Here is a 144,179-nt window from a genome sequence, read left to right on the forward strand (position 1 = left end):
TGTTCAGTGGACAGTGCAATAGGTGTCTAATTTGGCATTAAAATTAGAAAGATCATATCATAGTGTAATGTATTCGCAAGTCAGTGAGAACCTTTTTAACTAACTAAACCAACCATTAGACCAGACAATCTCCAACAACAAACCAAAAGAATTTAACAGGAAATGTGAAAGCTACTTACTGCATATCACACAAATATAGTTTCTAGGTCGGCAAAGTCTCCTTTTTATGTGTGTGTAAGATGGATTGTATTTTCATATGTAATGCAAGTATCACATTAGTGACTAGAATTTACGTTGATGTTCTAAATGTAAACACAAAATCCCTTCAAGTCACTTAGTGTATAACAAGTTTTATTCACCAGACATAATATTAATAACAACTGAAACACGAATTAATAGATCTTATTCTCTTAAAGTAGCATTCAACAATGAACAATGAATAGATTAGAAGAACAGATAATACTTTAAAACATGTACACCAAAAATCAACATTCAAGGAGCACAAATTCTATCAGCAACTCTCCATATAAAAACATGTAAAATATTTCACAAATAAATAAGTCACAATTTTTGAAACCCTCTTGCTATATTGTTAAAATATATTAACAGCAACCCACTATTTGAAACAAACAGACACGTTTGCCGACTACACACCTCTCTCCTGTTCAAAATTAATATTCATTATTAAACTTTATTCTCAAAACTTATATGAAAGAAAACTATGCAAATTTCTGCCTCCGTTCAACACTGGAAACTGAAACAATAAGACGAACTGCATAAATATTTATATTGCATATATATACTGCAATACTCACGAACTTAAACTGCTGCTTAAGAAAAACTGTACCATGAAATTATGAGACACGTAAATTAAGCTGCTAGCCGGAGGTAGGGACAAGCTGGAACTGACGTAAAATACTATAAATCTTGCGCTAGTGTTGTCATTTTGAGATTCCAAATCCTAGCACCATTTCAGCCATAATTATGGAATAATGTTTAACAAAGTAAAGTCATATTGCACATATATTAATAACTTCTTCCTGCTTGGTGAAACCATCACCAAAGCCTACAGTTTCAACAAGTTCTGGTTCATTGTCACACATAGGACATAGTTTGTTTCTTATTTTTGAGGACCTCATCCAAATAATCAGATTATAGCGTTCTCCAGATTGAATTGATTTAGCCCCATGCATATGTTGTCCTCTGTGTAATAAGCCTGTGTATCTGATATGTTGATAGCCTTTGTATTGTGTTCCGGCATTGTGTTTTGTTCTCATGTCACCAAAATATAGGTCACCTCCAGTAAAATCCTTGCCTAAGGCTACATTAATTGTCACTTCAGCATTGTCATAGTGAAAGTTGAGGTCAAGGTCTTCTCCCATCTTGTACTTGACAACGAATGCTTTATGTGAGTCAAGGTCATCACCACCACAATCAGGATACAGATAAGCTGTTATCGGTTGAAGATACTTTTCTCGTAATGGTATCAAAAACTCTTCATCAAATCCAATTTCATTTAGTAATAGCTGTTAAAAAAATTATTCTAACATTACTATATTTAATCAAATTAAGATGATATTAAGGTACAAGTTGAATAGACCACTTTCGAGTTCATCCGTCACCGGGAAAAACTTGTTAATTATACGCGCCTTTATCACCATCATTTGTGCGTTTAGGGGCGTTGTCTCTTCCCTTCCAATGTGGAGCGAGTGGTTGGAAAACTCTAATTCTATATTGTACGAATTATTGGGCAAATTGAATTCTCAAAATTGACAATCAACACTGCTTTCATTAGGGAATTGTCAGAAAGTACCTACAAAGAAACTATTATTTCTAGTTTATCCTGCACAAAGACGATCACTAAGACGCTCGATGAACGTAAATAGTACAGGGATACAGGCAACCCCCTCTATCTGGTAAATGACGTCATAAAGGCGTGCATAATTGACGAGTTTTTGCCGGTGACGGATGAACTCGAAAGTGGTCTATTAACAAACAATGGGCAAATGAAGAATACATGAAAGCTATTGACTCATTTGACCAACAAAGACAGTTTATGGTATGTCTATTATGAAGCAAGTCTTGAGAGTACCTGAGTATCTAATAGATTTTCTTTTTATAATTTACCAGCTAATTGCTTAAAATGCTTCAAAAAATCTCCTGACACTATTGTTAAGCTGTAAACATATCATCTATGGGTAGTTAAATACTAATTTGGATTGCAGTATGTAGAAAGCTGAAGGCCAGTCTTGGTTCTCATTACCTGGGTCAATTTTGTCTTTGATAACATTGATGTACTCTTCAGCAATAAGGTTTATCAACATGTTTTAGGCATTCCTTTAAGCCAATTGTGCCCCTTTAAAAGCTGACTAGTTCTAGTACTGTTATAAATCACAGTTTAAAATTAAACTCATCACAGACCAGAAAAATAAAATACCATTCGGGAAAGTTATTGATCTTTTAAAATAAAATCACATGAAACACAATTTTTATATACATATGCACATTCATTGATCTACAATCTGTCAATTACTGTATCTTGGCATTGCAAAAGTCCTGTTTTTTTTAATATTTAGCCAATGATTCAAACAAATAAATACACATTTTAACTTTTGAAATTTTGAATTAAGGAAAATTTTATTAAAATGTGTTTAAATAAAAACAAATGTGCAATTCCAGTATTTTAACTGGAAATATTAGTTCAGATAAATTTATTGTGATAAATTTGTAAGATCAATTATCTCCCTTACCAGATGTTGGTAATTTAGTTTGATTATCTCCCCTTAAATTTTTTCATACAAATAATTTTCAAAATAAGAATTTGTGCTCACAAGATAGACATATTGAAAAACAAATTATTCCCTTTATAGAAATATATATATTTTTTTTTTATAAAATTTACATTTAAAGTAAGTTACCCCATAGTTATTCATGGTATTTGGTCTGGCTTTTGGACAATCACTGGCTTCAAAATTTTCAAGTTCTTCCATCATAAGTTTACAGTATTCTTCAGTAAAGACAGGTAATGTATAGCATTTCGCAGCTGAAATTATACACTTTAACATCTAAATACTTGTGACAAATACAAATACTTGGTCTGAGTAAATATTTTAATTTTAATTAATTTTGAGAAAAGGTGAAAGAGAGCCCTGCTTTCAGCCTAAGGAATTAAGTGATGATGAAATCATTTTTTTAAAATAATAAATTAAGTCTGTAAGGATGTGGTTTGAGTGCAAATGAGACAACTCTCCATCCAAGTGGTAATTAAATGTAAAAGTAAACCATTAAAAGTCAAAGTACAGCCTTCAATTTACCCAGAGCCTTGGATGACACCAAAAAAGCAACCTATAAAGGGCCCCAAAAATGATGTGTGTAAAACCATTCAAACAGGAAGACCATCTGTATAATCTATGAAAATGGAGAAATGAGAAACACTTATAAAACACATCTACCACTGAACAAAAGGTTCCTGACTGCATGGTCTTCCTAAATATGCATAAAAAAATTGCCACTTGACTTAAAATTATAATTGATCAATAAAATTGATAAAAATACCTAATCATCTCATTCAGTATATATATATATCCTCCAAGTAAAAATTAGTGATTAAATATTTAAGTAATTAATTCTTTGGTTACATCTTCTAACATCAGACTCAGACTTCTCTTGAACTGAATTTTAATGTGCGTATTGTTATGCGTTTACTTTTCTACATTGGCTAGAGGTATATAGGTAGAGGGTTGAGATCTCACAAACATGTTTAACCACGCCGCATTTTTGCGCCTGTCCCAAGTCAGGAGCCTCTGGCCTTTGTTAGTCTTGTATTATTTTAAGTTTGGTTTCTTGTGTACAATTTTGAAATTAGTATGGCGTTCATCACTGAACTAGTATATATTTGTGTAGGGGCCAGGTGAAGGACGCCTCGGGGTGCGAGAATTTCTCGCTACATTGAAGACCTGTTGGTGACCTTCTGCTGTTGTTTTTTTCTTTGGACAGGTTGTTGTCTCTTTGACACATTCCCCATTTCCATTCTCAATTTTACAAGTTCTAAATTAAGTATTTTTGTTCACACCTGGTCCATTCTGGATCTTATTAATGACATCAGAACAGGTAGTTTTGGAATCCTGACAAAACTTCACTAAGCTGATAAAATCTGGAGATAAAAATTCTTCCTAGAAAATAAAAATATTTATAATTAATAGTTTGGAACAAATGTAACAGTGATTTTTTTCCACATTCCAATGGAATAAACAAATTAGTGAGAAGAAGGATTACACTTAAAAAAACAAGCAAAATTACTTCTTTATGAACACATCTTACAAAAGAAAACATATTTTAACAATCAGAAAATAGTTAACGTAGAACTCACTGAAGCAGGAATTTTGACAATTTTAAATAGCAATTCCAAATATATACCATACCTTTAACTTAAAAATCTGAGGATGCTTGGGAATATATTTGTCTTGTATAAGTTTCCTTCTTTCCAAGTACGCTTGACCAAGAGTTTCCCTTCTATGCAATTCTTTCTTAACCTACAAAAAAAACACCAATAAAATAATTCCCAACAGCTTGCAATTATGGAATTAATATTGAGAGATCAAGTATAAATGCATTTAAATCAGCAAAAGTAGCTATATATTTCTTTTATAAACCAAGATTGACAGCAAGCAATTAAAATACTGGTTCTAACTGATTTAGATAAATATTAACGGGCGCATTTCATTTGCGCCAATTTTTAAAAAATCAAACCTTTCATTTGCGCCACAAGGTTATATATCATTTGCGCCAAAAAAAAAACACCTGCATTTGCGCCATTTTACAGGTATGACAGGTAATATAACAGAAAAGTTAAATATTATTGACGATTTATTTTGTTTTTTGTTTGTACATAACTCTCCCTGGATATATGTGTGAGTTCATACTCATTTCTAATACAAAACTTTTGGTAAATGGTTATCATCATTTTTTGGGTTACCATAACCGCCTGATCAAATTGAAGACTGCTTCGTAGAAGACATTATGACTGAATCTCCAACTGATAGCAGATGCATAAAATTTGCTGACTATTCAAAAGAACCAACAATGCACATTTTAATGAACAATTTTGTTCAAAACATCCAAACATGTTTTTTTATGTTGACGTAAAGAAGATTCAGGCTACAACGTACATCAAAATGAGATCTATGGACACACCGGCTGCAGTACGACGATGGGAGAAAGAGAAAATTAACTGACTATCTTATGGAGAAATATGGCATGCACCTAAGAGGGGAAATTTCAAGACATGACTACATCAAGACCGTTGCTTATGAATTTTGTGCCAGAACAGACTTGTAACTTTACTATAGTGCTAACAAATGTCTCAATAATGTACTCCAGTGTATAGTGCTTTCTTTTCTGTTTGTAACAAGGTTTTAACATTACTTGTATGATTTTACCAAGGTTTTATTCAGGTTTTAACATTACTTGTATGATTTTAGCATTACTTGTATGATTTTATCTAGGTTTTAGAATAACTTGTATGATTTTATCGAGGTTTTAGCATAACTTGTATGATTTTATGATAACTGATTTCTGAGGAATATGTTTAAAACTTTCTTTATTATTAAAAGATTTTTTTTTTTAAATTATGTTTTATATTATTATTACCTGTATCTACATCTATTTACCTGTACTTACCTGTAATATTGGCGCAAATGAAAGATTTAGTTTTTGGCGCAAATGAAATATGGTTTGTGGCGCAAATGAAATGCCAATTGGCGCAAAAGCAAAGCACCGATATTAACAGTATCATGATTAAATGTACTTATCATTGGGGGATTAAAATTCTTTACCTATATATGGTGTTCCAATAGAAATGCAACCCTTACATTTAACTAAGATATATAAGATTTTAACAAAATAAAATTCCAAAATTTTTAACCAAATTTTTTTTAATTTACACATCCAATTGCAAATTCCCATCATAATGAACCCCTATAAATATTATATAGATACATGTTTAAACTATTAAAGTAAAAAAAAAAATGCTTTGAATCAAACAATCATTTAAATCATTCAAACAATGATGTCAGATGATCAGGCTGATAGCAGATGTTTTTTTTATGTTAATTGTTACATTTCTAAGCTCCCATCTGGTGTTACAAAATTAAAATGCTAATTATAAGATACTGATAATGATACCTCATTCAAAACTTCCTTGATCTGATCTTCTGTTGCACATCCTTTATTTCTTAATGTCTAAAAAATCAAAAAAAATCAGTTACAACATTCAAAATTGCATAAAAAATGTCAAATTAATACACCAAAACATGCCTTTACCAGCTATTTCATGCAAAGTTAAACACTTGGTAAATGATGTATATAGCCAAATTGAGGTTGAGCTAGAGACAATCACACAAATGTACAGGAAAATGCAAAAATATGATATTAAATTATATATATGAAAGTGACAATAGGACCCAACATATTACTAATCCTCTTTGGAATGGGGTTATAACAAAGAGAAAAAAATGGTTTCATAAAAAGTAAAAGAATCCTCGTATTATGGGTTTTAAAGCTATTAGGAATACATTGTGACATCAAAATGTCAACATACATGTATAATGTGAACTGCCTAACCAGAAGTTCCTCTACAAACTTCGCTTTAAACAATGCCATAATATCTGCTCAAATATTCCATACATTTTATTATATTAGGAACATTTACTGTAATATTTATTCCAGTAAAAATAATATTCCAGAATACTTTTTTCCATTTGGAACTTATATTTCGTGACAATAATTTTCATTGAAAAGCATGCATCAGCAAGAATTTACATGACGTATGAACTCATATAATCTGACATCTATGATCTGACAAAGCCATCTTTCCATATACTCATAGAAACCTGAAGGTCAATATATTAGGTAGTATAATGCCCTTTACCGTCCGGTGTGAACACAGGCACTTGTCTCAAAAAAAAAATTCCTGTATACCTTAATATAACACAAGATACTTAACTTAATTTTTGAATAATGACACCCAGTCCCAAATTCCCGTTATTTTTCTCATTTCTCGGTTGTCAAACCTACTTAAACTTAATATGCCGTAAATCTAAATTGATTTATCTACACAATGGTATATGACACGACTATCATTGTTGTTGGGATCATTAGTAGCAGGCCTCAGAAGTCGGTCAACAGAATATTTTTTTGCATTCGTCTCAATTTTTGGCAACACACAGCCCGCAGTGATTGAATTATTATAAAAAATTGTTAAAATAAAAACTGTTAGCTTCCCTCTGACTATGAATTATTACCTTTATTGTAAATTCTTTACAGATTATGTGAAACAAACCCAAATAAGTTTGTTATGAAACACACGTGTACACAACAACACTAATGTAGAGTTATAAATTGACCAAAGTTTCCCACATTTATTTTTAGCCAGAGGATTGACCAATGAGAATTCCAGTATAAAATTACATGCGGACTGGGTGTTGCCAAAAAATTAGACGAATGTAAAAAAAAACATCCTGTTGACCGATTTCTGAGGCCTGCTTCTAATGATCCCAACAACAATGATAGTCGTGTCATATACCATTGTGTAGATAAATCAATTTAGATTTACGGCATATTAAGTTTCAGTAGGTTTGACAACCGAGAAATAAAAAAAATAACGGGAATTTGGGACTGGGTGTCATTATTCAAAAATTAAGTTAAGTATCTTGTGTTATATTAAGGTATACAGGAATATTTTTTTTGAGACAAGTGCCTGTGGGTGTGAAACAGCCATTTATGTCTAATGTTAGCGTCAAATTTATTAAAATTTTATGGTTATACTTCAAAATATCCTTTTGCATGATTTGCAGAGGTCTCTAATAATATGGGGACGAAGTCCCCAATAACAGTAGAAAATTCAATAAAAAAAAAAGATTTGGGAAAATTTCCCGAATTTTTCATTGACTAATGAACTCAAAATCATTCAATTTTTTTTATGTCATGTTTTGAAATCCCGGACCTGCGCAGAAATCTACAAGTTACTTCCTTTTTCCGGTTTTGTTTGTATGAATCTTTTTAAAGTAAAATATATATTTACCAGTCTATTAAGAGGGGGGGGCAAGGGGGGCCCCATAACAGCAAAACAGTGAATTGATTTGGTGAAAAACAGATAACAATGAATTGAAAAGGGATAATAACAGATAACAGTGAATGAAATAGGAAAATAAATCTGTCCAGGACCAATCCAGTAGATGACTCGTAGATCTTAGTTTATAACTTGTGGTATGGACCTAGAAAATTGTTATTTGTGTAAACAAGACGTTTTGGCTGTTGAGGCAGTTCTGCCTTCAATGGTTGATTGTTTTCCATAACTGCAATAAGTTATAGTATGGATGTTGAATTTTTATAAACGAAATTTCTATTTTATTTTTTTGCTATAGGGATATTTTTTATCTAAGGCATTTGAGGGATCAATTTTTAATGATTTAGTGACACTTTATTATCAATTTGACTTTTAGATAAAAAAAAATCTGAAAAGCAATATATATACTTTACAAGCAATAAAAAAATAATTCATGCACAATATATTTTTTTTATCTGATGACCTCATGATAAAACTTACTTATAAAATACAAAAATACCCAGATCAGTGGAGACAGGACATGTAACTGAAACACGCAAGCCATTTATGGTTATTCTGATAATAGAAATTGACTCAAGTGACAATTCTGATAGTATAATATCAATTGGACCTAGTGAAAATTTGGATGACACCAAGAGAAACACCAATCATGTATCTTATGTGAAATTATAGAATATGGAAAATTTGGGTACAGCATTGGAGAAGCTGTAGGATTTTAAAAAGGGTATTTGTCGAAAAATTAATCTGAAGACACATCTTTATTTGCATCAATGGTTCCTGAGCTTCAATTCGCCATGTGAAGCAGTTAAAAAGCTTTTAAAAATATGGTGGTCAGGGTTCTCTTTCGTGTAAATGAAAAGAGAGGGAGTACAAATGTAGCACTTAAAATAAAAATGCTAAAAGAAAAAAATGTTGTATAATTCCCAAAGCCATAATTCAAACCCACACCACTTAGTAATGTAAAACAATTCAAAGGAGAAAACTAACTGCCTTATTTATCCACAAAATAGTGAACGAGAAACTTAGTGGCACAGTAACAAACTACAACCACTGAATCCAGGCTCCCGGCTGACATGAAAATAGGCACATACAAAATGAAACTGCGTCAACTTAGCATGCTAGTAGTTGTGTAATGCTCCCCTAATCAGGGACAGTGGTGTAATAGTACAACATAAAGATTATTATGTGGTCATTGAATATGTTAATATATATAATATATATATATACATCGTAAGAAGATGTGGTCAGAGTGCCAATGAGACTATTATCCATTCAAATCACAATTTTCAATTATCTTCAATTTCTACAGAAGATTGGCTGTCAAAATGCTAACATTCCAATTTTCAATAACAGTTAACAGCAAATAGATTCTCACAATAACAGATAACAAAATAGAAAAAAAGTCCTATAACAGCTAACAAAGAATAAGACAATAACAGCTAACAGTAAATATATTTTCAAAATAACAGATAACAAAGAATTAATCAAAGTACTGAAGTACTGAACATCGGATGACCGCAGCTTCTTGTGGATGGTCAAAAGCGCATGTCACAGAAACAGATCACATCTCTATACCTGAAACTTGGGTTAATTTACAGAGATATTTTTTTCTGATAGAAGTTCATGCTTGGATGATGAATAAATGACAGGAAATTCAACTTCACTGAAGTTGAATTTCAATCACCGTAATAACTATTATATTGTAGTGCAAGAAATCAGTATACCTTGGACTATTATACTTATATAATAATAGTCGTAGAGAATACACTGGTTTGTTGTTATATATATTATTAATATTACGATTGCATGTATATATAATTTTCATCTATTTGTATATGATAATTCTATTCTACTATTATTATAGTGCAGTGCAAGTGCATGGTGGACACTCTTCTGTAAAAAAATCAAAGCCTTAAAGGCTGTAAAAGCAATTGCTGCCATGTTAATGTTTTGGGGACTTTTTTTTTCATCTACATGTATAAGAATTAAACCTGACAGGACATGGTTGTCTAGTGAAAAGCAAGAAGGTTTTGACTTTATATCAATAAAAGACTTAAGCAGGAAATCATTTTTAATATGTTTTATATTTCACAAGGAGACAACAAGTTTACCAGGCTTAAGTTGGGGGTAATTATGGATTATCCCCTGGTAGTGTTTGTAACTGGGCAATAATTACTTTTATTTATTTAATTTTAACAATTTTCATAATTAATTTAAATTAACCATTCAGTTAAAACATTTCACCTTTCGAGACGCTAATGTTGAAAAATGGGACAGAAATAAAATAACTTACAAGACATAAACATGTAAAAAATAAATATATATTTCAGCTTACTAAAAATATTTTCATAGTGTTACTTTGACATCATTTCTTAAAACTATGTCCCACACATAATTGTTCATTTGATATGTGTCATCCTCATGCGATACGAGAAGTTTTCATGTCGCTAAATAGTCTTCTTGTCGCTTAATTTATTCTTCTTGTCTGTTCTTGACGCTTCTTGTCGCTAAAATTCTTCTTGTCGTTATTAGTGAGACCGCTATTTTTAGATTACAGGTGGTCATTTTACACTACACGTATAACCTGTGTAGTGATTTTTATTTTACGATAAATTTATGAATGAACGATAATTTTATGAATGAACAAGAGCACCTGACCTCTTTCTGAAACACCAATTAAAAATGTAAAATCGTATTTATTAAGATATAATTCAGTCAAATTTTCACCACTAAATCAACAACTGAAATGATTCCATATTTTGTTGAAACATCGTACAACCGGAGAACAGAAATCGCAGGTATGAAAATGCACTTTTTTCACTGGTGTTGAAAACCCAAAACTAATTTGACTATAATGTATGAATGACGGAAATTTAAGCGATAACAATACATCGGAGTGACCTCAAGGTCATCCTCTGTAAAAAGCCCCATAACAGCATAACAGTTAAACCCCTTGCCCCCCCTTATTAAAGATAGGAAGAAACGCAATACCAATTTCATTTTTAATAATTCCTTGATATGAATAAACGTCACCTGATGATAGCGTTTCTTTGGTTACATTGCATATGACGTCATAACTTAAATAACGTTACAACTAAAATCCTCAACAACAGAACCAAAATCGGAAACGTTACTGTATTTCCGTTTCTTTTTTATAACAAATATTTAAGTTACAAAAAAATAATTCATCCAGACTTCGTCCCCATTTACAGGTAATGCCTGCCTCATATTAATCATCACCATTATTTTTGGAAAAAAATTTACAGAATAAGGTGACTATCAAAATTTTACATATTTTATCGTCATGCACCAAAATAACCTTTAAGTTCGTCATTTGGAAAGAATTTTTACAGTTCTTCGTCATGAAAGAACTCCCATTACCACCCTCTTATAAGTTATAATTTTATTAAATATTTCATTACTCCAATGATAATTCGTATACAAATCCTTTTATCTGTTAAATTTTGATACAATAAAAATAAGTGTGTAAACGATTAAGGTGTGAATCTTTACTTTTAAATATTGGTCCAAAAGCTGTTGTTCTGATGTAAACACTACGTGGGTGTTGTATTTCTTTAAGAAAAAGTTGTGTGAGTAAAAGCAACTGCAGACGAAAAATCTCTTCATTGCAGAAGATGCTTTTTCATTCAATACAGTGTTTGGCCTTGTAATGAAAATATCCTATTTGACAAAACGTTTAAAAGATTTTATAATTCATCCTTCTCTAGACTTTTCATTACTTATACCGACGAGTGCCGGTATCACGAATGGAAATAAATGTCTGCGCCCATGTAAAAATGCAAAAATGACACAAAACTCTGAAAATCTACCTGATGATGTTTGGCTGGTAAAAAATTACAATTAAGCAATAAGATTAAAGTAAAGCATCTGAAACATAAAGTTCTTAATGACATGTTTTTGTTGTCATTCTTTTTATTTCATTCAAAAGGATCCTATTTTTTTTTTTTTATCTTCATGACATTGAAAGATTTTACTCTTTTAAACAAACCAAATAATCTGTCTTGTCCAATGGATGGGAGCATGTCGCAGTTGCTATCGACTCCAGTCTCAATTCACTAAGATTGTCGGTTTTCCTACTGAATAATGGTGGTTTTCTCAAAGCGCTGCAGCTTCCTCCACCATAGCTGCGGTATCGTAGCTCTTTAGGTCCTTTTGTTATTTTTTGAATATATGCGGACTTAGGTCCTTTTGTTATTTTTTGACTATTTGCGGTCCGCAAAATATTCCAAATTACAATTTTAACAGTTTAGTATATAAATCAAGCTATATGATAATCATGGTATGTCTGTTTTACAGATAAGGGAATGTGACATCTATAAAGAAGAATTTGACACTTGTAAAAGTAAGTAAATTTGAACCTAACAACTTGAACTAAACGGAGGTAAATGGATACTCAATTCATTTAGTTTTAGTGTTCTAAAACCTTTCCAAAATTGTCATGTATGCTGTCTCAAATGGGAGGAAGAACAGGTATAGTTTAGTCAACAGTAAACATAACTACATAATTAACAAACAAGTTAAGTAAACACACCATGAAATTATGCATTTATTCATAATTCCGGTACATTACGTTTGCGCACATTACCATTACATTTGCGCACAGCTTATGGTTAAATTTGCACGCATTTTTTGACAGGTAAAATCAGGTAAACTCAGGTAAAATGCAGATTCTAGTACTCATTTATTTATTAATTTGTTTAATTATTTACAAGTATCAGCACCCCTTCCGTGAGTATAAGTCTCATAAGGCAGGGGAAAAAAAAGAGAAAACCGCATATTTTTTTCGATTTTCAGTTATAATTCAACAAGTCAAAGGTGTTTGCAAAATTTTAAGAAAATCTGTGACATAGCCCATTTATTTTAACTTGATCTTAAGCTATAACGGAGTTTATACTTGGTTTTAGAATTCAATATGAACAATATATAATTTGGATTAACAAACTTTTTTTTTAATTTAATTTTAATTTTTATTTTTACCTGAGATTACTTGTAAAATGAATGCGCGCAAATGTAATCAAAAGCTGCGTGCAAACGTAAAACATTTTAATCCCCAAATGCGCGCAAACGTAGTGCACCCCATAATTCAGTCTGACGAAAAAGTATGAACAGAAGTTTGGTATGGTTTCTTAAAATTCATGGTATTTAAAAAGATATATTCAATTAACTTCTTCTTGTACTATAGCTATACTGAGATCATCAGAATGGATAGCAATTCATACTTAGAATTGGAGATGAGGAAAAGGACACTCTAAATATAAAAAAAGAAGATGTGGTATGATTGCCAATATAAAGACAACTCACAAGAGACCAAATGACACAGTAATCAACAACTACAGGTCAACCTTCAACAATGAGCAAAGCCCATATTGTATATTCAGCTATAAAAGGCCAAGAAATGATAAGTGATAAATGTAAAACAATTAAAGCAATAGATATAATGGCCTAATTATTTATATGTACAAAAAATGATTGAAAAACTAATATGCAACCCATCAAAATACATGAACAAGAACCACTGAATTACAGGCTCTTGCCTTGGGACAGGCACATTCAGAATGTGGCTGGGTTAAAGTCTAATGTCAACCCTGGTACTCTTATGTGTTTACATGGTATGAAAGGACTCTTGAATAGAAGATCATATATCTAACTTTGAACTTAAACGTTCCATTATTTTTCTTATAAGTAACCCTGTCATTGGTGGATCCAAAGGGGCTGAACAATGCATTTGAATGGAAATATAGTTGGAACCCCCCTTTGTCCTGGGTTAGGACCCCCACCTTTTCAAATGGCTAGATCCGCCCCTGCCTGTGTTATTAGAATTTTTTGTTTTATTACAGGTCGTAAAGGTAGGAGACACCAGTGGTATACATTAGGATGTAAATTAGATTGTTCTAAATGGGAAGATGACTACAAGAACTGTTTACTGTATACAAATTCCAATGATGCAGAAGCTGCTGTAAGTCTATTATTCTGGTTTGATTGACTGGTTGATTCACATTATGAGCTACCGGCTAATAGTTCAAAGGCATAAGAAGATGTGGTATAAGTGCCGATGAGACAACTCTACATCAAAGTTACAATTTGTAAAAGTGGTCTAATATAGGTCAAAGTACGGTCTTCTAGTTGGAGCCTTGGCTCACACCAATCAGCAAGCTATAAGAACAGTAGGTTATTTAGACTGTCACTAGAAAATAAGGATATGTTAGATAGGGACCAAAATTTTGCTTAGTGACATGTCACCTATGGACCCCTCAGATGGATGTTGCAAGAGTTTTTCAACATGCAAGCGAGAATTGCACTCTCTCTTCACAAAGGCATAGGATTTATTTCGTCATCCTGAATGGATGTGACTGCTATTTATACATCCCACACTGCCAAACAGATGTGCCACTTAAGGAAAGGTTGAACTTCAGAAGCATGAGAAGACCACGTAATAACTTAATTCTATACCCTTGTCTGCCCTTGGTGTCTATTCTAGTTAGGGACTTAATTGAAGTAATATATTTTCCATAAGATAAGTCATATCCATAGAAGGACAGAACATTCTTTAGCAAGAAAGAAACAACAAATCAAAGTCAAACTTTATATGAGGGTAGTAATGACCTTTAGCGTCAGGCGTCAAACAATCATTTTCCGCTTCCGTTAGCGTCAAATTGGTTAACATTTTACTGTAATTCTTCAAAATATCCTTTTCGTGATTCGTCAGAGGTCGCAAATAATTATAGACCGTCATTATTGGAAAAAAAATAATGTGATTCGTTAAAATGAGTTAATGTTTATATCGTCTAAAAGAAAGTGTACATTTTATCGTCATACACCAATATATTCTGTTAACGTCATTTATGATTTAGCAAGAATTTTTACGGTTACTTATCATGAAGGTACACTCATTATGTCCTTCTTGTCCCTCTTTTTATATGATCTGTATCTGTAGATATAATACTTCTTTTAAAAAATAAAAATATTCTATTTTTTTCATTTCAGAATAAGATAATTGAAAATGAAAAAGAAAGGTATTTTGCAAGAAGAAAAGCATCATTAGCAAACAATATGTGGGAATATAGAGACAGTCCTCCGGAAGATTGGAACAAACCAGTACCAGGCTGGGAAAACAAAGTTTCATTGTTTAAAGCCTATAATATGGGCAAAACACCTATACCTCAAGAGGAAGAGAGGTCATGTACAATATTATGATGATGAATGTAATTAGGATTTTAAAATTGTATAGCAGTTGTTTTGTGGATTTGTTAAGCAAAAGTGAGACCTGATAGTTGTGTGTGTTTTTAAACTGTGAAATTCATGAAGTCTAAAGGAAGACTGTTAATTTTTAAAATGGTTGTCACATACCAGTACATGTACCTGGCTCGTCAACTCATTATAACAACTTTGACATCCATGTAATGTAGAACAAATATTATGCAAATTACAGGAGAGATCAATTTATTGTTTTATCTTTATTTACATATTCATTGAATTGCCATCCAGGCTTTGCGGACAGATGAAATGCATTTCCACCTATATAAAAAAGAAGATGTGGTATGATTGCCAATGAGACAACTATCCACAAAAGACCAAAATGACACATACATTAAAAACTATAGGTCACCGTATGGTCTTCAACAATGAGCAAAGCCCATACCGCATAGTCAGCTATAAAAGGTCCCGATTAGACAATGTAAAACAATTTAAACGAGAAAAATGGCCTTATTTCAGTAAAAAAAAAATGAACGAAAAACAAATATGTAACACATAAACAAACGATAACCACTGAATTACAGGCTCCTGACTTGAAACAGGCACATACATAAATAATGTGGCAGGGTTAAACATGTTAGCGGGATTCCAACCCTCCCCCTAACCTGGGACAGTGGTATAACCGTACAACATAAGAGCGAACTATAAAAATCTGTTGATTAGGCTTAACTCATCAGATAGACAAACTAGAGGCTCACCTTGGTCTGTGAATATTAAACAAACAACACAGATGGATTCATGACAAAATTGTGTTTTGGTGATAGTGATGTGTTTGTAGATCTTACTTTACTAAACATTCTTGCTGCTTACAATTATCTGTATCTATAATGAACTTGGTCCAGTTAGTTTCAGTGGAAAATGATGGTGAAAATTTACAAATTTTATGAAAATTGTTAAAATTTGACTATTAATTATATAAGGGCAATAACTCCTTAGGAGGTCAATTAACCATTTTGGTCATTTGACTTTTTTGTCAATCTTACTCAGCCTAACAATATTGCTGTTTACAGTTTATCTCTATCTATAATAATATTCAAGATATTAACCAAAACAGCAAAATTTCCTTAAAATTACCAATTCAAGGGCAGCAACCTAACAACGGGTTGTTTGATTCATCTGAAAAATTTAGAGCAAATACATCTTGACCTTATTAACAATTTTACCCCTTGTCAGATTTGCTCTAAATGCTTTGGTTTTTGAGTTATAAGCCAAAACTGCACTTCATCCCTATGTTCTATTTTTCGCCATGACGGCCATCTTGGATGGTTGGCCGGGTCATCGGACACATTTTTAAAACTAGATACCCCAATGATAATTGTGGCCAAGTTTGGTTAAATTTGGCCCAGTAGTTTCAGAGGAGAAGATTTTTCTAAAAAATTACTAAGATCTACGAAAAATGGTTAAAAATTGACTATAAAGGGCAATGACTCCTAAAGGGGTCAACTGACCTTTTTGGTCCTGTTGGCTTATTTGTAAATCTTACTTTGCTGAACATTTTTGCTGTTTACAGTTTATCTCTATCCATGCAAAGTGATGGGAAAAGCTCACTTGGCTCAGACAAACAATAAAACACAGAAACACAACATAAAGAACCAAAGACTGAGCAACATAAATGCCATCAAAAACCTGGGAGTAATCTTGAAAGTTCAGACCTATAATAACATGTCGTACCATGATAACCTCTAGCATCTATCTTATCTTCAAAATAGCCCAATCAGATATTGTGAAAGATATACACAAACTGAAATGTTCTTGGGCCAATTCCAGAATCAAGCTGGTATCCATTGTTCTGCATCAAGACAATTATGGCTTTCTATGAGACAAATTCAAGTTTCAATCATCATTTATGGTTGATAATATCTTTCAATAAATAAGCCATGTGTTTATACAAATTGCCATTTTAAAATGTGAAAATATCAAAAACTTTTAAATAGATATAAATAAAGTAAAATTTCAATACAGTTAATGGTTCGGCTGTGTCTTTAGACCATTATAATTTAACCTATAAAACATGTTTATGTTTCAAATTTTGTTGATCATATACGCTCTGTGCATTTTTTGTGGGTGTGAATTGCCTAAAAAAGCTCTAAGAAATTATCTTTCCACAAGGAAAAACTTAGTAATTCAAAATATGTAAATTGGATAAAGGGAGAATGTGTTTTATTTTGTTTTAAACAATACTGTATTATGATTAATACAAAGGAAAGTAAAGAATTAATGTTATTTTGTGAGATTCTTTTAAATCTAATTAAAGGTAGGTGTATTACGCAGATATTTTTTTATATTTTCATTCATATTAAAACAATGTAAAAGGGACTTAAAAATCTTAACATCTATAATAAAAATATACATTTTGTAAAAATATATTTATATATATATATATATACAGAGCATATGCATTAAAAACTATCACAAAAATGTAACAAGTAATCTTGCATACCTATAACAAGTGCAATGAACACAATACCAGACTAGAAAACAACATACAATGGCCCTATGGACAAGCATCAATCACTCAATGAATTTACATCTATAAATATATTAAGATAAAAACTGTCATGAATAATTAATAGTGATAATTTTATATTCAACAAGAAAACAAACCATAAGAAAGCTGGAATGTGCCTTAAACAACTTAACTGTACTGCTTATGAGTGATTGTTAATGAAATATGTATGGTTATTGCTTCCCTCTCTTTATGAGCCAAGCTGTGACTGAAAACAGTAGAGTCATTAATACATTTTACTGAGAGAAAAGTAGACAAGAAAGAAGAAGTTTTTGAGACAGAATGTGTCATCTGCTGTAGTCATTTATTCAAAAGTATTACATATATTCAGCAGAAGATATCGCATACAGGAATTTTTAAGGGGCATAATTATAGAAACTGGAACATTATATTTTACCAAGCTAGCAAGTTGATGGGAGCCTGTTATGCTAAGGAAATAAATAACTAAAATTCATGAGGAAAAAACACTATAGATTTTTGCTAATCGTCTCAATGGGATTGATTTTCTTGCTTGAGATGACCAATGATAATCTGTTTATAAATATTTTACCTATGAGGACGTTGTAAATTTCAGCGACAACAGAACATACACCCTTATTTTTCATAGCACTCTACTGTGCTGATAAAGAAAATTATTAGTCAGTAAGATCAAGGAAATTTTTGATAAATAGCGATAAATATGATTAACAATTTCAATGCATTGGAGATATGAGATCTTTTATATTTTATCACATGATACAACAATAAATGTACAACTTTGAAAATAATGTTCAACCAAACTTCCTGCACCTATGATTGATTATAGCACTATTATTACTCATCCCTAATTCTAATATAGCCTTGTAAACAATGAGTATTGTTATAAAATTAATGTTCAAACCTTCACCTTTTTTTTATGGCAAACTTACAATTGAATATAGCACTATCATTTCTCTTTTCTTAATTTCATACTTATGAGTATCATTCATCTAAAAATACCAATTAGAACAAAAGCAATGGTGAAAAGAACAGACTGCACCAATATCGAAATACAACTGTAAATTCTCTTCATATAAAAATTTGAACTAATTACATCCTCGAGTAATAAAAATCTTTTTACATAATAGCAGTAACTAAATGTACAAGAATATACATGAATCTCACAGCCTTATTTTGTGAACACAACTATCATACATAACACTTCTTAATGTTATATATTCTATGGCACTAGAATATCTAAGAAAAATTCCTCAATATAACATTTAAAATTAAAAAATAATCTCTAACTAATGATTCAATATTTGCAATGTTTTTTTGAGATTCAGGAAGTTCTAATAAAATTAAATTGATCTTTTCACTTTTTTTGTGACATAGCTAATGGATTTCAAATAAAGTTTATAATTGAGATTCCTTGGTTACATTATGCTGATTACAACCATTTGTCCTCTCTTATTTCATCATGATGTACTGTGTTTAGATGTCTCAAATATTCCCCTTTTAAAGAAGGGATCAAAATCACATAATATCTGTTTACTGAGATACAAGTTCCTGGATGGATGTAATGGACAATCTGGAGTTCTCATTAAAATAGTCACAGCATTCTTTAAATAGACCTGTAAATAAAATATAATCTCTAATTAAATTGTCACCAAGTACTGGTAATCTGAATTGCAATTAACCATTATGAAGGTGATCTGAAGTCTCTTGAGGACTAAAACTTAATGGGTGTTTTTTAGTGTTGTCAAATCGTACACTTTTGCCTAACCGGTTACTCGGATAAACGTTCGACCGATTAACCGGTTAACCGGTAATATATGTTGGTGTTTGAAAGCCTTATCAATAGAACCCTACACATAGATATACATTTAAATGTAGGTTTACACAATATTAGATCGAAAACGAAATAATGAAGTAATTAGTAAATTTAAATCTCATTACTGATTAAAAGTTACTGTTAAAAAAAAATGTTTACTAATTATGTTTCTTAAAGATCCTGCCCCGAACTCTAATTAATTTTATGTTTTTAGGATTAACAATAGCAATCAATATACTGGACAATTGATCTGTCAAACTAATTACCACGACGACAATTTTTAAATAAAACATAACTATTTAATGATTTGATTTTCCACACAAAATTTTATCAAATCTATCGAAATTGAAAAAAAGTCCGGTTAAACGGTTAGCGTTTTTGATATTCGGTATTCAGTCGTTCGACCGAAACCCCGGTTAACCGTTAACCGTTGACAACACTAGTGTTTTTGTGAGATTAGATAACAAACATCCAGCTTTCATAATAGCAGGACCATGACAATAGATTGTATGCTATTTGAGATCTTTCAGGCAATGTTAAATTAAACTAGACAAAGTGATGCCTCCCCCACTCCACTCTGAAGTAACTATAATATTACAAAGACAATGTAGGACTTAATTTGAGATATTATAATTATGTCTTGAAGACAAAATTAATGCCCCTGAAGATGTAACATGTTATTTTAAAATAACAATAACATTGAAGTGCTTATACCCTAAAAATGACAAAGTTCAACTATCTACCAAAAGAACAAATGTTAATAAAATTCAAATCCCTGGCCACATGCACACCTTTAATATATGGACAAACAGATAGCAAATTGAAAACTTCCTTGGATTCAAACTATGTGAGGAGTTTCAGGTTGAAAGTTTACTGTAACATATAAAATCAGTTGAACTTGACTGAAGTTTAACTGATGGTAATTCTATCAGATATTTAACTGATCAGATAGTTTAAATTGTATAGATAATTATCTAGTAACAGTTAACTTTCAAACGCTACATAACTAGTCTACTACTATCATACATCATTCTGCCTCAGAAGAAGGTCAATGCAGAACTGTGTTATAATTATCTGTTTTGGTACTATTACTCATTTTTTGTTAGGGGTTGTTGGTGTGATGTAAAGTTCCTGTTATCCTATTAGGTTATTTTAACCACAAAGCAATGCTTGTAATAAACAAAAATCATTAAATCTTGAATGATGGATATATTTGATTTTAGCAGTTTCATTTAAAATACCTCTAATTGGAGTTGTCTATCCATAGCTATTTTCTCTTGTTTTCTGAGCAGTTTTCTTGGTGGAAACACAAGACCTCCAATCTAAAAGAAAGGTCAACAATTAAACTAAATGTTAAAAACATTTTAGGTTCACCAATTTGAACTTTGACACAGAAAAATCTTACAATTTTGGTTAGAAAAAAATGTATTTCTTTCATTTAAACACTTGGAAGGTATAGGGTTATTTTTGTAAGAATCAGGCTATTATTTGATGGGTATTTTCATTTAGCTTGTGTTATATGATTGATACCTTTCATTCGTTTCTTACTCTTTTCAGTCATTTAAATATTCATTAAATTCTTGAAATTCTAAGAGTTCAACTTTGGCCATGTTAATCTAGTAACAAGGTCATCAGACTCAATATGTTATACAAAAGGGCCTTTGAAAATATTTAACAAGAAAATAATGGCAAGAATCTGTATTTATTTGCACAACCCTTACTAGATGAGCTAAAATAGAAAAAGGAGTTACCTGTAGGTAATGTTTTTTCCATTCCTGATGTAGATCTCTAAATCGACTGTATCTTCTGTATATCGTCCACCTTTCATCTCCTACTGCTATCTGTAGAAATTAATATCATTATCCTAAATGTATGACAATTTTAATCAACAGAATTATGGATGTTGGGTATAGGTACGATCATGCTTGCAATTGACATTTTTAACATGTGTTTTGTTGATGTATTTCATTTGTTTTGCTGTAATGAATTACTCCATTTCCAATTATTAAAAAAGAATGTGTCCATAGCACACAGATGCACCACTGACACTATATTTTTTTATGTTCAGTGGACCTAAATTGGGGTCAAAACTCCAGTTTGGCATCAAATTAGATTGATCATACCATAGAATGATAGGAAACATATGAACTAAATTTCAGTTTGTTTGGATTTCAACTTCATCAAAATTTCCTTGATCAAAAACTCAAACCTGAAGTGAAATCAACAAAAGGAAGGAAGATTGAATATGAACAAAGAGACTGAAAAACTTAATGACTCTAAGTTGGGCATACATTTTCCACCTTCAATTATTGCTTACACACAACTAAAACTGATTAATATAGTTTTACCTTCAATTGATTCTGATTATTTTCCTTCATCTTTAATCATAAATTGATTAATTTCTTTCATCTTCAATTATGAATTGATTTAATTTCTTTCTTTTTTAGTTATGAATTGATTAATTTCTTTCATTTTCAATTATTACTTAATTGATTTCTTTCATCTTCAATTATTACTTAATTGATTTCTTTCATCTTTTTTCATGAATTGATTAATCCCTTTTATATATACTAATTAAGAAAATGTTTGGTTTTACAATCTTTTAATCTTACAAAAAGGAAGTGAGTAGAATTTGGAACAAACACAAGCCCAACCAAAGCTTACCTAAATTTTGAGTAAATTGTAACGATATATAAACAGGACCATATTTTGGGGAAAGGTATTCAAATCACTGATCTAGTCCTCTAACCAAACAACATACTACAAGTAAACAATCTGTTACAATAATGGAATACTCTACTGTCCTATACTATGCTCAGCAGCTCAAGACCTTACTCACAGCACATGACCAAGCAGTTACTCAACTCAATCTATTAGATGGTAAAATCCAACAACTAGATCACTACTTGTTTACAGCAGACATTAATGGTAGTCATGGATACAGTAAACATCTCCTGACTCAGAAATCAACTACACTTGGTATCCGTAAAATGTACAACCACTATAGAGAGAAGAAATGGAACCAAGTTCAAGAGTTATCTTCCCTGATCATGAAGTCAGACATCACCACTCCTTCATCTACTGATAGTTCACCAGAGGGTTCACCAAGAAGATCACAACAAGATAATGACATTACTGTACAGTCATTGACAGATGATTTCTGTGTATTCTCCAGAGACTGTTAAATTTATTGTCAATTGTTACCAATGTATTGTTTATATCTAGTGCTTTATATTGTGATTTGGTAATTATCTTACCTTGTTGTTATATTATATGAATAAAAATAATGAAAATATTGTTGTTTTAAGTTGAAATTCTATAAGTCTGCAAGATGTGAGAGGTACAACAGCTTCTCATCAAATAATGTGTCCATAGTACATGGATGCCTTACTCCCACTCCCACTCTTATTTTATAGGTTCAGTGGACAGAAACCCTAAGTAGGGCATAAACAAAAACCTGGTATACATTCTATATAGAACCATTCACTTAAATTTTGATTGCTTAAAAGTCAACTGAAACACCCAAATGAATGTATAAATATGTTAAACCTTACTCAAAATAAGAAAATATTTGCCCAGAGTTATCATAGATATAGGAAGATGTGGTGTGAGTGCCAATGAGACAACTCTCCATCTAAATAACAATTTTTAAAAAAAGTAAACCATTATAGGTTAAAGTACGGCCTTCAACACATGTCAATTTACCTGTACTTCATATGCATAATGTTCATCCGATCCGTAACCCTGTAACCTGTATGCTGGTATGGTTATACTCAGTGCTGGAATGTCACCCATCTGGGAACCAGATAATGATATGTTTGATCCACTCTGTAAGAAAATAAAGAAAAACATTTAAATTTTATTGATGGCATCATAAGTTACACAGTTACATGTAAATTGAATTATTTCATTCTTTTGTTCAAACATGATCAGATGTGGAGCTGACATGTCTTTGCTTTTACCCATAAATGCAATGTGAATGAAATGCAGAAACAACAAGGATTTTTGTTTGACCTGGCAGAATATTGATCCAGCTGCATGTTACCTGAGACCACTTTGGAAGTTTTTATAACATACATAATATTGATGAAGAAAATATATTTTACAAGATGTCAACCTATAGTAAATGTTATGATAATGTTTATGTTAAATGTGCAGATAATTATAATATGAGCTATAAAACTGATTCCCAAAAAATCTTAAAACAACACTTACAAATCTGCTTCTTAGACTAAGTTGTGACTGCTTCCCAGTATCAGGAGACTGAAATAAACAGAAACATTAATTTGCAAGGGACATATTACTGATACTTTTGAACTATGAAGACACGTATATGCAATTTTAAATAAAAATTATCCAATGCTGGTAATGTATTTTCATCCCTAGGATTTTATTTTTGCATAAATTTGAATTTATCAATAAATAAATGTTTTTTTATAACAGAAATTTAAAGTTTTCATTCAATGAACTTAACAGAGAACTTTGGCTTTTGCATTTATTCAATGAGGCAGTTCACTTTGCCATAAATAAATAGCCCAGTAAAGGTGTCACACCACCAATTGCTCCCTCCAATTTAGAACGTATGTGTAAGTAGGCCTACTCGGACAAAAAAAAGTGCATTTGATGTCATTGTTTACTTAAACTAACCAACAAATTGGCAGAAATGGAACTTTTGGTGAAAGGAAATTATATTAAGACCATTTTTAGCTAAAATTTACTTGTGTACAAGTTTGCATTCAAAATTGAGGATTAATGCACTCCATAGTATACTAATTTAAGATTTCCAGAAAACCAAGGGTTATTTTTAGTGGTACATTTTGTAACTCTTTTCGGAAAACTTTTTCTTTTTTATATGATTTTAAATATCTGTTGAAAATTGGCATGAAGAATGCTGATACATGTAGGATTCAGGATATACCTAGTTTCTATGAAGTTAAACTTATTTTAAAATATTGAGAAAGCTGTGAAAATTGCAAAATTTGGTTTGAACAGATGGGGACTTTTAATTGGTGGTATGACACCTAAAGACCAACTGATTCAGTGAAAACAAAAATATTTCCTTCGCAATAACATATTTATTAATACTATTTAAGGTAAACTACTTACTGTGACATAAGGGTTGGACTTCGATGGCAACAAACTTTTGGAAGAAGTGCTACAGAGGAAAGCAATAAAATAATAAATTGGTGAATTTCTATAAATATTTTATGTATAAGAAAATAACCATATATTACAGTCTTACAATGTGTTTTCCATAAATAACCTAAGCGGTTAAAACATAACATTGGCTTGCACACACTAGCAAATCATCTATTTTACTTATAAATTAGAAATTTTTGCCTTCCCTTCCATTTGAAAGTTTATTAAAGAAGAGGGACGAAAGATACCAGAGAGACAGTCAAACTCATAAAGCTTAAACAAACTGACAACGCCATGGCTAAAAATGAAAAAGACAAACAGACAAAAAATATGACACAACATAGAAAACTAAAGAAAAAACAACACAAACCCCATTAAACTGACAGATAGATCTTTTACACATCTTCATAACTATTCAACAATCCAGTACCACTTCTGCACATGTTAGATATTAGATTACATTGAATAAGTGATTTAATGTAAACTTTTCATCAGTCTTCTACATGGGAATAATTAACAATCATACAAAAAAAATAATTAAAATAAGTAACAGATTTAACATAACCCTGGGTTTTTTTTACTATCATTTCTTGTCTAAAACAATAAAAAAAAGAATGTGTCCTAAGTACATGGATGTCCCATCCACATTATCATTTTCTATGTTCAATGGACCGTGAAAATGGGATAAAATCTCTAATTTGGCATTAAAATTAGAAAGATCATATCATAAGGAACATGTTTACTAAGTTCCAAGTTGAGTGCACTTCAACTTCATCAAAAACAAAAACTTTAACCTGAAGCGGGACAGATGAATGAACGGATGGACGAAAGGACACACAGAGCAGAAAGCATAATGCCCATAATTGGGGCATAATAATGCTCTGTACCTTTTACTTTCTCAAATATTAAACAATTTGTTTTGATGATTTTCAGACATTATTTTTTACTTCATGCATGTATTATTGGAAGTAAATGCTGTCATTACCAATGTTAATGACAGGTTTTTGAAGGATCAGGAGTTTTGGGGTATCAAAACCTACATGTATATCAAACTTCACATTTAATCATCAGTATTCTCTAAAAATATTTTGAGGTCATGAGGTCACATGCCAGTTAAAAAACTACGAGAAAAAGGCAATAGGTTTACCTGGGGTTTTCATATTTGTCTTTAAGTTGTTTTATTTCTCTATTATGCATGTCTTTAATTTTTTGAATTTCAGCTGCTCTGTCAATTCTTTCTTTCTCCTTTTCTTTTTTCCGAAAGTTTTCTCTCAAAATTTTTTCTTCAAACATTCTTCTTTTTACTTCTTGTTCTACCAAAGTATTTATTCTGAAAGAAAAAATTAGAAATATATATTGGCAATCATTTTGAAACTCTTTGAGAATTGGAATGTTAGTGTACTTATGAATAATTTGGTATGTCATTTTCATTTAAAAAAAGAAGACTTACTTGAAATCAATCTCAGAGATCGAAATGTTTGTAAACTAAAGTAATACATTGTTTTCTGTTTACTTCTCACTATTTTATACACTAGCACAAGCAAGGTTTTTAAATCAGTCTCAATACCAGTATCCTTATCAATACAGGATATAATCTGTATTCAATTATAATTTTTAAATCAGCTTTTTAAGTTTTGTTGGTGAGATTTAAGAGAGTCTTATAAATTTGAAGCCAATGGCATTTACAGATTAGCATCCCTATATCAGGCAATCTGTTGGTTTCTTTACAGGTGAGACAAAACAAATGTCCTAATAACATCTTAATTACCTTGCCAATATACATTTATATACCTTTGTTGATGTTCTAATTCTTTCAGTTTTAATCTTTCAAATTCTATTTTATCAAGTTCACTGTTTCTTTGTTCATCATATTTTTTCTGTATTTCATCCAATTCTTGCTTTGTAATCTCATACGACCTTCTCATTTCTTCAAATTCCTAAATAAATAATCATAATGCAAGACAAATACACTCTAGTTAACTTGAGAATTTATTCATAACTATTTCAGCTACAGGTTGATGTAGAGTTTGAAATATTGTACAGATTATTGTCTTTTAGGTTGGATCTCTCTTTTTGACATGTACCCCACAATTCTTTTTACTCTTATTTAGAATTATCTTTTTTTATGATACACATGTGCAGAAATCTAATTCTAGGATAATTGTTTGTCTCCCTTTTAGACTATTTCAACTTGCAGGGTTTCCCCTGGGTCAATTATTTTTTTCGCCACCTCTTTCGTCAAAACAATATATTTTTCGCCACTTTATTATTTTTTTCGCCAAGTAACACAAATATATATTTCTTATAAAATTTTCCTTTTTTTCCAGCACCCCCCTTCCCTCACCGCCCAAATAAGAATTGTTTTTTACAACAAAACGAAGCATCTTATCACTTGGAATTGATCCCTCGTGTAAGGTGTAGTCATTACATTGAAGGGTTACTCTCATGCCAACCTTTTGGATAGATTTCATAACGACAGTTTTCTTTTCTAGACCATCGTTAATATTAAGTAAAACTTTATGCTTGAAACATGTGTGTAACTGAAACGACTTTAAAGTACCCACTCAAATCAATGATCTATATGAAAGTTAAATGATAAAGTTTTAAATCAGAGACCTTTCTTGCTTTGAATATTTTTCGTCATAACAACAATTTTCTTTTCTGGACTATAATTAAAAGAAGGAGAAGAAGCGTAAAAATTTTGCTTCAAACACGTGCGTTGCAAAGTTGTTAATAAATCCCTTTTGTGACATGTGACAGAAGCCATTTAACCATAATTTCATTTTGTAATATCATACAATCAACACCTTTATTAATTAGTCCTTTGATGTCATTAGCTTTGAATGCAATCAGCTGATTATTGATTTTCTGTCAAAATCTTAACGAGTTCAAGGTGAATTCCGAGTCTGATCGGTAAAGTCAGAGAAACCCGTAAAAAGTAAATAAACAAGTCGTTTTATATATTTCTTTCGCCAAATTCTTTCGCCAATGACGAATTTTAATCGCCACAATTATTATTTTTTCGCAAATTGTGAAAATGGCGACCGCCAGTGTAAACCCTGTTAACTTGCCTGTCCTAGAAGAATTTAGCTTGATAATCCCTGCTTTCAAATTGTGAAGTGGCTTATATTGTCACAGCTATTAGAGATTTATTCATTACTTCAATAAAATTGAGAAAGGAAATGGGGAATGTGTCAAAGCGACAACAACCCGACCATACAGTCAATCAATTTCTTGACCATCAATGTTTGATCAGGTTTTTGAAGGAGCACGGAAATATAATAAAATTTGATTTGACACACAGCAATGGTATTGTACCTCATTCTATTTTTTATGTTTCATTAATTTTACCTGAATTTTCTTATCATTATCTGATACTCCTACTTCATCCAGCTGACAAAGTTCTTGGTGTTTCTTATTCATCCTGTAAAGACAAAGCAAATTTTTCAACAATAGAAAACATTTATGTAATTGCATTCTAAAGATGACAATTTAGAATTTTAATTGTTTTGTTTAAAAAAAACTGAGGATACATCAATTTAGTCATAATTCTTATCACAGCATGTTCTGAGTATTGACAGAAGCAGTAACCTCAGACAGATAAGTGACTGCTTAGAACTTATTGCTCTATAAAATGAACTTACATGTCTTTGTCTTTCTGAATGCCCATTATCTCTGTATTACAATAGTCTTCTATCTGCTGTAACATGGATTTCATATCACTCACTTCAACATCTTCCTCCTCATCCAAACACAGAAGAGTTTTACTAAGGGTAGATAACTCATCTTTTATTTCTTTTCCAGCGACCTCAAACTGAGCCTTCGTTTCTTCTTCCTCACTATCAGCTTCATCTAATATTTTTCTGACGCTTTTTAAGGTGTTTTCATAACTATGTAATTCATCTGACTTTTCAGACATTTCTTGAAGTAAATTTGTCAATTCTACATCCCCATTTTCAATTATGTGTTGTCTCTTTTTCAGTAAATTAGACATTTCTGTATTTTTTGTCTCTTCCCATTTTTCCATCTCTCTTTCTACTTGTTCTAAAACATTTTTCTCTTTTTCAGAAAGTCTTTTTTCTTCATCTTTCAATAACGTTTTTGCTTCCAGAATGCTTGCTTGCTTTATTTCAAGACTTTTTCTCTCTTTTTCACTAAGTTTATCTACTCTACTGAGTAAATGTGAAATAACTTGTTCATTTTCTTCAATATCTTTCCACGCCTCTTCCACTTTTAAATTTTCTTGTGTGACATTTTCCAATTCTTGATTCCATTTTGTTTTATGAGTCAGTTCTATTTCCTCTTGTATTGATTTCAGTTCCTTTTCTGCATTATCGAACTCTTCAAGTTGTTGGGAAAGTTGAGGATTATCACGGACAAGAGTGTCCCTCCTTTCCTGAACCTTATTCTGAAGTTCATCAAGTTCTTCTTCGTTTGTTTCAATTTGATAATATAGCTAAAGATGACAAAAATGCATATCATCAGTAAGATTTTTTGTTAGCATTTTTAATAAAGATATAAAATACAATGGTTTTTAATTTCTGTCAATTTTCATTTATGACATGATTATTTTAGTAAAATAATTTGCCGATGTTGGCTCACTCTTCCTCGTTTATTTGATTTAGAGTATATAAAAAATATAAAAATACAAAAATTATAAAAGCTCCCATTTTCAAGCTGTACATCAAATCAACAAGGAAAAAATTAAAACCTTAAATTAATTAACCTGACACTAATATAAATTTGTAAATCAAATTACAGTTTCACCAATGTAGATTTTTATTCTAAATGTATAATGGTTTATAATGTGTAAAACATTCTGGGTAATATTTCCAAACGTGCATGTCAAAACCTTGGGATTGCCTAACATCATCCTAAACAATGTAAATTCAATTAAATGTGTGATGTTATTTTCATTTAGAGACTCTTTTAATAGACTATTTTCATATTACAAACTTTTGACTAACAAGTTGATATTTTTTTAAAAGAGTTCCCTTTTTCTGTGGTACAGGGGGACCAAAAACATCCTGGTACATCGTCATGGAAGAACTACTTAAGGAGGTAAAATCAAGCTTACAATCGGTAGAAATTGGGGGAGAAATTTCATAAACTGTTTTATGTTTTTTATACACAACAAATGAAGGGAAAACAGTAAACTGTCCTCCTTAATTGCACCATTTAATCGTTTGATTTTACTTCTTTTGGTTGCCTTTTATTCTATTAAGTACCAAGGAGAAGGTAGCCTACCAAAAAATCTTATTTTCAGAAGTAAAAAAACAATATTAGAAAAAAGTCTATTACCCATAACACTTTAGATATTGAAACAGCAACACAAACTTTATAAACAATACTGTAAACCAACTTATTTTTGAGGATTCACTATTTTGCGTTAGGCCATTAAGTGTTCACCTCGCTGCTTTTTAATTTCGTGATTTTTTAGTTTAAATTGTGTAGTTTAACAATGAAAGATCCAAGTTGTACATATTCACGATGATTTATCTTCGCATAATTTATGTTCTAACAAAAATAAGTTGGTTTACAGTACTCATTTATTACACATACCTGCTGCTGTTCTGTTTTAACACTGTCTCTTTTATCCTTTATTTGTTTCAGTTTATCTGAGTATGTTTTTTCTAAAGTCTGTAGATTTTCCGTCAATTCTTTCACCTCATCCTTTACTATTGACTTCTTTTCTTCAAAATCATGCTGCAAATCTTCTATTTCCTGATAAAAACAAAACTTGATATGAGAACAAAATATAAATACTTGTGTCCAGCTTTATGGGCAAACAATTGAATGGGTAGTTGGTAAAAGGAATTTCAGCAGTAAATAACCAAAAATTATAAACATATTGCTTAACATGAGTTAGGGAAGGTAAGATGGTTTGTTTGATTTTCTACACATAAAAAGACAAGAGTGCACACACTGAAATGTCTCGCCTTCTTTACTAATCATTGATATTATGTTGATAGTCCTAAGTATAAAGCTTTATTACAACGGTCACATAAACTTAACATTAACCAAGATAGCTAAACACAGACCAATGAACCATGAAAATGAGGTCAAGGTCAGATAAACCATGCCAGACAGACATGTACAGCTAAAAATGCTTCCATACAACATATATAGTTGACTTATTACTTATAGTTTATGAAAAATAAACCAAAACACAAAAACTTAAACACTGTGCAATGAACCGTGAAATTGAGGTCATGGTAAAATAATACCTACGGGACTGACATATAGATCATAAAATATTTCAATACATCAAATATAGTTGACCTTTGGCATATAATATTGGATAAAAAGACCAAAACTCAAAAACTTAACTTTGACCACTGAACCATGAAAATGAGGTCAAGGTCAGATGACATCTGCCTGCTAGACATGAACACCTTACAATCATTCCATACAGCAAATATAGTAGACCTATTGCATAAAGTATGAGAAAACCAGACCAAAACACAAAAACTAAACTATAACCACTGAACCATGAAAATGAGGTCAAGGTCAGATGACACCTGTCAGTTGGACATGTACACCTTACAGTCCTTCCATACATCCAATATACTAGCCCTATTGCTTATAGTATCTGAGATATGGACTTGACCATCAAAACTTAACCTTGTTCACTGATCCATGAAATGAGGTTGAGGTCAAGTGAAAACTGTCTGACGGGTATGAGGACCATGCAAGGTACGCACATACCAAATAAAGTTATCCTATTGCTTATAATAAGAGAGAACTCAACATTACAAAAAATCTGAACTTTTTTTTCAAGTGATCACTAAACCATGAAAATGAGGTCAAGTATATTGGACATGTGACTGACAGAAACTTCATAACATGAGGCATCTATATACAAAGTATGAAGCATCCAGGTCTTCCACCTTCTAAATTATAAAGCTTTTAAGAAGTTAGCTAACGCCTCCGCTGGATCAATATTCCTATGTCAAGCTTTCTGCAACAAAAGTTTCAGGCTCGACAAAAATTGTGTTATTTATTCTGGAGATTTAGAGCACCAACTTTTTTAAAATCTAAAAATTCTTACCATTTGTAGTTGTTCTTTTGCCAATCTTGTTTCCTCGTCTATATCTCTTTCTCTTGTCTCAAGATCTCTTAGTTCTTCATCAACGTGGAACATCTTTAATATAAAGTACAAAACAGTTTTTTTACAGAATAATTTAATTTCAAATGTAACATGTTTTCTGATTGGCTGATAGTGTTTTGTCTATCAGCTCATAGACATAATTTTGTCATGTGACTGATATCATCAAAGTTTTTTCATTATTAAGGCCAGAATTTAGAATTAAATTATAAGGAATGATTGTGATATTTTTTCTCTGTCTATTCTAAATAACATATTAAATGTGGTGCACACTTTTAAATAACCCACTATGCACGTTATTCAGTGTGCACCACATTTTGAATGGTATTTCTTCAAAGACAAAAAAATATTACAGTCATTCCTTAATTAAAGCAGAAATCAAAACTTTAATAGGTTATACTGGGAGAAACAAATGTAAGAGTGTCTTATTTTGATTGAGTTTTACTTATTGTACTGATGTATAAAATGATGAAAAAAAATAATATTTGCATTCTTTATATACTGTTTGCTTTCTGATACATATATGTACATTAGAAATTCAATGAATTCATCCAACTACAACATTTCCACGGTTACAAAAATATATGAAGCATCTTAACCCTTTCAACGATGAGTCCCGCTTTACCAGGATTCATGCTTCAGACAGCTGACAATGAGTCTCGTTTTTTCCTGGATCGGAATACCTCTTTTATATTTCCCTCTCAAAACAATGCAAACATGAGTTATCTTTCTTAGATGAATACCCGGAAAAATGTAAACATGGCGCTTCTGTTTGTTGAAAACTGTGTCAAAATCAGAGGATATTTACAGAATTTACGAGAATTTCAAATGAGGGAACATTTTTTTTAAAGAATATGTAAGAATTGAAGCCAAACTAGTATACTTTTTTGACACAAAATGTTGTTTCATGTACAAAACACTTGGAATGGACATCGTTCAGTGTAAGGAATTTGTACAGCCTCATTAAATTTTTAAAAATTTAGCATTTTTAGGTAAAATAATACGAATTTGGGTCAAAGAGCAGAATTTTGAGAATTTCACCAAGATAATGCAGAAAATTTGAATATTTAAATATTTTCTGAAGAAATTTTTTCAAAACATGAACAAAAAAATAAAGACACAAATAACTACAGACAATTTTTTATTGACATTTATTATGAAGATCTCCCACTTGAGTAATATTAGCCAGGGAAGCCATCATCTCAGAGTAGCTTATGTCTGAACTGCTATCGGTGAAAGAGTTAACAAAATATTTGATGTGTTCAAATATTTTTCTTAAACCAACATATATTTGTATACATGCTAATAATTGAATAGGTAGTATTCAAAATAAATACTTTAAGAGCCAAACTAACCTTTTCCCTGTGACTGTTACTAGGCTGTTCATCTATCTGTTGTCTTAACTGAAAATATAAAGTTAATATAAAAAGAAAAGTAAGACTGTCATATGTCATGACTATATGCTTTTTACTTAAAACTAATTCATTTTGGATGTATCATGTGTTCTGATTGACTGAAATTTTTTTGTATCTATCTGCTCAATTTTGTCATGTGACCTTGACTTCATCACATTTTTTAATGATTTACTCCTTAAAAGTGGAAATTAAAAGGGAATGACTGTTTTCTGTCTATTTGAAACAATCTTAAAAAAAATGTTATTTCTTCATAGACAGAAAAAATATTATAGTCATTCCTTCAATAACAATCTAGAAAATAACACTATAGATAATTGTACTGTTGTACAATCTGTAAGTACTGTGAGATTATAAGCTTGAGGAACTATTTTACATTTATTTTATCGAGAAAGAAAAAGAAATTACAAAATTTTATTTTAAAATTGAAATATTACTTTTTTTCAAAATTTGAAAATCTTTGTGAAGACCAGTGTTGTAACAGATTACTCAAATATCATAAATGTCATATTATCTAACTAGGAATACATTGAGTAACTCACCTGTTCAAAATCTTGTTCAATTTGATCTAGCTGATTCCTCTTTTCTTCCAGTTCCACCTCAAGCTGAACTATAATTACCTCCCTTTCTCTCTCAGAATCTATGTACATCTGTTCTAAATCATCTAATTTGTTCCTATCAATACATGTTAACCATATTTATTACAGCTAAATGTATTTTACAAAAATTATTTGATACAAGTTCATTTCTCAAATTCGAAGGTATTGCTTGTTATCTTAATGTAACCATATAATGCTTAAAGTAGATGGAAAACTAAAATATGTTTCCATAAGGCATCATGCTTCCATAACAATATTTATATAACAAGTACATTACATCCAAAAGTCTTTAAGATTAGTAATTTTTCTTAATAACCAAAGAAAATGTATAATTTAGGCATTTCACATTCTATATAATTATTATTCAACTCGAACAAAATAAAAAAAACACATTGTAGTAACTGAAGTATATCCTTTTTCTAATTGCAATTGAAGCATTAGCCTGTCATGTTTTTAAATGTGTACAGTTAAAGATCCAAGGGTCCTTCTTAAAATGTTTGATATATGTCATAGCAAGTTTTGTCTGATATGTCATAGCAAGTTTTGTCTGATACATGTCATAGCAAGTTTTGTCTGATATATGTCATAGCAAGTTTTGTCTGATACATGTCATAGCAAGTTTTGTCTGATATATGTCATAGCAAGTTTTGTCTGATACATGTCATAGCAAGTTTTGTCTGATATATGTCATAGCAAGTTTTGTCTGATACATGTCATAGCAAGTTTTGTCTGATATATGTCATAGCAAGTTTTGTCTGATATGTCATAGCAAGTTTTGTCTGATACATGTCATAGCAAGTTTTGTCTGATATATGTCATAGCAAGTTTTGTCTGATACATGTCATAGCAAGTTTTGTCTGATACATGTCATAGCAAGTTTTGTCTGATATATGTCATAGCAAGTTTTGTCTGATATATGTCATAGCAAGTTTTGTCTGATACATGTCATAGCAAGTTTTGTCTGATACATGTCATAGCAAGTTTTGTCTGATACATGTCATAGCAAGTTTTGTCTGATACATGTCATAGCAAGTTTTGTCTGATATATGTCATAGCAAGTTTTGTCTGATACATGTCATAGCAAGTTTTGTCTGATATATGTCATAGCAAGTTTTGTCTGATATATGTCATAGCAAGTTTTGTCTGATACATGTCATAGCAAGTTTTGTCTGATATATGTCATAGCAAGTTTTGTCTGATATATGTCATAGCAAGTTTTGTCTGATACATGTCATAGCAAGTTTTGTCTGATATATGTCATAGCAAGTTTTGTCTGATATATGTCATAGCAAGTTTTGTCTGATATATGTCATAGCAAGTTTTGTCTGATACATGTCATAGCAAGTTTTGTCTGATATATGTCATAGCAAGTTTTGTCTGATACATGTCATAGCAAGTTTTGTCTGATATATGTCATAGCAAGTTTTGTCTGATACATGTCATAGCAAGTTTTGTCTGATATATGTCATAGCAAGTTTTGTCTGATACATGTCATAGCAAGTTTTGTCTGATATATGTCATAGCAAGTTTTGTTTGATATTGATTGCACATGACATATAAACCAATTAGAATTGACCTAGCATCAAAAAGGTGAAAGGACTTTACATTTGAATTTTTACAGTCTTATCAGGGCCTTTTATAGCTGACTATGCGGTATGGGCTTTGCTCATTGTTGAAGGTCGTACTGTGACCTATAGTTGTTAATGTTTGTGTCATTTTGGTCTTTTGTGGATAGTTGTCTCTTTGGCAATCATACCACATCTTCTTTTTTATATTTACAATTTACCTGTTGTTATCTACTATACTCTCTTCCTCTAACTTGTTTTCATTGTCATCCCACCTATTTAAAATAAAAGGGGGAACAGTTTTAATAGCAAAAAGGTTATCTTTATCAGTGCCCAGATTTTTTTAAGGTTTAATGAATGTTATCCATATGACCTATCTTAAGGATCATAGAGGTGCATATATGATAAAATAGTATACTACTAACTGGGCTTTATATTGGATAATATATATTCTTATTACAATAAAAAGGTAAATTCTTTCTTGAGAACAGTTTCTAGTTCTATCATGTGAAAACTTATGTCCTGAATGCATAAAAAGCATGCATGAGAAATTATAAACAGTCGTTATCGAAAACTATAGTCGCCGTCACGTAAAATTGGCACCATGTTTTTTGTCCAAAAAAAAATCAAATATCAGCCGTGTTTACTCAAGATGATGTTTTTCATTTAGCGGAAATAAAATCCTGTCCAAATATCCACTACTGTCAAACCTTTTATTGTGTTTGTACTGTATAATCCTGACCTTCACATTTTTCAAGATTATTTACATTGTAAAACCGCCATCTTGGTTTCTATGAGGATCCCATATTCCATAACATTTGTTCCTCTCAGGTAATATCATTGTCATTGATGATACAATTTCCTGCGCTTTTGACGTTTAGATGACAAAAAGCTCAGAGAGTCACAAGAAAATGGAGAGCAGGTGGAACTCCACTGCAACACTTCCAGTAATAACAATGTCGAATTCCACCATACAAAATAATCTTGGATTATGTAAAGGTCAGGATAATACAGTGCAAACACAATAAAAGGTAGGACAGTAGTGGATATTTGGACAGGATTTTTCTTTCGCTTATCAAAAAACATGATCTTTAGTAAACGAGGTCGATATTTAAGAAAATTTGACAAAAAACATGGTGCAAATTTTACGTGACTGCGTCTATACATGCATTTCATATAACTAAAATAAGTATCCTTTCCAACAAAGGACACACCATATTTAGTAAACACTTTAAAATATAACGACTGATAATTTAATTAATGTAGGAACAATATCGAACAATTGAAATACCACAGAGAAGCTATTTCAAACTTGGAAGATAATTATTTAATATGTGTTAGAAATGACACTTACCAGTATCCTGAACCAGATAAACTATCTGTATATAGATCTGTCATAGAATAGCTCAGTAATGATGATCGGGACATGCTTAAACCACACTGAAAAAGATCATAGAATAGCTCAGTAATGATGATCTGGACATGCTTAAACCACACTGAAAAAGATCATAGAATAGCTCAGTAATGACGATCGGGACATGCTTAAACCACACTGAAAAAGTTCATAGAATAGCTCAGTAATGATGATCGGGACATGCTTAAACCACACTGAAAAAGATCATAGAATAGCTCAGTAATGATGATCGGGACATGCTTAAACCACACTGAAAAAGATCATAGAATAGCTCAGTAATGATGATCGGAACACGCTTAAACCACACTGAAAAAGATTATAGAATAGCTCAGTAATGATGATTGGGACATGCTTAAACCACACTGAAAAAGTTCATAGAAGAGCTCAGTAATGATGATCGGGACATGCTTAAACCACACTGAAAAAGATCATAGAATAGCTCAGTAATGATGATTGGGACATGCTTAAACCACACTGAAAAAGATCATAGAATAGCTCAGTAATGATGATCGGGACATGCTTAAACCACCCTGAAAAAGATCATAGAATAGCTCAGTAATGATGATCATGCTTAAACCACACTGAACCAGATGCTCCGCAGGGCGCAGCTTTATACGACCGCAGAGGTTGAACACTGAACGGTTGGGGCAAATATGGACACAACATTCAAGCTGGATTCAGCTCTAAATTTGGATTATGATTAAATAGTTGACACAGCAAAGGTTTCTGACACAGAATGAATGTGGTCTAATGAACTTAAAATTTGTGTTTTGCCTTTGAGCAATTCACCATGCTGTTGAATATTAATCCTTTCCAAAAAATGTTTGAAGAATTTTTCGTTTTATTTATGAAATTTCAAATGAGAAAAATTGAACCCCCCCCTCCCATTTTTTTTTCACATCCCCCTATCCTTTATTCCAAAACCGATCTCAAATCAAATTTCTAATGGAGTTTGCAACAATAATTACTCATTTAAATACATCATAAAATATTAAAATGTCAAAAAAAGTGCTTGTTATCACTGAATGGTAAAGATTATTTAATTTATCAGTTGGTAGTAAAAGTGAATATACATTATATATTATACAAAACAATGATTTAAGTTGATTCAACTACTATTCTGGACAAAGAAAGATAACTCCAATTGAAATTTCTTGCTATTGCACAATATTGTGCAATTAGATATTTCTTGCTATTGCGCAATACTGTGCAATTGAAAATACTTGCTATTGCACAATACTGTGCAATTGAAGATTTCTTGCTATTGCACAATATTGTGCAATTGAAAATTTCTTGCTATTGCACAATACTGTGCAATTGAAGATTTCGTGTTATTGCTGAGTACTGTGTGATTGAAAATTTCTTGCTATTGCACAATACTTAATATAATAATTTTAGATCCTGATTTTGACCAACTTGAAAGCTGGGCCCATAATCAAAAATCTAAGTACATGTTTGGATTCAGCATATCAAAAAGCCCAAGAATTCAATTTTTATTAAAAAGTTTAATTTTGGACCCTTTGGACTTTAATGTAGACCAACTTGAAAACAGGACCAATCAAAGAGCTGAAAGCTCTGAAGAAAAATGACGCCACTGTCTCTAATATTGGGATAGTTTTTATGCAAGTCTTGATTTTCACATACCGTAATTTGTTTAACAATGCAACATGTCTCGTAAGCATATAATTGATATTTGTATATGTGTGTGTGTGAAGTGAAGGTGCCAACTGGCTGGGTTTTTTTTTAAGACAAATGAATAGGTCAAGACTTCCTGAATTGTACAAATAAATCCCGTGGAAAGGCTTCTATATTTCTCACTGGTACATAGGCTGAATCCGGGTCCATTCGCGCCCATTCACGTTTGCGCCAACTCATGTTCGCCCCCTTTCACTTTCACACCCTACATGTTGGCAACTAATCTTAATTGGTTTTGTGTTTAATAACTCTGTAAGCAAGTGTTTTCTTATAAGTATAATTGTTGTCATTGTCTCAAAATAAAGTGAGACAGCATTTTTTTTTGTGTTGAATAAATCTTAATCATGTTTTGGATAGCGTATTGTTAAAGATAATAATAATCCTTTCTAAATAAAGTGGTATTTTGTCAACGTTTTATTTAGCGTTGAATAACTCTTAATCATGTTTTGGTTAGTGTATTGCTATACTTTGTTTCATTGACCTCTTTCATAATGAAATGAGATTCTGACTAATTTTTTTTCTGTGTGTTGAATAAATTTTATCATGTTTTGGTTATAATAGTGGATTGCTATATTTTGGTTCCTATATTTTATTGTTTCGTTGTTTCAGATCAAAGGGCTTAAAAACAATTATCTTTTGTGTTTTTCCTTTAAAATCTTCAATGTTTTACTCATACCAAGCTATATAATACATTCAGTATTTACACCAAAGCAATTTAAAACAACAATCATGATTTTCCAATTATTCAACTTGAATTTGAATTAAAATTGAGCGCGAATGAGTAGAGTGCGAATGAACCTTGGGTGTGAACGTGCGAGGTGCGAAAGTGTATTGGGCGCAAACAGACCTGATACCACATAGTCTGAACCCCCTTCTCCCACAAAATATGAAGTAAATTAAAAACAAATTGTTCAGAGAACAATTGAAGTCTTTCCACTAGAAAAGATCTATTTTTATATTGAAATATGAAAAATCAGTTTAAAATGTAAGTTCCTATGGCTTTATGACGTCCTATTAACCTATGACCTTGACCTCAATTTCAAGGTCACAAACCATGGACCTTGAATCAAAATATCCTAGGTCTTTAATATGTTTGGTTAATGACGTTAATGACGCGTAATTTTAAATGTAAGATGGACAAAAACTCCCTTTTATTGTATGTGCAGCCTTTCAACCAAAATATACAAGTAAGGACATGTTGCAACTAATAATTTATGAAAAATTATTTGTCAAAATGTCATACAGTATTTGAAAAGAAGTGAAAATCAGCCAAAATCAAAATTTATAATATGACCTTGACCTTTGACATTGACCTCATTTTCATTTTTAGTACCAATGACCTCATGAAGACCTTAGGTCTCTATCAGTTATGGTTTACCAGTTGAAAATGCATATCGCTTGAATCAAATGAAAAAGGGGGAATAACTCTCATATGGAGTTCCCATAGAGCTATGGTTCAAACAAATATTCTTATCCTAAATATGTAACGAGCAATTTGGTAAAATAAAATCTTTTACGGTTACGAACGAGAGGTGGCCACAAGAAAAACAGTGTTTGGGGAGATAACTCTTACAACATAATGTATTTTGTTATAATTACATTTGATATATGTTTCATTATAATACTTTATTCTGATTGGCTAACTGCACATCACATGTTATTCCTCAAGCAATTGCATCACTCAATAAAACTTTTCATTCATGATAACACGTGGTCCCACAATAAAGTGCACAGATGAATTGAATAAAAAAGTAATAAAATTCGTGTTTTCATGATCCTAGCTAAAAAAAGTAATTATAAGTATTGAATGTTTCTTTTTGTAACCTCATAGGGTTGCAAAAGCGTTGACCGTGTGCACATTTTTAGAATGAAGCGCTTACGCTTACGCGCTTCATACAAAAAGTACTTCGGTCAACGCTTTTACACCTCAATGAATTTACAAAAACTAGAGGCTCTAAAGAGCCTGTGTCGCTCACCTTGGTCTATGTGAATATTAAACAAAGGACGCAGATTGATTCATGACAAAATTGTGTTTTGGTGATGGTGATGTGTTTGTACATCTTAATTTACTGAACATTCTAGCTGCTTACAATTACCTCTACCTATAATTAACTTGGCTCAGTAGTTTCAGAGGAGAAAATTTTTGTAAAACATTACTAAGATTTACGAAAAATGGTTAAAAATTGACTATAAAGTCAGATTTGCTCTAAATGCTTTGGTTTTTGAGTTATAAGCCAAAAACTGCATTTTACCCCTATGTTCTATTTTTAGCTGTGGCAGCCATCTTGGTTGGTTAGCAGTCACGCAAAACATTTTTTAACCTAAATACCTCAATGATAGTTGTGGCCAAGTTTGGTTAAATTTGGCCCAGTTGTTTCAGAGAAGATTTTTGTAAAAGATTACTAAGATTTATGAAAAATGGTTAAAAATTGACTATAAAGGGCAATAACTCCTAAACGGGTCAACTGACCATTTTGGTCATGTTGACTTATTTGTAAATCTTACTTTGCTGAACATTATTGCTGTTTACAGTTTATCTCTATCTATAATAATATTCAAGATAATAACCAAAAACAGTAAAATTTCCTTAAAATTACCAATTGAGGGGCAGCAACCCAACAATGGGTTGTCGGATTCATCTCAAAATTTCAGGGCAGATAGATGATTACCTGATGAACAATTCCACACAGTCAGATTTGCTCTAAATGCTTTGGTTTTTGAGTTATAAGCCAAAAACTGCATTTTACCCGTATGTTCTATTTTTAGCTGTGGCAGCCATCTTGGTTGGTTAGCAGTCACGCAAAACATTTTTTAACCTAAATACCTCAATGATAGTTGTGGCCAAGTTTGGTTAAATTTGGCCCAGTTGTTTCAGAGAAGATTTTTGTAAAAGATTACTAAGATTTATGAAAAATGGTTAAAAATTGACTATAAAGGGCAATAACTCCTAAAGGGGTCAACTGACCATTTCAGTCATGTTGACTTATTTGTAAATCTTACTTTGCTGAACATTATTGCTGTTTACAGTTTATCTCTATCTATAATAATATTCAAGATAATAACCAAAAACAGTAAAATTTCCTTAAAATTACCAATTGAGGGGCAGCAACCCAACAATGGGTTGTCGGATTCATCTCAAAATTTCAGGGCAGATAGATGATTACCTGATGAACAATTCAACACCGTCAGATTTGCTCTAAATGCTTTGGTTTTTGAGTTATAAGCCAAAAACTGCATTTTACCCGTATGTTCTATTTTTAGCCATTGCGGCCATCTTGGTTTGTTGGGCGGGTCACCGGACACAATTTTTAAACTAGATACCCAAATGATGATTGTGGCCAAGTTTGGTTTAATTTGGCCCAGCAGTTTCAGAGGAGAAGATTTTTGTAAGACATAACTCAGATTTACGAAAAATGGTAAAAAATTGACTATAAAGGGCAATAACTCCTAAACGGGTCAACTGACCATTTTGGTCATGTTGACTTATTTGTAAATCTTACTTTGCTGAACATTATTGCTGTTTACAGTTTATCTCTATCTATAATAATATTCAAGATAATAACCAAAAAACAGCAAAATTTCCTTAAAATTACTAATTCAGGGGCAGCAACCCAACAATGGGTTGTCCGATTCATCTTAAAATTTCAGGGCAAATAGATCTTGACCTGATTAACAATTTAACCCGTGTCAGATTTGCTCTAAATGCTTTGGTTTTTGAGTTATAAGCCAAAAACTGCATTTTACCCCTATGTTCTATTTTTAGCCATGGCGGCCATCTTGGTTGATTGGGCCGGTCACCGGACACAATTTTTAAACTAGATACCCCAATGATGATTATGGCCAAGTTTGGTTAAATTTGGTCCAGTAGTTTCAGAGGAGAAGATTTTTGTAAAAGTTAACGACGACGACGGACGACTACAGACGACGGACGACGGACGACGGACGACGGACGCAAAGTGATGGGAAAAGCTCACTTGGCCCTTCGGGCCAGGTGAGCTAAAAAAGCATTCAATACTTAAATGCAGTTGTAAATTTTTAAAGCAAAAAGAGTTAATACTAACTTTCACTTTTTTTGGATGTTCATGTACATTTTGTATGTATTTATTTTTCTCAACTACATGAATTTTTTGGTGTATTTTTAATGATATATATGAGTAGTCCAAATAATTATTACGTCTGGCAAGGCTTTTTAAATTTATTTCTGGGACACCTTCCTATGACCACAAGGCTATGTTAATTTTTTTCTGGGACGCCTTCTTAGGAAGCCTTCCTACGAACGTCTTAGGAAGGCGTCCCAGAAAAAAATAAAATAGCCTTGTCAGACGTCATTATTATTTGGACTAATACATGAGATATTGGATATTTTTATGCATTATTTAACCAGTTGAGTCTCTTACAGGATTGTTTGTTTAATGCTGTTTAAACATTACTGAAAAAAAAAAACACCTTAAATTTGCTAATTATTTGGCATGAAAGTTTGATTTATTGAAAGGGACTCATAGTTTTCCATTTAATTTTAATAATTGTCTAATGGTTAAAACAATAGCTTCGTTGTTTACTTTTATACACAACAACATATTCAATTTGGTATCGTTGTTTACCTAATATTCACTATGTACTTGGTAACAGTTATTAATTAATTGAATAGAAAATATTATAATAAATATTATTGGAAGCCGAATTGACGTCAAATAGGTGCCGATTTGACTAGATGCCAATTTAACCAGGTGCCGACTTGACTTGTACGTTTCAATTCCTCTGCGATCGTTTGCGGTATTTTCTTGAGAAAACCTATTTTCTATCATCAAAGAGAAGAAGAAACTGCTTGAAATGATTCCCGAACGCTTCGTGATTGTTAAAATAAGTTTAATTCACTCAAAAAACAATTTTAAAACTTGCGATGTTTAAACAGGGAGTTTCAAAAGCACGTGTAAAAGAAGAAATTAACCGGTGAGAGTGGAAATCCTTACATAACATATATCACTATAGTACGACTTTTAAAGCAAAACAGTTTCATCCTTTTGTAAAACAGTCTTAAATATACCTATCACATTAATGTTTGAAGGGTCTTAAGCTTATACAAACCATATAAGTCGGTATGAAACACTAAAACTGAATGATAATAACCGATTACGTTTTGTAGTTTACAAAATTCTGGACTGGTTCCTGTCAAACTACAACACTTTGTTCGACTGTAGTGGAATACAAACAGAAACCAGTTAGTTTGTAAACTGGTTCCTGGCTGATTACTACACAATGCTCATGCATAATGATAACACAAGCACATTCCAGTTTGTATTGAAATTAGTAAATACGAAACCAAGCGCGGTAGGCAGAGAAATCAGGTCGGCAGTTATGGAACAATGACTGCGTCATTTTCCAAAAATTAAGAATCTACATACACATTTAGATTTGGCATATCAAAGAACCCCATTTATTCAATTTTTGATGAAATCAAACAAAGTTTAATTTTGGACCCCGATTTGGACCAACTTGAAAACTGGGCCTATAATAATAAATCTAAGTACATTTTTAGATTCAGCATATCAAACAACCCAACCGATTCAATTTTTGTCAAAATCAAACTAAGTTTAATTTTGGACCCTTTGGACCTTAATGTAGACCAATTTGAAAACGGGACCAAAAATTAAGAATCTACATACACAGTAAGATTCGGCATATCAAAGAACCCCAATTATTCAATTTTTGATGAAATCAAACAAAGTTTAATTTTGGACTCTTTTGGCCCCTTATTCCTAAACTGTTGGGACCAAAACTCCTAAAATCAATACCAACCTCCCTTTAATGGCCATAAACCTTGTGTTTAAATTTCATAGATTTCTATTTACTTACACTAAAGTTATGGTGGGAAAACCAAGAAAAATGCTTAGTTGGGCCCCTTTTTGGCCCCTAATTCCTAAACTGTTGGGACCTCAACGTCCAAAATCAATACCAAGCTTCCTTCTGTGGTCATAAACCTTGTGTTTAAATTTCATTTATTTCTATTTTCTGAAACTAAAGTTATTGTGCAAAAACCAAGTTTAATGCTTATTTGGGCCCTTTTTGGCCCCTTAATCCTAAAATGTTGGGATCAAAACTCCCAAAATCAATCCCAACCTTCCTTTTGTGGTCATAAACCGTGTGTTAAAATTTCATAGATTTCTATTCATTTTTACTAAAGTTAGAGTGCTAAAACTAAAAGTATTCGGACGACGACAACGACGACGACGAGGACGACGAGGACGACGACGCCAACGGGATAGCTATATACGACGAAATTTTTTTCAAATTTTGCGGTCGTATGAAAAGATCAAGTTATCTCCACTTTATATTGTGGCAATCTAAATTCCAGCTTGAATTTCAAGGATTATCAAAAATATTTTTTTGGATTTTTGATAAATGATATGTATCTTAAAATTATACATGAACTTTTAACAATCTTCTGGTCATATTTAAAAGCAGTCAAACAAACAAAAGAGTTATATATTGATTCATGTTCAAATATATTTTATACATTTAATTTTTGCATCAGAAAGATTTTGAAATTTATAAACATATTGTACAAACATACAAACACGTTACAAGAAATGCTATCAAGTATATGATATATTAGGGTAACATACATTATTAAGATCTTTCTTCATTTTAGCAGCCTCTGCTGGGTTGTTAAACCTGAACATGTTAGTTCTCCCTAGTAATATCACTGCACCTGAATAAAAAAGACAATTTATAAATTTACATTGAACTTAATATATTTTTAGATAAGCAGATTAATCTTTAAAACTAAAATATTCATGTATTACTCCAAGGTCAAGAACTTCATCAGTAACTTTCCTATATCTTCTTTTTTGAGTTATTTTGAGTATTGTATAGACATATGAATACTGTTAAAGACTTGTTTGTTGCTCTCCACATAACTTTTGGGTGATTGTATCGCAGTAAAGCATTGTTTGGGAAAGGTCATCATAATATATATCAAAATATTCATAAAGAAACAATTGCTGAAGATGAAGCATGGATACTCAAGATGCAATATGTAAGCAGAAAAACAAATTATGATTTAAAGACAAGATGAAAGCCTCTCAACTTTCAATCTAGAATAACAATACCTTGTGATAATGTTGTTGCACTGGTTTGTGTGACTCCATTAACAACACACAGGGCACCAGTACCAGGGTAGAGAATGACATCTCCATTCATATATTCTATCACACAGTGATCCTTTTCTATTTCAATACCAGCTAGTACTATAAAAACAAGTTATGTCATATCTGAAATATTTATCTTTAAGCATGGCAATACAAAAATACAATTTAATACTACAAAACTACAGTTGAATATGTTATTTTTAGTCAACCTTCAGGCTATTTCGGTTTTAATGCTCCTATTTGTCCTTTCCTATAGCTTTATCACCTTTCTCAGTCACTGACTAATTTTTGAGATATGAACAGAACTTATTAGCAACTTCACAATATCTATCGAGAATATACCAGCTTTATTGCGTGTTTAATATGCTCAGCCCGCAAAGTGGATCAAGGCTGACATTTTACGCTATAAATGTGTAGAAAACCAGATAGTCTATACATACCAATATCAGGAGTAACATCTGCATCTGGTCTACCAACTGTAGTCTTCCCTTCCTGAAACAGGACAATATATTTCTACAATTGTTATTTTTACTATTGATTCATAATTTATTGCATGCATTAAAAGTTACTGAAATGCATGTTTTAATTAAATGTGAGGTTCATCAAATTGCACTTCTTCTTTCATTTATAAAAAATCAAACTGTTTCTGAATTTATTATAAACTTGCATGACAGCTGAAACATCACCTAAAATGTCACAATGATGTTGAATCACTATAGAAAATAAAAATAGCTCGCAATGGGAGAATACACATTGTACAAGATTGGTTCCCCTGGTTACTTCATCAGAGTTTTAATCAAGGCTTCCAAAATTTTTTTGAGCCAGCCGGACATTTTATGTATGATCCTGATTTTAATATCTAAGACTACCTCACAAAAGGCAATTATGGTAATCAGATGGCCATCCCAATGATTGACATTAGTCTAGATTAAAAAAATACGATATTAAACTTTACTTTGACTTGTCAATGGTAAAACATGGACCAAAATTGGATACGTAAAATCTATGTACGTTTACAAAGCATGACTGAGTGAAGAAGCTCGTTCCACGTTATTTCTTGAAATACTTGAAATGAACGTTAGATAAAGGTATCAATGATAATTTTAGCATTTTTGAAGAAATGTAGGATACATAATTAAATTTCCCTAAATTTCTCACCTGTGCACATACGCACACATGTACTTGTTGTTCTTCTTCTTCTTCTTCTTCTTCGGAAGTCCACCCTATTTGCAGGGTCACCGTATTAAAAATATCCTAGTTTTTAGGTTAATTTTTTATAAATGCGTAGTTATGGAACGTAGTTCTGACGATTTTTCATTTAAAACCTTTTTAAATGTTTCATCAAATCATGTTTATAAATATATTTATTATAACTTAATCTTTTGGACTAAATCAATTAGATACAAACCGCTGAAATGTACGAAAATAATTGTGAATAGACCGATTAATTTAAATACGATGTCCGGTACTGACAGTTATAGTTTACTTGTGACCTGAACAGGTAGTCTTTAGCTGTCCAACAACTAATTAGCCTTGATTAAAATTAGAAAGTATTGAAGTAGGGGTTGTTTTGATAGTAATTAATCATGCCACTTTTATGACTGGAAATGTGGGGCTTTTAAAGCAAAAGTTTGGGTCAAAAAGATTGTGAATCATGTTAAAATGACCGAAAAAGTCTTGAAAACTAAAAAGTATATGACCGTTTCATGCTTTGCCCAGCCGGACTTTTAACGGACATTATACAAATGACCGGAATATATGACCGTTTTGGAAGCCTTGGTTTTAACTAACACAAGGTTAAAGTAAAAGAACATGGTCCAGACACATTTTATCATGTAATATATTATTTTTTGTTGTTGATTTTTGTTCTAACAACTTTTATTGTTACCCACATTGAGATTCAGGTGCTTCAGTATATGACACTTTGTTCATTGTAGCTTATTGATACCATGGTTGGTATAACTATATATAATTACATTATTATAATAAAGAACCTTTCGTCAAAAACAATTGGCTGTCAATTTGAGTTTAAAAAGATATTTGGCATTCATGTAACTGTAAGAAATTACAAGAAACAGTCAGCATTATTTTTGTATACAAACCTTAATATGGTATAACATAATACCAGTGCTACAAATGTCGTCATCTATACCAATCAGATGTGGAAGCTGGAAATCTAACACCACACCAAGACCTTCCTTACGTACAGCGAACATATCATTCTAGTCAAATAAAAACATTATATCATAAATACTTATTTCATTTAATGTGTAGTAGAAAGGGACCAAAGCAATAAACAAACTTTTTTCCATAGAGCATATACATTTTGTGTACATTAACTGACAAGAAATCATAGCACTGCCATTGCTGGGTGCTAGCTTATATTATGTAATCACAAAAAGCAGCAAAACATCAAAACTTATTCATATGTAGTAGTAAGGGTCCAATGCAATAAGCAAATATATAAAGAACATATAAATTAAACTTTAAAATATCAAAGCACTGCCAATGCTGGGTGCTAGCTAATACTACCTAATTGCAAAATGCAACAAAATCATTGATTATATGATTGTTTTACATCATTTAAACAAAATTCATGCACCAACAACATATACATATGTAGTTGCTTCAGAAATATCTATGTATTTGAAATTGGAATTTTGATGATTTTAAGACAAATTTAAGAATATTTCTAACCAATTGTATGTGCTTTCTGTACAAATGTTCACCTATTTTCAAAAAATTCAATCACTTAAACCAAAGTTGTATGAACATTTTTAACAAATCTTTGACATAGCCCTGATTTTTTAAAAGGTTTTTTTAAAGCATGTTTTGGAATTTAATAATAACAAATATGTTCTGGTAGAAAAAAAAAATATTCCATTTGATTGGATCACATCTATTTTTGCTTAATAATAAATGTTTTTGGGGATGAGGATTAATGTATTTATGACTCTGACAATGGCCATGCTAGCATCAAGAAATAGAAGAACAGTATACTAAATGTTACCTTTAATATAGTTCCTGTCTCGTTCCATTTGCCAGCCCATTCTTCTGTAAGAACTTTGACCTGAAGTAAAAATATTACATTAAAAGCTATAGAAGATTTAAGAAAGTTCAATATAAATTTGAAACCTTTTATGAAAATACAATATTCAAGGTAAAAATCATAAAAGACCTTTTTATTCATCCTATTAGTATATATTGTTTTTTGGTTTGTTACCTTAAAATGTTTTTCATCATCCATGTATAATGAATGCCTTGTGGGTTTTTTTTATGATAATTCCCTTCGAATATCCCTAATTTTTTCAAACTTTTATACAAACCAACTTACAATATCATTGTCAAAAATATGCATGTTTTGCAATCACAACAGCTTACTCTTTCTTATTTTTATGAGATTCCTATTTTATAAGTGATTACTTACCCTTGCTTCATTCTCATGGAGTTTTTCCTGAACTTTAGGTGTCACAATATTATCCTGCAAATCAAAAAGGCAAAATGATTTAGAGCTAGTATGAGTAATGCATAATAAATTATATATAACTATGTTAATTAACTGTTGGACATAAATTCAAGTAAAAAATTGGTAAACACATTTCTAAATAATTATTCATCAGTATTGCTTGTTGCAACAAACATTTTTATATGTGACTGTGCATGTAATAGACAATCAGGTAAACCTGTGTTGAAGAATTAATAAACAACAAAGTTCTGTTAATTTTCAATTGGAAAACTTTAAAAAGATTATCATTTTTATTTGAGAAAATTAATCATTTTAATCATTTTTTCGTTTAAATTATCTAACACAAATGATAACAAACATCTGCATGAGAACCAACTTACCAGACTTCCACCAAGTAGTGCTTTCAGTCTTGAAATCTCTGCTCTTAAGTCTCGGATTAACTTCACATTTGGATCCTGAAAAAAAAATACAAAGAATGATGAAACCATACCTGTCAACTCACCCGTTTTTTGCGGGTGACACCCGTTATTTTCACCTCTCACCTGGGAGTTTTTCTTTACCCGGCGGGTCCCGGGAATTTCTAACATTACCCGTTCCACCCGAATTTCTGACCGGAATTGTTTCCGGTATTTAGAAGTAATACGACCTTCAGTTTTATCGGTCTTGTTCAATGTAACCAAAAGTCAAAATGTAGGACTGTTTACCTGAGCTACGTAACGATATTTTCAACAAGCTACAAGATGAGTTCAGTGACTATCAGTTGACCCCATTAGATGAACTTCCACTTTGCACTTCCCCTGAAACTGACATTGGTACATTTTGGGGAGAAAAGTCCAAGTTGCATGACATTTTTCTTAACAAGCCAAGATTTTTTGTTTTGTCAAAACTTGCTAAAACATTACTGGTTTTGCCAAACAGCAATGCAGACAGTGAGAGGGCATTTTCTTTAGTAAAGAAAGTAGCTACAGAGTTTAGGGCTGATCTTAATATAAATAAGGATACACTGTGTGCTCTTCTTTCTTGTAAAATGAATACACATTTGCATTGCTATGGACTGAAACCAAGTGCAGTTCTTTTAAAGAATGCCAAGTCTGCTACTATGGAATATAACAATAATCTGAAATAAACTTGTATACATGTTCTAACTGTTTCATATACATATTGACTATATAAATTATATGTAAACATATTTTTGTTCTTCAATTGAGCCCGCAAAATGTCGTACACGTTATGACCTGAGATTTTTTTTCTCAATGCAGGTCATGACCTGACTTTTCATTTTCAGAGGTTGACAGGTATGATGAAACACTTTTTCCCTTCACAGTATAATCAGTAAATCTTATCTTACCAAAATGTATCCTACAAAGGACCTTCATGAATAATAAATTAATATGCAAAACTCAAACACTCAATATTTAATGATTTCAAAATCTGAACATTTAAAATGTAATACTTATTTTTTTACCTCGCAACAATTAAAATAATGACACTAGGTTTTGCTATAATAAGACCAGTATTAAGAAAGTGCTAAGATGATACCTCATTGACAGTAGGCCTGTTGATGATATTCTTGGCCCTGTTGGCATACCTCAGGGTTCTCAGTGTTTCCCCATAATTAACATCGGCTGGAGATATTGCTGAAAAATAGAATTTCAAATTCATAAATTACACAAAATCTTAAGGATGAAACCATACATACAGAAGATTTCATGAAATAAAAGTATATTATGAATTCGTTCACATAAAATTATCCATTTTTTGGTTTTAACAATTTAATAAATTAAAGTGAAGTCATAATTCTTAGGTGTGTGGATACACTGAACTGCACCTTTACATTTAAGAGAAGATGTCTCACTTCATAAAAAGAACACATAAAAATAATTAACAAAATTAAAACAAAAGATAGACATGCTCTAAGCCTCCTTCCAACACAATAATGATTTGAGAGTAAAACAGTCCTTACTAGCTATCATAATGGTCCTGGCATTACCACCAATACTATCCTTCAGTAACCAGGTAATCTTAGAATCTCTGTACGGAATAAACACTTGTTTTCCTTCTTTCAAACTACAATTCTTAGCTATAAAAGAATAAACAACTTATCAATAGCATTTATGAAACAATTTGAAATCAGTTATAACAAAATTAAATATTAGTAAGAAGTTATATGTTATTTCAAAATTAATGATTTGCACATTTTTATATAACCCGAATAATTCAGTTCCTCCCCTTAACAATCTCTCCTACTTGCGAAAGCCTGACTTCCTAACACGATAAAAACTCTTCACGAATCCTGGATTTTGATTGGTGCCCTGTAGTAGAGGTGACCAATCAGCAATTAGCTCAATTTTATCCAGATAGTTAAATCTCGAGCTAATTCCGAATGGTTGATTGAAGATTTTTCATTATCTATGCATTCAGGCGTTAATGTAGTAAGCGTAATATAACGACTGAATCAATCGGGTTAATTTTTATACAGATTATACATTTGAGCGCGTTTTGCATCTTATCTAAAAATTCTTGATGCACATTTTATCAATTAAATGTGCATGATGAGCTTAAATTACAATGCAGATATTTATAGACAGTTGATGGGTACAAGAGGTACATTGGTGGAAATTAACAATTATCAATTCAGTTAATCAAAAAGAATAAAATTTAGGATAACAACTTATAATTGAAATATTTGATGGAATATTTGTGTAGATTTTTCATTGGAACAGAAAATACTGTTAAAAGTTTTAATCTGGAGAGTGCAGAGCAAGGATAGTTACTGAAAAGTTTGTCAAAAGGTTTTATGGATGAGTGAAAGCATGTTTTACAGCATTGGAAAGATTGATATAAAAGCTGTTTGATTTATAAATCATCACCTTTTCCATATACAGCAAGACAAAGAGAATTCCTGGAAACAAATCACTGTCAGATGTATTATCATGCTCAATTTAAGATTTCATTATTTTAAATATCATTTGCTCATCAGAGTTATCTGACATGATTGCTCATACATTGCAATCAGTTCTATCCATTTTAATTTCAATATGAGTAATATCATGGAGGTTAAATTTAATTATTTAATTTAAAGAGATTTGACATTTAAATCATGAAGACTGCATTTGATGGATGTACATCCCTACATAATTGTGCTTGAGATAGAACTCTGATGTAAAATTTATTCAGTCAACAAATCAGGAAATGGCCTGCTCATTTACTTCTATATATCTATCCATACAGTAAGTTTTACAGTTTCATAAAAAAGCTGACTTTTACATCAGAAAAAGTAACTCAAATATTTTGGTAATGATAAAAAGATAACATTACATACCAAGTAGTGAAATGACTGTCCCCAAGGTAACCAGTGATTTGTTTATGTTTCCACCTTCTTTTAACCTTTGACCTGTGGCTCCAGATGCATCTGCATTCTCACTATGAATGGAAATCGTTTTTTTTCTCAAATTATTATTCAAACATTTATTCTTTTATTTCCAAAACAACTACATGTATAGTTTTGTATTCTGTGTATATTGTATGTTTTGTCAATTTAAGTTTGTTGTTTTGATCATTTTACAATAGTACATTTTCAGTCGTAAAATTTTATTAGTATATGACTACCTTTTTAAGGTTTTTAAGATGTCAATGATCAATTGACTTATTGTGGGCTATAATTGTCCAGTGGCAAACATTTCATTAAAATTCAGTATGTGAACAGTGTACAGTGGATACTTCTGGCTTACAATAACTTTGGCTTTGAAACCATTTCAATCCAAACCATCTGAATGAAAAATTTAGGAAACATCATAATATCCTTTAAATAATTTAGCACATGATATTTTAAGGTTATAATGATTTTATATTTATACATTTTTTTACAACTCACCTGCCAGCTAAATCTACTAGATGCAGTTTACTTGTTGTTTCGCATGGTAAATCATCTATGAATTTAGCCTGAAGTTAACAAACAAGAATAACAATTTCAACATACTGTGGATTCATTATTATTCGTTGGATACCAATTTTTGTGGATTTCGTGGGAACAGACGAACCACGAAATTAAATGTTCAACGAATACTAAATTTTCTATAGGCTTGTATGCAGATTTCTCCAAAACCACGAAATTAAATATCCACTAACATATAAGTTTTCATCAATCCTAGAAAATTGGTATCCACGAAAATAAATGAATCCACAGTACATGACATAAAACACGGAATAAAACATTGCACAATAGAATGAAAAATCAGACAATCAAACATTGCTCAACTTATTTTCAATGCAGTACATGATTTTTCTACAAAAAAAAGATGTACTTTTGTGATTCTATGTATCCAATATAATTTGCTTCATATGAGTTAAAATAGCAAGTATTGAAAATATTTTGATAAAGACAAAGAGATCATAAGCATTAGATTTTTTGTTTCCATTTTAAATTGTATCTTATAACAAATGATCTTTAACATTACACTTTCTTTAGATCATTATTTAAAGAGGATTAAACTGTAGTGTTTTAATAGAAAAATAACTCAATGCTTTAAAATTGTTTTCAACTTGTACAATTTGATGTTTCAAAAGAGAACTTTTTATGCATCTAAAACAACCTAAAGTATTCCAATTATGGCAACCTTTTTAATAACTTCACTAAGATTAATAAACTTTAAAAATAATAATGCAATTTACAAGATAATAAGATTATCTTTACGAACGTCAATTCTAAATATAGAACAAACCTGTGTGAAGACTAACGTAAATATGGCATGTGACCTACTGCTGACGTCATTCATCTTTGTTGTCGCTGTTACTCTGTCAAAGTATAAACATGGTAAGCTAATGAAAACATGAAAGAAATAAAATTACATAATGAAAGTTGTTTTCAATGAAAACAGCCTGCAGGTCTCTAACACTTTTATAGAATCCAAATAATTGGTCTATATTAAATTATAAATTAATTATTTCAAGATCTTTAAGTGTTTTTATCCTTTTTGGTAATTTGTTGTTGCTAGCAGATGTTCAAAGTAAAATTCTACTGTAAAATTTATTTACTACCTATCCAAACAAAGGGTGATTCAAAGCTTCAATTTTTGTACAGTATAGAAAATAAAATTGAGAATAGATATGAGGAATGTGTCAAAGAGACAACAACCCAGCCATAGAAAAAACAACAGCAGAAGGTCACCAACAGGTCTTCAATGTAGAAGAAATTCCCACACCCGGAGGCATCCTTCAGCTGGCCCCTAAACAAATATATACTAGTTCAGTGGTAATGAAAGCCATACTAATTTCAAAATTATACACAAAAAACTAAAATTAAAATAATACAAGACCAAGAAAGGCCAGAGGCTCCTTCTTGGGACAGGCGCAAATATGCAGCGGGGTTAAACATGTTTATGAGATCTCAACCCTCCCCTATTCCTCTAGCCAATGTAGAAAAATCTTATTGTTGACCTCTAAATTTCTTTGGGTTTTTTTTCAAGTCTTTGGGTTGCTACCACACTTCATACACCACACATCTCCTTTTTTCTTATGAACTGCATATAAATCAGCATCTATTTTATTATATAAGTAAGTAAGACATACAAAATACCTGACAGAATTGCCTCTATGCATTAGTTCCTCAACATCTTCATAATTATTTACTATGTGTTTTGATAGATCTAAAACAAAAAAAGAGATTCTGTGATTTTAATGCAGTTTGAAAATGACTAAAGACTTTTATCTCGCTTTGATCAGAATTTGACAAGAAACAAGACTACAGTCCCATAAGAATTGAACATTTGAATGTTATTTTTCTCCACTAAATTTTCCAAGACACAAGACTACAGTCTCATAAGAATTGAACATTTGAATGTTATTTTTCTCCACTAAATTTTCCAAGAAACAAGACTACAGTCCCATAAGAATTGAACATTTGAATGTTATTTTTCTCCACTAAATTTTCCAAGAAACAAGACTACAGTCCCATAAGAATTGAACATTTGAATGTTATTTTTCTCCACTAAATTTTCCAAGAAACAAGACTACAGTCCCATAAGAATTGAACATTTGAATGTTATTTTTCTCCACTTAATTTTACAAGAAACAAGACTACAGTCTCATATTTGTCTCTAATATACATTCTTACAGGAACATAATATTGTATATATAATTCTACATTTCTGTTAGATTTGTTATGGTATTTTGTTTCTGATCTAGCTGTATATGTATATGGATAATTGAGGTGTTCATGGGAAGTGTGCATCATGTAGCTAAATAAATTTAGAATGGTAAACAAGGAATTAATTCACATTGCAATAATTAACACAAAATTTGCACAATAATCTTTTTTCTCATCATGATGTGATTTTGTGTTGATCCTTTTTTGTAACCAAATTGTAAACAATGTTAGTTAATACTCAATATCTATTTTTTAAGAGGGCGAAATATTTGGTTGAATGATTATATATCTTTTCACATAAATTGAACATCATTAAAACAAAAATGTATTTGTATATCAATTTACCTTGGACATAAGGTCCATCTTTTGGATGTTCTCTGACTCGTAGGTTATGTACCGTCTTGGAATTTGATGATTGTTTCAACAAATCTCGAACCTTTTCATTGTATATTTCCATGTAGCTGAAATGGAAAATAATATAACCATCCACATTTTCTTAAACAAAGTTTATATTTGATGATATAATTATACTTGACAACTTTCCTTTATCTGCATTAATTATCTCCTCTCAAACATAGCAACTAGAAGCAAGTTTCAATCATAAGGGGGTATAATGGAGGGGGGGCAAATCCCAGATCCCGCTTTTTGTTTAATAAGATCCCGTATCCTGCTTCTCATTTCCATAATAGGGCATGTAGTTTCCCCATGTCCCACCAGACTTTGTTTCCTGTCTTCATGCTTATTTATTTGACTTTCAGGTGTCACGCTTAGAAAACCTCGGCAAATCCTGTGTCACACTTAGACCGCAATGAGACCCACTCATAACATACCTCTTACTTCTATAGATTGTATGGGTTATCTTTAAAGTGATTTAGCCAATAAATCATGGTTAAAACTCTAACATATAAGCTATCGTACCTAACTTCTATCCTATAGTTTGTATCATCTTCTCTCATTCTACAAAACAGCTCCTACAAGAAAAAAGATTCAAATCATAGAGTAAAACATCCATAAAAGTCTGATTTTATTACTTAATCACTGGACTTTTCGAAAGAATTTGTTTTATAAGCCATTCATTTTTTTCATTATACATTGAACAATAGAATAGCAGTTTCAAGATCTTTATAATGTATATCAACTTCATGATATAGGTTCTGGTAAATGAAATTGCAAACTTAAAATGAAAGCCTTTTTTTTTTTAGGAACATTGCATTATCATGATAATGGGAATGTTCCTATATTTTGTCTGGTAAACAAGAATGTGTCTATAGTTCACGGATGCCCCACTCGCACTATCATTTTCCATGTTCAGTGGACCGTGAAATTGGAATCAAAAACTTTAATTTGAAATTAAAAATAAGAAGGATCATATTATAGGAAACATGTGTACTAAGTTTCAAGTTGATGTGACTTCAACTTCATCAAAAACTACCTTGACCAATAACTTTAACCAAAATTTTATCCTGAACTTCACACTATCATTTTCTATGTTCAGTGGACCGTAAAATTGGGGTCAAAACTTCAATTTGGCATTAACATTAGACAGATCATCACATGGGAAACATGTGTACTAAGTTTCAAGTTGATTGGACTTCACCTTTCATCAAAAACTACCTTGACCAAAATCTTTAAACTGAATGGGGACAAACAAACAACAGATGGAGGAACGAACGGACGAATGGACGAATGAATAAACAGAAGGACGAACGGACCCACAGACCAGAAAACATAATGCCCCTCTACTATTGTAGATGGGGCATAAAAAAGCTTTATTTTTAAACTAATCAATTAGAAGCATCCTTTCAAAATATGTACATTTATTTACCAATTTTATATGTTGTTTTTTTCAAATTCAAGGCTTACTATACCTGACATATTCTTGGTATCAGTCCTTGATCATCCTGAAAAAAATATATTATAAACAATTATGTTGTATTCTTAAACATCATTATTATATATAACAGCTCATTTACATGTACTGGTACTTATTCTAATATGGCTTTGATTAAAATAATATAAATTCTATGGTCAGATCAAAACTTCATATTGAATACATTCCACACACAAAAAATAACCAGAATGTGAAAAAAAATATCATTATGAACATGCATGTGTACCAAGTTTAAAGATGATGTGATTATAAATTCATGTTAAAACTACCGTAAACAAATTTTTTAACTTGATACCAGTTTGATGAACAGTTGAACTAATGAAGGAAATGTCGACAATAAAGACAACAACACTCATGTTTTTACCGCATAGTATCTGTTTATTGGGTCTACATGTTTCGCCTAGTAGATAGGCATCATCAGGACAATTGTACAAAGAAATATGACAGTGAAGTATGAATTTTGCGGTTTAGTGATTTAACAGGAAGTGTAAGTTACATAATAGTAGTTATGGTGACGTTATATAAATAGATAGTGAAAGTGAAAGTAAATTAAAATAGAAAATATATAAATAGAAATGTTCGTGTTTTCTTGAATGGTAACAGCATCTCATGTGATTGACATCTATCACGTTCTGTGTAGTTAATCTCATGAGAGGTCTTTGGTGGTATTGCACATTGTAGTTATCTAAATAAATAATCATGTCAGTGAAATCCAAATTGAACAACACCTCACTGTTCATTTCGAACAGTCAACTGGCTTAATGAAGGAAATGTATACAAATATAATGATGATCAATAAACATACCTGGCTGCCCATCATAGTATAACTCTTTCCTGATCCTGTCTGACCATAGGCAAATACACATGCATTGTAACCATCATATGCTGAAGTCACCACATCTGACCCCAAACTCTGGAAAACCTGAAACATATATTTTACAGAGTTTTCAAGAGACAAATCTATTAATGTACAAAATGAAGATAAGAATATATCAACAATTGTAAATATCACAGTAACTTTTTTTGTAATAAGTTAAAATTATTTTAAACATTACTTTAAATTCAGAAGTTTTTATGATTTCAGGAAATGCCAAAAATAAAAAGTGTTTAACTGTTTATATCAGAGGCCTTCTTCTATGGAAAAAACAATTATTGGAAGTACATCATTAAAAATATTTTGAAAAATCCCTGAAGATTTTGGTTTTTTTTAATCTTCATACCATAATCATAAATGAATTTCCAACTCAAAACAAGTTTTAAAGTTAATTTCTATGGAGAGTTGTCTTATAATAAATATAAAAGAGAAGATGTGGTATGATTGCCTATAATTATATAAGTTATTGGCAATCATACCACATCTTCTCTTTTATATTTAAAGTACCAATTTGATTTTAAAATTGAAACCATCTTCATAGAAAATAAATAAGACACTCAGCACCCTTCCATCATCATGGGTATTGATATTTAATTACAGTGCAGTGAAACATTTCCAGCATGCAAGAATCTATTGAAACAAACCTGTTTTTGAGAACAATATTTAGGTTCATTTTTATCCACAGACCAAAATGAAAAGTCATATGTGAAATCCTTTATCCTCATGGCATCTTTACCATGTCCTCCTTCAGCATTCCTTTCCGGAATCTACAATGAAAAAATTACTTTTAAATTATACTGAATTTGCTTTTTTTTGTCATTATCAAAATAATATATTTACTAACATTTAATTTTATGTCAAAGTCAAAAACTATTATTTTGATTTGAGTAAGCAACCCTCAAAACAGCAAATTTTTGTGAAAGCACAATCATTGAAACCAATGAAAAGAGATAAACTCAAAATTGATAGTTGATATAAATATGGAAAACAATGATTTTATTTCCATTGAATTTCACAAGGCTATCATATGATATGCATAAAAAAAATTGCAGCTCCTTCCAAAATTCCTATTAGCTGAGATTGACAAAAAGGTTTTTTTATTAATCAAGAATACTTCAGTGCAGTTGCTCTCTATAAAACATTAATTTATAAATATCAAGTGCATATAATTTTCTACAATTGTGATTGTGTTCCTACAGCTCTGACTAAAATAAATGTCCTCAGTTCTTTTATACAAGACTTCCTCTGAGGTCATGTTTGCCTTTAATGCAGAAGGTGGTAAGTTTGTTTATAAATGTCCTAGTAGAGTAAAACCAAAGAATTTTAATTGGTATTCACTGTTTCTCAACTATGCATTTAATTGGCTAATGAATGCTCAACAAACATCTGTTGTAGTCAATTCCTCCTTCTCATCATCATCATCTTATAGAACTAAATGACATGAAATACTTGCCTTAGGATTGGTGATTGTTGTTTTCCCTCCATTCATGGACACTATAAATTTGCTCTCTAGATCAATTTCCCTAATAAATAAATTGCATAATTTAGATTTAAAAGTTAAGATTATTACAGTGTTAAATCAGATGTCTAAAAGTTAGATACGTAACAGTAATGAAACTTACATTTGTAATTGAATTTTTCTGTCATGATGCTTGCAATAGTAATCACCTGACTTATTTTGTGATATTTTAGGCTGCACGATTTCTTTGATTTAATATTTGGTAAGTCAAATTTAGAACTTTAAAATAGTGGTCTTGTAACTGCATGAAATATGTATCACTGGACAAGAAGCAGTTATTACTAAATTTATAAATTACAATAGTGATACACATTTTCCAGTGAGAAAAAAAAACTAACAGGAAAAAAACCTGTTCAAATTAAAGAAAGTCAAAATGATGAGTAAAGCAAAGAACAATTTTTATTGAAAAGTCTCAGAATATCCCCATACTTTATTATAAGTCATATATCATGTATATATAAACTCAGGAAAACATTTAAACTCCACCTAGATCTTTTGCATCATTATTATTGTATTGAATATCGTTTTGAAATAAGAAAAATCTGTAGCTCTATTGTCTGCATATAGTAAAAAAAAATAACATAAGGACCTAACATGCCTAAGAGCTACGGTTCCGCAGCTATGCTCCGCAAATAGTAAAAAAATTAACATAAGGACAGTAAAAAAATAACATAAGGACAGTAAAAAAAAACCATAAGGACCTAAGAGCAGAGCTACGGTTCCGCAGCTACATGTATGCTCCGCAAATAGTAAAAAAATAACATAAGGACCTAAGAGCTACGGTTCCGCAGCTAATGAGCTATGGTCCGAAAACAGTAAATAAATAACATAAGGACCTAAGAGATAAAAACAAATTTGTGAATGCAAACTATTGTTAGGGATTCGTTAATTGTGTAATAGAATCCTGTTTCACTCCCCTGTTTGAGGAAATAATTATTTATGCTATTTTCTTAACTGTGTGTGTGAATATTTGGGGTTTCAATTTCAGTAAGCTAGTCCATCTATTTGGTTAGTCCAAATAATTATGACGTCTTGAAAGGCTATTATATTAAGGCGTCAAAGAAAAAAATTATAATAGCCTTTCAAGACGTCATAATTATTTGGACTACTATTTGGTAAGATCTGGTAAGACAATGACAGAACTGTACGTGTCAAATAATTTTTTAAATACCTCTTATTAAACGGTCTCACTCTAACTGCTACTTTGACGGAAGTCATGTTCAATTCTTTTTCAGTTTCTACGTAATGTTATTCCTTATTTTCACCTGTCATAGACAGGTGATGCGATCAAAACATCCTGACAAAAAAATGTCAAGTGATTTATGATAAGAGCAGAGAAGTATCGAAAAACTAAAACATTGAGGGAGGTAACTATTTTCCCGCGGTTTAAATGAGGTATGTCTATTAACCATCAAACACAACAGTTCACCACAGACCACCATCGACGAAATACACAAATTAATACAATTGACATAGCTGATATGTCACAAACTGTAAAGTTTATATGGCAATAAAACTTTGAATTGAATTTAGTTGTAATATGCATTGAAACAATTCTTAAAGAAATTCAAAAGGTGACAGGGGTGAGTTTACAGAATAAAGATCAATGAGCTAATATCTCTTTTTTTTTTATCTAATATCTACGTGAAAAATATGTTAAAAAAATCAAAAATAGAGATAATCGTCACAAAAGTGAATATGGGCAAAAATATAAAGAAAAGAGAAAGTGGCATATGAAATTTAAAAAAAAAGAAATAAATAAAGGACTCTCATCCGGATGCGCGTACTTTTCAAGCCATACTTGATTTTTTTTCTTCACTTTTCATTGAACACCTTGTAGAAGATAATTGAATATTAGTATTCATTCAAACTTGAACCTATAATTATAAGTGAATATAAGAATCTTCCTTTATCGGATACATCATCCAAGTGTCCCTAAAAATAAAACAACGTTATACATGTCAAAACTTTAGGAATATTTTTTATTCAAATATTTTTCATTCAATTGACTAATTTTTATATATATTTGGAGAAATAACATTTGGGACCAGTTTGGAGTTTGTGTCAACTCTACAGGATATTTGCGCTTTCTCGTTTGTTGATTTAGTTGATGGAATCTTGTTCAAATATACTTTTCCATTTTAAATAAAGGAAGAAAAAAAATCATTCCCGAATGCGTTAAGTAAAATTGTTCTTTAATTGTAGTGAGCAAGGAATAGTTCTGGTCAATGTTTTTGTTTGTTTGCCGTGTGATGATTGGTAAACCCATAATATTGGTCTAAATTGAGCATTAAAGTTTATGACATTTTCCGTCAGATAAACTTAAACTTTGGAACATCTTGGTCATATAAGTGAGAGGTTTAGCTAGCTATAAAACCAGGGTTAAACCACATAAGAAAATGTCTGTACCAAGTCAGCAATGTGACAGTTGTTATCCATTTGTTTGATGTGTTTGAGATTTTGATTTTGTCATTTGATTAGGGAGTTTTTCATGGCTCAGCTAACAAGCAAGCTAGCCAAAGATATAACATTTGCCTACACACTCAATACAATCGGCTGTAATGCTGTTAAATGGGGAGAAGAACGTTGATGTTGAACTCAGGTTTTTGGAATTTGTTTTGAATCGCTCCTTAACTAGACATGCTATAGTTGCACATTTGTTTAATTTACTTTACCTGTAACACGAAAAGATATTTGCGCTTCAAACACTATGGACAAATACGCTAACTTTTTAAAAACTTGTTCTTAACAAACCAGATATCATCTCATTTTACATATATACAATTTACTTGTTTACAAGGAATGATTTTTATCTTTATATGATGAAAATTTAGATTTTAAGTGGTATATTAGAGAAATATTTATGGATGTGACGGTATATATCCTTAAATCAGCATTATACGATTCATGGATTCAAAAAATGGACAGTATATAGTCCTTTTGTTTTCGTTCTTTTGCATTAAAGGTTCGATCAGCTGTACCCTCATTGATTGTTGTTTCTTTTTCTTTTTCTTATTAATTCAGACCGAATTTAGAATTTGAAACCAACGTTGTTCGTGTTGACTTTGAAGAATGAGAAGATAGTTACATACCTTTTTACCGGGCTATAATTTATCAGGCTTCAATTTCTTTTGTTGATGATATCAAGTGTCTGAAGTTCCATTAAAAAAGATAAAATCACAATAATAACCAAGGAAAATATCAAAACGGGAAAACTATTTATTATTAAGTCAGGGATTTCGTCATCACAAATTAACTAAAAATTAATTGAATTCTTTCCAAGATAGAAAGATTTGGCTAGAAATTTTGGCTGTACCTACAGAACTCTTATTAAAACAGAACACATCGTAATTTGTACGGCGATGTTCATGATGATGTGTATCAATTAGATTTAGATACAATCCGTGTTAACTCATTGACCCCTTGAATAAACCCACCCACCCTCTCCGAGTTAAAAAAACAACAAAAAAACAAAGAGTTACAGATACACTATCAAATGACACCTTATACAATATGTTGTATTCAAATGATCTTCAGAGTCCATTTTCTCAGAGTCCATAATAGTTAAGCCAGTAACATATTTTATTTTAATTTTCATAATACTCCAAATCTGTCAAAATATGAAATGGTAAACATGTTTAGTAATCTTAAAATCATTTTGACACTTGTTAAATACACGTTTTCAAAACTAAGTTATAAAAAAGAAGATGTGGTATTATCGCCAATGGGACAACTCTCCAGAAGAGACCAAATAACACAAAAATTAACAACTATAACGTTAGGCCACCGTCTGTCAAAATAACACAAAATATATGAAATGATATAGTCGTTTTTAGTGACCTTTTAAATTTATTATCTAGACATTTATTTACCAACCATGGGCCATTAATTGCCAGTCAAGAAATTCATTTCTTAATTTGGCATATAAATATTCGCATACGCTTATATCCGCAGTAATTCGGTTTTCACACATATATATCTGGATTTCGCGCATTTTCTCTTGTCGAGAAAAACTTACTGATCAGATCGACACGTATATTTTGCATTGATGATATGTAATTGCAGTTATCTCTTTTTCTGATTTAACATTTTTATACTTGTAGATTTCCTTCCATTATTCGGAGATCCAGAGAGCACGATTTACATGACCAGAGTTGTCACAATTTATGTCTATGATTTATTAAACTGATCAGTACAATTTCTCATCCCAAATTGCTTTTTGTTTTATTTATATATTATTAAGACAATTTTTATGTTCGTATGAGTACAGCGAAGAAGAACATAAATATATATGTAATGCACCATACTAGAGCGTAATGTAATTTTTTTTTTTGTGAAAAAAACATTGACATAAAAAAAAAATACAACTTAACAAGGAATATAGGATATTATTACATTATGAAATGTGTTTTGAAATGAGGTCGTTTTTTAAATAGATATAAAATGTATTAAAAGGAAATAATAGAGGAATCAGAGGAAGAAATCGAGTTTCATATTCTGTTAATGAACTGTTTATATCAATGATCGGGAACTTTGCACCACCACAATGCAGCGGTCGTTTAGACCCATTTACAAATATTGTAATAAATTTGTTACCAATTGCGACATTAATAGCAAACATTTTTTTTTTATTGCTACCTGTTTATTACAAGCATAGAACATACACATAAATACCGGTTCGTTGACTATACGGGTCGATAACTTCATTTCATAACATGAATTTAAACATGGCTGCTCTATATTTGTTCCTGCTATTTTATTGCACTTTGTCAACGTTCGGCCAGAGATATCAACCAACCTGGGAATCTCTGGAAAGCCGACCCCTTCCGGACTGGTACGACGAAGCAAAGCTTGGCATATTTATGCACTGGGGAGTTTTCTCTGTTCCTAGTTACAGTGCAGTATGGTTCTGGAATTATTGGAAAAATGGACACCGAGACATTGTCAACTTTATGAAGCGGAACTATCGTCCTGATTTTACATATGCCGACTTTGCAGCAGACTTCAAAGCAGAATTTTATGATCCTAAAAGATGGGCTGCAACGCTAGAAGCCTCTGGAGCTAAATATGTTGTTTTAGTTTCTAAACATCACGAAGGATTTACCAATTGGCCGTCTAATTATTCTTGGAACTGGAATTCTTATGACGTTGGTCCACACAGGGACCTGGTAGGGGAACTGGCCGATGCTATTCGCAATACAACAAATCTGCGATTTGGACTGTATCATTCTCTGTTAGAATGGTATAACCCACTATATCTTAGAGACAAAGCAAACAATTTTACAACACAAGATTTTGTGAAATTTAAATCCATGCCAGAACTATATGAGCTTGTGAATAGATATAAACCCGAAGTAGTTTGGTCGGACGGGGAGTGGGAAGCACCGGACACTTATTGGACGTCAAAGGAATTCTTAGCTTGGCTGTACAATGACAGTCCAGTGAAGGACACGGTTGTCACTAATGACCGCTGGGGCAAAGGTGACATGTGTCATCATGGTGGGTACTTCACGTGCCATGATAAATATCTTCCTACAACTCTCCAGAAAAGAAAGTTCGAAAATGCATGGACAATAGACAAAAACCATTGGGGGTTCCGACGAGATGCACGAATAGAGGACTTTTATTCAACTCGAGAACTTATTGCAACGTTTGCACAAACTGTAAGCTGTGGAGGTAATATGCTTATGAACGTTGGACCAACAAGTTATGGGACTATACAACCAGTTTATGAAGAAAGACTTCTACAGTTTGGAAAATGGATGAAAATAAATGGTGAAGCTATCTATAGTTCAAAACCGTGGACAGTTCAACAAGACAATGCCACTCAGGCATGTTGGTATACAATGAAAAAGACGGAAACAGCAACAAATGTTTATGCGATTATACTGGATTGGCCAGATACAAATTATTTGTATTTAAAGGCACCTATCACCAGTAGCAGCACATTGATAACAATGTTAGGGTATCAAGATTATAACTTTAGTTATTCAAAAGTGCAGCCGTCTGGTGTGAATATAACATTGCCAAATATATCTTTTGCAAAGATACCAAGCACTGATGCTTGGGTTTTTAAGATGACTGATATAGCGAATTAGCGTAGTTCATGCAATTGAAAGGATCAAGAATACTCATGTTCAAAGTATCTACATCAAATGAGTAAATTGTGCAATCAAACGCTTTCGTGTCAGAAATAACTGAAATTTTTTTTTACTTGTTTTTTTATTTCAAAAATGTTATTTTGAACCATTGCTATACATATTTGTGTGCTATGCTTGAAGTGAATCTCATTTTTTTTGTACATGCGACTGATTATTGACATTGTGTAAAAGTGGTCACACCAAGAACTAGAGTAAAATGAATCAATTGTTGTTTGAATATATATAATTTCTTTAACTTTTTTCACTGCATATTAAAGTAAATAAGTAAATAGTCATAAAGCTATAAACGTGTTGATCGGAAACGTAACTTACTTTTATCGATGATTACATTTTCCATCCAATCATATATACATGTTGTACATGAATTCATCCATATAATTTTTTTTTACCTTTGTTTATATAATAAACATTTGTTTAATATTTCTAATAAACTGTCACAATTCTGTTAATACTATTTGAATTATCTGTACAATATCTACCAACCTGTATCATTCAACCGGACATTTCTGTCATATTTGATTTTCGTTTATTGTTTTGTTATAACTCCAGCCGTAGTTTATTTTTCGTTTGTCATTTTGTCATGTCGGTGTCTTTTATATCCGACCACACGGTATGGACTTTAACTATCAATGAAAGCCATGAAAAGACTTGAAGTTGCTTATAGCCACGTCATTTGCTGTATTCAGATTTATTTGATTGGCAATTAACCATACCGGTATCTCCTAATTTTTATAATCTATTTCACTTGACGTACTTTTTGACAAAACTACTTGTATTGGCTTCCCTTTATGAATTAGGTATCGATATCAGATCATTACTAATATCTATTGGATTCATTCGAAATTCGTCTAGATAACTTGGTGTTTAATTGATTGCTGTGTTTGCTTTTTGCATATCGCGTACCCTTCCGGAGCACCCAAGGTCACTCTATTTTTTTGGTGGGGTTCGTATTGCTTAGTCTTCAGCTTTCTAGGTTTTGTCTTCTGTATTATTATTTGTCTGTTTGTCTTTTTATATTTATCCATGGCGTTGTCAGTTTATTTTATATACATGAGTTTGACTCTCCCTCCTGGTACCTTTCGTTCCTCTTTTGCAAATGGTCGCTGCGATCGACGATGAGAAAATATTTAAAATTTGAATAAAAAAGGAATTTGGACAATTCTGTCGAGATGAAGGCCAGAAATTGTGACTTGTGAGTGAGGGTATAATGGATATTTTCCTTCGGAACAGGTCACTTTGAATGTTATGGTCCATACAAGAACTGCTGCATTAATTCTGATCATTTATTCTTGATGCGACTTATCATAGGATATTGGATGTTATTTGCAACACGACACGTGTTACTAGTGGAACAAGAAATGTTAACTTTGACAGTGCAGCTAATGCATTTTAATGAATTTGCGGTTTTTTTTGTGCTGGTTGTATATGACATTTTCCATGCACTGATGTTTCAAATATTCACTAATTTATTTGCGTTTTTTTTTGTGCTGGTTGTATATGACATTTTCCATGCACTGATGTTTCAAATTTTCACTAATTTATTTCGTACAAGCCTGAAACATCTTCCTATCTACTCCAGGACGAAGTCTCGTCATCGACCTAATATACTTCAACTTGATATACACGACATGTGTCTCTGGTGGAACAGTGTTTGCGTCCGCTAATATGCGTTCGGAGCTGATCATTTAGTCGAAAAGTAAGATACCATCTAGGAAGAACTCCATGAAAGTTAAGGTATAAGATCCACTTAACTGTATCATTCTGTTGTATCCTTTATCTTTTGTCCGATGGGACGAATGCGTTCAACATAGTCACCAAATATTGAATTATTTAGTGAGAGAACACCATCTTTATATCGGAAAGTAAAGTTAAAGAATATTGCTAACTTCTAGTCTTTCTTCATAAGAAGTTCATGTATTAAGTCAGCCGCATAAAAATAAGGAAACAAGTCGACAAGAAGAGGGGCACAATTGGTTCTCATTGGAATGCCGACAAGCTCTTGATAATATCTGTTTCATTGCAGAGAAGTTTTTGTTTGAATCAGAGTGAACCTTAATTTAAAAAAGGACAAGATATTTGTATCTACGTTGGCCATTTATTTTTATGAAACAAAGAAAAACCAACCCTTTCAATTTGTCTTTTAGTTTGGGGACTACTTGTGTAAAATGTAGAAAAGTCAAATGTTTTAATACTATTACAAGATGAAAGAGTCTTAGATTGCATGTAATCTGAAGGATCTCTGGAATTTTTTAGTCTCCACATTCGATTCATTTTCTTATCCCAGGAATATATTACCGTAGCCGTATTTGGCACAACATTTTGGAATTTTGGGTCCTCAATGCTCTTCAACTTTCTACATGGTTTGACTTTATAACTATTTTGACATGAGCGTCACCAATGAGTCTCATGTAGACGAAACGCGCGTCTGGCGTATTAAATTATAATCCTGGTACCTTTAATAACTTTAATCAAGACACCTCTAGAATAGGCAGTTTCACAATAACTTTGAAGCCCGGCGTTGATTGGTGATAAAATAGATGTTTATAATTTGGAAATTGGTTTCGTGAAGCACTTGGACGACCCAGTAATATACCGTTGTTTGTAAGGAAACTTATGTAGTTTAGATATTCAATACAGTGATTGAATCTAATACACCAACATGGTGCTACAGTACATAAATTCTGGGACATATTATTATTTTTTATGCCAACTTGAATTAGTGTCTTCAATTGTTTTTTTTACAACAACTGGTTCGATGATACAGCTGGTGGACTCTTCGTCAACCAAGGTATCCCTAGCCCAGTAGTAGTCAGCAATTTTGTTTGCCTTATTATAAAATATTAAATTTGAACCATGTAGATATTTTACGCCTCGCATAGCTTTCATTCGTCGTATTTAACTAAGGTATTTGGTACACCCAATGTTAATTATTTGTGTTCCTCAATTACGAATTTGATTTGACCTTTGATTCGTGTGCCATATTTGGGTTAATTCCCGTAGCCTCTGGCATACAGGTAGGTGCGGTAAGGACCGATTTCGGCTTCAAATTTCAGGTTCATCTGACAAAAATTTTTTAAACACTAAGTGTCTATTTCATTTGATTCAATCAGTTAATGTGAAAGATTTTAACTGATTTAGTCATTGAAAACGATCCGATTCAAGCTCAAATATGAAAAATATAACAAATATGTAGAAAAATGTCACTTTTCAGATAGTTTTTGTCAGAAATAAAAGTGGCCGCATCCGTGTTCATCCTCAACCTTTATATATGTTATGTATTATCATAAACTACAATTTTCATTTCAATGTTAATGATGAACACGAATGCGGCCACTTTCGTTTTACACGCAAACCGTGTAAATTTAACTAAAATGCTAGTGCCTTTCAGTATTTCAGCATGACTTAATAGTGCTAGTATCCAATATACGTGCATTGTATTGTCAAAAACAGCCCATATTTGTGTAGCAGAAGTATTCTACTGTCCAATAAATAACCAAAAGTTTACATTTTAACAATTTTGTAAAACTGCTATATTTTGCGGTCAAATAGTTATTATAGGTACCAGGATTATAATTTAGTACGCCAGACGCACGTTTCGTCTACATAAGACTCATCAGTGACGCTCAAATCAAAATATTTATAAAGCCAAACAAGTATACAGTTCAAGAGCATTCGGGATCCAAAAATCCAAAAAGTTGTGCCAAATACGGCTAAAGTAATCTATGCCTGGGATAAGAAAATCCTTAGTTTTTCGAAAAATTCAAAGTTTTGTAAACAGGAAATTTATAAAATATGACCACATTATTGATATTCATGTCAACACCGAAGTGTTGACTACTGGGATGGTGATACCCTCGGGGACGAAACGTCCATCAGCAGTGGCATCGACCCAGTGGTTTAAATAGTTATCAAAGGTACCAGGATTATAAGTTAGTACGCCAGACGCGCGTTTCGTCTACATAAGACTCATCAGTGACGCTCAAATCAAAATATTTATAAAGCCAAACAAGTATACAGTTCAAGAGCATTGGGGATCCAAAAATCCAAAAAGTTGTGCCAAATACGGCTAAGGTAATCTATGCCTGGGATAAGAAAATCCTTAGTTTTTCGAAAAATTCAAAGTTTTGTAAACAGGAAATTTATAAAATATGACCACATTATTGATATTCATGTCAACACCGAAGTGTTGACTACTGGGATGGTGATACCCTCGGGGACGAAACGTCCATCAGCAGTGGCATCGACCCAGTGGTTTAAATAGTTATCAAAGGTACCAGGATTATAAGTTAGTACGCCAGACGCGCGTTTCGTCTACATAAGACTCATCAGTGACGCTCAAATCAAAATATTTATAAAGCCAAACAAGTACACAGTTGAAGAGCATTGGGGATTCAAAAGTCCAAAAAGTTGTGCCAAATACGGCTAAGGTAATCTATGCCTGAGATAAGAAAATCCTTAGTTTTTCGAAAAATTCAAAGTTTTGTAAACAGGAATTTTATAAAATATGACCACATTATTGATATTCATGTCAACACCGAAGTGTTGACTACTGGGCTGGTGATACCCTCGGGGACGAAACGTCCACCAGTAGTGGCATTGACCTAGTGGTGTAAATGGTTATCAAAGGTACCAGGATTATAATTTAGTACGCGAGACGCGCGTTTCGTCTACATAAGACTCATCAGTGACGCTCAAATCAAAATATTTATAAAGCCAAACAAGTACACAGTTGAAGAGCATTGGGGATCCAAAAATCCAAAAAGTTGTGCCAAATACGGCCAGGTAATCTACATGTATACGTGGAATAAGAAAATCCTTAGTTTTTCGAAAAAATCAAAGTTTTGTAAACAGGAAATTTATAAAATATGACCATGACTACTGGGCTGGTGATACCCTCGGAGACGAAACGTCCACCAGCAGTGGCATCGACCAAGTGGTGTAAATAGTTATCAAGGGTACCAGGATTATAATTTAGTACGCCAGACGCGCGTTCCGTCTAAAAGGGGTCTTACTTGACTTACTCCTTTATAAGCCTGATTTCTTTGACGACTGTTTTTATACCATAAAAACTCACCAACTCTAAATAAAGCCAATAGTTGTACATCGCTGTTGAAAGGGAGCCTCTCAAAAGTCATAAATTGATTGAGAGAAAACAAATCTGGGTTACAAATTAAAACCGAGGGAAACACATCAACTAGAAGAGGAACCCAGAAACAAAAGAAACATCGACGTACAAAAAAAGCCGACATTGCAACATACATAGAAATTAACAATTAGATAACTACTGCCTTATTCCTGACTTAGTTCATGACATTTTAAGAAAAAAAATGATGGTTTGCACCTGTTTTGTGGCTAGCCAAACCTCGAGTTTTATGGCAATGTTAAATTTACAGCTAATATGACAACATTACATGACAGGCATACAGTACAAATAAATGCAAGAACATTTTGGATAGAGAAATACATATGTACATATTGTAGTTACTGTCACTTAGTTCGACTTATAATTTGATAGTATATGTTATTATAACACGACAGACATGCTCAACTAGTGGAATAGAACCTGTTCACCCATACAGAGCAGCTAAGCTCACGCCATATTGATTTTAGTAGAGTTTGCCTTAATTTCGCAATATATCTCGTACACACCTATTTTACTTTAACCTGATTAACACGACATGTGTCAATAGTTGAACAATGTGTGTTCCGCTACCCTTAGATCTGTGTCCTTTGGAACCGATAATTTAATCGTTTAGTAAAGATTATAAGCAAGAATTCTATGATAAAACTCATCATCTTGACAATTAAAATGTACTATCATGGCCCAACAGAACATGAATTCTGAGACACTGAAAAAAGTCCCTGCGAAAATAGATGAGTTTTATCAACCACTGCGTCGATACCACTGTTGATGGACGTTTCAGTCTACCAGTGTAACACCAGCCGAGTAGCCAGTGGTTTAGTATTGATAATTAATAGCTTAGAGATTTTAGTTTTTTATTAGCGTCTCTACAACATAGTATTTCATTTGACCAACCATCTGTTTTGATGGTTTCATCACTACTTGGTCGTGTGTAGACGATGAAACAGGTATTTGGCATATCAAATTATAATCCTAGTATCTTTGAAGAGTATTTTATAGCATAAAAACTAATCAACCCTATAACAAGCCTGCGATGCAAAAACAAAAAAATCAGGAAAATGCTTATAAAGAAAACAAGAGTGCACTTGTGTACTAAGAAAAGAGAGTCAAAACAGGAAAAAATCATTATAAAGAGGACTGCAAACGATTATACAGGAATTATTGAGGGGTCTACACAAAAAAATATTTTTGAAGGACAAAAAATATATAAACAACAAATACCAAAGTCCAGGATAAATTAAAACAGGGTGTGTCCATATAAACTGGATAAATCAAACGTCAGACTATTAACAGACCGAATGTTAAAACAACTGTCATATTCCTTGATTAATTAGGTAAGTTACCTTTGAAAAGCAAAGACCGTGAATTAAACGACAAGAAAAGAATTGCAAAATCATTGATACAATTCAAATCAGTTTTTCCAGAGAAGACAACTAAAATCAGCCAAAAACAAACAAAATACTCTCCCTGAACAAAGAAATGAAAAAATGTTCTGTCTAAGAATGACTGTTTACACACTTAAGAGACATTGACAGTCTTTTAAAACATTAACCTGGACTGTGAGCAACTATTATTTGAAAAACTGTAATACGTTGTCTTCTTTCAAATACTGTTATGTTGAATACAATCTTGAACAGACAAGGTATCAAGGTAGACAAGTTTTGACTATTTACCGGATTTGTAATCACATAATCAAAACTACGGGTGCCACATGTGGGGCAGGATCTGCTTACCCTTCCGGAGCATATGAGCATATGAGATCACCCCTAGTTTTTGGTGGGGTTCGTGTTGTTTATTCTTTAGTTTTCTATGTTGCTTCATGTTGTGTCATGTGTACTATTGTTTTTCTGTTTGTCTTTTTCATTTTTAGCCATGGCGTTGTCAGTTTGTTTTAGATTTATTAGTTTGACTGTCCCTTTGGTATCTTTCGTCCCTCTTTTATGAAGAACTGTCTGTATTTGCTCAAGTAACTGTGGAAGTACTATACACGTCTCAGCAGTATCTTAAGAGTTAATGGTATTCTGACTTGCATGTTTGTCATAACTATTGGTTTCACTCTAGATCAAGATTACGCAAATTTAGCTATGAATGAATATCAATTTGGCATATGTATTGAGCAACAGTAGTATGCCTCCGTTCAAACATTCCTATAGACGTTTGAACTAATTCAAGCGAATGAGAATTCAAAAATTATAATTCTTATTTTTGGTGATGCTACTAAAATGATTAACATTTTAAAAGCATGATGTTTTTTTTTGTAAAGAGAAATCCAATAGTCAATGCATTAATTTTCAAAACATTTTGTAGGTTTTTTACTTTTTCAATTCTACCAATTAGTTATGTGTTTCATCCGAAAGAGAAGACAAGATCATCATTTCACACAGACCTTTAATGTGAAATATGTGCTATTCCTATGTCATGATATTCACTGATCAAAAATAGATGAGGATTGTGTGTAGAGATATTTGTGATCACAATGATTTCATCAGAGAATAATCTTAATAGTTCTCTCATCAGGATCAGAGAGAAAATGAAAATCAATCGTTGTCCATGGATTTCAACAGGAACTGTGTGTTACCAATGCTGCAATGTTTCCCAGACAGATTGTGCTATCCTTGATGCAATTAACAAGACTTGTAGAGGTCAAGGGAAATTGACAGATTTCAATCTGTAATTTGTCACAGTAAAACTGAGTTGTGAAAAGCTTAAAATGAAAAAAAAACCTTAAAGAGAGCCTAAAGATACTAGAGGGACATTCAAACTCATACATCGAAAATGAAAAAAAACCAACAACACATTTTAAGACATGACAAATTACACCTCTTACCAGTTTCCCAACTTAAGCAGGTTGTGGGGCCAACTTATCAAGTTTTGACAACCAATTAGTAATTCATATGACTATAAAGTTACAGCCAATATAAATCCATTTCTAATAGGGTAAAGGTATTCTATCAGATTACTGGTAATATAAACAAGAAATATTCAGTCTTCCTTTTATTGAAGGTTTCCCCACTTGCAAAATGAGTTACAAAATGTTCAACACTCATGCACAACTTTCAAATTACTGACAATGATATAATGTTATTTACAACCATACCATTTAATTTGAAATTAATGCCATGTCAATAAAAAATAATAACAAACAGAAATTAAAAGTGCTTTCTTATGGTGATACTTAAATTAATATAATTTAAAGAGCCAATGTTATAACAGCAAATTAAGCGACACCAAATTATCATTAAATACATAGTTATCATACAGTAAATACACCAAATTCATCAGTGAAATTATACACAATACAAATAAGCCAACATTAACAATAAAATAAGAAGGCTTGTGTTCAATGTACTAATTAATGTAGATGCACCTAAATGCCTTACTGAATTGCAAGAAAAATATGAAATAGATAAAATTGAGAATGGAAATGGGGAATGTGTCAAAGAGACAACAACCCGACCATAGAGTATGAAACAAGATCTTTATTCCTTAGTATATTTGTATATTACTATAGAACTGTATGACCATGCCACTTGTTCATATTGGAGATTAATGAGAGATAAATGAGTTCTGTGCATTGCTAAACTACTTTCGCCCCTTAAAAATTGGGAAATAAAGAGTACCTTTGAAGTTAGTAGGGGCTTTACAATTGGATTTAACCTTAAAATTTGGTATTTTTCATTATTTGAAATTTTCAATAATCAAATCACTATTAAAAAATCCATGAAGAGCTTGAACCCAAGTAGCATGAATAATCAGTGGATAAAGTGAAAAAAATATTTTTAGGTCACACATTTTTTACTAAATGAGTTATTCCTTCTTCATTCAAACTACTGACTGCTCTACAGATTTATCTATTTGTGTAACAACTCAAAACAAGTGATACAAATGTAAACTAATAGATGGTTAATCAGAACTCAAAGGGAGACAATCCAGGGGAATGGTCTCTTATTATACCAGTGGACTTGAGCTAATGCTATTATCTACCTACATACAATTCCTTATAAAATACTGTACACATATACATGTGTCAGCATGAGACCAATTAGCTCTGCTTAAGCCTTTTTATAAATAAATATGAAAGCAATTAGCTGTTTAAAATAACAAAAAGATACTTTTATGTATAAATAAAGTTGTCTTAGATAGAAGTAAACCTTATATAACAAATAAATATAATTAAATATGTACAATTTCAATTTTATCTACATTTATTATGACAAACAAGTGTAAGGTGGGATATTTATGCAAGTACAATCTTTTGCATAGCATACTTATTGAAGCCAAAATTAAAACCAAGTTTGTCTGCTGTAGCCTTATAATCTACATTCTAAGATAACTAGTGTGCATCTATTTTGTAAATCTATGTTTTGTACTTAAATTAGGTCTGTGTTCTATAAATGAAAACTCTTCAATTTGATAAGTAATTCAAAATCATGTTTTCTCTACAGTACATAAAACAACTAAAATTAGAATTATGTTGACCTTTTATTTCAACTGAATAGAAATCAGGGATCATTAATATTCTATAATGAGTTCTAAATGTATTTGCTGATTACCACTAATGTATTCCCACATTTTGTATAATTAATGAAATGGTTGTGAATTGTATGCTCAGACAATATTTATGATCCAAATGTACCTCAATCTGGTATTATCCAAGAACTAAGAGTCAATATATGCAGTTGCATAATAGGAATTACTTTTCTATTTTCAACAAAGGTATACTTTTAAAAGTTGTGTCCCTGATCTTGAGCCATATAGGCTAAAACTGTGAAGGTGTCTTTACAGATATTCCTTTTTTTTGTGACTACCAAGTTATATTAGTCATAAAAATACTTATTATAACTGCAAAATCCATCAATGTATGAATGACCACTTGGAATAGTATTTGGAAACTAATAAGCCTTTATTCAGATAAGGTAAAAGCAAAAATGCAGTACATACAAACAACGCAAAGGAATGTCAGTATACCTTCTACAGACATTCTTGTAGATTTAACATCAAAAACTAACTTTTAAAAAATGAGTCCATTAAAAATATGAACTTTGAATTTGGTATTGTTTTTTTTATTGTTATCAACATTCCAGCACTTACTAGCACTTCAATATGCCTTTAAGCACTCATGATAAAATTAAATTCTGGAAATTGACATAAAAAATTCACAGGAATATGTATTATTTTGTTTATCTAAAGGTTATTTTCAATACTCAGCAGGTACAATTTTAACATGGCACTTAAAATATTGAATTAAAAAAATATAAAATATTTTTACTATTTGATAAAATTGTTAAAAGAATTAGAACTTTATTCAAAATTGCATCTAGAATTAAAATATCAGTATGTCATTAATTTTGGCAAAATGGCAATTGCTGAGAAAGATTGGAGATAATTGTACTTCGACTACAAATATTGTTCAGTTTGTAGCACTTAAGTGAGATACAAATGGAACATGAATGAAAAAAATATTTTCAAGTTTTTTCCAACCTTACTAAATTAAAGACAGTTTCTCTCAATATACATACATAGGAAAGGATTTATAATGAAAAAAAAAAATTCAATTTTTAAAAGAAGTTGTCCCGCCCGCTGAACTATACAACTTCTATGAATAATCTTTCCCAGAGAAAACAAAACTGTGCAAGATTAAATAAATAAAATCCATCAGAAATGGTAGAATTAGTTTTCCGTATCCTTCCCACTAAAAACAACTAGGCAATATAACAGGACTTAGGATATCACACAGAATATACTGTTTCCCTGGGATAAAATAAACAATGTGTTTCTGTCGTCTGGTTAAAGAAAAAAATATCAATGTGCCAAGATTACTGTAGCATTACACCATAGATTAAGAACAAATATTGCACTAGAAGCATCAATAAGTTTTATTACAATGTTCAACCTGTAGATACATACCTTTGAAATGCACAATAGAACAAATCTTAAAATCTTTGATCATTAATTCATTACATATAACATACAGCATACACACATACACATAAAACGTACACATATCTACATAAAACATTATATAAAACATTTATGGAATGTTTGGTTTATACACTCTTATATTTAGTTTTTAAAAATGTGAATATTATTTTTCTAAATAATTCTATAGGCCAACTCAAAGAATTCTTTTAAAAGCTGATATGATTATTTGTTAGCCTTTTAATAAAAAATAATGTCAAAAGTTTAAAGTTGACAAAATTCATTATAGACTTCATTCAGGTACAAAATAAATTCTACTCTGACTTTCCCATCAACTTTTAACACTGAATTTAAAAGTTTGGTGTTGACATTGTTCAAGACATTAAACATGCTCATACTTGTGAAATCAGTGACTGAGCGTTTTTTTTTTAAAAGATAAAGATCTTTTTGTTTATATTTGATGAAAATAACTAGAATGTGAAAACAATGGCTGGAACCTGATAACATAATTCTCCATGTGATGTTAGTAAATGCTGATAGTTTTACTGTCAATCATCAAATTCTTTGTTTTGTTTTGTTTAAACTTACAAAAAATGTGCAATTTTAAAAGTCTTTAAGGAGACAAATTAATATGAGTGCTTGGTGTTTGCTTGCTGAATTTTATTTGTCCCTGTAAGTCTTTATTGTATAAGATGTATTTTTAACATTTCATAATTAATATTTTCTACTACATTTTATTGGTTCAAAGTTTACAACAGACTTAAACAACATTAGTACAATCACATTCACAAGCAAGATACGTGTATACAACTCTCTCGTTAATTACTCAATGTTTACAGAAATGAATGAAGCGATCGACAGAAATATACATATATCCTCTATTAGATAAATATCACATGATTTTAATATCACAACAGGTTGATAAAATTTATGTTTCACTAGCTGGAGACGATACTGAAGGTTGGTCCATAGCGTAAAAAGAATTTCTTCAGTGTTGTTTTCATCTCTAGTTTAAAGTCAAACATAAGTGTTTCACACATAAATGGAAAATATGCTGAACCATGGATACGAAACTGAAAATAAAATAAAAATAAAGAATAGTTTAAATTTTCACACAGAAAACGCATTAGATACATATTTTTTTTAATCATTCACAACAGGAGCCACTGACATTGCTTTCTGGATGTTCCTGTATAAAAGTTTAAATTTGTCATGTAGATTAAATTCAAGGCTGAACAGTAGAATTGAAAATACATTGTCTCTGTATTTTGTAATTTGGGGAATTCATAGTTGATGGCAGTCTAATAAGTTGATTAACAATATTTTTTGACATGATCTTCATACACATATTTTGGTGTTTTTTTTGTATCACTTGATTGGTGTTTTATTTAAGACACACTACACATCACCTTTTATTCATTATGAAAAACACTTACGATTGATCTACAAGAATTATGTCTACTGAACATCATTTGCCACACTGAACAATTTTTTTCTAAGTATACCTAATTTAATTGAAGAAAAAAAAAGTTTCACTAAATGCATAAATTAAGATGCTAAGGAATATATCTCTAGAATTTTTAAAATAACTAAGGGAATAAGGGACATAACTCTAATACATACCCTGTCATCACTCATCTTTAAAAGACGGTTAAGTAATAACAACAATAAACTATTCCAGGCGTCTCTGTGACTGTCTGACTCTAATGACAGGAAATATTCTAAAGACTCTTTACATACACTACAAAAAAAGCAATTAGAAAATTAAATTAAAATAACTTGAGAGCTAATTCTCTTAGGCAATGATCAAACAAATTGTCAAAAAACATGTTGACCATATCTGTTGCTGCAATTAAGTCTCTCAAACTTCCAATATTTAGTGAAGTAAAAATTAATAGAAATAAAAGTTCTGTTCCTTCTCTACAATAGACCGACCTTGAATCAAAGTAAATTTTGACTATACATTTTCTGTTCTCTCATTGGCTAAAAGCATATGAAAAGCAAACATTAAGGGTGATAATATAAGAGTTGGAATCAATGTGGTTATTCAAAAAATAGATTTTCAAGGAAATGTCAATGGCCTCGGTGAAGTCATATCTCTGGGGTTGATAAATCATTGTATCAACTGAAATCAAAAGTCAATAATTGTATAATATAAACGACTAACCTAATAATTTTATTTTCTATCTGGCTCCATTCTCCTCTCCTGGCATCATCATTATACATTCTAAATAATATTCTGAACACACACGCTAAACTTTGGGTTTCTTGCTTCAGTAAATTGGGTTTTGCTTTACCTCTGAAACCTGAAAACAATAAAAAATATGTGTAATTTTTCATTATACATTGGTTGCATAATATCTTTTATTTGTAATATCTTAAAATATTTAATTGACAAAGCTAATCTTTGGAGAAAAAAAATGAAATAAAAGCTGCTCACAATATTTATTTCCATTTCTCTGACTAATAGTTTAAGTTAATCTGACCAGATCTACTAAGCTAGAAAGAATGAATTGCTCTATTGTTATATTTTCATCGAGGTTTCATGAACAAAGTTAAGCAGAAATATTGTAAATTTTGCCAGTTTAAATCCATGTTGAGTAAAAAAGCATAATTGCATGTTGAAATTATTCAAACAAGAATGTGTCCCCAATACATGGATGTCCAATCCACACTATCATTTTCTATGTTAAGTGGACCGTGAAAATGGAGGAAAAACTCTAATTTGGCATTAAATTAGAAAGACCATATCATAGGAAACATGTGTACTAAGTTTCATGTTGATTGGAATTCAACTTCATCAAAAACTACTTCGAATAAAAACTTTAACCAGAAGCGGGACAGACAGACAGACTGACGAACGAACAAACAAACGGATAAATGAACAATCGGACGCACAGACCAGAAAACATAAATAAATGGGGCATAAAAAGTATTATCACAAAGTTTTCAATAAAAATTCAAAAAGATAATGTATACTGACAGAAATACTTTTGTACATTTTACTCAAATTTTATGACAATTTTTGTTAAAAAAAAAAGAAGAAATAAATTGACAGTATATTATATTTCAGTTTAACTTACCAGCCTTCCATAGAACGTTTCTTTGTTCATGATTAGAATTAAAGTCTTTAGCAAACTTATGTGATTCTAGTAAACAGTCTGCCAACATGAGTAGCTGTTGACTACTGAGGAACTGATACATCCCCTGGTCTTCCTGCTGGCTGGTATCCATCTCATAGGGGGCGTCTAAACTATGCTACAATATTACAAAAAATAACTTATAATATTATAGTCTTACCAAATGCACATCTTATATTTCTTGAATTACAAAACCTCATTTTTTACTAGTTAAACAGTGAGATAATGCATCTTTAGTTGCATGTTTGCAAGAGGACTGACAACAGATTTCAAGAAGCTCGGATTTAAAGTAAAAAATATATAAAATATAAAAAATTTCATTGAAAGGACACAGAGTGTGGGTAAAATGACAGATCCATATGAATACCTTTAGGTAAATGGTTTTATCACAAGTTAAACAAAACAAGTGAAACTGCGAGCTACTGCTCACTGATGATACCCCCGCGGCAAGTGGATAATATTAATAGTGTAAAAATATGCAAGTGTTCGGTAAACAGGAAGTTGAGTGATGAATCTGAAAACGCATCACACGGTATAGCTGACTTATATAAATCCTGAAACCAAATTTCAGAAATCCTTGTATTGTAGTTCCTGAGAAAAATGTGACAAAAATTTTAAACTTAGCTATCATGTGTAAAATCATACAAGTGTTCGGTAAACAGGAAGTTGTCAAGTGATCAATCTAGCATCACACAGTATAGCTGACTTAGATAAACCCTGAAACCAAATTTCAGAAATCCTTGTATTGTAGTTCCTGAGAACAATGCAACGAAAAATATTCATGGGACGGACGGACTGACTGAAGGAAGGACAGACAGAGGTAAAACAGTATACCCCCCTTTTTTTAAAGTGAGGGTATAATAATTATGCTGCTTCTCCTATAAACATGCAACAGAAAAGAGTTAGAGCAGAGTTAGAATAATATGTATGGTAGAGTGAAATGTCTTCCTGTCACTTTGTAAACTAGCACATTAAAATCTGCATTAGTATATCAATCAAGTAAAAAGTGGGAATCCTATTCATATCGCATTTACTTGTTCTTGTCCTGAGTATGCATTTTTAAAATTTGCGTCATCATCATTATTCAACATGATACAATCAACCTCATATATAAACGTAATCTCATATATACCTGGGCAGCAGCTAGATATTCAGCATCTTCCTTCTTACTGGTTGTAGGGAAGAAAACAATATCATCTATGGTCTGTATCAGTTCTAATTGTACAACACATTTAATTAACAATCCTTGGAATAACTTCTGATCGGGAGAAACTTCTACAAAATATAAAACAAAAGCAGTTAGACAAACATAGATGTAAAAATCTTAATTAACTGTTATCGCAGAGATCTGTCTCACCTTTTTGTTATTTTGATAATGTAAATGATGAAATCCAAATAGCAATACTTTAACATCTTAAACAAGTTATGCAAATATTCAAAGTCAATGAACCATGACTCAGTTACATGGCTAAACAATCTCATGTAAATGAGATGTACCAATGCTATTAGCAATACAACTGCTTACCAAATACCATGATTGACTTATTATAAGTTGTTCCCAGACCTAAATACAAAAAATTACTTGTAAACTATGTAAAAATTTCAAAGTCAATGAGCCATGAAGAGGGGGTGGGGCTATATAATCTCTATGGAAACAATACTTGCAAATGTAAATAAATTTGCATACTGAATATCATTGATTTAACATTAGCAGATCATCTTAAACTGATCTAATCACAAACTAATACATGTAAACTAAGATTAGTTTCAATTAGACTGTGACTGTGGGGCGAGGCCAAACATTCTCCATGGAAATGAGATGTGCCAATGCTTATACAACTGAATACCATTTAACATTGGTCTACCACTAATGGTTCCCCTTGAACTGACCTAATCACAAACTAATACATGATAACTTACAAAAATTTTCTCAAAGTCAATAGACCATGACATTGGGTGGAGCCAAATTATCTCCATGGAAATGAGATATACCAATGCTTATACAACTGAATACCAAATATGATTGACCTACAACTTGTGGTTCACCATAAACTGACCTAATCACAAGCTAATACATGTAAATTAAGCAAAATTTTTAAAGTCAATAGACCATGACTGAGGGGTGAGGGCCAAATAATCTCCATGGAAATGAGATATACCAATGCTTATACAACTGAATACCAAATATGATTGACCTAGAACTTGTGGTTCACTACAAACTAGACCTAATCACAAACTAATACATTGTTTCCGCCGTTTCCGCCGTCACCGCCACTGCCAGAAACAGCATACCTATGTTTCGCTTTTTGACTCCATGTTTTATGATACACTACTAAAGATAAAGTCAACAAGGTATTGTACTTACTTGACCTTGGTATTTTATGTTCCCTGGATTCCTGAGATACAGTATTGTACTTACTTGACCTTGGGATTTTATGTTCCCTGGATTCCTGAGATACAGTACTATATACACTATGGTTACTGTCGGCCCTTTTTAAAGATCTGTTTTCATGGGTATGGTCTGGTGACAATGAGTCCTACATTAGAAAACATAACAACTTTTAGCTATTGAACACACATTTTAATAACAGTCCTTTTTAATAATTTGAGCCTTTTTCTTTAAAACTTTGAACATTTATAATTTTTAACAGCAAAAAAACCCAGTTGTTGTCTATAACCAACTTGTCTTTTTAAAATGTTCATGCCTTTAAAAATTTCCATCTGATATCATCCCCAGTATTCACATTCTACAGCCCATAAATACCTGAACATTCTCTAATTTCTAATTTCAAATACCAATCAATATGACAGACTAGGATTACATATTGAGAACTTACATTTAATTCTTCCATAGATTCCATCTTATTAAATGGCTGATTTTCTGGAGAGTTATCATGTTCTGGACACCATGCTAACAAACTGAAAATTATAAGTCAGAGTTAATGAAATTGAGAGTAGTAGCTATAAAGTCTGCAACATATGACAGTTACTTCATAATAAATTATAGTATGATACAAATTACCTGTTACCTTTAAGCATCAGATTTTTAAACTGCTAGAATAATACATTGTATTATAACCTTATTTTGTAAGTATACAAATTGGTCCATGGTTGTCTTTTATTCTATTGTTATATTTTTTGTTCATTTGATAATTGTGTATGGAGATATATGTTGGTTTCTGTTTAGTTCATTCATACAGATTTATAGCTTGGCATACTATATAGACAAATGTCTTTAGATGATGATTGTATGTTGACCTCTAGACGTTGTTTGGATATTTTGGTCAGTCTATCTTTATTTAAATCAACCACAACCAACCCCATATCAAACGCAAAAATCAATGAAATGGTCATTCTGCATGTTACTGCTACAGTAAAGCACTTTTGTCTCTTGTATTTTTCTATTAGATTTAGCTGTCTAATAGAGTTTATTTGATCCAATTGGTTCAAAAGGACTATCCACTATGAAATTTAATCAGCCTTACAAACTAGTCAAAGCTTAATAAACTCATTCTGGTAAGGAGAGAGCCTTTATCAAAACAAACAGTTTATTGTAGCCTGTTCCTTTGTGCAGTAACTGCAACCTTTATGATGATAAACAATTACTAACAAGAGGTCTAGATAAAAAAATAGCAACTAATATGTACTTTTATACCATTTAAGATGGCCAGCTGCAGGACGCCTCTGGGTACCCGGTACGAGAATTTCTCGTTACATTGAAGACCTGTTGGCGACCTTCTGCTGTTGGTTTTTTCTATGGTCGGGTTGTTGTCTCTTTGATACATTCCCATTTCCATTCTCAATTTTATTAATTAGTAAGAGTTATGCCATCTTACCTTGTAGGAATGGTATCTTTGAATATATCTAACATTATCACACAAGTTTTATGCCATACATCTGGGGAGAACTTGGTTCCATTAGATATAACTAGATTTTCTAAACAATTAATTCCAGATCTAGCTAATTGTTCATTATCTTGTTTGACACACCAGTGTAACTGGTTATAGAGTTCATCAAGTAACACGGTGTGTAGTACATTATAATATTGTGTAAATACATCAACAATGGCATATAGAGCATGGTTACAGGTGGTCGTCATCCATTCTGCTTTCTGAAAAAGTTAAAAATAACAGAAAATGTATTTTCTATTCTAAATTTCACTTTCTTTACATATATTCCTGTAAATGTTTCTACACCTACTGATGACACTTAAAATAAAATATTACTGCACACTAACAAAACATTTAACCATTGATTAGTTTGACACTTTGTTATATAGTACTCTATGTACGGGACAACTAACTCATACATGTTTTGTATAAAAGCGCTACTTTCCTTGGTTAAATAAAATTATGTACCCCCAGTAAATTATTATTATTTTGTCTTCAAATTTTAGTCAAAACAAATACCATCTGAAATCAATTAAAAAATGAATAGTACATTTTGTATTTACTTTTTTTTTTTTTTTTTTTTTTTATCTCAAAGCATCTGAAATATACTTTTAATATACTTGAATAAAAAAACCTTAATACTTTGAACTTGGATGCATGACCATAGCATGAAAATATTGAACAAGGGGAGGTAATTCACAAATAAGAAAACAATATGATGATGATACTTCAAATCATTGTGTACCACGAAACAACAATTTCTATTGAAAGGTAAGAAAAATACTTTTGAATCATATATTTTTGCAGATTGAAAAAAAAATACATTTACAGGGATATTTGATGTCATGTTTTTGCACAGTCTGCATACAAGCCTGTAGAAAATTTGTTTTTCATTGAACATTTACATGAAATTCAAGAAAGTTATTATACTATGAATTATAATGAATCCACAGTGATCCAACTCAAAACAACCTTGGTCTTGGGAATTCTTATCTTAAGATTTTCTGTATAACACTTTTCATAGGTGTATAATATTTCCATAATCCTGAATATATCAATTACCATATATGTAAATATATATATAGAATATGATTAGGAATACAGCTCAATCATCAATCAATAATTTAAGATTCTTTTTTGTGTTAACAAAACTTATTCTGGAATACATTTCTCTTTTTCAATTCCTATAATAAAAGTATTCAAATCTCACTATATCAAAGTATCGTAATTTAGCAAGCAATCTAGATTATATTTAGATGATAAGCATGCAACTGCTAAACTGCAAAACACTATCTTTTAACATGCTTTTATATTAGTTCAAATTTACATTTTACAGTAGCCTATACAAAGCATAACTTTTTTTACACTTAAGCATATAATAAAGTCTCCCTAGCATAAGTTTATATTTGAATAAGGGTAGGATTATATATATGTATACTGTATAGTTTGTAGTTCTTACAAATCTCTGGTGTGCCACAGTACACTGAAATACCAGGAAAGATATGTTTTAGTCTACAAGCTGGGAACAATAGAAGGACAGGTCCATGTAAACCTACATGACACTCGTTAAGAGCATTCCATAAATTATTGTTTAATGCTGCTATCCTATTGCTAATAATTTAAAGGTTTGTTTGGCTTGCTTTGTTTGTAGAAATGTTAGCTAAGCATTGTAATTCAGATTGACATCTGAAAACAATAGACAAGGTTTTAGTTTGTACACAACATACTTATAACTTTTATGACAAGTTAAGCAATGTGTACAATTTGATCTATTGATTGCAGATGTCAATCTTAATTACAATGCTTGAGTAAACATTCATACAAACCAAGCAAGCAAGCAAGCCAAACAAACCTATAACTTGCTAGCATTAGGATAACAGCTTTAAAAGGAAAACTTTTAAACTAAAATCATGCTAACTTCAAACAACAAGCATGTGTCTTCATGCTAAGCATAACCCACTTGTAATGAAAGTATTGGAAAACTGCAAATAGGTGTCGGACATATCAGAAAAAAATTCACACATTACAACTCATCAATATTAAGCTGCTGCTCATTAGTTTCTGAGAAATGTGTGAAAGAATTACTAGACAAAATGAAGAACACAGTGATTGCAATGTAGCCCCCTTTATAAAGTAGGGTATTAAAATTGCTTCTTTGAATGACTACCAAAGAACTTTCTCTAAGATCAATAGGCTTTTTTAAATAGAAGATACAAGAATAACTTAACACTGTCAAGGAGATGAAACCAGATGTGTAAAGTATGTATTAAAGATATCATCTCATTCAAGCTGCTTGTTAATTTAGATGGTGGTTCTTGGTCACAAAAATTCATGAATATGCAAATTTCTGAATTGTACAAAATAATGTTAACCCAGTATATTAATTTATTTACATAAAACAGCAAAAAGTAGTAAAACAAAGATTGTACTAAAAGTGATAATTTGCGAAGAAAAAAAATATTTTCTTACTGAGGAAATAATCTTAAAACCTCTTTTTGTTTTAAAATTTTGAAACACATACCAAAATACTAAATAAGAATGGAAGCACATCAACATAGTGTTCAATTTATCATAAGGTCAAGGTCTCATTACAAGGAATGCACAAACAACAAAACATGCAGACGTTGCATAATAAAGAAGCATGTAAAATTAGTTTAATTCTCCATTAGTACATTAAAAACCCTGAGAGAAAAACAAATGACATAAAAAACCATTCCCATGACAACTACTTAAATTACCTCAACTTCCTGGTGATTTAACAAAATACCAATATAAAAATATTACGGGAATGTACCGAAATGTAAAGAGTGAGTAGTGGAATTCTGTTTAGTATTACATTCCATTTCTACAGGCAACCATTTCTAGTGAATACATTTATTAACTCACCCAAAAGAAAGGCTACATTTTAATTACGAAAATGAATCAAATAAACTACATTGCTATGTTATATCACACAATTATGTCTCAGCAGCTCACAATTCAAATATTTAACCATTCAACTATCTTCTCATTGGATAATTCAATATATATATATCATCAAATTTTTTAATGTTGTATTCAACAATTTAATATATACATTGACGTTTCTCTTTCTTTTATTCCTATACTTTGTACATAAGAATAATAAAAAAATACTTAAAAGAATGAAGAGAAGTTGTTAATTTGAAAAAAAAAATCTCTTTTAAAACACTTTAGGAAATTTAATTTTATAAATATTGACAACTATTTGGTTAAGTTTATAGTTGTCAATATTTATAAAATTAAATTTCCTAAAGTGTTTTAAAAGAGATTTTTTTTTTCAAATTAACAACTTCTCTTCATTCTTTTAAATATTTTTTTATTATTCTTATGTACAAAGTATAGGAATAAAAGAAAGAGAAACGTCATTTTTTTTTATTATCAAGGCATATTCTTTTCTCTTCTTTAAATTGAGCTACTGAAGTGATATAATTAAAACAGTTTTAAAACAGTGATTACTACATAAGGAAATAAAATCTAAAGTACCAATATGAGTATAAGTTATATACGATATAATTAAAAGAATATGAAAGGTAAAATAGTAAATCAAAGCAAAATAGAAATGAAATAAAATGGCTACAATAGTCAGATTATTCTAAATGGAACATCTCAGAAAATCTAGCAACTGTATCACTGTGACCTAATTTACATGTTCTCAACAATGACAAAGATAAGTAAAGAATGAAATCTCTCTTCTGTCTCCCACAATTAAATCATTTGTTACCGGTATAAATGTGTCCAGTTTGCTAGATTTTTTGTGTCAAAATTTGTCATGCCATAAATGTCAACTTGCATTCTAAAATATTATAATTGTGAAAAAATCAATTGAATATACTGTTAACCAACTATTATTTAATCTCATCACACAGGTTACAAAATTATGCAAATATAATTTGTGAATATATGTCAAAAGTGGATCTTCTATTTTATGAGTACATGTAACAAAGTATGACATTTGTAAAACTAAAAAAAAGTTGACTAAAAAAGCTATACATGAAAAAGTATCATCTTAAATTACTAGTTTACAGTTTCTTAAAAAAATATTCAAATTTCATTCTGTCTTCAATTATAAATATTTGAGAAAATATAAAAAAAAAAAATCTCATGCTGAACAGACATTTCTTCAGAAATATAATACTTGAAAACTATAATTTCAAACACTGCACTGTAGCATCAAATTTGATATATTATTATACCTTTCCATTCATGACATGACAAAAAGATAAAAATTAAACTTACCAAAAATAATAGAATAGTTAGTACCAATGTCTGTCTACATTGTGAGTATCACACAGGTCAGATTAGTGTGCTGATAATACACAGCATCTATACGTAAGTGTGTAAGTAGTACACAGCACTATACATATGTGTGTAAGTAGTACACAGCACATCTAGAGTCTTACAAATCGCTCACTTACAGTAGTAACACCAACCTCATTTTGTTGTTCTGGTAACTTCATATTGTCAAAGATACGGAAAACAACTTGGAATAAATCGGCCCACCAATGGCTGAGGAACGTGTCACCATACGTTTTCATAATCTCAAACATCACAGTAAGACCTCTGCAAGACAGGAATTAAAATATACAGTTACAAAACTTAAAATACTAGTATTATTGGTGTTAACTGCCTAACTGTCTTTATCTTAGCATGTCTTGAACCAATTCAAAAACATTGCTTTGATTTTGTTTTCTTAAATTAAATGTGTTGTTCATTGGTAAACCTAATATAATCATTTTAAACTTGTCTGCTTTTACAGGAAATCATAAATGTTCTTTTAATAAAAGAGGGCAAATTTTGACAGTTAAAACCAAAAATACATCCATATGTAAGCTATCTACTCTTTATATTTCAACTCATTATTATTCAACAATTAGATTTTTTTACAACTCAAGATTTAAAGAAACCAAAAAGTCATCTCCTATTTTATTTTTTTTCGTCACTGTTAAAATATTGATTGGTTACCTTGTCCTGACATCCAGTTTACATCTGTTTATTACACAGGACAGCTCAAACAGAACAGGGAACCATCCTCTGACCCAAACACGATCTTCCTCTGGTACATTAATCTCATCACCACCATGGTCTCGGAACATCTAATAATATTTTTAAAAAAAATGAAAAAATAATAATAGGCAAACTTTCACTTTTTCATGTCTGTACCTCATTATTTTAAATAGTTTTCCCTCTATAATAACATTTGAAAACATTCTCTCTAATTAAAAGAAAATTGTCTTTGACGCTTACAACAGTTCCTTACTTAGTATAAGCTCAGCTGGCATCATTTACAATATTTAAATGATCCAATTTGACTGTATATTTCAGGCTTATAAGTAGAGTAATTGTAATTCAACCAAAATTGCAGACTTGACAAGAAAAGTTGACAGTTTTTTAATCATTGACAAGTAAAACAAGAAAAATTTCCTTGCAAACAGGTTTCGTAAAATAAATTGTGAAAATTTTAAAACCACAAAAAAAAGTCTTTGTAAAATATATTTTCAATAGTGTACATGAGTTATAAACTGACCGTTGGTTTCTCTGCTACATATTTAGCACAGTTTCTGATCAGTCTGATAGCCTCCATGCTAGTGTCTGGGAAAGCAGCATTACATGCAAACTCAGATAGACACTTTACGGCATCTTGGAATGAATCGATAATAGCTGCAAAATGCTGCTCAAATATATTTACTGAAAAGGAAAATATTAAGAAAAGTTACTATAATATACATAACAAATTATTTATACAATTTAACTAAACAGAATAAGTAAAACTAGAGGCTCCAAAGAGCCTGTGTCGCTCACCTTGGTCTATGTGAATATTAAACAAAGGACGCATTTGAATTCATGACAAAATTGTGTTTTGGTGATGGTGATGTGTTTGTATATCTTACTTTACTGAACATTATTGCTGCTTACAATCATTCTATCTATATTGAACTTGGCCTAAAAGCTTCAGTGGAAAATGTTAGTTAAAATTTACAAATTTTATGAAAATTGTTAAAAATTGACTATAAAGGCAATAACTCCTTATGGGGTCAATTGACCATTTAGGTCATGTTGACTTATTTTTAGGTGTTACTTTGCTGTACATTGTTTCCCTTTACAGTTTATCTCTATCTATAATAATATTCAAGATAATAACAAAAAACGGCAAAATTTCCTTAAAATGACTAATTCAGGGGCAGCAACCTAACAGCAGTTTGTCCAATCCATCTGAAAATATCATGGCAAATAGTTCTTGACCTGATTAACAATTTTACTCCCTGTTAGATTTGCTCTAAATGCTTTGGTTTTTGAGTTATAAGCAAAAAACTGCATTTTACCCCTATGTTCTATTTTTAGCCATGGCGGCCATCTTTGTTGGTTGGCCGGGTCACGCCACACAATTTTTAAACTAGATACCCCAATGATGATTGCGGCCAAGTTTGTTTAAATTTGGCCTGGTAGTTTCAGAGGAGAAGATTTTTGTAAAAGATTACCAAGATTTATGAAAAATGGTTAAAAATTGACTATAAAGGACAATAACTCCTAAAGTGGTCAACTGACCATTTTGGTTATGTTGACTTATTTGTAGATTTTACTTTGCTGAACATTATTGCTGTTTACAGTTTATCTCTATCTATAATAATATTCAAGATAATAACAAAAAACAGCAAAATTTCCCTAAAATTACCAATTCAGGGGCAGCAACCCAACAACAGGTTGTCCGATTCATCTGAAAATTTCAGGGCAGTTAGATCTTGACCTGATGAACATTTTTACCCCACGTCAGATTTGCTCTAAATGCTTTGGTTTTTGAGTTATAAGCCAAAAACTGCATTTTACCCCTATGTTCTATTTTTAGCCGTGGCGGCCATCTTGGTTGGTTGGCGGGGTCACCGGACACAATTTTTAAACTAGATACCCCAATGATGATTATGGCCAAGTTTGGATTAATTTGGCCCAGCAGTTTCAGAGGAGAAGATTTTTGTAAAAGTTAACGACGCCGGACGCCGGACGCCAAGTGATGAGAAAAGCTCACTTGGCCCTTCGGGCCAGGTGAGCTAAAAATATAAATATGGTATAAAATAAAATAAAAATAATAAAAAATAATAAAATCTGCATCCTAAAGCATATAACTTACAAGCTAAAAATATACAATTTTACATATAGAAATAATGATATATATTAATGTAAAGCCAACTACCCACACGCAAATTATATCATAAATGTAATAAATTAAAGGTCATGATTAAACATGACATGTTGATGGTACAACTGTGACATTTATATGGTGGATATATTGTGAAAAACCTTTGTCTAAAGACAAACTTATTGAAATTGTTTAGCACATGATAAACTATGGTCTACATTGAACTACACATAGGTATGGAGGAAAGATGGTAAAATAAACAAGTGTAACTGTGAGCAGATACCCCCAAGTGGATAATGTTAATAGTGTAAAAATGTGCAAGTGTTCAGTGAACAGGAAGTTGTCAAGTGATGAATCTGAAAATGCATCACACAGTAAAGCTGACTTATATAAACCCTGAAACCAAATTTCAGAAATCCTGGCATTGTAGCTACTGAGAAAAATGTGACCAAAATATTCATGGGACTGACGGACGGACAGACAGAGGTAAAACAGTATAACCCCCCCCCCCCTTTTTCAAAGCGGGGGTATAAAAACAAATAAAAATAAATAAATATATAATTTATCAATATGTAAATTTAAACAAAAGAAAAACTATAAGAACTCCTACTAAAAAAAGATGAAATGAAACAGATAGATAAATGAAGTAAATAAATTAAAGACTTGGTATCAGTAATGTAGGATTTAAACACAAAACCACACCACACACTATATATACAATTCACACAGTGATACATAACCCTGAGAAGAGAAAAGATTTATCTCCCCTTCCTAAATAGAAAATACTAATTACATTGACTGGTATTAGTTCCAATGTAACCTAAATGAATGAAAGACATTCCTATAGAATATAATACACTATAGCAATGCATATTCTGTGCTGAGCAGCTAACCTTTATCTACAGACCAGCTAAACAGACCTTGTCCATGAGGTGTCGGAGTCACTGAAATTGTATCAATTTCATTCAAAGCTTTTTAAATTTTCTTAATAAAAGAAGATTTACCTTTCCATAAGAGACAAGGAAATCAAAAACTTTACAAAACTTACAAAACAAACTTTTTTCAAGATCAAAGTCATAAATATAGATTGTTCTAATAATTCAAGAAACTCTTACATTCTTTAATCAAAGTATCAGTACTATTCATTCTTATAATGAAAATAACCTAGACATCACATTTCCCACTGAAAATTCCATTTTCATTTTAAAATACTGTATATGGATTTTATGCACTTTATATCTAATAATTTTTATAACTTATAGTATTTTTAAAATTATTTTATGTTTTCAAATATTTCTCTCATCACAAAAATCATTTAAATTAACTTCAAGGCTACAGTTAAACATAGGTAAAAGCGGTTTGGAACTTTTTGCCACAACTAAAATATAATGCTGTAGTAGCATATTTCGGACCATCAGCATTGATGAAAATAGAGTATCACTTCTATTTCCATGAAATGATTAAATATACTCACATATGATTTTACCGGTTGTTTGGAATGCTAGTTCTACAATAGCCTCATCGTGATCTGAAGCTGCTAGATGAAACACACTGAATATATTCTTCCATCCAGACTTGATGTTAGCTGCCTGGGAATTAACCATCTGGGCTACACATCTCACAACCATGTCTCTTATTGTGGGAGATCTGTAAAATATACAATTAAATCTTTACAAGTGACACACAAATTTTCTCTCAATTTTTTTCAATTTATTTGTTCCAATTTTTTTAAAGATTATTTCAAAACTTGGCTAAGTTGATGCAAAAGCCTCTGACAAACAGAAGCCTACAAAATGTTTTTGAAAACTATGTGTTCTACACAAATAATTTTTGGAGTCCACATTTTAAAAGAGTTATTATACATGTACTTAACTACTGCTTTGATCTTCATGATCTTAATACTTCTTCATTAACAAGAAACATCTATCATTAACATATTGTTATTCATAAACGCATATACTGTAAAAATTAAATTTTCTTTGTTAGCTATTTCTAAGTAATTCTGACCTATTTCTTTTCATGATATGTTCAAAGGGTCTAAGGAAATCTTTTTGGAATCTGAAGTTAGAAAATTCTCCTTTCTCCAAAAACTTCATAGACAGCTGTCTTAGAGAATCCACAGCAAAAAATGCAATGTCTTCATTGGGGTTACATCCAACCTATTATAGATTACAAAATTTTAACAATGAAACAGTATGTGACAGAAATAAAAGTGCAATACATTTCTCTGTTAAAATTTCATCAACATTTATATACATATAGATCATTACTCAAAAAAATTAAATGAAATCAAAAACATTGATAATATAAGATCATCATACTTCTGATGAATTTTCTTGAATATTGTAATCCTAAGAATATAATTAAGAATACTTCAATATACAATGAGAGAAATAAATAGATAATGTGAGAGAGGTAGAAGAGAAAATGTAAAACTGTATGTTTGTCTGTTTTGTATTCTTTGTTAATATCGTTTTTGCCATGCAACCCATGTATATTTTTTTCCCCTCTTTGAATAAAATATCTTGAAAGAGAACATTTTATGTCTAAATGTAGAACATTATCACTTCAAAACATGATTAATGAATTATAATGATTACCTTATTGAAGTGGTCACCAAGAATCTGCCATATTCTAGACCACTGCAACCTAATTCTACCCATGTTATAATAGGAAATCTCAACAATCTTAGTCAAACTGAACATTCTAGGATGACTGACATGTGCTAACTCATCCATCGACACTTGACATAAAGCTTTCGTAAATTCAACTGAAATATAGTAAATAGTATTAGAATAAAATATGTTGGATGATGTATTGCGTGAAGGGACACAATTTCCAGACTCTAGAGTCATTTTCACTACATAAACTAAGTTTGATAGTAAGTAAACTGAATTGCTCATGACTAATGTTTAATTTGAGTCAAAAGTTTTTTGTGAAACAGACTCCTGAGGTTTTTAATTTAAATCTTTAATCTAGAGTTTTCTTTTTGATCATAAATCATTAAAAAGATAAGTCTTTTAAACTTTCTGCCAAATTCTAGTTCCCATTGTGGCAAGACTAATAGTGGATTATCAAATAACACAATTGGCTAAATCTGAACAGTAGACTAACCAATAGCTTCTCCGTCTAACTTGACAGATCCTGTGAATATCCTATCTACAGCTACAACCACACTTTGTGAACTGGTTTCCCCCATCTGTTCCTGCAGGTTAGCTAAACGTTTGGAATCTAAGCCACCTCTCGCTATAACTGGAATAGAGATAAAATTATTATAAATCAAAGCCTTAAGGTGGTACCTAACACTACAGGGAGATAACTCTGTAAAGTCAGCTAAATGTTTTAATTACGTTGTGTTGTGAAAGGAATATTAAGCTTCTCAATGATCAAAATTGGTGTCTGTCAAATTACTTTATTACCAGTGTAATTTTTCTGACAAAACGGTTGGTTCAAAATTTTTAAAATTTTTATATTTTTGTTCAAGTTTCAAAGAAAATACTTTGACAAAGTTTTATGATAATAAAACTAGCAAAATTAATTTGAGTGAAAGTGTTGGGTACCATCTTTAAAAATACAAAGCTATACTACCTGTTTATATTATATATTCACTATAAATTACATAATTACAATATAACTTTTAAATGAAGGCATTTCTTATATTCAACATTGCACTTCAAATATGTTGTAAAACTGTGAGTTTTCAAAAGGTATATGAAAGTATCTATGACCTACCTTCAGGATCAAATGCCTCTATAGGGTGTCCTCCATGCATATCCCCTTTACCTGGAGATTGTCTGCTAGGTTTTACACCTGTACCTATCAACTGGGCTAACTCTAGCTGGGATATACATCTCAAGATCTGAAATAGAGTTGTCATTTTAATGATTTCTGCACTTTGAGAGGGGTTTTGTTTTTACTTGATTCTTGAACATGTCTGATCAATCAATTTGTTAGGGTTCAACAGTTTTAGCTTTTATAACTGGAATTGCTAAAAAAAATAATTCATAACTGTTTGACAAGGAGAGAATGTATAATCTTGCAGCCATGGCCTGATCATAAATTTTTATACTGAACAACAAATTATAATATATCTTTAAAAGCATATAAATATAAAATTGAATAAAACTGAATTCTAAGGCAATTCTAATCTGGTGAATAGTTCAATGTAAATGTCAAGATAATTTTTAATTACAAAATAAATCGTAAGATGTATAGGTTTGTTCATTACCTCAAGCCAAGACTTCCCCAGATAGTTTCCATCAGTATGGGCCACTGAGATGAGTGTTTTGATTGTATCTATATTTTTACTTTTCATCTCGGTCAAGGGTGAAGCTGCTGTCAACAGTGTGAATCTAGCTAAAGCCTGGACATAGGCATCTCTCTCAAGCTGGTAAAAGAAAAGCATACTTATATTCTCATGCATTGAAACAGGAACTAAAAAGCTGAATAAAAGTTTCATTGATCTTCCTATTTGTATTAGAACTTGTACAAAACCAAATTGTATTGTAAATTTGAGAATTTATTTGAAAATTGCAACAGGATAGGTTTAAAAAAATTCTTTTACTCGCATTTCAAACTTTTATTGCATCATGTATATAAAGCCTGTTTTTAAATTGTAATAGATTATCTCATATTTTAGTCCATTAAAAAATTGTGAAAACCAATACAGATTTGTGATATTCCAGTACATGCATATTTTCAATTCAAACAGAAAGTTTAATGAAAAAAATCTTTTGTATAAAACATCTGATATTGAAATTGATGCTGCAATGTTTGCACTCACCTCCATACGGAAAATACATGAAATCCTTATGGCACATCTGATTCCATCCAAACAGAGTAAAGCAATGTTAACATCATCACAGTCCTGTAGACCTACACTGAAAGCAGCAAGGAATGGGGTCCAAGCCATCTAAAACACAAATAGTTTGTATTTACATTATTCTAATACATTGAATTCAGTAGTTTTGTATAATTATACAGGTGTTCCATTATATTAGTTTATTCCTAGATACAAAACTTATAATCTGTCAATACAGTAGGTATGATTTATTCAGAATTTCTATTTTTCCACTGGCTAAAACAAAACAAAATAGAAATTTTTCAAATTTTAAGAACATTTGTGCATTTTTTTTTCATTGCTCAAATCTTACAAAATCAGTTTTTGATTCTTAATAAAATCACGCATGTTTTCCTATTTATTGCAATTCTTGTTCTATTTATTCACTATAAAGCATACCTTAAACATTGGCCTGACATGTTCAAAATGTGTTGCACTTGTGAAAAAAGAATCAACATGGCTGACAGACTCCATCAGTGCCTTAGCTGTGGCAGCCATGTTGTCCATTTCTACATTATACAACATTCTCCTCTGCTTATCACTTGTTATGTCCTCTGAAACAATAAATTAGACATTTATTGATAGGATCATATTCTTTGGTATTTAACACTTAATTATAATCAACAATGATCATTTTATTTCTTAGCCTGATTTGCCCATGATGAGTATGGAATGCCACAACATTAATAGTTATCAAAATTACTGAAATTTAATTGCATTTTACATTTTTTTTATTTCAATTCTAAAAACTATTGATAAAATTACCAGCAACATTACATAAACATTTTAAGGAATAGAAATGTTGCAGTTTCTAAATTAAGTATACGTAAAGCCTTTTTCAAACTAAAATTTATATGGAAAATAATGTTGAAGTTTCTTATACACTTTATATATGGTGTGAGACCACAATAAACAACTGCAAATTAAGAAATTTTTTCATGCTTTTATTATTGCGATTTTCAAGAATGAAAAACCTTCAAACCAATTGTTAATTTGGTATATAACTTACTTCCTTGTTTATTTGGTTGTTTTATGACAGCTCCTACTTTCATTTTGATTTCATTTCCTGCAATCTCATCATAAATAGCAGACAGATATTCCTCTGGTAAATCTTTACTATCATTTATCCCACGATTCATTTTTATATACTGCTCTTTTGTCATTTTGTTTCGGACCTTCAGAAAAACAATAATATAAAAATGACTCTGAATATATATCCACAGAAATTGTTAGTTGCTTGTATGGTATAATTTTTAGAATAAAACTGCTGATATACAAGTAAATAGGTTTTTTTTCAAAAAATCAATTCTGCATATACAAAAGTGATTCAGGATGACTTCACTATTCCATATTAGCAATTTTGCTATCAATTCCTGATTTTCTATTTCAATAAATCTTAGTAAAATCAAAACTAATTTGACTACTTCAAAGAAATGATTAAATATGTACTCAAGTTTTAAATTCAAAGTTATACAATTTCAAGCTTATTCAGTAAAAAACAAAATGTGTCCCCAGTACACGGATGCCCCATTGACACTTTTATTTTCTATGTTCAGTGGACCGTGAAAAAGGGGAGGTTTAATCTCTAATTTTGGCTTTCAAATTAGAAAGATCACATCATAGAGAACATGTGTACTAAGTTTCAAGTTGAATGAACTTTAACTTCATTAAAAACTACCTCGACCAAGTACTTAAAATGAAGCGGGATGCACAGACCAGAAAAAATAATGCCCATAAATGAGGCATAAAAATTGCTTATTTTGAAACAAAGCACAAATATGATGGTGTTAAGATACATAAGTTTCCAATATTAAACTCTTAAGATGTATTACCTGAGAACTGTGCAGATCAGTAGTCAACATGATGATGGAATAAGCCAGTACATAAGCTGTGTCTGCACTAGCAAATACTTCATTACTGAAAATATATAAACATATCTCTTGAGTATGGGTGTAATTCATCACCTTTTCACAACATGATATTTAATACATTTGCTGACTGTGGAAATTAGTATGAATTGAAACCAATTTTGTAGGCTTGCCAAACTGCAACCTGACAATACAATATTGTTTTGTCTCATTATTGAAGGAGAATTATTGCTTACATACACTTTATTTGAACTATGATGACTCATACCACATTTCCTTATTGAAAAATGCAAAAAATCAGATTAATCTTACTGATAAAATTGATAATCGCTGTGATAATATAAATTCAAATACTGTTGATATAATTTTTTTTTCTTATGTATTTTTGTAGTTTTGGGATAATTGTTTTAGTCATGATAGTTGTGATCTAGTGAACTGTAAGAGAAGTTCAGCAGAAAAATCATTTATCCTTTCAAAGGACAAAGAGATTGACTGCTTAGGGTAAAATAAATTGCCCTTTCTATGTTTAAGAAAGAAAATAGTAACTCAACAACTGTTTGAAAGTCAATTTAAGTTTCTTAATACATACTTACTTAATATTACAAGAGAAATATCTGGAAGCAAATTTTTCCATGAGCCTGTCTATTTTCTGAGATTCCCCAGGCAGTCTGAATCCCTCTAGAAATCTTCGTAGAGCGGGTATAAATTCCATTTCTTTTAGTTCAAGCTTATCAACATAGGCATACATTACTTCTTTGTTTATCCTAAAAAAAAAGCAGACATAGTAAATTGCAAATATTTGAAGTGTAAGGAGACCTATCTTTCAATAATGACCATAATATATTTACACTTCTTGGCCTTCATCAAAAGCATGATACAAAAAGACAAATAATATTACATGTAAGAAGGATCAAAGAAATTTCGTGAATGGGAAAAAAATAAAATTGATCAAACATTTTATCGATATAAATTTTATTTCAAGCAGCATTTTTAAGTTGTTGTTTTTCTTGTGGTTTTTCTTATTGATATTCTTGAAAATTTTCAGATTTTAAAGTTTTGTCCAATTGTTTTTTTGCATTAAGAATATTTCTGTAAATCAATGTACCTGATCAATGCTAACAGTTATGATGTTTACAATACTATATATTCCCTATCAACATCTTGAAACTTTCCATTATCTTAACTTATAATTATTTAAAAGTAGAACAGAAGTCAATTGTTCACTTCACCTATAATGATGCATTCTATACTTACTTCTCATTCTCACCAAGAAAATCTCCAACAACTGTCTGTAAATAAATAAATCTACTTTCATCATTTCTACAATATTACCACTAGAAACCTCCATGAGAACAACTACATAGACATGTAAGAATATAGCAGATAACCACATCTTTAATAACTTTATTGACTAACTTTTACTTTTAACTATACAAGATTCTTATTTTACTTTCACTTTCTATTTATATCTTTAACGTCATCATAACAACCTCAATTGTTATGTTACTTTCAGCAACCACACAACAGTAAAATTTGTACTTAACTGTTTGATTTCACGTGCCTGAAGAGGCTATCCTTGTTGACGAAACAAGTCGACCAGAATAAACTCATACCATGCAGTAATTGATGGGTGTTGTTGTCCTTATTATTGTTTTATTTTTTTTTAAGGTAAATTATCATTACACATACTGACAAAATAGATCTTGGTTGAAATAATTTGTATAACTCTATGATGTGTATTCAATCTACATAGCACCCCTTAAATTTGTAAAGAACTTTGTGATAGCGCCTATATAGATTTACCGTGTCCATTCTGTCATCACTATGGAACCATTCAGCCAGATCATCAGGGGTATTACCCAGAAGTCCCTGTTCTTGTAAGTAGGCTATACCTTTCTTTGGTTTCTTATTGAATCTGTTGAAAAAAGAAATAAAAATATAAATGGGTTATAAAGAATTCTCAGAATGATTCCTCGCACAATACCTTGCTCTAACATTTAGAATTAAGGCAATGAAACCCTTTCTATTACTATAAAGTATCGGGTAGAGTGTATTCTCTTTTAATTAAATGTTGAACTTCGGTTTCAACTCTCTCAAGGAAAATTGGCCTTAGATTATTTTTAAGGTATTTTTATGTCATATAGCTCTTCAACTGTTTTGGTTCATATATAACCTAGGGTTCAATTATTCTGCTGTGAGTGTTCATGATCAAAGTAAATTGAGAAAAACTCTACTGTCAGACACATAAATTACTTTAAGTGTTGTTTTTTATTTTTTGAATGTATTCGGTTGCCTGTCTTTTCCCTAATTAGTATTTGTAACCTCTATAAAAACTAAAAATACTGGTTCTAAACAATCATGACTGATACAGATAACGGATTTCCCCCTATAATTCAGTAACCTTACAATTCAATGCCATGTTCCCAGATTTCCTTTTGTTGTTTTAATGTCTCAAACTGCTCTGGATTATCCAATGGTTGACTGCTAGTGAGTTGTGAGCTATTATTAGAACTCAGTGAGTTAACACTACCATAACTTGTCATTGTACCCTTCCCAGAATCACTATCAGTTTCTGTAGATGGTTTACTCTCTTGACCTAAAATGTATGCATAAAAAATCAAGGGAATTATTTCAATAGTACCATATTGCACAGATGAGAATCATTTTTCTACATATGCAAATTATTAGATTTTCAAAAATAACACAACATAGCAACTTTAAGACTCATTATTTCTATCAATTGAAATCAATGTAACACATTTTTTCATTGTACGGCCTAAGAATAGTTTAAGTTTGGCAAATTACATATTGGATATGAAAATCAATGGTATACATGTCAAAATTGTTTTTAATAAATTTAGCAAAAACACGAAGTACTACTAAGAAGTGCATGCGATGTGAAATGACAGATTCTGTTTAAAATATTAAGGTTACCCAGCAACCCATTTTTTTCACCTAAGATACAATGCATTGTCTGCAAAGTTTTATCCTATATGAAGAACATACCTAGATTAGACTGTGAATGAGGATTGACATACAAATCTTTACTCCATTCTACCAAACATTTCATTATAGAAACTAAGCATTCTAACCCCTTTATTCTCATACTTCTTTCCTGGTTAGGAGTAGCACCTGAAACAGAAAACTTATTATGATCAAACCTTAAACAAGAAGAGCTGTCAATATTAAGCAACATTTACAAAACTTTTCAGACTAAGTATCTCCCTTAATTTTCACCAAAGTATCCAACTGTTACTGGTAATTACCAGTATATGAAACTCTGACAGTCAAATATCTATAACCAATTCTACAGCTTTAGACACATTTTCTGTTATTTCAAATATCTTCAGTTTTTTATTTTGTTTTTAAAGCTGATCCTTCAGAGTTTAAAATAATTTATTTAAATCACAATTGCCTTCAATCTTTATCATTTGTTGACGACAAGTCTTAATAGTTTCTTTTAAAGAACTTGTGCAACAACATATTAAAAAGACAAATCTTGGGATGTATCTAACATTCCAGATTAACCATCAGTATATACAATTACAGAGGACTAAATTAAAGCATGACAACCTTGTGCAAGTATCCAGAATGCAATAGGTTAGTTTACTTACCAAGAGCTAGAGCATGGCGACCTTGTGCTAGTTTAGAAAGGTCATTTACAAGTCTTTCAAATATATTTGCTAATGCTAAATCACAGTCATAATTTAAATAGATGTCAACAACACACTGTGCATCTACAATACAAAAAACAAAAGTTCATTACATCCTATTTTCAATCTCTGAAAATTAAACTCAATAATTTAATAATAGTTTGTTTAAAGTGTGTATAAAGCATATCAGAAATGCTTTTTTGCAATTGTCTATTTAAGATAATAATCAACTTCAATTTTCCAAAATGACAAAAACATTGAAATATGACAAATGGCAGCCAGTTATTTCATTAAATTCATTAATTTTTAATTTATTCAGCAGTCTTGTTGTCATTACCTGCACAGATTCTGGTTAACACTTGTATGACCATCCATTTATGTTCAAAAGAACTACTTGGGGTCTCTAGTATATATAGGAATATTTCTTTGAAGAACACCTGTAATTTACAAATAATATATACCATTTGATAGAAAATTGTCATATTATTTGTTAAACAGTTTTCTCTAATTATTACCCAATTTATTCTTTTCCTGACCTGTTAATTATTATTATTTAATCAATGTGTGGTTCGTTTGATCTCAGTTTCATTTCAAATTTTAACATCTTACTTCAGATCAAGTACACATTGCTGTAAGTTATTTCCTGTCAATTTTTTTTTAACAGGACCTGAATTTTTGTGAGATTCATTTTAAAGCTGTGCTGTATTCATATTAATTTATTCCATCAATCAAAGGTTAAAATAGAATCTTACCTCAATCTGCATTTTAAGATGTTGTTTAAAGTTTGATAACAATGTCAGAAAGATGGCTAAAGACAGTTCAAACACATCAGGAACAGAACTAACTCCATTCTTAGACAAAGCTACACATAAATATTGTTTAATGGCATTGATAAACATTTCATTTGTTTTAAACACTGGTCCTGCATTCTGTAGAATTGACAGTAACAACTGTAGGGATAGAATCTTGGAGCGAAGTTCATGTGATCTGAAATAAAAAAGATATTTTTACTTCCTTGTTATCAAACAACAATTCAACTTGCGACAAGTCAAGATGGAAAATTAAATTTCAAACAGTATTTCACTTTAAATAACTAAATTTAGTTTCACTTTACAAATGAACTTTTCATGAATTAGGCCGTTAGGTTTTCTTGATTGAATTATTTTACAATTGTCATTTCAGGGCTTTTATAGCTGAATATGTGGTATGGACTTTGCTCATTGTTGAAGGCTGTATGGTGACCTATACTATATAGTTGTTCATTTCTGTGTCATTTGGCCTCTTGTGGAGAGTCTTATTGGCAATCATACCACATCTTTTTTTTAAATTTCAAACAGTATTTCAAAATAACTTAATTTAGTTTCACTTTCCAAATGGACAATGTGTCAAAATGCTTTTTGATCGATAAATATACTTTAAATTGAATTTTCAAAGTTATATAATTTTCAATTATACATTTTTCTCATAACGAAAAATAATATTCCCTCAAATATTAAAACAACAAAGGAATTAAACATTTTATGTTTTAAATATATTAAGAGGAGAGAGAGAGAGAGAATTATATTTGAAAGTCAGTGAATAGTTAATTGTGACTACACCTGTGATCAGGGAGGGATGGAGTCAATAAATTTTAATGTAATCTATGAAATTGCAATTACTTTGCTAATCAAATGTAATCCTTTACAGGCTGTGATATACATACTTTGGATCAGGAGGCCCATCAGCCAATGGTTTCATGGATAATTTACACAGACTTCTGAAGACGAGGAATGCATCTTTCTGTAGGATATGACTAAATACACCTTGTGCCATGTCTGGAGATTCTGCATTCTCCATACCTTCAGGCTCATCATCTAACTTATTCAAGGCTAGAAAAAGAAAATTTAAAACTTGAATAATATTTGTGATAAAAATTTACATCAGTTTAAAAGCCTTAAGGTGGTACCTAACACTACAGGGAGATATCTCTGTAAAATCAGCTGAAAGTTTTAATGACGTTGTGTTGTTAAGAGAATATTAGGCTTCTCAATGATCAAAATTAGTGTTTGTCAAACTGCTATATAACCAGTGTAATTTTTCTGATTAAATGGTTGGTTTAAATTTTTTGAAATTTTTATATTTTTTTCAAATGGTCAAAGTAAATATTTTGTCAGAATTTTATGAAAATTAAACGAGCCAAATAGATTTTAGTGAAAGTGTTAGGTACCACCTTAACAAACAAGAAATAATAATGGCGGCAAAAATATTACAATTTTTTCCTAGTTCAATAAAAAGAGAAACAAATTCAAAAAGATGTAAAATCTATAATTTCTAAATTATTACTTTCCTGCTAATGTCTATTTAGCATAAAATATTCCACAATATGTACAGCATAAGATGTCTACAATTTTTATGCAGTTAAACCTACATGTAAACTGGAAATAAATAAATATCATCTACTTATTTTACCACATGCGCAAGTAAAATTGTTTTTTTTCTAAAAATATGCTTTAATGGTATTAACTATTTATTTAAGTTTTAGCATACATATAACAAGTAAGAAAGATATAACTATGGGTTGTCATGCTAAATGATGATATAAATCTCAGAAATAACATTCATAATTACACCTTATATAAGAATGCCAGCTTTTGCCTAGCGGCTCAGGAAATTTAAGTCCCTCGACTTGTATTTTTCGCAAATACCCCTCAATAACATGATATATCTCTTCATAAACCTATGCTTCATTCACTTCTAAAAACTATCATTCTATAGGTAGATTGATTGACCAGGTACCAATATTACATTAAACTTTATTGAAACATTTGTCTTTAAACAGCCTTCCTTGTGATTTCAAAACTAATTGTCTAATTTGTCAGTAGTCCTACTTTCTTAACTATGGCATAGCAATTTTAACATTTGTCAAACAAACGAGTGAAATAAACAAAGCAAATTACAATTTGATCAATAGTTTTAGAGAATGAATGTATGTTATAGTCAGCACTAACCCCTAAAATGCAGGCAACAGCAATTATGAAATAAATATGGGTTGTCATGCTTAAGTAATAATATCCCTATATGAACTAACATCCTCATAAAACTATGCTCAAATTGCTTCAAAAACTAGTATTTCCATTTATTATATAGCTTGTTTAGTAGGTTTAACAAGTTTCTGTTTTCGTTGGTCATGTTTAAACAAAAAGTGACACTGTTCAGTAAATAACAGAACGCTGAATATTATTAGAGGAATTGTGGATAGCTATTTAGGAGCTTCAGAAACAAATCTTTTGTTTACAAATAACACAACACATGTACACACAACATCTATTTACCATAACCACTTCCACTTCTGCTATGTGAAGACTGAGAAGTTACTTCCCCTTGTTGTGAAGATGGCTTAGATGTTGTCTCCCCCTGGTTTGAAGATTGGGAAGTTGTCTCCCCTTGCTGTGTAGATTGCAAAGTTGTCTCCCCTTGCTGTGTAGTTTGAGGAGTTGTTTCCCCTTCCCCAGTTACTACTTGAGGAGAGGAAGAAGCATGAGTTATGGGCAGAGAACCAGCACCTTCCATGCTCGTATTAGGTTGCTCTAAAAATTACACAACATACTGTAAGTATCAAAGCACCAAAAAAGTTAAAAAATATTATAAATGATGCAAGCAATTAAAACAAAATTAATACTACTGATGTGTCAGGTCTAGTCAAACAGGCAATACTACAATCAAACTTTGACAACCTGTAAAGCTCTTACTATAAATACATAATGTACTTTTAATCTTTGAAACTGAAGTATTTTAAGATTAATAATGCATTTCAATGTACATTTAGTAGAAAGTCACTATTTCAACGATTAAGAAGCATTCTGTAGAAAATTTCAATAAATAACAGAACTTACAAATATCAAATATCTATAACTTTACACAATACTAAAATATCATTTAAGTTACATTGCTAACTTTGTGATGTTAAGCAATTATGTTATAAATCATTTTTGTGATGCCTGCTTCCTACACTTGCACAATCTAGAGTGGTATTAACTAAATGTTCATACAAAGGATATCAATTTGCAGTAAAAACATGTAAACAATGTATGTGAATATATAATAATATACATATACTGCTGTTATAGTCATCAAATCAAAAGATTAAGCATTCTGTAAATACATGTTTAGATAGAGGAAGAATTACATGGAGAAAATAATTCTGATGTGATATTTTGGTTAAATGTATTAGAAAATACAAATTTTAGCATATACATATTTCTCTAATTTTTGTGCTATTTTCACATTTCCTGACCGGTGTGAGAAAAATAGTTCTCCTCACTAGTGAAAAATCTGTTCTCGGCAAATGATTAGTCGAAATTTGATTGTGACGTCAAAATGTTTTGTTTTCTTCTCAATTTTCCTATTGTGACGTCATGAAAAAAGGCGACCTTGCCTGATGACATCGCATATAAAGAGCACAATTTTCTGAAAATCTTTGAAAAAGAACGCTAAAAAGCATTAGAGAAACAGATTCCAACACTAAAACTCGTGTATTACGATATTTCTCCACTCTCGACAGTTAAATTTTATTATTTAAAGGGCTCGGCAAGCCTCGCGCTTTAAATAATAAAATTTAACTGTCTCGAGTGGAGAAATATCGTAATACACTTGTTGCAGTGTAAGAATCTATATATACATCATAATGCACTGATTGGTCAACAACTAAAACAACCAGTAACAATGTATGGTTTGGATATTTCTACTTCTAGTCTTTAATTATAAGGCTCACAATGTTTACAAATTCTTTTTTTTTGCTTACAATATCAATATTAACTTTCCCACCATATAAAGCAAAATAGTTTTCTTTTTTAATTTATTTTTGGATGAGATCTATAAGAATGCTATAAGTTGGACATTCTTTTCCTTATATTTTCATTCTAAGAGATGTTGTCTTGATAATTTAAAACATTTAAATTAGATAGAGCATATTAATAAAAAAGTAAAACTAAAACCAATTTATTATTGTTAAGCTAAAAATAAAACCTGCTGCAAAAGTCATGTTATATCTATAAACCAATTTTACGAGTTTCTGAAGAAATATGAAAATATCATAAAGTGGGAATTTTTCTTTGATTTTTTCCCCCAAGCAATTAAGATAATTAAAAAAAAAAAATGCCCATGTAATTTGTTTTAAAAGATCAAAACCATGTTCAAGAAAAGTGAAAATAACACTTTATGAACAGGCTTGACCCAATATACACTGAAATTCCAGCTCTCAAAAATATTTGACAGTACATTGTTTCAAACTTGGCAGAAAAAAAACTAAACAGAAATTATGATTTTTTAGCACTTATTGTGTTCTGTGAATTTTGTGATTCATGAAACTATGAACTGGTATCTAACAAATATTACAACTTTTCAGCATTAAAGACTTGTGACGGTACCTGTACAAACTTGATCTATCAAATCATCTATAACACCATTTACTACAACTTCTGTTGTCTCCTCTCCATCTATCGCTTCATCTGTCAAATAAACAAAATATATTCAATCTGTATTCGCATAAATAAAGTGGTTCTTTTCCCTATTTTATATCAATGGATATGATTATCTCCCTTTAACTTGTTTATATCAACTGAGATTATGTAAATGAGATAAACTTATTCCTATTCAAGAAAGGTCAAAAGCGTGTATTTTATCATTAAACTTGACAACTAAAAACTCTATTTAAATAATTTGAAATTTTAAGATAAATCTCTTTTTTGTCTTTACCTGCAGTAGCCTGACCATTATTCTGGTTATTGTCTCTCTGTCCTTCAGTTTGTTCTACATCTCCATTCATTTGCTGAAATTATGGATAACAACATGATAAAAAAATTAATAAACAGCTGCGCCATGAGCGCATTATACGTCTAACGTCTTGTGTGGAAGTTTTATGCAATAATCATAAATAGTTTCTGAGAAAGTTTTAAGCAATAACCATATATTGTTTTTGAGACATGGCGGGACATGTGAAACCCCCAACCCTGTTTTTTTTTCACACGGTGCGACATGTTTACGCCGGATAGACAGACAGACAGATGGACAGACAGACACTGGACATTTGTATACCATTATAAGTCCCGTCAAAATTTTGACGAGCGTATAAAAAGGTAATTCTTTTGTAAAACAGTTGCTTGATTAATTCAATATGAAATCGTGAATAATGCTTACTTTGAATTTTCCATGCATTTCTGCAATATCGTTATTTCTTTGCATTTTTTAGAATTAAGTAATTATACAATTTCAGTATAGACATATTGCAACACTGTCACTGTTAACATAAAATGTATATGGCATTTCTTTCATTTTTCCCCCTTAGTTTACCCAGTTTACACTTACATTTTCTGGAACGTCTTCTGATTCATCAGATTTTTTGGACAATTTGCTTGAGCTTCTGTCTCTTTGTTTCAGTTCCTGTGCCTAAATTGTTTAATATAAATGATTAATTCACATATTTATAACTACTGTTTACCGAAACATCCCTGCTTTGTTTGGTTGTCAGGATTTACTTTTAATACTTTTATTTTAATTAATTTAGAATTTTAGTTTTTCAATAAGCTACATATACATGATATAAATATGTTATCAAGATTATTCATGAGTGTTTATTTTTGATAGTTTTAATTTTCAGAAACTAACTTTCACAACAAAGTAAAACTGTAATAATTATTTCTCCATTTATTGTAGATTCATAAGTAATAAGAAACAATCTGACAAAAAGTACATTGTCATTATAAAGAAACTTAGGGTAAAATGAAGCTTCTAACATACACAAATTAACACCATTGTTTCTAGTTTCCATGTAATCTTTTAATAACTTACAGCCTGCAGTTCCATTCTTGAGAAGATGACATTTAACATCTGTGTGAGTGTAGCCTTAGCTGTTGTTTGGTTGACCAGGTTTTTACTAGCTAGGTAGATATTATAACAAGTCCTGACTGTTTGAAGAACTGTACCCTCATGTATTTCTACTGTATTTGATGTTACCACTGTCAGGAGAGCCTGTTAAAAAAAAGAAAATAATAGAAATTGACAAGTTTATCTTTAAGAAATCTTAAATCATACTTAATATCATGTACATCTGTGTATTTTTTCAGTACTCATATAACAAGTCATACATCAATCAACAATAAAGTATGATTTGTTTATCCCAATGAAATTTAGAAGCTAAGTGAATGCTTACCTTATATTTTTTCCTTGTATAAACAACAAACAGATATGTGATGTGAGAGTGCTGAGATCTAGATTTTTTCATATTTAGCTTTTAAAATATTGTTATTTACACAATATTTTTAAAATTGATAAATTTCCTTAATGCTGGTAAAGTTGGTAAATATCTGTTTAAATGAAAATTCCTTAATGCTAACAGTAAGGCAAAACGTTTGGAGATTAAAAGTGACAATTGATGACAACAGACAGACAGACAATGAATGGTATACCATAATACATCCTGTAAATGTGTGTATGGAAATTAAATTTAATTTCATTGGTCAGTTCATCTTAAACTGTTTACAAACTGCCTCTCACGGGTTAACCTCTGAACTTTGTATTGACACAAACCTTAATAATCTGTAGCTGTACCCCTTCATCTGTCTGTGGTCCATGGAAACATCCACATATTGTCTCTACAATACGATCTATCAACCTCTTACCAGGAGAAGTAGTATCTACAGCATTGCCAGTCAGATGACCATAGGCTATTAGTTTCTGTAATCATTAACAGTTTTATAATTCAATTTCAAATGCCTGGCTCAAATGGAAATCAAGAAATGGTATATAATTATGTTTCTTTCCTTTTTTCTTTTATGAATTATTATAAAATATCAGTTAGTTTCATCTTTTCAAAATAATAACAAGAGTGAAAGGTTACTTCTTTCTTTTTTAAATTTCTCTGGATAATATCACTTTTGCAAAGTATTTGACTTTGAGACTTCTGTGCAAATGACTGGAACATGTACCAAAACCCTTTCTATACTAATGCCCTCAACATCTATAAGGATTTAAAAAAATAATCTTGAAAGTTTTACAACTCACAAGCCTCCAAGGATTTGGCAGAAAATATCGAATTTAAAGTATTATGGTGCAACACAAGGAAATGAAGAAAAGATAAAATTACAGAGAATAAAACTTCCCTGTGTATATAATTTTTATGAAATAAGAACTTTTTGTTAGCAATAAAAATTGTGAATAATTCTGACAAGGGTACAGAATGATAGCTTACCTGTAAGCAGTCCAGTGCTACATTTACAATCCTGAAGCATTTGGATTGACATGCTAGTTCAAATGGTAAGAAGTATTTATCAGCTTCCACAAAACCAGCTTGTTTAGGTGTAGGTAAGGCTGATGACGACTGATCTTCACTAAAACATATATGACAACTTACGTTTTTGAACAATGATTCAAGTTTCTGCTTTTTTTTAATCATACATACATGTAATAGTATATGAAACAATTTCATGGTAATAAAACATTTGTCAATTATTAATTCTAAACTATATCTGATTTTTTTTATAATTCATTTTGTAGATTTCTTGAGGAAAATTTCTAAACAATATAGTACAAAAAAATATGCTTAGTCAGTGTGAATATCAAACCCTTATTATTATTATTTGGCAAACAACAAAAACTTGTACTGTCCTTTCTACATGTTCTACATGTAGAAAAACTCTTTCAAAACCAAGCTATATCTGTTCTTCGTGTATGTATGCTCAAATGCAGAATTGTAATGTGTATGGTGCAGTTAAAGCCATTTAAGTCTTTAAATGGTAGCATATAAATAAATAAACCTGCAAGTCTTTAAGTCAAAAGATATTACCTATGCAAATGGCAATAAAAGTAATTAAAATAACATAAAAACATATTTAATGTTACCTTTGTTCACTGCTTTCTTTCTTTAGTTGATCTGAAACATAAATAGAACATTATATTAAAGGTTAATTTTTCGTTACACTCTTATGGAGAATAAAAATCAGAATGTTTTGTCAATTTGATGTATGCTCTTGAGGGTGTGTTGATTACATGTTGCTTATACAGCAAGTGAAAGAATAACACTTTATACAAATTTGTTTTTTGATACCAATCTTTAATTTCAATACTTTCACTTTTTTTCATAAAACAAGAATGTGTCCCAAGTTCACAAATGCCCCATCCACACTGGTATCAGGTCCGTTCACCCCCAATATACTTTCACACCTCGCACGTTCGCACCCAAGGTCCGTCCATTCGCACTCTACACGTTTGAGCCCAATTTTAATTCAAATTCCAGTTGAATAATTGGAAAATCATGATTGTTGTTTTTAATTGCTTTGATGTAAATACTGAATGTATTTATTGCTTGGTATGAGTAAAAGATTGAAGATTTTAAATGAAAAACACAAGATAATTGTTTTTAACAGCTTGGTCCCTTTGATGGCTTTGATCTGAAACAATGAAACAATAAAATATAGCAATACACTATTAAAACCAAAACATGATCAAACATGATTAAATTTATTCATACACACAAAAAAAGCGTAGTCAGAATCTCACTCCATTTTGAAACAAGTCAATGAAACAAAGTTATGGCAATACACTAACCAAAACATGATTAAGAGTCATTCAACACAAAATAAAACGTTGACAGAATTCCACTTTATTTAGAAAGAAATTGGTTTTTTTTAACAATACACTATCCAAAACATAATTAAGATTTATTCAACTCAATAAAAAATGCTGTCTCACTTTATTTTGACACAACGAAAACAATTATACTTTTAAGAATACTACTTGCCAAAACTTGATTACAAAGATTAAACCCAAAACCAATTAAAATAGGGCGGGAACATGTAGGGTGCGAACAGACTTTGGGTGCCAACATGTAGGGTCCGAAAGTGAAAGGGGGCGAACATGAGTGGGTGCGAACATGAATGGGCGCGAACGGACCCGGATTCATCCAAACTATCTTTTTCTATGTTCAGTGGACTGTGAAAATGAGATAAAATTTCTAATTTGGCATGAAAATTAGAGAGTTCTTCAATGTTCTGTGATTTCACGCCTACATCAATTATAAAAGAGCAAAATTTATTTTCATCTGATAAAATTTGACATCAAGGTCAGGAAACAAATTTTGTTAAAATGTAAACTGTTAGCTATTTTTTTTAAAGTAGAATACTTATGTGCCATAATTCATTATTATGATGATTATGGGCTGTTTTTGACAATACAATGCACATGTAACAAATACTAGAATCATTAAGTCAAGTTTTTCCGGCCAAGACCAGTTCTATGTGTGTACATTGTAACATTGCTGATATGACAAATTAGGGTAATGCACAGACACTCCACTGTACATGTACATCTGATAAATCAAAAGTACATGTCAATGATAACATGTATAAATTATAAAGTAGCACCTGCCTCCAATAAAAAAAAAACGGATGTTTTGGATATTGTTTTTGTACAATTATCTTGAATTAGTAAGAAATATATTATTAGGTTCAAAACAAAATTTGCCTGTAGGCTGTTGTGCATACACTCACATCAGACAAACTATAAAACTCTGCCATGCATAAAACTAAAGAGAATTCCTTGTAAACCATCATAACAAATCAGCACTGTAGACATTAAATGACGCAAAAAGAATTAATGATGTGATTCACTTAGTGACTTACCAAGTGCCACCTCACAGGCTTTTTTCAGTTGGGAGTGATGAGCTTTTTTTATTTCTTTGTCGCTCAAGATTTTCTCGAGAGCTCTTGTAAGGAACATTTCGTTTGGCCTGTTGCCTTTACGCATTATGCCAATCAATAGACATATCAAATAGAAAGGTTAAGTTATTTTGGTTGATGAACAAATGTTTCGTTGAAATACGGAACACCTGTAACAGTTGTCCACCATTCAAATCACGTGACCAAATGCCGACGATAAATCTGGTACCCCAATTCAAAATAAATGAAGTTGATTTAAGAATGTATCCGTACAGAACTATATAATAAATATCTAGTAGTGACATACAAACACTTATAAAATGCAACATACAACAATTTTTTTTAAATAGTTGTAAACACCTAGAGAGAGAATATATATATACTGAGACTATTATAGTAGTCTCAGATATATATAAAATTCTCATCAGGATTCTACAGGAACTTTCACTTACAATTGCAGCAATACTTATCATATTCTTCTTCTTCTTTGGAAGTCCATCATATTTGCAGGATCACCGCATAAATTATACCGATGTTCAATATATCTAGTTTTAGATAATATTAAAAAAATTAAATAAAAAGTTTTTTTTATAAAATATTAAAATTTTATTAAGTTTGAATAATATGTAGCTTGGTTTTAGTATGAGACTGTGTTATAGTAGTCTCAGTTTTAGTAAACACAAATAAAAAAGCTAAAACTTGTATTTAAATACATAAATTGTATACAAATACAAATCCAAATTTTTTTATTGGCACAAACTCATTAACAATAAAAGGTTAAGACCTATGGCATTACATATAACTATAATAACTGACATGGTAGAATGAAAGGTTCCATGATAACATATCATGCTATTATGAAAAGTTACAAAATGATGTATCATATAAGTTCACTATTTCTTATATTTAGACACTCTGATATGAAAGAGGAAGACAGTCTAAGTAATAATGCTGAGCTATATTTAACCAACAGAGATATTTTTTCATCAACGGTAATGTTACGATGTATTTGAAATATAACATTTATTTTATTTTCTAATATATCTCGCTTTGAGGTAAATCTATTACATTTTTATAAGAAATGTTGTTCATCCTCAATTTCCCCATTTTTCAAGGCAGACAGGACAGTATCTTTCCTCTCTATTAATATTAAAGGATGTGCACTTGTGTGTATTTTGCATATTGCTGCTCTATCATTTAAATTATTTAGTGAATAACATATGATGGTCTTTGACCCATTTTGTAGACTTGAAGAAAGAAACTGAGCTTGGAAGACTCCTGTATGTATTGTACAGACCATACTGCCACGAGCTTTAAAACTTAAGATTTTAAAATTCAAACCACGGATAAAAACTTAAAACTGATAAGTTTTAAGATGTCCACTTGTTAAAAGATGTAAATATGTGATAAGATTTATTTATGTCAGTGATTATAAAAACTTAACAATCAAGCGAGGTTCCTCATTAGATGTTTCGTTAAAATCTAAAAACTCATTAACCCATGTTGATGTATCATTATTTATGTTAGAAATAGAATATTGAGGGTGGTTTTATCTATTATTAATCATTCAGAAACAGGTTCAAATCTCTATATAATGGAGTATTTAAGGGTAGAATGACAAACACAATTATCATTAATGATATGTTTTTTTATCCATTCTCATGACCGACACTAGCTAAAATTTTAGATGATGGGATGTTCACCAGCTAGGAGTCAACTACATAATCATCTGTGTGAATTGTCACGTTAATAGGTTTTGTTCCAGGCAGAGACATAGTTGAGTCAGGGGTTTCACAGGGGTCAGATCTTGGACGAAGTCTTCCTTTCACCACATCAACGACCATTACAATTGGTTTTACAGTGCGGTTATTTAATCTTTTTTTAATATCATCCACCATAGTTTAATTTGAAATCACTGAATCAAAATCTGAGTGATGCATTTCTATTACAAACAGATCTTTACATCTTGGCATCATGGAAAACTATGTGTAACTGTCAATCAAAGCAGACAAATTAACCAGAAATAAAAAAAAAAAAAAAACAAAAAACCAATCACATATTGCTACACTGATTACACAGTCAATCTTTAGAACCTGTAACAAGTTGTCAACAGCAAACTATCGGACTGGGGGACAACCACCTGCCTGCAACTCATGTTACTTGAACTAATACTAGCCAGAAACCGATGATGATGAAACAGCAACTCAGTTAAATTAAATAAAATACTGAATGACCTACCCCACGGAACCACAGCAAAAAGATCGTGCGAAACAAACGTAATATCTCTTATACACCAACTAACTCAAAAACAATGATTGAAATATACAAATATATCCCGTTTGAATGGTTTTACACTAAGTACTTTGGAGCCCTTTATATCTTATTGTTCGGTGTGAACCAAGGATCCGTGTTGAAGGTAGTACATTGACCTATAATGGTTTACTTTTATAAATTGTTATTTGGATGGAGAGTTGTCTCATTGGCACTCACATCACATCTTCATATATATAATCTAGTAATCATGGATTATACTGCCAAAGCATTTGATAAAGTGCCACACAAACATTGATTTACTTTACAGATACGACATTTCAGATCACTCCTCTCCATCAGAATGCATACAGTCCTTCTCGAAAACTAAACATCAACGACCTACCTCACTACGCAGTCAGATAAGACTCTTAGCAGATAACAGGTTTACTTACCGGCCTTTTATAATTACTTGTCAAAACGATTGAATAAAGCTTCAAGAAGACATGTAGTAACAACTATAAAATGAGTGAAAGACTGACTCAAGTCATTGTACCTGAACTAATGTAAATGTTCAGAGTTTGTTTCTCGAATGAAATAAAAACTCATCACAGATATTTGTAGGTACCTAATTATCAGGTGTAATCTGGAGTGAAACTATATCAAATGTTAAGTATAAGCATGGAAGTATTATATTGTCAATATAATACTTCCATGGTATAAGGGACTAGATTAGGTTTACAGAATAGAGAATAATGGGTTAAATCTGCAGAAAAAAAATGGGCACAGTCCAAAAATAATGATTCAAAAAAAAAAAAGAATATAGAAAAATGGAACAAAATATAGAATAACGATATAGAAACTTGAATAATGGGTCCCAAAAAAGCATTTCACCCAACCCCCCATATTTCAGCTAGTGTGAATTGGTTTTCGAACATTAAGAAGGAGTGGAAATGATGGCGGCCGGTCTTGACATTTTAAAACCACTGACTGATCTAGAAGGAAAAATGACACAAGTTAAGTCGTCACTTGGTTGTTTTGGCACAAAAAGAAAGTCAAACCGGCATCTACTCAAGTCGACACCTATTAAGTCATTTCGGCACCAAATAATATTTTTCACCTTTTCCTGATTTAATAGATCTGAGTAGATCGATAAAAATCATCATGTCGATTTGACCAGGTGCCGATTTTACTAAATGCCAAATTGACTATACCAGTGCCGATTTTACTAAATGCCGAAATGACTATACCGGTGCCAAATTGATCAGGAATTCAGGGAAAACTCCATCTCGCACCCATAAGGCAGTCTACATGTTTAATTCCAAGTACTACGACATTCATCTCGACAAGCCAACAGTATCCAACTTAAATTTTCAAATAATTGAGCATCTGGCTTGTGGACTCATAAGTAAAGTGTGATCACCTCTTTGCAATATACAAATATCTAAAATGCAATTTTACAATATCGATTTTAGATTTTAGATTCGGACATACTTATTTTATATTTGGATAAAAAACTTTTATCAGTGTAAATAATTCTTATGGATTTTTAATTTAATTAGTTTAAACATATTTATTTATAGTGGATTGGGAAACAAGTTTTGCAACTTATATTAATCCCTTTCCACTTTGCGGGTGCAAGTGCTTTAATGTAAATACTGGTGAAGGATATTCAGTGTATATATCTGAAATTTTTTATATACCGTACTCTAGGTTCCAGGAGGTGTGCCTTGATTGGCTGAAGATATTTACAGATATATAAATAGATAGATAGAAGGCTGATAACGAATTGGACCGAAAAATCATTCAAGTTTTATGGATCTAATAATAATTCTTACATCACAGCAATCTTATACACGCTATACTAAGCATGTGAGGTGAATGTCTAAACTGAAAAAAATGTATCCAGCTTGACACGTTCTTTTATTATTTCTCGTTGTGGTGCTTTGTTGTTCAAAATTAACGGGAAATATTTAGTTTTACCTTGATTGATACTATAAAAGAACAATCTCACTAGACATTAATTCAAATACCGTGTAATGTACGGTAATCAGAAATGTACAATTTTGAACCAGTATGTTGTGACTTTGTATGGTTCCTTGTTTCTGAATTGACATTTAGGAATCAAGAATCATAAAAAAATAATAATCATGGATTCGAAAAATGCATTGAAAACTTGGGAAATGTCAAACAGTGTTGAGAACATTAATAGTATGGACGAAATATACCGATATGACAAGAGACAACAACAAGATATCCTTACAGCAAAGCCATGGGATAAAGAGTAATTGCAAATAGGATATTGTTATTGAACTATGAAAATTTACCAGATTTTTCTTTTTGACTTTTTTTCTTAAATAAATAGCATGTTTTCAAATGGTTATAAAACTTAGCTTGAAAAGAAGGTCAAGTCCACATATGTAATACTCAATTGTAAGATGTGATGTGACATAGCTAAAGTATTCACTATCAAATAACTTTATGTTTTATTAATAATTCTAATATGACGTGCTTCTTTAGCTTTGAAAAGAAACCATACTTTATTATCCAATAAAATTAGTTTGCACATGCGTATATTGACTACGGCAGAAAAATGAATTTCGTCAAATTGATATGCATTTAATTTAATTATCTTAAATTAAAACACTTTCAAACACTAAAATGATACACATTTTGTTACTAAAACTTTTACAATGACAACAATGTGTTACAATTCGTAATTGACATATTAGACCTAGATACCGCAACATTCATGTTGGCTGTTCTATCTTCAAAACCCTCCCTCACATTTCATCTCTCCTTTTGAAAAGGCATGTCATTGTATATAATAATTTCATTGAAACATATGTTCGGGTGATAAAATATAAAATATAAAATAAAGTATAGGTTATTATTACTTTTGTACTGAAATGACAAAATTGTTTCATATTTCTGATTAAATTGATTGACCCTAGCAGGGAATCGAACCCCATTCTCCTATATAAAAAAAATAGGCGTAATTACCAATATACCACCAAGGTTTCCAATCCATTTTACAAATGCAACAAGATTGTCACCCAGTATTAATTTTAATCATCATGTAATACAGCATTTGAAATAGTCAGATGCACAAAGGCATGCCCTTTGATCAACTTTACAAGGTGTAACCACCGCAAGTATAAATGGATCTCTGTCAAAGGGCCCCTCCTGCCAAGTCTCGAATGTCAGCACAACTATATCAAGGAATCCGCTATCAGATATGATCATATTTACCAATGCTACACTATTAACCGGTGGAATATTTACGATTAATTTAGTAAATAAAGACCTACCTGATTCTCCTTGTGCATCCACCGCCATTGACAACTGACTTGAAAATGTGCGTGTCAGAAATTGCCCTCGAAGGAAAAGATTGTTGTAATAAAACTTTTCTGTTATATTGTGAAACAAATATTGTTTTAGTTAGGCTAATAAATTAATTTGTTGATTTCTGTTTCAATTTTAAATTTTAGAAACCTACAACTCTGCGAAATTAAACTGGTTTGAACTAGTTTGATAAAAATCAACAGAGAGGTTAATGGAAGAGCCTACACAAAGACTGTACACTTATACACAGCGAACATAGAAATTACCGTAATTGTCCTAATCAGAATCGAAATAATTGATGCCAGCTATACTTTATTTAAGTTTTAACATGGGTAGGCATAATATTCGTGTTATTTTAGCCCTCGCTATCGCTCTGGCAAAAATAATCACAAATATAATGCCTACCCATGTTAAAACTACAATAAAGTATAGCTGGCATCAATTCGCCGTTTCAGAATCTAAAGCATCATGGGTAATTTCATTATTCATACCCCAAAGTGAAAATAACGTTATGTCATTGGTTGAATTTCCATTGTTTATAATGTTTTGAACCAATCAAAACGCTTTGGTGTACGCTTTTGAAAATATTACCCAGGATGCATTAGATTCTGAAACGGCGAATTATTTCTTAAATACACAGACGAAGTTCTAGATTTTTATAATATACTATATACACAATATATTTTAACAAATTATCAGATCGAATTTTAATTCCTTTTCATAAATATTTTCACGTTCATTATAATGGTGAAAAATAAACTTACCACGCTTACTATCTTTTATATTTCTTTATATATTTTTTTAATCATTATTTAAAACAATAGGAAACATGTTCACTTATGATAGTCATAAGAGCATCACATTTACAACAGCTTTGATTTACATTCTATGACATATCTTATGATACTTTCGAAAATCAGGCCCCAGGATTCAACCAAGAAGGCAATAATGTAGGGCTCTTCCATGACTTCCCATTAAATCTACAGCTAAATATAACAATGATTGGTTTTGTAATGTTATTACCTATCTTTTTTATTTTCAGTCCACACTACTTCAAACACATCAAAGTTTCAGCATTAGCTTTACTTAAAATGGTGATGCATGCCCGGTCAGGTGGTAATCTTGAAATCATGGGACTCCTGTTGGGGAAAGTAGATGGCAGCACTATGATTGTAATGGACAGTTTTGCACTGCCCGTAGAAGGAACAGAAACCAGAGTTAATGCCCAGTCACAAGCCTATGAATACATGGCTGCTTATACAGAATCTGCCAAACAGGTAACTTTAATTAAGGATCTTCCCTATTAAGCCTGTATGACCATTCTTGGCTATTCATAAGATCAGTAACTTGAAATGAAAAAAAATATCTAAAAGGAACCCTATTGCTTTATAAATTACAACTACAGAAATGAAATCTGACGAATTGCTTATTAGCTTCCTTATTGTGACTAGCAAATTTATGATAGCTTACAAATTTAATTTGCAGAAATGTTGATGTGTAATAAAGTTTTCTTAAATCATACTTTTAGAATAGGGATCACAATGATATTTAATTAGAAAAAAGTAAAATTGACATTTGGACCTTCTATCTCTTAATTCTTATAGGTAAGATCCTTATATATTTATTCTTTGATTTTAAACTGCCTCCAGAGTTTTAATTTTGTTTTGCATCTTTGGAAATTAATTGAACAACCCTAAAAGATCTAGAGTTGCAGATATGTTTAGTTGTAGGCAATAAATGAACTATATTTTGATATTTCAATGTGTAATAAGTTGCAATTTAGTTTCAAAATTTTCTGTAGTACCCTTAAAGTTCTTGATATATATTTGATTGTTTCAATCACAGGTTGGGAGATTAGAGAATGCTATAGGCTGGTATCACAGCCATCCAGGATATGGTTGTTGGTTATCTGGTATAGATGTCAGTACACAGATGCTGAATCAGCAGTTTCAGGAACCTTTTGTGGCTATTGTGGTAACATTATTTTATATTACCTTCATTTGAGTGAAAGATAGATACACAGGATATTATTATATAATTTAACTTTGAGTGTAACACGTCTTCTGATTAGCTGACGTTATTTTGTTATGAGCCCATAGACATAATTTAGTCATGTGACCATGACGTCACATGACGTCATCAACGTTTTTTCATGGTTTTCTACGGTTTAAAATGGAATTTAGAATTAAATTATAAGAAATGACTGAAATATTTTTTCTGTTTATTAGAAATAACTTAAAAGAAAGGCTCCAAAACATGTCCATCTCTTTAAATTACTGCAGTAATACCTAAAGTGCTGTTGCAACTGCTTTCACATAAAAATAAGGAAATAAGCTGCAATATATACAAACACATACTTATGCACACACTCCAACCTACAAACAAACTATCTCCTGCTTTTTCTTCTTTTGGCATAAAATATTCCATCAACATCCAATGATTGCATATTGTTCCCATACATGGACTAATTACAAATTATTTTTTACCCCAAAATGTAATTAGAGTGCACTTATGGTTTTGTGGCAAAGGTAACCTATTATAATTACAATGAGTTTATAATTTACAAAAAAGCAAACTTGTGACTGTTTCATCTCTTTATTTATTTCAACAGATAGATCCAGTTAGAACTATTTCAGCAGGCAAAGTCAACATTGGTGCATTCAGGACTTACCCAAAGGTAATACTTTAAAAAAAAAACCACAAAAAATACATTTTTGTCATTTTTAAAATAAATACATACTCAGAGCATTGTATAATGATTGTATTCCTAAAAAAGGACCATTTACAGGTTTAATGTACTTAAGATAATTTCAGATGATATGAGAGGAAAAAAGATTAGATGTTCATTTAACATGTAAATGTGCTAAGACAAAAAGAAATATTTTATAATTTAAATTAGTTTTGAATTGTTAAGACTTACGGTAACTTTGAGTGGGTTTGGCAGTAATATTTTTTTTTGTGAAAATGGATGCTTGACCTTCAAAATGATCTTGTTTGTTAAAAACTGTTTTTGATGTTTGAATGTCAAATGCAACCTAGGATCAAAACTCAATAACACAGACAAAGGTAATGGAAACGAGTGTTTAAAATAATACAGTGTTCTTTTGTATCAAGAATTAATGAGTAGAACATTTATACAAATTCAAAGAATTAAAATAAAGTTTTGTTTTGTCACATGTAATGTTTTTGTTCCAAAATTTAATATTGTCAGTATTTCACAAAGCAAAATTTGTAATAAACTTTTGATTGGAGGTTATCTCAACATTTTTTCTGTTATCTATGAATTTGTCTTTTCTCAGGGTTATAAGCCACCAGATGAAGGTCCATCTGAATACCAGTCTATACCTCTCAGTAAAATAGAAGATTTCGGTGTACATTGTAAACAGTAAGTCATTTCTCTAAAACTTAAAATTCTTTTTTTATTATATTCACTCAATAGAAAGAGTATATGGGTATACCTCTGTTTGTTATACTTTCTGTCACATTTTTCACAGCAAACACAGATAATAATTTCTTGATATATGGCACCAATCTTAATCTGGTTATGCCATGTCATGTGACATGTTTTTAGTTTAAAACTTCAATGTTCTAATTCCTCGTTATCTGAAATTGGCATTTTGAAAAAATGTCATACACATACGCAAAATTTATTTCTCTTTTTTCTCAGCAATTGCAAGCTATACCTTCTTTATATTCACAGGGGTATATTCGTTTGTATTATCTCACTACATCTAAGTGTTGAAAAAAATGTATGTATAGGAATAGGAATATACAAGAATAGGAGAAAACTTGGAATTAAAGCTATGTTTTGTATTTCTGACAAAAAGTTTTCTTTGGGAATAACAATTATACGTTAATATGAAAAGTTGTTTTAAAATCTAAAAAGGTTATTATTTAGAACTTGTCAAAGTTAAAATTCCACCGTGTTTCACAATTATCTAAACAAAAAAACAAAACACATTTGCATGAGGTAGTAAACAACAACTCTTTATACAAAATATTTTAAATTATCTTGATTAAAAGTTTATTTCAATTTCAGGTATTTTTCATTAGATATTTCCTACTTCAAATCCTCATTAGATAGAAAGTTATTAGAATCGCTGTGGAACAAATACTGGGTTAATACACTCAGTTCTTCAAGTCTTCTCACAGTAAGTAGCATTTAGATGTGGTGTATTGAGTGTATCCTTTATTGCAAAGAAATCATAGTACTTTTATTATTCAAGTGTGTTACACACCTTCTCAAAAGGAGGAGTCACACTGTTTACCTCGTCTGTCCGTATGTCTTTTTCTGACTGTTCTTTTTGTTTGTGACACACATTTTCGCAGGAACTTAAAAAGAGAGCTTTCTTTAATTTTCTATCAATTTTCATGTTAACATGCTATGCAAGGTAATGCACTTTCAGTTGTAAAATTTGTCAGTTCAAAATACATTAACAATAGTCATTTCACATTTGTGTCAGACATTTGGAGTGACAGGGTAATAACATATCAAATTTTCATATGTATAACTTTCACTTTAAAAAAATCATACATGTTAATATCTATTTTGAATAGAATAGTGAATATACGACAGGACAGGTGTTTGACTTGGCAGATAAATTAGAGCAATCTGAGGCCCAGTTAGGGAGAGGAGGGTTCATGTTAGGGATGGAGAATCATGAAAGGAAATCGGAAGATAAACTGGCAAAGGCTACAAAGGATGGGTATGTAATATTATAAAGCATTACTTAAATGTTTACTTCTATTTAAGTTTGTGCATTTGCTGTCCTGTAAAAAATACCTTTGAGATTTAACCCTTGTCTCTCTGTACTTCTGCATCCTGACTGTGATGGTAGTTACCAATTGATGTGCCATATTTTTTTTTTTGCAAGATTGTAAAATATTATATTCTGTTCAAGCAGAGAGTACATTTAGTGTTACCCTTGTCCATCTATTCTTCCGTATTAACATCTGTTTGTCCATTCATTCTGGAATTGGTTAACATTCTCTTATTTGTGTTCGCCTCTATCAATTGTTGTGAATCTTATACACAACGCTTAATTCCACAAAACACAGATCATTTGTGAATTTGGGTGACCTCACGTTTACCTTTCTAGAATTATGCCCCTTTACAAAAGGAATAAATGCACAATTTTGTATCCATTCTCTTATTTAAGTTTATTCAATGAAATGTTATGAACCTTATAACCAATGCTTATTACCACAAAACTCAGATCAAGTATGAATTTGGATAGTTTTACTTTTACTGTTGTTCTGGAGTTATGTCCCTTTATCATGTTATGCAAACAGGAACATCATCCGTGTCCAATGGTCACATTCCCCATTTGTTTTTAAAATCAAATTGTTAGAAAGAGATTAAAGTATTTAGAATAATTTGTTATTAAATGATCAAAAATAGCATATTTGACTATTCTGGTATGTAGTCCTATAATACGAGACAAAGTAATAGTAATATGTCTCGTTTAACAATTGTTATATTTATTCCTATACTTGATTGTTTGAAAAGTTTTTGAAAAGTTTAAATGATTTAAAATGAATAAATTATGGTATATAGCAATTAAACAATAAATGTTGTTTTGACCAATAAACTAGAGGCTCTAAAGAGCCTGTGTCGCTCACCTTGGTCTATGTGCATATTAAACAAAGGACACAAATGGATTCATGACAAAATTGTATTTTGGTGATGGTGATGTGTTTGAAGTTCTTACTTTACTGAACGTTCTTGTTTCTTACAATTATATCTATAATGAACCTTGCCCATTAGTAACAGAGAAAAATATTTGGTAAAAATTTACATAAATTTACCGAATTAATGAAAATTGTTAAAAATTGACTATAAAGGGCAATAACTCCTTAAGGGGTCAATTGACCATTTAGGTCATGTTGACTTATTTGTAGATCTTACTTTGCTGAACATTATTGCTGTTTACAGTTTATCTCTATCTATAATAGTATTCAAGATAATAACCAAAAACGGCAAAATTTCTTTAAAAATTACCAATTGGAGGGCAGCAAGCCAACAACCGATTGTCCAATTCATCTGAAAATTTCAGGGCAGATAGATATTGACCTGATAAACATTTTTATCCCATGTCAAATTTCCTCAAAATGCTTTGGTTTTTGAGTTATAAGCCAAAAACTGCATTTTACCCCTATGTTCTATTTTTAGCCGTGGCGGCCATCTTGGTTGGTTGACCGGGTCACGCCACACATTTTTAAACTAGATACCCCAAAGATGATTGTGGCCAAGTTTGGATTAATTTGGCTCAGTAGTTCCAGAGGAGAAGATTTTTGTAAAAGATTACTTAGATTTATGAAAAATGGTTAAAAATTGACTATAAAGGGCAATAACTCCTAAAGGGGTCAACTGACCATTTCGGTCATGTTGACTTATTTGTAAATCTAACTTTGCTGAACATTATTACTGTTTACAGTTTATCTCTATCTATAATAATATTCAAGATAATAACCAAAAACAGCAAAATTTCCTCAAAATTACCAATTCAGGGGCAGCAACCCAACAACAGGTTAACCGATTCATCTGAAAATTTCAGGGCAGATAGATCTTGACCTGATAAACATTTTTACCCGAGTCAGATTTCCTCTTAATGCTTTGGTTTTTGAGTTATAAGCCAAAAACTGCATTTTACCCCTATGTTCTATTTTTAGCCGTGGCGGCCATCTTGGTTGGATGACCAGGTCACGCCACACATTTTTAAAGGCAGTGCTTTAAGGCCTGACTTTTAAGTCATGAGGTTCATCTTTTCATACGCAATCCATGCTGGGGGTCTTTTGGCCAGAAATAGATCCGGAAATGTTTGAATTTCTCCTCTTCTTTTTATGGTATGATATGGTTTTTGTTTCTTTCATTTACATTGGGGACTTTAGAAACGATCAGTGTGTATTGTTCGTTTTATAGAACTTGTTATAAGTGTGTATTTTGCATTATAAGCAGTCAACCTGACTACAAACTATCAATAGTTGTATATTCCGTGTGGAAAGAGGTCGGGTCAATTTCAAGTGTTATCTGACATCTAAAGATTCTTTAATTAGTTCAGACGTTGATATAACAATGAAAAGTCGACTGAACATGATTAATATTGCATCTTCTATAATTCAAAGCGGAATTCGGTTTATGAACGAGAAACCGTAAAGGGTTTTCAATTTCGGTATTAGTTATGTATGTTATCTACGTATTATTCTGGTTCCCGGTACTACGTTCCGGGTATTAGCTATTTGATATATTTGATGTGTAACATTACAATCGGGTACCAGCCAATCTACGTGTGTATGTGTACATGATTTACCGCCAAAATGACCAACTTAAAAAATAGTCCATAAACGTTCCGTATAATGATATGCAAATTCATAATTAATCGTAACTTTTTTTTTATCTTTGTATAATTAATATAACAAAATGGATTCCACAAAATTGAAAATAGCATTATTTTACAAGGATTTCTCATATTTTTTTCACTTCCGGGCGCAGTAATACGTATGTTTTGAAGAAGCTCGAAGAATTTGACAAAGTGAATTGAGAAGGAAACGGATAGATATACGTTCTTGCTATCAGGTAAAACAATTTAAATGTACAGAACAAACACATTTACTTCACACAAATAGTACAGGCTTAAGCTTTTTATTGTCTAGCTTATACACGACTGTAGTCAAGTGTTTAAACGACGGCGGTGACCTACAAGGTACGGGTCATACTGGGTCAAGTCTAAATATGTAAACACATATCCACGTGCTATTAGGTAGAACGCATTGTAATGCAATATCTACAATTTTTCCTCCTTTATACATCGTTTACCCAGATATATTTCTCCTTTTTACATCGTTTAACCAGATTTATTTCTCTTTCAAATACACTTAAACACGGGTTGTATGTACGTATCTTTTCTAGTGTTTTCTTGTTGTTATTAAAGTTCATTTGTTGATGTTTAGAAATTTTTGAACGACTGAACACAGGAGTGAATGAATGCAACAATTATATATACTGAAGACTTGGGCTGTACAATGATAGTGTACGTATATCATACTGATAATCATTCTAGCAGTAATTATGTTAATTTAGGATGTAATGTCTAATGACAGGAATTCATGAGCTATGCCTCAGGCTTTCTGAAAAAATATCAATGACAATGTAAACAGGAACAAAACATTGACACGAATGATGCTCTCTTCTATGTTATATAGTTATTTAGGTATATGTGTTGCACAAGTTTCAATTAAACTTAAGTTATAAAACTTTTTTTCAGAGCACAAACCCACTTTAAAGAGACTTGTCTACTGCCATACCCATCCTATTTTCATGCACCATTTGCAAGCAAGAGACTGAATGGTTTGCAAAATTAAAAATCAGGACGGTGTCCAATTAAAACAAAAGAACTAAACTGGATGAATATTGTAGGAGAAATCTAGACATGCTAGAGGAAAGTTTTGATTTGTGAAATTGGTTTTCCTGAAAAGTCATTCATCCTAGCCTGCAGAAAGGAACTATAACTGTCCACCACCAACTGACGAGCTAATGTTGAGCTTCACATATGGAATTACTCAAATACCATCAATGTCTATGTTTTCAGCACAAATTTCACAATTTATGACACAGCTGTGCTTTTTTTTATACCGTTAAAGAGTTGTATACCAAATTTTATTTTTTTATCAATAAATATATATTATATTAATTGTGTCATATAAGAACAAAGTCTTGTATTTTGCCAAAAGATGCATACTAGTGAATGAAAGTGGTGCAGTTCATTTTGCTTTGGTATATAGAATTGAATTACAATTGTTCATGTTATTGGAATGCATATAAAAATAAGGAGATGTGGTACAATTATATGATATTTAGTGAGTTTATCAAGCAAAAGTGAATAAGAAATAGGTATAAGCAGTTACAGGTACTACTGTACAATCTGAAACAAGGAGAAAAACTCATACCGTAAAGAGAATTTCATATTTACAAGTAAGTTTTGTTTTTGCGTTGAATAATTTTCTTCTATTGTTTTAATTGCAAATATGGGAAGTGGTTAAAATGCTAATGAGACAGCTGTTATGGCCACAGAGCCTTAATTGAAAACTTCTTTTTCATTCATACCGGTAGATTTTGCCTGGAGTAAGAAACATATCTGCCAACTTTTCAAAGTGCAAATGGGGGTTTTACGTGAAAGATGGTTCATATAGTCATACAAAACCTTCAAGGGGGCCTTCAAATGGAAGCAGGACAAGTCGCCCCACTGGCTAATCGGCCCACTTTTTAAAAAAACACCACAAACTGATTTATCAAATCACCCCACATGTGAAATTGGTTAAATCATGTTTAATATTACTCCTGCCAACTCGCCCCACATGTGAAATTGGTTAAATCATGTTTAATATTACTCCTGCCAACTCGCCCCACATGTGAAATTGGTTAAATCATTTTAAATCAGGGTTCTCACTAAGGATTTTTGAAGGCGAGTCCAGGGACTCGTCATTTTTGGCCACGGTGAGTCATGGTAACTGTGTTCAGTTTATACAAAATATTTCAATATTATTGTATTTGTGGACTCACCAGTTTTGAAAATGGTGAGTCCAGACAGATTTTGTTGAGTCCAGGACTCATGGACTCGCCTTAGCGAGAACCCTGTTTAATATTACTCCTGCCAACTCGCCCTACTTATAAAAAAACGGTAATTTTTAGATTAATATATATATATTTATAATTAAAAATAAAAACTCGCACCACTTTAATGAAAACTAATCTACACAAAATACAAACAAACCGAAAATTAATTTAATTACTATTATTGATATATACTGAAGAATAAATGTAAGTTTTGAAGCTTAGTTATTTGCATAACAATTGAAAAGAAACCTGTTAATTGTATCATAATGCAATATAAGGAATTGAACTTATATTCAATGGGATAACATCTTTTTCCATACGTGGGGCGAGTTGGCATTACTAAATTCATCCTGGTTAATAATATATTTATCTAGATTTCACCGATTTCCATTAGGTGGGACCAGTTGGCAAGAGTTATATTAACAGAATTTAACTTATATACAATGGGATAACATCTTTTTACATAAGTGGGGCGAGTATTACTAAATTCTTCCTGGTTAATAATATATTTATCTAGATATTATCGTTTTCTATTAGGTGGGGCGACTTGGCAGGAGTAATATTAACGGGATTTAACACAGTTCACAAGTGGGGCGATTTGGTAATCCAGGTTGGGGCAGGTTTTTTTTTAAAGTGGGGCGATTTAGTGAAAAAGTGGGGCTATTTGCTAATGGGGCGATTGTCATGGATTCCCTTCAAATATATTCTAATGTGGTTTTTGGCTTCTTCTTGCATTAACAAGCTTATAGCCATTGTTGAATTAATTGTTTTCTTTAAATAGTCGACAAAATTGCTCTTACAAAATTTCCATTTAGGAGCCTCGAGCTCGATGGGGGAAATACTCTGCAAATACTGACAGTTGGCAGGTATGGTCATCAAAAAAGTTGACATGTTACTATGTACATTTACCATTATGTTACTTGATGTTCTTGCTATACACACAGTACAGAGACTAGTCAATCTTTGTGAACTATTTTTTTATGGGAGTCATAGAATATGCGTATACAATCAATAATTAAAAATAGTCTATTTATATTGAAAAGGAAAAGTTCTTATATGTCTAAAGAAGAGGGACGAAAGACACTAAAGGGACAGTCAAACTCATAAATTTAAAGCAAACTGACAAGGCCATGGCTAAAAATGCATTTCATTGTGAGGCACAAAAAATATACTGTAAACAGTAGACTATAGATACATGTATAGGTGAACTAAGGTACAAAAGAACTCTAAATCTTAAATTCTACAAACCACCTCTGTTCTATGGAAGATAATGATATAACTGGACTAGAAATACACACAACCTGTAATTAACTGCCTTTACAGCGCTTTCGCGCTTTGATTTAAACTAGATACCCCAATGATGATTGTGGCCAAGTCTGGTTTGATTTGCCCCAGTAGTTTCAGAGGAGAAGATTTTTGTAAAATCTAAAGCCGGATGACGCCGAATGCCAGACGCTGGACGCCAAGTGATGAGAAAAGCTCACTTGGCCCTTTGGGCCAGGTGAGCTAAAAATGGAAGGTTATTATTTCATGACATACAAGGAATAATCAGAATTATAAGAAAGCAGAGCATTTGAAAATCTGTGGGATTGTTTAAATTGACATCATTATTTGTTTATTATTTTTCAGGTGCAAAACAACTATGGAATCTCTTCATGGACTTATGTCTCAGGTGATCAAAGACAAACTGTTCAACCAAGTTCATTTAGCCAAATAATGCTGTAGTTTTAATATTAAACATTCAAATTTGTTCATGTGTCAAAGGAAATGCTCCAACAAGTCAGCATTGTAAGATATTTGTATGGTAGAAAAATACACTGGATATCAATTTTCTTTCAAAAACAATTTAAAAAAATAAATGTCTTATATACATACATCATCAAAGTACTGTACGTATGTCTATGTCATGTGATTCTATTTTTTTTATTTGTTATCATGAATATATACATAAATGATTAGAAATGTGGATTATTTGTTTTTTCTATTTATAACTGACAAAGGAGAAATTTTAAGATGGTGGTTCTTTTTAAGTTCAACTGACCAATTAATTGGAGTGACTGCCTTCATATGGTCTCTCAATAACCAGTTAAATATTTATTCTCTTATTTTGGGCATCAACTACATGTGATGATCAGGACAGGTAAATGGTTTGAAGGAGATAAGAGACGTTAACTTTTATATGATTGGAGGATATACAAAAAAACAGACGGGATTTGTTTATATACATCCCAGAAAAAAAACCACTTAAGTAAAAAATCTTGTATCTTAGACTAAGAAATCAATCAGTACACATCCAACGGATTTTGTGTTAAAAGTAAAATAACAAAATTACCACTTCAAATGTCACAGAAATAGGAAAACATGACCGTGTGTGTCTGATATAAGCGACATCACTGTAAATAATTAAGATACAGAAATTATACAATGACTTTATGTAAAAACTCAAATATATTTAGTTTTTACTGGGTGTGATAAACAAAATAAGTTACTGATTTCAAATAGTAAACGTATCATTCGTTTATTTAAGAATTTTTGTAATCCAATGGTAATGCCCAACACTACGAGCAGTGTAATAAGAAGGGGAGTAGATAATCTAAAGAATATGAAGAGGGGTGAAAAGATACCACAGGAACAGTCAAACTCATTAAATGCAAAAATAAACAGGCAACGCCATGGCTAAAAATGAAAAAGACAAGCAGACAAATAATAGTACACACATATTCATTAGAAACAACATAGAAAACTAAAGACTGAGCAACACGAATTCGACCAAAAACTAGATGTGATCTCAGGTGCTTCGTTAGGATAGGCAGATCCTGCTAAACATGAGGCACCAGCGTGTCCCTAACGAAGGGATGATTTTAACTTCACCATTTGGAACTTTTTGTTTGATAGCTTTCATGTGATCAGCAACCACCTCTACCAAGGAATCATGATAGGAAATACAAGGGTAGTTGATGCTAGTAAGCTGTGGTTTTTGGAAAAGTACTTGCCAAGCAAAAAGATATTTCATGATTGATGTTTTCTTTACGCCATCTAGCGCAAAAGGCTACTTGCAAATCGCGACAAGAGCTAATTAAAATATTTTTACAAAGAGCTTATTTAGATATGGCCTAAATATAAAGTAAAGCATTTAACCAAATTGGAACGTCTCGAACGTAAACTATATTTCTCGGTACATATTGTCTAATGTTCACACCAAGATTAACAATGGCGCCTTCGTGTAAGGACCGCAATATTCAAATTACAAAACTAATCAATTGTTAAAAATGAAACCAGAAAATTAACACAGGCAGGAACTCTAGAGGAAAAAAGTTTCGTAACTATTTGACATTACCTTTTTTTATTACAACTTTTGTCCCCTCAATTTTAATCAGTATTATCCATAATATAAATATTACGTAAATCTTGTTTTCATGAAAACCTCCACTGTTGATTTGTTCCTATGAAAATTTCGATTATGTGTCTACAGGTTAGTTTATTTTACGAGTATTTTTAGTATGCTCATTCAACCCAGGTATCATTTTTATAAAAGAATATTTTTTGTTGGGATTGTATACATATGTGATGTTTATAATTTCGTCCAATTCAAATAAATCTTATAGTCATATCAGCCTTCTCTGTGTTACGTATAGAACAAGAGCCTAAATAAACTGTTAGTGAACATAAATTTAAATTTTGTTAACATCCATACAGCAGCTACTAATAAAATTCAGTACATTTGTTAGAAACATGAAACAATTTTAAATTTCAAACAACAATCAATAGTATTGACGTTCTCTTTAAATTTTCAAAGCAACTGTTTTTTGTTCAATGGCTCCGTTGTTTTCTTGCTATATTTTTTTTACATTCTTTAGCATTAGAGGGAAGATAATATGTTAACGATCTTAAGTTTTAAAAAATCTCATCAAAGATATTATGACTATATGTAAAATGTTTAGTCGATGATTATATAAGGTAATTGGTTGAACGGGAAATATAAGACATGAATATTCTTGTCGAATTTATAGAGTGTAAATACGTTAATTAACCAATAATCAGAAAGGGTCTATAACCACTTGTGCTGCAGCATAATTAGAAAACACTGATATAGCTAAACACATGCCTTACCTCCATATTCATTTTACGCCTGGTTTTTGCGTTTAGATCATCCGAAGTTTTTGATGAGGTTTGTGTTCCTTAGTCTTTAGTTTTCTATGTTGAGTCTTGTGTACTATTATTTGTCTGTTCGTCTTTTTATTTTTTAGCTATGGCGTTTTCAGTTAATTTCGATCTATGAGTTTGACTGTCTTTCTGGTATCTTTCGTCCTTCTTTTACATAGACAACTTCATAACAAATTATGTATTGATAATTCTCTTAGAAACTCATCAAATAATGCGAAGAGTGTAGACCATAAGATTACAAAAAATGATCATACATGCATTGTTCATTCGAAATTTTAACTGAAGATGAACCATATCTTTTTTTTTGCTGTACATGATACCAAAATTGCATACGTGTTCTTAAAAAAACGTTAGACCGCTAGGTCAGACAAGCGATCACAAAACATCTTTCCAATCTATTACATAAATGTTTTCCTCAACCAATTATATTAAATCCGGTCTTCAGAGTTACTGTGATGCTACATACTCTAAGAGGGGATGTTAATCAGATATTGATACTGAAAAATAAAGTGATCTGATAACGTATGTACAATCTAAGTCCCTCCCCTCCTAAAACTGTATACACAATTTGACTTCCTTTCCCTTTACACTTATATTCTTCAATATAATTTAATCATTATGGAATAACCGTTTCACAGATGATATCGAATATGCTCCTTATAATCCCGGTACTTTTGATAACGTTTTTTTTCCGTCGTAATCCCCTTCCCTTTAATGAATGTGACCTACCGAATAAGACTATTTACCGGATTTGTTATAACATGAGCAACACGAAAGATGCAACATGTGGAGCCGGCCCTGCTTACCATTCCAGGGCACCTAATATCACCCCTAGTCTTTGGTGGGGTTCGTGTTGCTTATTCTTTAGTTTTCTATGTTGTGTCATGTATAATATTATTTGCCAGTTTGTCTTTTTTCTTTTTTAGTCATGGCGTTGTCAGATTATTTTCGATTTATGAGTTTGACTGTCCCTTTGGTATCTTTCGTCCCTCTTTTGAAAGACAAGATAAAGGATAAGTCATTTATTTTTTCATTTATATAATCGACAACGTTGATTTTCATATTTGTTTTTGGAAGAGATTCATTATTTTACTACCTTGATACAAAGACATCATTTCTCTTTTGATAGAAAAATTTGTTTTGCTACGCCTAAATAATTTGTTTTCTAATAAACAAATGGTATTCCCTTTGTAAACAACTGTGCTCCCCTTTTTGTCGACATTTCATCTTTTAACATGAGACAGACTTCAGAAAGGAGCTTATATTTTTGATTTTTTTTTTATAATAACGTATCATTTTTTAAAATTTTAAGCCTGCTATAAAGATGATGTCCTATCACTAAATAATTAAAAGTTGTGTGACTCTGTTTAACACATCAACCCCATTGAACTTTAGATAAATGATACTAAGTTTGACTCATATATTGACTTACATCTAGAATCTGACAACGAGGGTCGGTTGAGATAAAAGCCACTTAACGACTTAAGGGATGATTTCAACAACTCAATTGCAAAAGTTCCATTGTAATGTATCAACTTTCATCGGAACCTTAATATAGAGTATACGTGTTCCTTTTATTTTACTGAGGACTGCTACTTGCATGAAAGTTATTAAACAAATGATTACTACTATGGGTAAAGTTGAAGTCATCCATCCCATCGAAAGTATTATGAAGTACGTTTATTGGGCTTATGATACCTTCGGGAACCAACATTCCACCAGCAGAGGTATCGACACATTGAAAGTAATAATTCTAATGGGTTCAATTATTTCTACACACGATCACATTTCGACAATCAATGTGTCGTCAGTGATGCTCGTGGACAACTATTTTTTAATTAAATTTTATTAGCAAGAAGAAGAGTTATACAGTTACATTTTCCAAGCGACAGAAAATGTCTTTAGTACACACCATTGGTTTAGTTAAAATTCTTTACACATACAGTATTTTCAAATATTGTAAAAACTAACTAAAGACCATTTTAAACATTTTATAAATTAGATTATCGAAGTCATTTCTTTTATATACAAGGGTCATTAAAAATCATCAGGTGATACACATTTATTGTACTATAGTAGAAACGGTAACAAACATTTGAGCTCTTACATATAAAAAGAGGAGCTTTTATGAAAAATAAAGAATATGTCTAACTGATTATTTATAATTTGAACTTTTGATCTGTGGAGTTTTAAATTTCATCTTTACTTGATTTCATACACCGAAATGTAACTGCCTGCAGGCTTAAAAATGCACTTTAACAGCAGGTTGGTAGCGTTGCATATATCAAGTTCAACATTCCTTGATATTTTCCACTTTCTCGTACACACGCAATTACCCAATTGTGAAAAGAGCTCTTTACCATTGTCACCCTTAACACCAAACATTTTGTCACAGTAAAAGCAAGCTGCATAAACAATACCATGTTCGTCTAATGTTATAGCTGCCAGATAATGCTTTGTATCTTGTTGATATGTCCTTATAACATTTCCCTTGAAGTCACAACAGTGAATATTTTTCAATGAATCTATGTAAAAGATTTGATTATCATTTAAAGCTGCTGTCTCACAAGTATCGATTGGCACTTTTATTTGTTGCATCAACCTGCCCTTTTTACTATACAAATAAATATATTCAGAACCTATCAAATAAAAAAGAAATTTGTCTTTGAAGAATTCAATACTATGACAGTGGTCCTCCACTTTGAATGTTTTGATAATATTTCCTTCATTTATTTCTATAAAAGCTACAATTTTACGTTTAAAAAATGTAACTGCTACAACACTGTCATGCACATGTACTACACCCCAAGCCTCATAGGGGAGTTCAATTTCACGACGATTAGACCCATAAAAGTCAGAGATGTGAAGAGACTTATGTCCTTGTGCGATATGAACAATCTGTGCATGTGGTAATAATGCACAACTTTCTGTACAACAACACATTAAGGACGAGAATTCTCCAATAAACAATTTCTTAACATCATTAACTGATCGTTGATACAGTTGTGCCTCAATCTGATATTCTGATTCTAAGGAGATAGTTTGGAATTCCGCGCTTACCGAAGCAATTCCGAATGAATCCAAATTTTCTGTAAGAGAAGAAATACATGGGGAAATAGAAAATGTCAGATTGACACCTCTTAATTGTTCGTCTTCTTGTAGTGACTTTAGAAATATATTTTGTCTCTTTATTTCTTTCATAAGTGTTTGTGTGTGCAAGAAGGTTTGTAGTTCAGTGGCGTGTAGTGTTAATTCATTTATGTTTTCTTCAAGTCCCTTGACCCGTCTGTGATATGTGTTGTATTCCTTTAAAACAGTTTCAATTTTAAGTCTTTCCGTATTATATTCGTCAGTTAATTCATCGATAGCAGTTTTCTCTAGCTTGTCTAAACGATCGTTGATCGATTTGCGCATGTAGCAGATTTCTTGCACTATTTCTGCTTTTTGACGTTTTAGCTGAGTCAAATTTTCTTTTCTGTCGTTAGAAATTGTGAGAAAGTCTTTCGATAATTCATGAATTTCTTTTTGTAGATTGCTATAAACGAAAGACTCTTTTATGTTTTCTACATAAGCTTGAAGCGGTTGTATACCGGAGCATACATGATGATCTTCCTTCATACAAAGATTACAACAAGGAGGATCGTGAGCGTAACAATATAATTCTAGTTTCTCCTCGTGATCTTTGCAGTTAGTATTTATTTCCCGGATAAAGTGTGGCACCTTTTGATAATCTATTTTCGGAATAATGCTGTGGCACTTCAATGACCTTATTTTGTGGTGGTTTGTTGAACATTCAACACACAACATTTGCTCACATTCCCAACACCAACTGAAACTATTTCTATCCTCGTGTACGGCACAGGTTTCACTGCCTGTTGCTGACATACCTTATCTGCAAAATAAATAAATTGTTTTCGAAACAATTCTCAGATCTTGAAATCGTTAGCAAAGATGTTATCCTTATGTTCGTCAATGCAGAAGGAGAGGCATCTTTTGAAGAGTAGTTTTAATGGTTAACATACACTAAGAACAAGCATGCCATCCCTGATCATATTAAGAGATCAATTTTAAAATACAAAACAACAAAACATTAACGAAATATCTGCTGCAATATTGCAAAATAACACAATACAAACTATATTTTGGGTTCTGACGAATTCTATTAGATTTGAAATCTGATATAAGCGACGTCACTGTAAACGATTAAGATACAGACATTATTCAATAGAATGATAGATATAGGAAAATGTGGTGTGAGTACCAATGAGACAACTCTCCATCAAAATAACAATTTATAAAAGTCAACAATTATAGGTCAATGTTCGGCCTTCACACGGAGTCTTGGATCACTACAACGGTCTTATATACATTAAAAAAAGGAGAAACGAGAAACATGTATAAATAACATAAACATATACAGACAATTACTGTACATCAGAATCCTGACTTAGGACAGGTGCAAACATTTGCAGCGGGATTAAACGTTTTAATGGTACCAAACCTTCTCCCTTTTTCTGAAACAATAGCATAACATCACAACATACCAGTCGTTTGCTTATGGATTTTTGTAATCCACTGGTGATGCCCGTCACTAAAAGTAGTGTAATAAGAAGAGCAGTGGATAAACAATTATTTGACAATAGTAAAAGAGGGACGAAAGACACCAAAGGGACAGTCAAACTCGTAAATCTAAAACAAACTGACAACGCCATGGCTAAAAATGAAAAAGACAAACAGAAAAACAATAGTACAAATGACACAACATAGAAAACTAAAGAATAAACAACACGAACCCCACCCAAAACTAGGGGTGATCTCAGGTGCTCCGGAAGGGTAAGCAGATCCTGCTCCACATGCGGCACCCGTCGTGTTGCTTATGTGATTACAAATCCGGTAAATAGTCTAATTCGGTAGGTCAAATTCATGAAAGGGAAGGGGATTGTAGCTACGACGTAAGGAACATATCCGATATCATTTGTGAAACGGTTATTCCATAACGGTCAACCAACTCGTGATGGCGTCCGTAAAATTTACGAAGGGATGATTTCAACTTCACCATTTGGAACTCTTGGTTTAATAGCTTCCTTGTGAGCAGTAACCCTCTATCAAGAAAATCATGATAGGAAATGCAAGCACGGGAATATCGTATCAATTGGGAGATATATACCCCGTATGCAGGTGCTGCTGGAATGTTGCTACTTAGAAATGGAAAGTTCACAATTGGAAAGCTGAAATCATCTCTTTTGTCGTAAAGTTTTGTCTTCAACCGACCCTCATTGTCAATTTCTAGATGTAAGTCAAGATATGAAGCCGACTTAACTGTATCTGTAGTATCCTTTATCTCCAATTCGATGGGATAGATGCGATCCAAATTTTGAATTGTTTAGTGAAAGAACGTCATCTATATAGCGGAAAGTAGAGTTAAAGGATATTGCTAACTTCTTATCTTTCTTCCTAAGAAGTTCCTGCATGAAGTCAGCCTCATAATAATAAAGAAACAAGTCAGCAAGTAGAGGGGCACAGTTTGTTCCCATTGGGATGCCGACAGTCTGTTGAAAAACACGTCCTTCGAACGTAACAAATATGTTGTCAATCAAGAAATCAAGCATCTTGATAATATCGGTTTCAGAGAATTTTTTGTTTGAATCAGAATGGTTCTTTACAAAGTATGATTTATCCCTCCCTAAGACAAGATACTTGTATCTACGTTGGCCATTCTTTTTTATGAAGCAAAGTAATACCAACTCTTTTAATTTGTCTTTTAGTTTGGAATGTGGAATACTTGTGTAAAGAGTAGAAAAGTCAAATGTTTTAATACTGTTACAAGATGAAAGAGAGTTAGATTGTATGTACTCTAAAAGATCTTTGGAATTTTTAAGTATCCACATCTGATTCACGCCACCTCTAGAATAGGCAGTTTCACAATAACTTTGAAGCCCGTCTTTGATTGCTGATAAAATGGATGTTAATAATTTAGAAAGGGGTTTTGTGGAGCACTTGGAAGACCCAGCAATATACCGTTGTTTGTAAGGACACTTATGTAGTTTAGGTATCCAATGGAAGATCCAGTTCTTCATCTTTGGTTGAAATACCAAAGGAACAAAGAACAGACCTATGATTATCCAGGATTTCCTCTTTGGTAAGTGTCGTGAGGGTATATGTTGGGTTTCCAAGTGAATTGTCTATACCTAATTCGTTTATCAAGCAATTAATGTAATGACTTTTACAGATAAAAACGATGTTATTTGGGGCTTTGTCTGCGGGGACAACAACATATTCATCATGGAGGTCAGATAGGTGTTTAGCAACATTTGGATCTTTGAAGATTGACGTAGCATGTGCATTGATGGACCCATTCAGTTTCTTAATTCTGATTTGTATTAACGACCTCACTGCCTTAATCCATTCGGATAGAGTGTCTACGTCTTCCTTCTCGCGCTTAGCCCATTGCCTGGCATAATCCTCGACTGAATCCATCAAAATTTTAAAGTTGTGTTTCCAATTGATGGATTTAGGCTCACGATATTTCGGACCTTTCGATAACACGTTTCGTAGAGAAGTGTTATTAACAATGTTAAGGTCACCGGTAATAACGTGGACAGCAGGATTATATGTGAATTGGGAACTAGCACAAGTGCAATCAGGAGGTTTAGACTTGAAGTCGTCAATATCGAGATCCTGCAAAACGCGTTTGTAATTGAAAATTTTAGTTGCAATAGGTTTGGTATAGGTATAAGAAATTATTGGTACAGACTGGTCTTTGAAATAAGGAGGTATTTTCGATTGAACTAATTTATGATGAAGGATATTGCCTAGGTTGACGCCATCGAGACCTTTGTTGGCAAAGGAAAGATTTAGAAAAGATCTTTTCTCTTTTTCATCTTTTCCAATGCGAACTGGCTAGAAAAGTCTGTGACTAGCAATATCAGAAATTATAGCTTGTAGTTTGTATTGGTTTGAATGAGGGTTTGTTACAGTGGATTCCAAACATAAATTGAACAGAGAATGAAGTTTTGAAAGGGGTAATGAATAAAGTTTCGTGCGAATGTGATGAATACCTAACGGTTTTTGTATGCATGGCAGCAAGTCATTAATAGAGACATCATGCAGAGAGGGTGATGTATAATGACGATGGCCATGACTACGTCGAGTTGAAAATATTCATCACATTCACCGAGTTACACGAAGGACTAGATAGAATACCTATACCATCAATTTTGTCATTGCAGCCATACGGTGTTGCAGTTCCCAATTGTCTAATCCAGTAGTCTTCTTTTTGTCTACGGAGAGTCGTTGAAAGATTAGGATTGTTCGAGCTATGGTATTTTTTTTCGATAATTCGAACTGTCATAGAAACGATGGAATGATAGGGCTGATTAAAATGCTGGTATAGAATGTCGTTAGCATTGAGGTTAATGTCTGATCTATGACCGCACATACGTTTGCTTAGCCTTCCTTTCGTTTCACCGACGTATACCAAGCCGCAAAGGTTGCACTCTAATCCGTAGACGACATTTATAGGATTGTTCGAGCTATGGTATATTTTTTCGAACTGTCATAGAAACGATGGAATGATCGGGCTGATTGAAATGCTGGTATAGAATGTCGTTAGCATTGAGGTTAATGTCTGATCTATGACCGCACATACGTTTGTTTAGCCTTCCTTTCGTTTCACCGACGTATACCAAGCCGCAAAGGTTGCACTCTAATCCGTAGACGACATTTATAGGATTGTTCGAGCTATGGTATATTTTTTCGAACTGTCATAGAAACGATGGAATGATCGGGCTGATTGAAATGCTGGTATAGAATGTCGTTAGCATTGAGGTTAATGTCTGATCTATGACCGCACATACGTTTGTTTAGCCTTCCTTTCGTTTCACCGACGTATACCAAGCCGCAAAGGTTGCACTCTAATCCGTAGACGACATTTATAGGATTGTTCGAGCTATGGTATATTTTTTCGAACTGTCATAGAAACGATGGAATGATCGGGCTGATTGAAATGCTGGTATAGAATGTCGTTAGCATTGAGGTTAATGTCTGATCTATGACCGCACATACGTTTGTTTAGCCTTCCTTTCGTTTCACCGACGTATACCAAGCCGCAAAGGTTGCACTCTAATCCGTAGACGACATTTATAGGATTGTTCGAGCTATGGAATATTTTTTCGAACTGTCATAGAAACGATGGAATGATCGGGCTGATTGAAATGCTGGTATAGAATGTCGTTAGCATTGAGGTTAATGTCTGATCTATGACCGCACATACGTTTGTTTAGCCTTCCTTTCGTTTCACCGACGTATACCAAGCCGCAAAGGTTGCACTCTAATCCGTAGACGACATTTATAGGATTGTTCGAGCTATGGTATATTTTTTCGAACTGTCATAGAAACGATGGAATGATCGGGCTGATTGAAATGCTGGTATAGAATGTCGTTAGCATTGAGGTTAATGTCTGATCTATGACCGCACATACGTTTGTTTAGCCTTCCTTTCGTTTCACCGACGTATACCAAGCCGCAAAGGTTGCACTCTAATCCGTAGACGACATTTATAGGATTGTTCGAGCTATGGTATATTTTTTCGAACTGTCATAGAAACGATGGAATGATCGGGCTGATTGAAATGCTGGTATAGAATGTCGTTAGCATTGAGGTTAATGTCTGATCTATGACCGCACATACGTTTGTTTAGCCTTCCTTTCGTTTCACCGACGTATACCAAGCCGCAAAGGTTAGCTGTGGAGTTTTAGAAAGTACTTGGCAAGCAAAGGTATATTGAAGAATTGGTGTATGCTTTACGCCGCCTAGTGCAAAAGGCTACTAGTATATCAAGGCGAGAGCTAATTCAGATATATTTACAAAGAGTTAATTCAGATATGGCCTTGGTATAAATTAAAACATTCAACCAAATTGGAACGTCTTGAATGTTAAACATTCTTGGTACATGTTGTCTAATGTTCAAACCATAATTAAAAATGGCGCCTAGGTGTGTAAGACGGAATTTCAAATTTACCAAAGAAATCAATTGGTAAAAGTGTATCCAGAGAGTTAACTCTGGCACGAACTCAAAAGTGAAAAAAGTGCGTAAACTATTTGACATTACCTTTTCTTATTGCAACTCCCCCTCAATTATAATTTCTATTATTCATAAATATTACGGAAATATTGTTATCATGAAACCTCCACTGTTGATTTGTTACTATGGAAATTTCGATTTTGTGTAACAGGTAAATATTCAACTAGTATTATTAGCATGTTTATTCAACCCATGTATCATAATTTTAAAACTTATTTCAAAAGAGCTTTAAGGATAGTCTTTATGATGTAAATGAACCAAAGATCCTTGGCCCGATAAAATGACTGAATTTGTGAAAGTAAGAACGTTTAAAGATTAAATAAGGTTTTGTTAAGATTGTATACACATGTGATGTCGACAATTTCCTTCTTCCGTATATATATGAATATGTAATTGACAAATGACATGTATGAACGATTCTGAATTTGATACAAGTATGTTGCATAATGAAATAATTTGTCCAATACAAATTAATTTGATAAATACACCAGCCTTCTCAAGATTACTTCGTTAAATCAAAATCAGCAAACTTAAACTTCGAAGATCCATTGAATTGTTTGAATGTTGCTCGATACAAATAAAGATCAACAGACTAAATAAACGGGTTTTGAACAGAAATTAAAACATTGTCATCAGATATTAATAAAACTCAGTAAGTTTGTTAGAAACATGGGGACAAATATGTATCATTTTTTCTAATTCAAACAACACTCAATGGCATTGACGTCAGTTTTCAATTTTGAAAGCAACGGGTTTTTTTAACGGTTTGTTTGTTGTCTTGTTATATACTACATTTCGTTGAAATTCAAAATAAGATAATATATTAACAAAACAAAAAAAATAATAAAAAAACCCGTCAAAGATACCAGGTTTATAATTTTGTCCACCAGACGTGCTTTTTGACTAAAAATACCCCCCCCCCCCCCAAAAAAAAAAACCCCAACTAGTAACACTAGAATAAAAAATGTCAAAAGACCAAATAAAATACGATAATCATTGTATGCCAAATATTTCTATAGGTTTTGTCAAACATTCCCCAAGTTTTAACTGGTATCAAAATATGAAATAAAGCTTTTAGTTTTCGATGTATCTTAAATTCCAATTTTGTTTGGATACGACACCAAATGAAATTTACGATGTTGATTAACAGAAAGTTTGATTATTAGGTATGTAACCATGCTAACCTATTCTTTGTTAAAAATTTCTCTTTTTTATAGTTGATAGACATACCAATAATATCATAGTAATAAGGGTGCTGATTTTTCTTTTCTGTGCATTTGTTTCGTCTGTTGTTTCTTTATCAACATCAATTTGCCATTTCATAGCTTGGAACACACAATAAATAATTTGTGTCTGTCTTTTCCACCCTGGATATTGTAAATAAACCAACAGTAGTATACCACTGTTTAAAAGTCAAAAATTGATTAAACGAAAAACATATTCGGGCCACAACACATAAACTATAAGAGGAAAACAAAAGAACAGAAACACCGAACTGCAACAAAATAATCGCCAAAATAGTGTATTTATAGATCTACATGTGCTATGAATTCTATGCGTGAAATATAGATAGAACAGAATATCAGACAATGAAATCCTTAACAGCGTTGTGTATTTGTGAGTATAAGGGAACTAATTATTATTAAATTTGGCTTGTATCTTTGATTGTTTGAATTGTTTCACCTGTATTTATATGTCAGTAGTTTTGTTCTGGATTCTAATCAAACTTGATTGTGTACCTGTTTTTATTTTCAATGACCGAGTTGAAAACTGATAATGCTGTAATTTCACCAAACTAATATAAAGATATAAAAAGATGAGTACCAGTGCCAATAAGACAACGCTCCATTCAAATCATAATTTGTTAAAGAAAAATCATTATAGGCCATTATCTTAAACACGGAGCCTTGATTCACACCGAACAGAAAGCTATAAAGGGCCCCAAAATGACTAGTGCAAGTTCATTTAAATTTGTTATTTCGTCAATTACTAGAAGGTGAAATTTGGGATATATTTAAAAGAAAATAACACAAAAACCAAGCTCAAAGGAAAATTAAAATTGTAAAGTCTCTTTACTGGCAAAATCAAATCCGAACACTAAAAACAAATGAAAAAAAAATCCCTTATTACTGAATGGACTCAAACATTTTCTTATGTACAAACTGGTTAATTTAACTTGTTTTTATTACGGTCTAAACATCTCTTTTGTATGACAGTCGCACATACTTTCTTTCTATTGACAACAATCTGTGAGCAAAACAAACAGACATGATAGGCGAAAGTGTAAAAAAAGGGGTACAGCAGTAAACATTGTGTTATTGTCATAATCACTTAATCATTATGAATACAACAAACTATGACAACAAAGCAAAACAAAAGGCCATATATATACTATTAGTTACTAATTTGAAAATCATGCAAGAATTTATGAAATATCGACACATTTTACACATGGATTTATTTTTACAAAATTAACAACATAAGCGATGAATTAAGCATCCCAATTGTGAACGTTCTATTTCAATTTAGCAAAATTAAAGCAGCAATTTAAAAGTTGTATTTATCTCCAAATTGATTCGATATTTCCTGGCTCACATTTTGAATCAAGATTTCCACGAAGGAGGGTAGCTATTCAACTAAGAGTTCCAAATGGCAGAGTTGACCATACCCTTCGTTAATTTTACAGACGCCATCACGAGTTAGTTGACCGTTATGGGATATCCATTTCACAGATGCTATGGGATATATTCCTAATGTTGTAACTACAACCCCATCCCCTTTTCATGAGTGTGACTTACTGAATTAAAATTGTTACCGGGTTTGTACTAACATGACACCACGACAGGTGCCACATGTGGAACAGGATTAGGATATGCTTACCTTTCTGGAGCACCTGATGTTATCTCCATTTTTTGGTGGGGTTTGTTTTGCTTAGTCTTTGGTTTTCTGTATTGTATTTGTCTACCATTGTTTGTCTGTTGGCCTTTTTCTTTCTAAGCCAGGGCGTTGTGAGTTTATTTTCGATCTATGGAATTGAAAGTCCCTCTGGTATCTTTCTCTTTTAATTATCAAAAATCTATTAATACATAAGAACATATTTGTCTTTTTTTCTAAATCTAAATCTAAACCAAACAAATACAATGACCATAACAAATAGAAAAGCAAATCTATATTAAGAATCTTAAGACAATGCCAACTCGTTCGTGCTAGATGTGTTTAAATCATGCACGTATGCACTAACTAAATTATATCATATAGAATAATAAATAAAGTATACTAGAAACGATGAAATTCAATTAGAATTTCTGAATTTCATCACGATTGATAATATAATATCGTGCACCGTACCTGATAGGTAGTAAATGGGGAACATCTAGTATGCGTCTGATAGTACTAATTATAGATTTAATTCTGACCTCAAATATGAAATGTAATGTCAATGCTGACATAAATAATGTCTGCTTAATTAAGTTTTATGTAATGATGCAAAAGAAGTTGTAGACCAGACAGTGCTTTCAAACACTAAACTAGGTATGCATTGAATGTAAACACTCAGTCAATAACGTCAAGTAAATAATGCAACATTGCGAGATTTATTGG

The 144,179-nt window shown here is 31.5% G+C and overlaps 6 protein-coding genes and 1 long non-coding RNA gene across 11 annotated transcripts; 4 read left to right on the forward strand and 3 right to left on the reverse strand.

The window, feature by feature from the left end:
- Positions 1-354: 354 nt before the first annotated feature.
- LOC134712543 (2-oxoglutarate and iron-dependent oxygenase domain-containing protein 2-like) lies at positions 355-11,904 on the reverse strand. The gene is made up of 6 exons (XM_063574195.1): positions 11,639-11,904; positions 6,184-6,240; positions 4,422-4,532; positions 4,073-4,172; positions 2,919-3,043; positions 355-1,526 (listed from the first exon to the last, which is right to left on the reverse strand). The coding sequence occupies exons 1-6, from the start codon at positions 11,750-11,752 to the stop codon at positions 1,011-1,013; spliced, it is 1,023 nt and encodes a 340-aa protein (XP_063430265.1). The 5' UTR covers positions 11,753-11,904; the 3' UTR covers positions 355-1,010.
- LOC134712547 (synaptic plasticity regulator PANTS-like) lies at positions 11,861-15,590 on the forward strand. The gene is made up of 4 exons (XM_063574209.1): positions 11,861-11,972; positions 12,443-12,488; positions 13,984-14,102; positions 15,131-15,590. Exons 1-4 carry the CDS (start codon positions 11,931-11,933, stop codon positions 15,338-15,340), a joined length of 417 nt encoding a protein of 138 aa, XP_063430279.1. The 5' UTR covers positions 11,861-11,930; the 3' UTR covers positions 15,341-15,590.
- A 1,666-nt stretch (positions 15,591-17,256) lies between these two features.
- On the reverse strand, positions 17,257-61,004 carry LOC134712552 (kinesin-like protein KIF16B). Its single transcript, XM_063574238.1, has 36 exons — positions 60,845-61,004; positions 59,608-59,677; positions 58,799-58,921; positions 58,086-58,202; positions 57,258-57,290; positions 56,308-56,360; positions 55,735-55,850; positions 54,820-54,889; positions 53,966-54,038; positions 53,119-53,186; positions 52,567-52,667; positions 51,208-51,324; positions 50,784-50,881; positions 49,625-49,699; positions 49,206-49,259; positions 48,789-48,848; positions 47,881-48,000; positions 46,219-46,270; positions 45,740-45,877; positions 45,254-45,339; positions 36,876-36,961; positions 35,743-35,796; positions 33,900-34,032; positions 33,301-33,348; positions 31,889-31,981; positions 30,400-30,561; positions 28,482-29,293; positions 28,189-28,261; positions 26,629-26,774; positions 25,985-26,167; positions 24,805-24,853; positions 23,914-23,961; positions 23,404-23,526; positions 21,450-21,539; positions 20,940-21,020; positions 17,257-19,498 (listed from the first exon to the last, which is right to left on the reverse strand). Exons 1-36 carry the CDS (start codon positions 60,889-60,891, stop codon positions 19,343-19,345), a joined length of 4,008 nt encoding a protein of 1,335 aa, XP_063430308.1. The 5' UTR covers positions 60,892-61,004; the 3' UTR covers positions 17,257-19,342.
- Positions 61,005-64,333: 3,329 nt separating this feature from the next.
- On the forward strand, positions 64,334-66,283 carry LOC134712548 (alpha-L-fucosidase-like). The gene has a single exon (XM_063574224.1). The coding sequence runs from the start codon at positions 64,389-64,391 to the stop codon at positions 65,769-65,771; it is 1,383 nt and encodes a 460-aa protein (XP_063430294.1). The 5' UTR covers positions 64,334-64,388; the 3' UTR covers positions 65,772-66,283.
- Positions 66,284-73,958: 7,675 nt separating this feature from the next.
- Positions 73,959-112,334, reverse strand: LOC134712560 (brefeldin A-inhibited guanine nucleotide-exchange protein 1-like). Of its 5 annotated transcripts, none has more exons than XM_063574260.1 (40): positions 112,090-112,334; positions 110,312-110,342; positions 109,662-109,800; positions 109,001-109,147; positions 108,263-108,442; positions 107,780-107,860; positions 107,171-107,243; positions 106,843-106,923; positions 104,749-105,003; positions 103,140-103,305; positions 102,190-102,424; positions 101,775-101,874; positions 101,399-101,521; positions 100,791-100,916; positions 100,191-100,380; positions 99,588-99,699; positions 99,039-99,073; positions 98,378-98,548; positions 97,749-97,833; positions 96,926-97,091; positions 96,316-96,470; positions 95,860-95,988; positions 95,305-95,463; positions 94,809-94,935; positions 94,191-94,328; positions 93,677-93,846; positions 93,084-93,235; positions 92,551-92,723; positions 91,970-92,020; positions 89,472-89,632; positions 88,910-89,040; positions 88,378-88,507; positions 83,873-84,147; positions 82,874-82,955; positions 82,456-82,573; positions 81,169-81,311; positions 79,980-80,154; positions 79,064-79,202; positions 78,520-78,637; positions 73,959-77,969 (listed from the first exon to the last, which is right to left on the reverse strand). In XM_063574260.1, the coding sequence occupies exons 1-40, from the start codon at positions 112,211-112,213 to the stop codon at positions 77,835-77,837; spliced, it is 5,481 nt and encodes a 1,826-aa protein (XP_063430330.1). In that variant the 5' UTR covers positions 112,214-112,334; the 3' UTR covers positions 73,959-77,834. The 5 variants fall into 5 exon arrangements, with proteins under 5 accessions (XP_063430330.1, XP_063430322.1, XP_063430353.1 ...); XM_063574252.1 differs by having other exon boundaries at positions 88,363-88,507; XM_063574283.1 differs by lacking the exon at positions 104,749-105,003 and having other exon boundaries at positions 88,363-88,507.
- Positions 112,335-116,417: 4,083 nt separating this feature from the next.
- Positions 116,418-129,299, forward strand: LOC134712589 (COP9 signalosome complex subunit 5). Its single transcript, XM_063574304.1, has 8 exons — positions 116,418-116,659; positions 118,763-118,997; positions 119,566-119,694; positions 120,332-120,397; positions 121,020-121,105; positions 121,760-121,871; positions 122,278-122,426; positions 128,963-129,299. Exons 1-8 carry the CDS (start codon positions 116,526-116,528, stop codon positions 129,048-129,050), a joined length of 999 nt encoding a protein of 332 aa, XP_063430374.1. The 5' UTR covers positions 116,418-116,525; the 3' UTR covers positions 129,051-129,299.
- On the forward strand, positions 124,369-126,410 carry LOC134712583 (uncharacterized). Its single transcript, XR_010106299.1, has 2 exons — positions 124,369-125,296; positions 125,985-126,410. It is a non-coding gene; the product is annotated as an uncharacterized LOC134712583 (long non-coding RNA).
- Positions 129,300-144,179: the final 14,880 nt, after the last annotated feature.

This window comes from Mytilus trossulus, chromosome 1 (assembly GCF_036588685.1).
Source record: "Mytilus trossulus isolate FHL-02 chromosome 1, PNRI_Mtr1.1.1.hap1, whole genome shotgun sequence".
Classification (NCBI taxonomy): domain Eukaryota; kingdom Metazoa; phylum Mollusca; class Bivalvia; order Mytilida; family Mytilidae; genus Mytilus; species Mytilus trossulus.

What these genes read in the sequence shown, in the direction of transcription:
- LOC134712543 (XM_063574195.1), bottom strand. Translation starts at nt 11,752, where the DNA reads ATGAAGAGATTTTTCGTCTGCAGTTGCTTTTACTCACACAACTTTTTC. An exon ending in CTCAGATTTTTAAGTTAAAG is followed by an intron (nt 4,173 to 4,421) that starts GTATGGTATATA and finishes TTTATTTTCTAG; the next exon opens with GAAGAATTTTTATCTCCAGA. An exon ending in ATACCATGAATAACTATGGG is followed by an intron (nt 1,527 to 2,918) that starts GTAACTTACTTT and finishes TTTTTTTAACAG; the next exon opens with CTATTACTAAATGAAATTGG.
- LOC134712547 (XM_063574209.1), top strand. Translation starts at nt 11,931, where the DNA reads ATGACACAAAACTCTGAAAATCTACCTGATGATGTTTGGCTG. An exon ending in TACCTGATGATGTTTGGCTG is followed by an intron (nt 11,973 to 12,442) that starts GTAAAAAATTAC and finishes TCTGTTTTACAG; the next exon opens with ATAAGGGAATGTGACATCTA. An exon ending in CCAATGATGCAGAAGCTGCT is followed by an intron (nt 14,103 to 15,130) that starts GTAAGTCTATTA and finishes TTTTCATTTCAG; the next exon opens with AATAAGATAATTGAAAATGA.
- LOC134712552 (XM_063574238.1), bottom strand. Translation starts at nt 60,891, where the DNA reads ATGACTTCCGTCAAAGTAGCAGTTAGAGTGAGACCGTTTAATAAGAG. An exon ending in AGTATAGTAGATAACAACAG is followed by an intron (nt 34,033 to 35,742) that starts GTAAATTGTAAA and finishes ATGTATTGATAG; the next exon opens with GAACAAATTAGATGATTTAG. An exon ending in ATTATGCATATGAAGTACAG is followed by an intron (nt 21,540 to 23,403) that starts GTAAATTGACAT and finishes TAATTTCTACAG; the next exon opens with ATAGCAGTAGGAGATGAAAG.
- LOC134712548 (XM_063574224.1), top strand. Translation starts at nt 64,389, where the DNA reads ATGAATTTAAACATGGCTGCTCTATATTTGTTCCTGCTATTTTATTGC.
- LOC134712560 (XM_063574252.1), bottom strand. Translation starts at nt 112,213, where the DNA reads ATGCGTAAAGGCAACAGGCCAAACGAAATGTTCCTTACAAGAGCTCTC. An exon ending in TCATTCACAGTCTAATCTAG is followed by an intron (nt 100,381 to 100,790) that starts GTATGTTCTTCA and finishes CATACATTTTAG; the next exon opens with GTCAAGAGAGTAAACCATCT. An exon ending in AGAGGCATTTGATCCTGAAG is followed by an intron (nt 94,329 to 94,808) that starts GTAGGTCATAGA and finishes TCTCTATTCCAG; the next exon opens with TTATAGCGAGAGGTGGCTTA.
- LOC134712589 (XM_063574304.1), top strand. Translation starts at nt 116,526, where the DNA reads ATGGATTCGAAAAATGCATTGAAAACTTGGGAAATGTCAAACAGTGTT. An exon ending in ATACAGAATCTGCCAAACAG is followed by an intron (nt 118,998 to 119,565) that starts GTAACTTTAATT and finishes TTTCAATCACAG; the next exon opens with GTTGGGAGATTAGAGAATGC. An exon ending in CATTCAGGACTTACCCAAAG is followed by an intron (nt 120,398 to 121,019) that starts GTAATACTTTAA and finishes GTCTTTTCTCAG; the next exon opens with GGTTATAAGCCACCAGATGA.